The sequence below is a fragment of the Nansenia antarctica genome (genome assembly GCF_963989245.1).
Source record: "Nansenia antarctica genome assembly, chromosome: 6".
Classification (NCBI taxonomy): Eukaryota; Metazoa; Chordata; class Actinopteri; order Argentiniformes; family Microstomatidae; genus Nansenia; species Nansenia antarctica.
The window spans coordinates 27800837-27945015 of NC_137676.1; the positions used below are offsets into that span (position 1 = coordinate 27800837).

Below are 144179 nucleotides of genomic sequence, written 5' to 3' on the forward strand. Positions count from 1 at the left end.
CCGGAAAGCGTCCTGCACCGTACCAGCCACTACTCCATTCACCTGATCCAGCAAGGACAGGTAAGGCTCCCTCACCAGACGATGGCTCACACAGGACTTAACAAATGGCTCACGGCTCAGCGCATCAGCGACTATGTTCCTAGGCCCTGGGATATAATTCAGATCGAAATCATATGCAGCAAGTTTGGCCACCCACCTCTGTTCGCATGCATCTAACTTGGGCTTCGTTAGGATGTAGGTCAAGGGGTTGTTATCCGACCACGCTGTGAAATGCACTCCCTTCAGCCAGTGGGAAAACTTCTCGCATACAGCCCACTTCAATGCCAGGAACTCAAGTCGGTGAGCTGGATAGTTCAACTGAGCATGTGACAGCGTCCTACTAGCGAAGGCAACTGGTCTTGCAACTTTATCACCAGGCTGGAGCTGAGAGATGACGGCGCCAATCCCATCGAATGAAGCATCCACTGCTAGGATAAATGGCTTTGCAAAATCAGGATGGGCCAGGGTTACAGAATGCAGGAGATCGCGCTTCAATGTCTCGAAAGCATCCCTACACTCGGGCGTCCAGTCAGCTGGTTTGAGCTTTACAAGATTGTGACATTTCTTCACTGGTTTTCTCCCTCTGCGTGCCTTTTCTCCAGCGTTCTGTCCAGAGAGAAGCTTGAATAGGGGTCTGGCCTTAGAGGAACAATCTTCAATGAAGTGCTGATAGTAAAGCATCATGCCCAAGAAGGACCTAATCTTCTTCTGTGAAGGAGACACCCCATCACTGTCCATCAGATCGGATACCTGTACTTGGCTAATGGCTTCAACCTTCCCAGGGTCCGTCTGCACTCCTGACTCATTGATGATATGGCCGAGAAACCGTACTGATTTCCGCAGAAGATAGCACTTCTTTGGAGCCAATTTGAGATTGTTGTACTTCAAACGAGAGAAAACCATCTCTAGACGCTCGAGTGCCAACTGTTCTGTAGGAGCGAAGACCATAACATCGTCTAGGTAGCACAATAGACTGGTGAAATTCTGATCCCCAAAGATCGAGAGCATCATCCGCATGAACGTAGCCGGGCTGTTGGACAACCCTTGAGGCATCCGGTTATATTCATGCAGGCCAAAGGGAGAGGAGAACGCAGTGTATTTCTTGTGGTCCTCATGTAAAGGCACGTTGTAGAAACCAGAGGTAAGGTCCATTGTGGAGAAGTAGGCATTACCACCTAGTGCAGCCAGCGCGTCAGCCTGATGAGGCAGCGGATGTGCGTCTTTCGTTGTCCTCGCATTAAGCCATCTGAAGTCCGTACAGATGCGCAATCCTCCATCCTTCTTCCACACAAGAACCAAGGGCGAGGCATATTCGCTGTTGGACTTACGAATTATGCCCTTCTCCTCCATGTCGTTGATGGCAGACCTCAGCTTCTCGTAGTGGTTCGGTGGCACTCTGCGGTAGGGCAGGCGAAATGGCCTCTCGTCCACCAGATGTATCTTGTGCACGAAGTCAGATGCCTCACCACAGTCCAACTTGTGGCGTGAAAAGATTGACTCGTATTTCACAACAAGCTGACAAAGCTTCTCTCTCCACAGGTCAGAGACTTCACACGCGTCCAAGTCTAGGTCGTGTAGACCAAGTTCCTCCAGTGCCTTTCTGATGTCTTCTTTGGGCCTTGCTACAGACTCACCAGTCACGGATTGTGGGGAAGACTGAATGTGGTCGGGCGGGGACAGATCTTCAGCGGCAATGCAGGGGAACACGTCCGCCAATTTGGTGTTTCGCTTCAGCACTACCGGCTCACCGGTGGGATTCACAACCTTCATAGGCAGCCATCGGTCGCCCCACATCGGCGTAACAACTCTGCCAACCAGAACTTTATTCGGTCTGCATCTGGACTGAGTTGGTTCCACAACCACCGTACTGCCCTCTGATATAGATGCCGACACAGGGAGTCTGCCCCATACAAGATGCTCACTATTTGGCTGTAGCACCACACACTGTTGTAGCTTCAGTGTGCCAACCTTCTCAGGCACTGTCTCACCCCTCCATCTCTCTGTATTGGAAAGGAGAGAGAAGAAGTGATGACAGTCCCCATCACTGCCACCACCATGTTCAGATATCAGCCGCCAATAGCTGTCAGTCTTCCTCATTAACTCTAGGATTTTCTTGATGGCATTACTGCCTAGTATCATGTCATCGGTCTGTCCAGGCACCACAAGCATTGGGATGACCATCTTGCAGTCATACACCACCACATCGACATTGTATATTGCCTTAGGTACAACTCGGTGACCACCACATCCTATGATAATGACATCATCAGCGGGGCATCCTCTCAGATCAGGGTTACGCTGCAAGAGACCCGCCTCCGCAGCCTCGCTAAGCGTGCATGCCATAGAACCACTGTCTATCATCGCTCTAAGAGGGACATCTGCAGCGGAGACAGTGGTGTAGAATAAACTATCAGACCTTTGGACTCGGTGTAGACCTTGAAATACTACTGTTTTGTTCGAGGGCGCTCTGGAGATGAATGACTTGTATGTTGACTCACAATCAGCCATTTCATCATTGGGAGAGATATCAACAGGATCTGCACAGTCCTCCCTTGAATGCAGATCTATAAGTTTCCCTGCTGCGTCGACTGGGCACGCCCCTGCATCGGACACTTGGATCTGGGGTGTCCAGGCGAATGGCACTGGAAGCAGAGCCTCTGGTCACGGCAGTGAGTCCAAGCAGAGTGTCTAGCGTCGCCACACACAGCACACGGCAGGTTATTCAGACCCTCAATCCTGGGGGGGCTGGGTCTATACTGCTTGTTTGACATGTCCTTAGCAGGAGCAGACTTCTCCACTAGGACTTTCTCTAGCATTGAGATGATACGTTCAAAGGCCTCTGCCCCCTTGTCTGGGCGAGTATCCTGCTTTTCAGGTGAACACATATCAGTGCCTGACATCTCAACTCTGTTCACTAGCACACCCTCACTGGGCCTTTTACTCACGGCTGCGGCAACACCGTTCGAGCACACCTGAGTGTGGAACTCGTCAAGTACATCTTGGACCTCTACAGCAGTCCACTTATCGATCGTCTTTGATCTGAAAGTCATGGCAAGCTCTTTGGATGGACAGTTCCTGATGAACATACGTGTCACCTCCAGGAGAGGGCACTCAAGTGTTTTACCTTGTTCTTTGAGGCGATCAGTGGCAACATCTGCAGCTTGATTGAGGCGTAGCCAGTAGTCATACGCTTCCTCACCACTCTTCGGCAGCGTGGTGTAGAAGTCGGCTAGGGGGATAGGTGAACAGGGAACAGCAGCAAAATGCTTACGTAGAAGACCATAGATGGCCTCTGGGTTTTCAGCGACATTAATGCCACTGCTCCTCGTCCCATACTTCACTACATCCTTAGCCCTGCCCCTGAGATGGGTGAATATTTCTTCCGCCTGCTGATCTGCTCTGATGTTCGCCTTCTTCACATAACTCCTCATTATGTCTTCCCACTCACGCACATTCACTGCGTCCTTATCATCCCCTCTGAACGTTGGAGGCTCCTTCACCCTCCTGTGAGGTACCAACTGGACTTGGGACAGGTCTAGACTCTGGGTGGATGTATCAGTGGGCGTGGTCTGTGCATGCGCAGTGCTAAGAGGAGGTAGCGTTGAGTCAAGGCGTGCAAGTATGCTATCTGCCAGCTGTAGACCAACATCTCTAATTATGTCACTCATCTGGCTCACTACATTAGGTAACTGGAAAGCAGAGATTGGGGATGGGGCATCACTGACCCGTGTGCTCGGTGCATGATCAATGTCGTGGCTCTGAGAAGGAACTGTGTCCCCACTAACTGAAAGGGCCCCAGCAGCATCCTGACTACCCACAACATGAACATCACCCCCCTGAACAGGACTATCATAACTCAACACTGGAATCCCCCTACCTCCACTGAGGAGGATCGCTCTACCCCTCCCAATGCTACTGCTTAGTGGCGTACTGAAACATCCTGGTCTGTGGCTCATGTTGAATTACAATTCAAGAAAACAGTACTATACAGACTAATCAGATAAAAGACCAGTAAAGAAAAATGTCACCAAAACAGCAATAAAACTAAAATAAATCACAGATCACATTCATTAATTCAACAATCCATTTGTGCATAACATCACCGAATGAACTGAGTGAACCCATACGCCGCCCACCAGACAGCACGCAGGAGCGGTCCAGCAGAGTGATCCAGTAGAGTGGTCCCGGGTCAAGGTGAAGAGTTGACTTCAGGTCCACAGGTCACGGCACCAATGTGACGGGGTGTATCTTTTCATGAATCACTCTCAGCTGGATGGCTCACGTTCATTTATTCTGCAGAACAACGGTGCATCAATTTCGGGACACGGGACTTGCAGGGTCATCGAGCTACATTCGTCTCAGTGGTTAAGAATGCACTGAGGGAGATCACGTTACGTCCCGTGCAATTGCACTGTCCAGCTATATTTACACAGCATCCGGGTCACGGACCCAGCATCCGGGTCACGGACACAGCGTCCGGGTCACGGACACAGCGTCCGGGTCACGGACACACCCCGGGTATACCACGTCATTATACCTATTTTATTATAATACCTTATTTATTATAATACCTATTTTAGCTATAATTGAACTTGCCCTTTCTACTCCGTTACACGTGCACGCGGGGGGAAATCGCGCGCGGACAGGGCTCTCCGCCACTAATGTAAAAATTCCTGGAGGAAACACTGGACCAGACCCATGTCATCCAATAATATATTAACATATTTTGACATTTGTATTTTCGTTTTTTTTAGGCTTGTTGTGTCAATGTTATGATTTAAAACTACATTCATATCCCCCCCACAGATTAGTATACCCTCTGTTTCCGCTGCAATAACATCAAATAATGATCTAAAAAAAGACTTAGCACAATCTGGAGGAGCATAAACATTTACCAGAGTTACCATCACATTGTCAAGCTTCCCTTTCACAATAATGTACCTTCCCTCCTCATCTCTTATCTCTTTTTTATATTCAAACTGGACCTGATTTGATATCATAATCGTCACACCCCTTCTGTGACCTCCCTTAAACCAACTACTGTATAGATTCCTAAAACCATATTTCTTTAGCTTATCATGTTCTAATTTGGTAAGGTGTGTCTCCTGCAGATATATAATTTGGGCTCTGTCCCTCTTAAGTTTCGTCATTACCCTGTCTCTCTTCTTGGGGGTATTCAAACCATTAACATTAAGTGACACCAGTCTAACAGTGATACCCATCTAGTCCTACTTCAGTATCCCTAATAAGTGACCTGTACAGCAGTAAACTACGTAAGCAAGTAATTTGTAACATTGCATAATGTAACATAAAACCTAACAAAAAATAATAATGAGCAATAAAACAGAACATACACTTCTTCCAAAAAAGGGGGTGACTTTTCCCCCAAGTCCCGTTGGTAGGTCGAGGGGGTATCCTTCCTCTCAGAAAGGGCCCCTCCCTAGGACCGAAATCACACCCTTTCCAAAGGGTTTCACTCCGTCTAGTAATGTCCAACTCTCTTAGTTCAGTCTCTCTCAAACGGCAACTATTACAATTACTTTATTAGAGGTCCGTTGACTGTTTTAAACATACCTTGTAGGCATGGCCGGCCCGTCCTACAGGCCATACAGGCGGTCGCCTGGGGCCCCGAAAGGCGGAGGGGGGCACACTCATAGTAAAAAAAATATATATATTAAAAATATATATATATATGTGTGACACGGTCCTAATGTCGGGAATTGTGAAACCTCGCAATCGAGCCAAACAAGTCTTGTGTTTATTATTATTATTATTATTATTATTTGTATTTTGAATGATCACTGGGGGCCATTCCACTAAAGGTGGCTTAGTATATCGGCGATTGAAATAAATCAGGCGATCAGGCAACTCGGGATTGGAATTCAAGCCTCAGGTGATTCCTCGAACGAGGATCAGCCTTGTGTCATCAGTGTTCACAGAAGACAGGCTTACAAATCTTCGATATGGGCGCGTGCACGCAGACATAAAGAGCCCCGAAGAGTCGATCTGTCGAAATGAAGATACTCCACTCTGCAGGGGTACTACATTTGCGCAGCATTCCGAATTATTGATTTTTATGAAGACGGAAAAATAAGATGTAAAATAGTGCAATACTGCCGCAATTAACAAGGCGAGGGAAATGGTTTGGCAAGAAATTGCTGACAGATTAAATGCGTAGGTCATACTAGCCCCAGTTATTGTTATATGTTCATATTTTAATAAATGAATATTTACTACTGTGGTGATATCAGCAGCAGGCTACCAATCGTCATAACGCCACAATGGCCTAGTGGTATCGATCGCTGCCATAGGATTTATTCATCATTTTTAGACGTGGTTCGAATCCCTCTTCGGACACACTTTTTACTGCATTTCGTTGTCTGAATCTAATCTAAAATGTCATCTAAAAAAGTATGTAGGCTATAAAATTATGGTGCAGGCTAATTTATAAGAACTGACACGATTACAATGGTGTTTGAAGCCTTTGCATGAAATCTTCGGTTAAATGTAAAAAAAATAAAAAAATAAAAATCACTTAGTCCAGTCTCGAACCTTTGGAACTCGAGCTGGCTGCCTTAACCACTGCGCCAGCCAGACCGCTGAGATGACAGCAATGCAAGTTGAGACAATTACTTTTTTTTTTACACTCTTTTATTTATTGATCTATCGATCTATCTATCACACTTTCAAAATATCAAGTTATCTATCACACAATCAAACTATCTATCGATCGATCACACTTTCAAAATATCAAATTATCTATCTATCACACAGTCAAACTATCTAATCTATCTATCTTGTGTGAAGTGGGGACTAATATTTCCTAAAAGAGGAACTGTCGTTCGGGATGTAGTTTCCGCCTGTGAGCCTTTTTTGACGCGCGTCTCACTTTAGCCAGTGTTTTAGCCTGGTCGCGACCAGGCTAATTATATCTGACTCAAAAGGAGCTCAACCAAGCAGCGAATTATTTGAGCCACATTGATGGAACCGAACGCAAGCTAACATTATCGAGTCTTAGAACTTTATCGAGGCTTAGAAGATAATTGACCTTAGTGGAATGGGCCCCTGGGGTGTGAGTGGGCGGGGCTGAGTGGGCAACGGTCAACTCCGTCACTCAAGAGCCTGTCTGTGCAAGTATGTCGGGTAAGCATCACTCTGGCGCCCGAAAAAGAAAAAGAGAAGATGAAGAAAAACAAGCCAAAAGTAGAGGTATGTATGTATGTATGTATGTCCTGTCCTTGAATTTCATTATTTAATATTTATGTGTGCTGCATGGAGGAGGATGGTAGATAACTCTAGCTGACTAACTAGCTAGCTAGCTAACAACGTTGCTGCTTAGCCAGTTGAGGGATGGAGACACACTAGGACCAGCTCGGACAAAGTGGCTCTAAAGTTAGTCAAGTTACGATGCCAATTTTTAAGACCATGGTGATCAATGAAGCAGAGGCATCAAACAACTGTCGAGCAGCCAAGAAATATGATATTAGAGTGTAATGTTAGAAGATGGTGAGACCAAAAAGATTCCCCTTCCAGGAGATTGACAGGAGGGTGTGAAACGTAACGAATGTATGCCCATACCCCAAGATGATAAAAAATAACCTACATTGTTTTATTCAATGTGAATACAAATAAAATGATTTTCTTTATAAAAAGATTTGGTCTTCAAAAAAGTCATTTTCCAAAAATGAGTCTTGAAAAAAGGGGGGAGGTCGTCTTATATTCGGGTCAATATGGTAACTATGAACTAGCTTGGTTAAATTGCAGCATCGCCACCGATTCAACATATAATATTTTTTTTTCAGAATAGAATAAATCCCTCTGAAATGTTCTCAATATAGCCTACATCATGTAACGTTACACTTATTTGATTAAGTTATTAATGGTATGCTTTGGCTGTATTCCTGTAGGAGCTTTGTTGAAATTCCTGAGTGGGCCCCCACCTCCAGCTGATGTGACAACCCAGCCACCTCCTCCAGTAGATCCTACTACTGCTGCTGGTGAGTAATGTTTCATACTTTATACTGTGTTATGTAGGAGCACAATTATTTGTGTGACATTGCAGATATACAGTATGTCCGTTTAAGGTAAAGGTTTTCTGGTTATTATATATTATCTCATATGTCTGCTTGAAGGTCCTTCTACTCAAGAGGACCCTGACCCAGGTCCTTCTACTCAAGAGGACCCTGACCCAGGAGAAATATACTGTTATTTATATTGAGAAATATACTGTGATTTATATTGAGAAATATACTGAGATATATACTGTGAACTTCTGTGGGCTATACTGCCAAATCAGCGGCGGCTGGTGAGTTTTTTATTTTGTTATTTTTCTATTTTCTAAAGATGCCATTGAAAGTGTGAATTTTATGTTTATATTTAAAGGAGAATAAATCCATATTTTTGTTGCAATTCTACCTGGACTGGATATACGATTTTGTTGTTTTGAATATTTGGATGTGCGTCAAAACCCCTGTCTTGCCTGGACGGTGGTTACTAAATTGTTTGAAGCCACTACAGGCCAAATTGAGATATCTGCCTAACTCTACTCTCCTAACACTGCTGATTCACTGTGCATTATTGCCTATGCCATCAGCCTATCAGAATGCTTGTTACATTCCAAAATCACTATCTGCCCAAGTCATCTCTTTGACATAGGCATTGTTGACACTACCTACAAAGATGGCCCAGTGACCAGGTGACCAAGTAAAGCATGACTTAGGCAATTATGCTATAAGGCTAACGAAATAATAATTGCCACGTTGCTCAACGTCCGAGAAACACTGTGACTGGTGAAATTAGGTGTCAGCTAAGATGATTGAAAGATGTCTGGTGAATCAATTTAACCAGTCACAGTGTTTCTCTTGGACGTTGAGCAACGTGGCGATTATTATTTGTAAAAACGAGTTACTACGAGGGGGGGGGGCCCATTTTCAAGATCTCGCCTGGGGCCCAACAGACCCACAGGTCGGCCCTGCTTGTAGGTCATCTGGTTGTGCTTCAGTCCCTTCAAGACACACGCTCATGTTAGCAAATCAGACTCATTTCCCCCATCGGAAATCCTTTAGCTTCTCCCTGGCGGCAGCCGCTGCACTCCTCCCCGGCTTGTTTCCCCTCGTCTGCTGCCACTCTGTCCAGTGTCGCGTCTTCTCCCTCTCTGTAGTCGCAGTGCCTTCTCCTGGGAGACCCACCTCGTATCCTCTGCCCGCCATGTCTCTCACCACGTCGCTGGCGCTGTCATACGTTTTCACTCCGCTTTCCCAGTGGATTCGCATCCTCGCCAGCGGGGTTTGGAAACTGATCTTTTCCTCTTTCAATATCTTCTTTATGGCCGCGTATTCCCTTCTCTTCTGGACCACTTCAGTTGCATAATCATGGTCAAAAAACACCCTCTTCTCTCCCACGAGTATTTTCTTCCTCCAAGCATGACCTGGGGGGTGCGTTCGGAGGTGGTTTCTGCGCCAGGGCTCTGTGTGCTCTCTGTATCTGGAGTGGGGTGTCGCTAGGTAGCTCGAGTTCGGTGGATAAAAAGCGCTCCAGGAACTTGCCAGTCGAATTCTCCTCTGTGCCCTCCGGTATGCCAAAGATGCGAATATTGTTCCGCCTCGACCTCCCCTCGAGGTCCGTTGTCTTCTCTTGCAGTCGTTGTGCCTGGGCCGTCACGTCTAGCACCATCCTCCTAGCCTCTGTCTGCCATTCCTCCAGTTCCGCTATGCGCGCCTGGGCCTCTTCCATGTTGTCACTCTGTATTTTAACGTCGGCATTAATCCCTTCGAATTTGTTGTCGATTTCCCTCCGGAACCTGGCGAACTCTTCCATCACCTCCCTCTTCACTTCGCTTATTCCCTGTTTTACCCATTTAACTTCTTCTTTAACCTCACTCACAGGGCTGCCAAGTCTCACGCAATCACCGTGAGACACACGCATTTCAACCAGTTCTCACACTCTCACGCCGCATCTCTATTTCTCACGGCGAGAAATAACAATTTGTTTTACCGGACATGAGTTTCGTGGCATCTTTCTGCACGCGTGTTAACTTGAGTCTGCAGTCGAAGCGGCAGGCGAGCGCTGATGGAAGAACCTGTGTTCACGCGAGCTGCAAGAACGTAGCAAGCAGTGTTGCCAGATTGGGCTACTTTTGGTACTGGACGGGTGGATTCGGCAGTTTTTAGACCGGTTGGGCTGGACATTGTCAATTCCGTCTGGCAACCGTGGTAGAAAAATATGTGCATACATTACAACATCGTATCTGGTAGCCTACTGGACTGGGTTGCACCAATTTGGCCTAAGTCTTTACTAAATGCATTTGTTTCTCTACTGTAACATAACCAGGTACATTAATAATAATTGTTAAAGGAGCATAGTCTACTACTTGCTACTGAGATGCTAACCCGACGGATTGTCCGGTTGACGCGCCGTGCGTCCTAGTTTGATGTGTTGCTGTTGGTTATATAAGATCCGTAGTCGTTGGTTTGCTGCATAATAAACATTTATTGTGTTACTATGTGCCATCAATGGCTTAATCACTGGTACAAACAATAACAATAACAAACTTAGCGCCCTTGCGGTCAAACCTATTTGCCCTTCCGGGGTCAACACCTGACGACAACAACAACAAATGTGCTACCTGATATACCTGCCTCAGGTATTGTGACAGCGCCACCCCATGCCCACACAGTGAATTACAACACGTATCACAGGACCATATCTGGCTCCTACAATAGTAATAATAAATAGTAATTGCAATTTACAATACAACAATTGGGGGTCCCTCCAAAAAAATGTGGCCGCGCTACGCGCGCACAAGATCAACCACCAAGGCCTCATTCTGACCCAGGAAAAACCCTGGTATGTAGCCTACTGTATAACATGATAGCCATCTATGAGCAATGCACTGTATATAAAATGATGACCAAGGGTCTTTCTGCTGCTGACCAAGGGGCTGAGTCCTGTTGATGGGGCCCAATTTTCTTTTAGAGTCTGTAGGCTACTGTATTTGTTCATTAAGATTTCATAAATATGATATATTGTCTGAATTTTTGTCTTGTTTTATAAAATGTTAATTATTTTCATTTCTTGTGCTGGTTTATTATGAACAACATGTAAAATTGCAGGAAACTAGCACAAATAATTGGGTGGGAGAGAGGGGCCGCTGCCGCCAAAACGTGCACAGTTTTGGGTCGCTCCACCGCCAAAAAACTCACTCCAAACTTTTGGTGAAACTTGGCAGCCCTGCTCACTCATTTGTTTAATTATGGGTGCTAGCAATTCAACAAGTTGGTTCAGGGTAGCTGGCTCTGAATCCGTTCCCTGCTTCTCTCCTCGTGTTCCCTCACTCTTGTCAGGACCCGAATCCATTTTTTTACTTTTAATCACCTTTTGGCTCGATTTTCTTTATCTATTAGTCTGCTGCACCACCAACCTCACCATCCTCAACAATGACGAACCCACATTCATCCACTCTGCCAACTCCGCCACGGACATACTGGACCTGGCTCTCTCATCACCAGACCTCTCAGCCACTCTCCAAAACTTCACTGTTAGCCACGACATTCTAGGAGTTTTAGGTCGCTCCACCGCCAAAAAATCTCACTCCAAACTTTTGGTGAAACTTGGCAGCCCTGCTCACTCATTTGTTTAATTATGGGTGCTAGCAATTCAACAAGTTGGTTCAGGGTAGCTGGCTCTGGCTGGCGACATTCTAGGCAGTCTAGGAGGTAGGAGTCTAGGGGCCCTATTATGCACTTCTTAACTTGCCGTCTTAAGTCTTAATTAAGACGCACCGCCAGGTTAAGACCTACCGCCACCCTTATTATGCGCTTCATACGCGCTACTGCTATTATGCCGGTGTCGATAGGCGCCCACACATAAGACGTAATACTCCCGTGCATATATTACTCATTGTGGCAGTGTTCATATGTTAATGAAGTGCACTAGGCGCCCCTGCTATTATGCGATCTGACTTTGCTCCTAGCGCTAAGAAGTGGTTTGAAAAGTTCTTAAGTTTAGACTTCATGCACGTTTTGAAACACGAGCGCGCCTCCGCGGTTTGCGCATGCATGTGAGCACACATGAACACGCACGTGGCTCCACGGCAAGACGTCAATTACGGTCACAGTATAAATGCTTTATTTCAGAAGGGAGAGGCAGAGAAGCGCGCTGACCTCCTTCTTAGGACTTCCATAATAGCATAGCGCTAATGACTCAACGCAGCCGGTTCTTAAAGGGAATGGCACCTGGCACGCTGATTGGGTTGATTGAGAAGACGCCCAAAACACACCCATGACTAATTTCTTTGCTTAGCGCCGGGTTTTAGGCGCCCACTACCGCACGCATAATAGCAAAGTGGCCTTGACCACGCCTCCACGTCTTACGTTTAGATCTACCGCCTCGTCTTATTGCTTAAGACTTATGAAGTGCATAATAGGGCCCTAGGAGTCTAGGAGGTAGGAGTCTAGGAGGTAGGAGTCTAGGGGCCCTATTATGCACTTCTTAACTTGCCGTCTTAAGTCTTAATTAAGACGCACCGCCAGGTTAAGACCTACCGCCACCCTTATTATGCGCTTCATACGCGCTACTGCTATTATGCCGGTGTCGATAGGCGCCCACACATAAGATGTAATACTCCCGTGCATATATTACTCATTGTGGGAGTGTTCATATGTTAATGAAGTGCACTAGGCGCCCCTGCTATTATGCGATCTGACTTTGCTCCTAGTGCTAAGAAGTGGTTTGAAAAGTTCTTAAGTTTAGACTTCATGCACGTTTTGAAACACGAGCGCGCCTCCGCGGTTTGCGCATGCATGTGGGCACACATGAACACGCACGTGGCTCCACGGCAAGACGTCAATTACGGTCACAGTATAAATGCTTTATTTCAGAAGGGAGAGGCAGAGAAACGCACTGACCTCCTTCTTAGGACTTCCATAATAGCATAGCGCTAATGACTCAACGCAGCCGGTTCTTAAAGGGAATGGCACCTGGCATGCTGATTGGGTTGATTGAGAAGACGCCCAAAACACACCCATGACTAATTTCTTTGCTTAGCGCCGGGTTTTAGGCGCCCACTACCGCACGCATAATAGAAAAAATGCCTTGACCACGCCTCCACGTCTTAAGTTTAGATCTACCGCCTCGTCTTATTGCTTAAGACTTATGAAGTGCATAATAGGGCCCTAGGTGTCTAGGAGGTAGGAGTCTAGGAGGTAGGAGTCTGTATTACCTCTCACTGAATAATTTATCACCAGCCTACATGGCACTGCAGTTAAAAGTATTTAATTTAATTTAGGCTTAAATCTCTGATCGGTTGACCTCTTTATTATTTCTCTTCTATATTACCTTGAATATATTTGTTGAATTATGATTTCTGAGGGTTTATTTTTGCCGAGTTGAGAGAGACTGAAAATGTGCGACTAATCACTCCGCCATCATACCGCCTTATATCTATATTCTTAAGGCTTTTACAGAGAGGTTTGTTAATATATCATTCATAGCCTGATTTATGTAACATTTTAAATCTTTAAAATGTTTTTTAAAAACATGGCGAAAATTTACTTTTTATGGCTGTTGACAGTATTTTCAGATTTATGGAGTGATAAAAAGAGATATCCAAAATCCCCTGTGTAAAAGCTGTTGACTCTAATATGTCAACAAGATGAAACAATAATTTTTAACCTGACTTTATCCAATGTTTAGATTTCTGTTCTTGAATGTTATGTAAATTAGGACATATTTAATTAGACAATGCCTCATTTGCATATTCCTTTGCAAACAACATTTCAGAAAAGTTGCAATACAAACAATTATTGTCTTACTGTAAGTGAGTAACTGGGGAAGTTTCATGGTGATATCTATTAGTTAAAATGTTTACCCCATTCACCTGCCGTGTCACCGGCAGAAAGATAACATTCAAGCAGCTGTCACAGGTTTTCCTATGGGAGTTGAATTTAAATATTTTTATATGTGTTATTACACACCTTTACAAACACATTGGTGAAGACATTTCTTGGTAAGGAATTTATTCCAAGATTGGCCAAATATCTGATAATATTCCCTGACTATCATGATATTTTCCCCTGAATATCTAAATGTAAGATCATATCCATTTAGTGTGAGACTCAACATCCAATAAAAACTGTGTAAAAAGGAACATATTATGTCAAAGATATTCAACAACAATCAACTTGAATTTACATCACAAACTTAAGCTCAAGTGGCGTGTCAGATATTGGTGGTGATGTTATACCACTGATAAGATATTAACACATTGTATGCCATGTAGTGCAACATAAAGATGGAAATCATGTAATAAAACTAGTGGTACATTATCACTAAAGTCGGATGCAAATAGAAATCACTAATTGACAATGGTAGTAATGCCTCAACACTTTTTTTTTTATGTAATTCTTGGCTTTCAAAGAGTAAGACATGTTTAAGATTCCTGACATCACAAATCAATTACAGTTGCACATTCAATCATGACATGTGCTGGTGAAGTGTGCCTGCCTGTACTGAAATCAAAGCTGTTTCTCCTGTCATAAAACAAAAAGAAAAAACGTCCTTCCTCTAGCATGATGACTGCCAATGGCCCCTGGCCTGAGCATAGATTACTTTTTCCTGCTATGACTGGTGGATAGATGACTCACTTACTAAGGCATACTTACATGTTAGCCCTCCTCCGTTTTGCAGTTGTTAGGATTGTTGCACTGTTGTTAATAATCTAATATCAGTGCAGACTGGCAGGGTATGAGCATGGGTTGCTAGACTACAGAGCACCGCTCTGAGACAAAGATGCATAACAAAAAGTCATTTGAGTCCAACGTTAACACAACCACCAATCACATCAAGACCAGAAGGGACCCTGTATCATTACTAAACTCTGGTGGCTGCATGTAGAATGCCCCCCCCGCCCCACACACACACTTGACTATGACTCTCAGTACCCCCCCCCCCCCCCCCCCCACCTTGGGATACTAAGGACTTGATTCTATGGACTATACTTGATGACAATGACAATACCTGGTCCTGGTTAATGTGATGCACTACTGATGTTTACATTACTACCTTTGAACATAATGTATATTGCACATGTCTCCTGACATAGCTTCTTTTATACTTCTGCACATTAGGTACTGTACATAAACTACCTCACTGTACTTAGCTCATAACTGTATATACCTCTAAACTATACTGATGTTTACAATACTACTTCTGCACATACTGTATATTACATAGTTACCTATCACTACCTCTTGTTCTATTTACATCATGCCCTTATATCACTATTTGCACTTCTGGTTGGATGCTAAACTGCCTTCCGTTGTATTGTACTTGTACTCTGCGATGACAATAAAGTTGAATCTAATCTAATCTAATGTAAATCCAAACGCAGGTGTATTGACTATCGGTGGTAACTGGTGAAAATACCAGAACGAATGAATCACCATCTTGCCTGCGCACAGGTGGGTGGAGGAGAGGTAATAGAGGTGTGGTCTTGACAATGAGCAGGTCCAATAACATCTGGTGCGCTAAAAAATGTGGGCGCTAATATTTCAAACACACTCCACAGAGCCACCACCCGCAGCCGCATTTGTGCTAAGACTGTTTTTGATGCCGTTAAAATATAGACCTAACTGTCAGCTTCAACAGAATTAAGGATTTCTTTGGAAATTATAAAGTTCCATTGGAAGTTTTCACACACTGAGCAGTTGAAAATATTGATCCTTGCCTCCCAGGACATAATGTACACTGAATGCTACATGTTCTGTCTGCTAATCAGTGCTGAAATTAACATCAGACTATATCCCTCATGCTACTTGCAACCAAATAGCTAGCTGCAGTATTACAAACGGCACCCGTGTCATTCTAGAATGTTCTTTATTTGGGTGTCTCTCAGTGTGTCCCTGTGTAGATTCAGATGTAGACGACTGGTCCTTCATGTCTTTGCTGAGGGTGAGGAGGTCTCAGTGACAGTTCTGACAGTTGGGGTGACAGCGGGCCCCATTGACTCGACACCCACAGCCCCCGGAGTTGTCCCCAGAGCCCTGCAAAGAAACAGCACACACCCCAGTTACACTCACGTACATACACAGCCCTGATTTCACTACTACTATTACAGTTCATCTCTATTGGTCGAGCATATTTCTTGAAACATTTCCCCCAAAACACATTCCCCAGAACAATTAACACATTCATTTTGGCAAAGCACCATTACATTTATTTAGCAAAAAGCTTTATAAGTCTCAAAACTCAGAATGCATGTTACAAAAGCAAGTCAGTGCATCAATATCCTTTGTTATCTAATGAAACTTTCAATCCACCATTTCCTAATGACACAGTAAATACTAACTATAACCATCATGCATTGCAGGTTGGACAACTTTCCAGGTAAAAATGTAATAAAATAAGAATAGTGAAATTAGAATGTCACTTATGTTGTTTATAGTTTATGGTACTCCACCTGTTACAGTGAATAGTATATACTGTATTCTGTGTAATATATTATATATACTGTATAGATCAATATAAGTCATGTAACTAAAATATTCAGAATCAAGCAGGGAGTTACAACAACAAAAACGGCATTACTGAAGAACACAAACAATTATGAGGTTCCCCTGAGTTGAGCAGGATATCACGATACTAGGTTATAATCTAGCTGACAGACAGAATATCAATAAAGGAGTCTACTGTCTGTCAACATACAAACCTACAGTGCAGAGAGAAAGTATAAAACCCTGAGTAAGACAACATGTTTACTGTTAGCTTGTTTTGGTTTGCCATTACCATGGGTTCACACGCTTACTCACACAAGACATTTTGGTTATTCATTTTTAACTACTTCAATACATTTTGTTTCACTTTGAATGTGTGGAGTAGATTGTGTAGAAACATCTAAATTATATGGATTGCATTTCCGGCTCCAAAATCAGCCTGAAAGGGGGTCACATACTAGGTTACACTCACAATATACAACTAGGTTACGCCATTATATAAAACTAGGTTACACTCATGATATAAACCTAGGTTACACCTGTACACCTTTTCATTCATGCAACAAATCAGCAAATCGTGTGGCAGCAGCACAATGCATCCTGCAGATACGGGCCATCAGCTTCAGGTAATGTTCACATCAACCATCAGAATGAGGGAAAAAAAGTGATCTCAGTGATTTTGACCGTGGAATGATTGTTGGTGCCAGATGGGTTAGTTTGGGTACTTCTAAAACTGCTGATCTCCTGGGATTTTCTTTTTTGTTATTTTTTCTGAGTGGGGCAGTCCCACTCATATTTTTCATTTCATTGGACAGATACAGTGAAGATAGACAGGAAAGTAAGGAGTGATGTCGGCAGGGCATTGGCAGGATTCGAACCCATACCGACATGGGTATATGTGTGCACTGTAGACCAAGGTGCTAGACCACTGGACCACCCCAGGCCACCTCTTGGTATTTTCATGCACAATCATCTCTAGTGTTACTAGAGAATGGTACAATAAAGAATCATCTCTAGTGTTACTAGAGAATGGTACAATAAAGAATCATCTCTAGTGTTACTAGAGAATGGTACAATAAAGAATCATCTCTAGTGTTACTAGAGAATGGTACAATAAAGAATCATGATGAGAGAGGTCATTGTCTTGTTGATGAGAGAGGTCATTGTCTTGTTGATGAGAGAGGTCATTGGCTATGTTCGGAATGGTATACTAGCATACTGCATACTAGCATACTCAATGAGTATATACTGCATACTGCCTACTAAATTCATAATAAGTATGCGAAAACCAGCCGACCGTTTACACAGTATGCATACTGCCTCCCAGAATGCATTTCGCCGGGAGCGGCGAATTTAAACCTCAATTTTTTGTACTTTTGGTTTTACATGTGTTAACATGTCATTTTATGAAGTTTTATGTTTTCAGGCAAGAAAGTAACGACATATATTCCCAAAATGTGCCCAGTTTACCAAAATAACCAGTTTATATATCTGATCTGACGATTTTTTCCGTCTTCTGTTCGCTAGTTACATACGGCTGCGTTCGTAAATTCGCCCTGGAAATCTGATCAGCACTCATGGAATGCCTCTTGTCCAATCAAATTACCTGGTCCCTTTATGACGTTAAACCCAGTGTGTGCTCCGGCGCTCTCAGAGCAAATTTACGAACGCACCCTGCGTTGCTTACATACATTGCTTACTTACGGAGTTCGACAGAAACATCGTAACATAATTACAAGTTGTAAAATGATTTGGGGGGCCAATATCTTTAGCTAGCTCAAGTAACTAGTTTACTATATTGTTGTCTTAGCAGTTGGTACAAGAACATGATTAAAATGAATATATATGAGCAATATGCTGCAGCAAGCACAATACAACCAACTTGTCCGACTGAAGCGACAATCATGGGATCATTCGTGATTGGGCTACAATCAGTCAAATACTAGGCGAACATGTGTGTAAGACACAAATAAACTTGGATTTCATGCATTTCAAGTGGCATATTTGTAATCATGATGACGTAGCCTTGTCTAAGAATACATTTCACCATGTTAATTCCCAGTATAGTGAAAATAACACCGCTCATCCGACAGACTTAGCTGGGGTGCTGCAACTGAAGAGTATCAAATAGAGTGCAAAAAAGCAGCATCTGCACACTCAAATATGTGCAAAAAACGTTGTTTATTGCAAGCTTTCGGTCCCCAGGCTATCGGACAATGTAAACAACAGCTGTATGACAAGTTTGTATGACGCAGTTTGACGAGGCTGAAAGCGCACAGGGTTGCCAGATGGGATTGACAATTTACAGCCTAAACTTTCTATAACCTCAAAATCCAGTAGCCCATTCGGCAACCCTGGACGCGAAATGCATTTTGGGGAAGCAGTACTCCAAAAGTGTCAGAAAATATAGTATATATACTCAATTTCTCGCATACTCAAATATTGCATACTGTACAGTGTGAACGCTCTTGCATACTCAAAACTACGTCATATCTAGTATGAGTAGTATGCTAGTATGCTATTCCGAACACAGCCCTCGTCTTGTTGATGAGAGAGGTCATTGTCTTGTTGATGAGAGAGGTCATTGTCTTGTTGATGAGAGAGGTCATTGTCTTGTTGATGAGAGAGGTAATTGTCTTGTTGATGAGAGAGGTCATTGTCTTGTTGATGAGAGAGGTAATTGTCTTGTTGATGAGAGAGGTCATTGTCTTGTTGATGAGAGAGGTCATTGTTGATGAGAGAGGTCAGTGTCTTGGTGATGAGAGAGGTCATTGTCTTGTTGATGAGAGAGGTCATCTTGTTGATGAGAGAGGTCATTGTTGATGAGAGAGGTCATTGGAGAATGTCCAGACTACGCTCATGATATAAAACTATGTGACACCCATGATATAAAACTAGGTTACATTCACAATATAAAACTAGGTTACACTCATAATATAAACACCTTTAGGTTACACTTGCAGTCCTATAGCCAGGCAGGGTTAGAATGAGGGCCAGGGTCAGGGTCAGGGTTAGGGTCAGGTTTGGAGTTCAGGGTCAGGTTTGAGATTCAGGGTCAGTGTTAGGGTCAGTTTTAGGGTCAGGGTCAGTGTTAGGGTCAGGGTCAGTGTTAGGGTCAGTTTTAGTGAGGGTCAGTGTTAGGGTCAGTTTTAGGGTCAGGGTCAGTGTTAGGGTCAGGGTCAGTGTTTGGGTCAGTGTCAGGGTCAGTGTTAGGGTCAGGGTCAGTGTTAGGGTTAGGGTCAGTGTTAGGGTTAGGGTCAGTGTTAGGGTTAGGGACAGTGTTAGGGTTAGGGTCAGGGTCAGTGTTAGGGTCAGGGTCAGTGTTAGGGTCAATGTTAGGGTCAGTGTTAGGGTCAGGGTCAGTGTTAGGGTCAGGGTCAGTGTTAGGGTCAGTGTCAGTGTTAGGGTCAGGGTCAGTGTTAGGGTCAGTGTTAGCGTCAGTGTCAGGGTCAGTGTTAGGGTCAATGTTAGGGTCAGTGTTAGGGTCAGTGTTAGGGTCAGTGTTAGGGTTAGGGTCAGTTTTAGGGTCAGGATCAGTGTTAGGGTCAGTGTCAGGGTCAGTGTTAGGGTCAGGGTCAGTGTTAGGGTCAGTGTTAGGGTTAGGGTCAGTGTTAGGGTCAGTGTTAGGGTTAGGGTCAGGGTCAGTTTTAGGGTCAGGATCAGTGTTAGGGTCAGTGTCAGGGTCAGTGTTAGGGTCAGGGTCAGTGTTAGGGTCATTGTTAGGGTCAGTGTTAGGGTCAGGGTCAGTGTTAGGGTCAGGGTCAGTGTTAGGGTCAGTGTTAGGGTCAGGATCAGTGTTAGGGTCAGGGTCAGTATTAGGGTCAGTGTTAGGGTCAGGGTCAGTGTTAGGGTCAGTTTTATGGTCAGGGTCAGTATTAGGGTCAGGGTCAGTGTTAGGGTCAGGGTCAGTGTTAGGGTCAGTGTCAGTGTTAGGGTCAGGGTCAGTGTTAGGGTCAGGGTCAGTGTTAGGGTCAGTGTTAGGGTCAGGGTCAGTGTTAGGGTCAGGGTCAGTGTTGGTTCAGATCTTACCTGGGGGCCCCAGCGGGCCTGCCTGGTGACCCAGCAGATCTCTGTCTTACACATCAGGCAGCACATCCAGTCACAGCCGTCCTTCTTCTGCATGATGACCTTACACTTGGGGCAGTACATGGCCTCCCGGCTCTCCAGTAAGGCCTACCAACAAACAGCAGCAGAACAACATCAGCTGTTAACAACAGACATCATCTCATGGTTACGTAGTGTCCAAGGCAGGTTTTGCAGGACACTGATCATGGATGGGCCAAAAGCCAAAAGGGGGGGTCCCCAAAAATAGTCCAACATGATTAAACTACTTTACTGGACTAAAAAAGGTCCCACCTACCCATGGCCCTTGAGCAGAAGTTTATTTCGCCAGTTCACTCGTCTAACATGTGTGGCTTGTGTGGTTTATTCAGACAATACATTTATTTATACTATATCATGAGTATGATGAGAGTCGACACACAAGCAAACATGTAAGGTAAACACCTATCCTTGTTTAGCAGCTGGACATGGATGGTGGACTGTTACCTCCAGCATCTGGGTCGTTTGTTTGGCCGCTACGTCATTCTCAGCTCTGAAGCGGAGGTCGTCTTGGTACTCTTTGCAGTTCATTTCTTTGTGGATAGCCTTCAAAGGGGATTGAACATGTATTATAACCAGGCTCTTGTAAGATATCGGTCCCATTTGAGACGAGTCTCAACTTAAAGCCTTCATAAACCCTTTATATGGCCTACATAGATGCTTCATAAACCCTTTATATGGCCTACATAGATGCTTCATAAACCCTTTATATGGCCTACATAGAGGCTTCAGAAATCATGTTGAAGAAAATGTCAAGTGTCAGATGTAAGGATCTGTTTTGAAGGAACACTTAAGTATTTCTGGTAACACTTCACATTAGGGTCACACATGTAAAGGGTTTATAAATGGTTTGTTATAAAAGGTTTATAATCTGTTATAACCAGTTCATTATTTAATTATAAACCATTTACAAACAGTTATAACTCATTAGTTTAGGTTGTTAGATATTCACTTGGTACTTGCTACAGTAGAGAGCTTGCAATCAGGAGTCAGTTATTAATGCTTTAAATTGTGACTGGGTCTGATTAAAAAATCTGCAAGTCTGGCAACATCATTTTTCAGTTCCAGATTATGAAAGGGTAGATTGTAAGCTTTCAAATGATGTGTCATACATTGAAATCTGAAACAAGTTGAAGAAGTCATGGATATTTGAATGTTGATACCCTCCAAATCACTGAGCTGAGATATCCAGCCTCAAAGTCTTCACTGACCTTTTTTAATGGGTGGGAACAATAGCTGGTTAACTCCACCGCAACCACTCCCTCAAGACAACCACTCCCTCAAGACAACCACTCCCTCAAAGCCCTCAACCACTCCCTGATGGAGATCAATGTCTGAAATTATGTTGTCTTCTTCGATATCGTCAGATTCAGAGTTCCTGTTATGTATAGTCCAATATGAAGGAGTTCATTAATTGCCCACTGTCGAAATTTCTGCCTGCTTTTGAAATGCTGTTGATAGCATTAGCGAAAGCTTCAGCATCCATCTTGTAAACTTGTCAACAAACAGGTCCACACGCACATGGCTACTTACATACAGCTGGGGTGGGTGTGGCTACACACTGTAAAAAAAAACAACTACGCCTTATTCAGTAGTTAGTATTCTGAATTGTTCAGACAGGAACAATGAACGTAAAAATGTACATCAGAGGAAAGGAATGGACCCCAATAAGTTCTAAACATACAATTGTGAATAAACTGAAATTGCAATTCGTTGTTGGGACAACATTGTGGATTTGTGCTAACCATAACCCAAAATGTGTTCATGGACATTGGCTCTGATTGCACACAGCGTGTGTGATCTCTTTAGAAACAAACTCTTGATTTAATGCTTGTTTGGACAATAACTTGGTTACTTTCTTGATTTTTTTGTTTTGTTTTGTTATCTTGATTTGGCATATGTCCACGGTGACATACTTTTTTTTGTAAGGTTGTCATGTCGGCAACATTTTTGTTTGCACTTTGCGAAGTATTTTTTACATACATTCAGGAGAACCTTTGTGGTAAAGAACAACAATTATTTTGTTTGTTGTTGTCCCCCAGGGGGCCGTTCCACTAAAGGTGGCATAGTATATAGGCGATTGAAATAAATCAGGGGCCCGTTCCACTATAGGTGGCTTAGTATATCGGCGATTGAAATAAATGCGGCGATCAGGCAACTCGGGATTGGAATTCAAGCCTCAGGTGATTCCTCGAACGAGGATCAGCCTTGTGTCATCAGTGTTCACAGAAGACAGGCTTACAAATCTTCGATATGGGCGCGTGCACGTGCATAAAGAGCCCCGAAGAGTCGATCTGTCGAAATGAAGATACTCCACTCTGCAGGGGTTCTACATTTGCACAGCATTCCGAATTATTGATCTTTATGAAGACGGAAAAATAAGATGTAAAATAGTGCAATACTGCCGCAATTAACAAGGCGAGGGAAATGGTTTGGCAAGAAATTGCTGACCGATTAAATGCGTAGGTCATACTAGCCCCAGTTATTGTTATATGTTCATAAATGAATATTACTACTGTGGTGATATACGCAGCAGGCTACAAGCCGTCATATCGCCACAATGGCCTAGTGGTATCGACTGCTGCTATAGTATTTATTCGTCATTTTTAGACGGTGGTTCGAATCCCTCTTCAGACACACTTTTTACTGCATTTCGTTGTCTGAATCTAATCTAAAATCTCATCTAAAAAAGTATGTACAGTGTTTCCTCTATATGCATTTATTGGTGGCGGGCCGCCACGAATGAATTTCCTCCGCCACGAATTGATTCAGTCCACATTTTTTTTTAAATATATATATATATATTTACATTTTAGCTGATTAAAATATATCTGATCCTAGATCAGCGCTATAATGGATGTTGACTAAAAGTGCACCTAAATCCACGCCCATCTCTCTCTAACCGCTGATCCAAAATCAGATTAATGACATTAGGGCTACTCCTGATTGGTCTAAATGTGAACCGGCATGAGAATCGTGCAGACTCAACCATCCCCGCTCAGCTTCCGAAATGCTCGGGCGCCTGTGTTTTCTCCTCGCAAATAACGGGCTAAAAGTCACCGGTAGTACCATCTAAAAGATACAAAAAGCTGATCTAGCTAGCTATGTGCACAAATAAGATATCACGTTAAATAACAGCGACAGATGGATGGATTTTTCAAGAAAAAAGATGTCCCAGACACTTCAAACATTGCTGAAGCTAGCAGTGGCTATGAGCGATACGAAACTGCATGGCTGGGTGTCGTATTGCAGGATTTAAGTTTCTCTCTATATTTCGGGACGAGGAGCAGCATGGCATGGTCGGACCTTCCCAGCGGTGCCCTCGGGAACGAACGGTAAGCCTCGTTGATAGTAACGTAGCAGTGGTCTAGTATGTTAGCTCCTCTGCTGGGGCATGACACCTGTTGTTTGTAATTGGGAAGTTCTGTTGGTGTGATTAAAATCGCCGAGCACAATAACTGCTGCGTCGGGATTAGAGTTTTCCACAGAGGAGATGTAGGTAATACTTGGGACATTGCAATTGAAATTGCGTTCAAAGTAAAACACACACACACACACGCAAATATTGACAGTAGAGCTTGGCTTGATAGTGTATATCCCCACTGTGCTGGGTCGCCTCCACACCTGGCACCACAGAGGCCCGTTAATAAGACTGCTGTCTGTGGATTAGTTCGAAAAAAATGTGTCCAATACAACGTTGTAGTTGTTTAGTACAAATGGGTCTATAGCAGCTAGGTAACATTAGTCCTGTATCAGAGTTGTGTTGTTGGGTCTTGTAGCAGGGTTAGCTATAGCAGCTAGGTAACATTAGTCCTGTATCAGAGTTGTGTTGTTGGGTCTTGTAGCAGGGTTAGCTATAGCAGCTAGGTAACATTAGTCCTGTATCAGAGTTGTGTTGTTGGGTCTTGTAGCAGGGTTAGCTATAGCAGCTAGGTAACATTAGTCCTGTATCAGAGTCGTGTTGTTGGGTCTTGTAGCAGGGTTGGGTTAGCTATAGCAGCTAGGTAACATTAGTCCTGTATCAGAGTTGTGTTGTTGGGTCTTGTAGCAGGGTTAGCTATAGCAGCTAGGTAACATTAGTCCTGTATCAGAGTTGTGTTGTTGGGTCTTGTAGCAGGGTTGGGTTAGCTATAGCAGCTAGGTAACATTAGTCCTGTATCAGAGTTGTGTTGTTGGGTCTTGTAGCAGGGTTGGGTTAGCTATAGCAGCTAGGTAACATTAGTCCTGTATCAGAGTTGTGTTGTTGGGTCTTGTACAGTTGCTCAAAATGCAGATAAGAGAAAGTATAGGCTAATATCAAACAACAATCCTAGAGATGACTAACTCAAACGTACGCATAACTAAATAAAAGCAGGCCAACTAACGACAGCTACACGCCCTCAACTGGGAACATAAAGGATAAATGAATTTTGCAATCGAACGTGTCCTACAGCGACAGCTGGTCGTGCAAATGAGGATCTGGGAAGATTTTTGTAGCTTTTTTTTTTTTTTGCAAGAAAAGTTTGAAATTCGGTCGTTGTTTTGAGCGCGCGTGCGCGTTTTCACGCTGCGCGCGGACAGACCTATCCGCCACCAATGGAAAAATTCCTGGAGGAAACACTGATGTAGGCTATAAAATTATGGTGCAGGCTAATTTACAAGAACTGACACGATTACAATGGTGTTTGAAGCCTTTGCATGAAATCTTCGGTTAAATGTAAAAAAATTATAATAATTGCTTAGTCAAGTCTCGAACACGCAACCTTTGGAACTCTAGCTGGTTGCCTTAACCACTGCGCCAACCAGACCGCTGTGATGACAGCAATGCAAGTTGAAATAATAACTTTTTTTTTTACACTCTTTTATTTATTGATCTATCGATCTATCTATCACACTTTCAAAATATCAAGTTATCTATCACACAGTCAACCAATCTATCTATCTATCTCGTGTGAAGTGGGAACTAATATTTCCTAAAAGAGGAACTGTCGTTCGGGATGAAGTTTCCGCCTGTGAGCCTTTTTTGACGCGCGTCTTACTTTAGCCAGTGTTTTAGCCTGGTCGCGACCAGGCTAATTATATCTGACTCAGAAGGAGCTCAACCAAGCAGCGAATTATTTGAGCCACATTGATGGAACCGAACGCAAGCTAACATTATCGAGGCTTAGAACTTTATCGAGGCTTAGAACTTTATCGAGCTTCGTGGAATAGCCCCCTGGTTACAGCTTGAGCTAGCTAGCTAGTTACGGCTACTGTTATGTTCTCTGCTGTTATGTTCACTACTGTTGTTCACTGCGTTGTTGTTGTTCATTGATTGGCCGCTTGGCCACAACTGATTTGCATATCAGTGGCCCCAAAGGATTATGGGCACATTCTATGTAAGTTTTATGGGTCAAACCGTAGCTGAGTCGTACAGGGGGAAGTATGGGGTAGTTCTAGTTTAAAGGGTTAGCCCTAGCAATAACTGTGCCTTCAATAGTGACTGTGTCAGTGTTTGATGCTGTGCAACGGTTAATAAAGCTCGCGTGATTACACTTAGTGTGCGGAGTCCAATCCATTTCCACGCTGCAGTATTATTGTTTCATTTCAGAATTTAGGTTATATAATTATCTTGGCTAATGAAAAAAGGTGAATGGGGTGGGAAGAAAGATGAATATATTCTCGATTAGCTTTTTGTAGTTCTGTGAACAACACCATTTATTGAACAAACAAATCTGCATTGGCAGAATGAAGAATTAAACGTGATGACCATTGGCAGGACAAACTAATATTAGTTGGAAAAACAATCTAATATCAGTTGGACCAACAATCTAATATGAGTTGGACCAACAATCTAATATGAGTTGGACCAACAAACTAATATGAGTTGGACCAACAATCTAATATGAGTTGGACCAACGATCTAATATGAGTTGGACCAATTATCTAATATTAGTTGGACCAACATTCTAATATTAGTTGGAACAACAAACTCAAAATTCTTAGTTGGAACAACAAACTAAACATTCTTAGTGCATAAGGTTGCCTTGAATTTTTAAATATTCTCAACTATTCTTTTTTTAGAGTGCACTGCCACACTAATACCCCCCACCCGACTTTGCTAACTAAATGTAGGTATTTAGTGATTGTAAAACTGTTGGTTATGATATCGAGTGGGTTCTTCATCGCTTCATTTGTCGTCCTATGCCAAAAACCGTAAAAAAAAAGTATTTATGTAAACCAGCTCTTTTCCCTTCTTGTTTTTAGTTTTTTTTCCCTAGCACCAGGGGAGCCCCCCTCCCAAATTTCGTTGTTTGGTACCTGTACTACATCAATGACAATAAAGACCATTCATTCATTCATTTCAATTTCCTTTTTGGAATCAGTACCATTATATTCTCCAAGTATGGAGGGAAGGGTAATTGGAAAATTGTTGATCTATGACTTACATAATTTGATTACAACAAGTGGTGACTCTTGAGAATGCAAAAGAACACCGCGATGCAAATGCTGTTCTCAAGACGTTCCACACTTTGTACATTAAATTACACACCAAGACTATACTTTCAGGGATCATTTCTATAGTTTTATACTTGGGAAATGTGTTTCTAAAGTGTCTGGTCTCGCTATCCATGATGATTATGTAAGATATTCTTTTCAGAGCATGAATCAGGTGAATAGAAATGACTGTTCATTTTTTTCCACCATTGATGATTGTCCATTGTTCCTCAAAGGAACATGGGTGGAAAGAATATGTTCTGAGTGGGTACTTCTGCCACAGAAATAAGTAATTTATTAAAACAATTTTTTTTAAAAGCAAGTTCAATTAATTTTGGGGGAGATTGTTCGAGACAGTTTTGAACAATTCTCATGGTTTATGTTTAGCAGAACCGTCATAGCATGCTGTTCAATTTCCTTTTAGGAATCAGTTCCGTTACATTCTCAAAGTATTAATTAGAGTGAAGGTTAATTGGAAAATTGTTGATCTATGACTTACATAATTTGATTACAACAAGTGGTGACTCTTGAGAATGCAATAGAACACCGCGATGCAAATGCTGTTCTCAAGACGTTCCACACTTTGTACATTAAATGACACACCAAGACTATACTTTCAGGGATCATTTCTATAGTTTTATACTTGCCGCGCCGCATCGCCCAACCCCCCCCCATCCCGGGCCTACCTCACTACACCACCAGTTTCTGCACCATCACCTTCACCACCGTTCCAGCACAAGCCCTGGTCAGCAGTATCACCATCACAAGGACCAGGAGAGGAGCAGCGCACAACACCAACAGGGAAGTTTACTGCACCTTCCAACACTTTCACATGTACACAACACTGACCCACTTCCTACCCTCACCAGAACACCACCACACACAACTCACAGCCGAGCCAGCCGTCTCTGCCAGCACCACCAGCAGCAGGATGACCAACATCACTGGGTCACAGGGAAGTACTGATCACCCGCCTGACACCAAAATGCACAACACACAAACCATGCACACCTCCCTTCTCTCACTCCTGTATCTTTTCAGGCACACGTCATATCCAGCTCTGACACCCACCCAGGCTTCCAGACCCAGGAGCAGAGACCGGCTGGCACCACTACGTCACCCCAGCACCAACTCCAGGTTCCAACTCAGCGACCCCAAACCCCCAGTTCCGGGCCCCCCCCCCCCCCAACTCCAGGCCCCCAGCTACAGGCCCAGTCCCCTACCCGCCAACCCCCAACCCCCAGCCCGGAACAAGCTGAGAAGAGCCAGGGAGCTTTTTTCCTGGATAAGCTGTGTACAGGTTTTTCGTCCCTGCTTGCCTGCCGTGCGCCGAGCTCTCTGGGCCTCTCCTTGGGGGCCTCCGGTCGGCCTGCGTGCTCGATCTGCTCCGCCGCTGGGGCGCCTGGTCCGGCTAGCCTCGTGAAGGGCTACGGGAGTCTGAGCCTGGTGGGCTGGGCCGGATGCGCCGGTGGTGGGGCGGGTCGGGTGAGTCGGGTGTGTGGGGTCCCTCGGGGGAGGGAGGTGGGGGAGCCACGGCTTTGCACTGGTGGGCAAACTGGATAGTAGTCGCTCTACAACTAGAGGGCTGCAGGAAAAAAAATTCCCGGATGCACAGCGAACAGGTTTTTTACCCCTGCCTCCTACCGACACTGGAACCTGGACACTGGACCCTGAACACTGAACATTACACTACACTGGACAATACACTGAACACTGAGCACTTTAGTTAGTTTAATGTTGGTTGTTGTTGAATGTAATGTCTTAAATGTCTGATTGTTTGATGATTGATTAATTGATTGTATATATGGTGTTTTGTTTTGATAAAAACCAATAAAAAACACCTTTATACTTGGCTAAACCAAAACGCAAAAGACCACAAAAAAAGGCAATCCGAAAAACCCCAAACAAAAAGACTACACCAGAACTCAAACCCCAACGCCATACAGGTAAGCCGGCTCCCACCCCCAAACCCTCCTCCCCACCCTCTTCCTCTCTCCAGTCATCACATGCTCCTGACCCTGCACAGCCCACCAGCCACCCCCAGTCCATGCTCACCGGACCGTACGGGCCACCGAAAATCACCTCATCAACAACACAGATGAGGGGGCCACCAGGCAGTCAGTGGGGAGACAACCCCCACACCATGAGCAGCCAAGGGGAGGTGCCACACTATCTGGCCCCCAACGACCCATTGGAGGGCCTCATCTTCATTTGCAATAACTTAGCAAAAACTGGAGCAAACCAAATCCAAGAACCATGAAGATAACAATCTCATCTCTCAACACCAGAAGCCTCCAACAAACGGGAGGTCGTCTACCAGTACATCACCCAACATCAGTCAGACATGTATATCCTCCAGGAGTGCGCCATCCCATTCAAGGAGATGGACGCCACCCTGGAGGAGGAATGGACACGGGGGGACTCTCTCTGGTCAGGCTCAAACATCGATAGAGCTGATGGGGTCGGCATATTGGTGACCAACCCTTTTCTCCAGACCAAAAAGGGGGAGGTTGTAGAGAGCGGGCGAATCCTGGTTCTGGACCTAGAGATCCAGGGTTCGCCGCTGAGGGTCATCAATGTGTACGGCCCAACCAACGTGGCCAAGAGAGTCTCCCTTTTCAAGAAACTTCGGTCTCTCCTCCTCATTCCCACAACAGTCCTAGTGGGGGGAGACTTCAACTGTGCCCTCCGGGATGAGGACCGCAGCAGGCCCAGGAGAGACCGATCCACTACAGAACTCCAGTCCATCATAGACGACTTCCAACTGGTAGACGCCGGTGGCACCTCCCCGCCGACACACACAAGGGTGAGTTCCTCCGGGAATTCTTCCTCCAGGATAGACATGTTCTTGCTCTCGCCAGGTCTGAGGATGGGAACCCTGACCAGCCAGGCGGCCCACTTCTGGGACCACAGGATGTTGACCGTGTCCCTGGAATGGGACGGCCAAACAAGAGCGGGTAGGGGAACCTGGAGGATGAATACATCGATCCTTCAGGACCCAACAGTGGTGCATTCCTTCTCCAGGCGCTACCTGGAGTGGAGGACCCTAAAAGAACTGTTCGAATCCCCGATAGAGTGGTGGGAGATGGTTAAGGCCAGGACAAAGGGCTACTTCGGGTCAGTCGGAAGGAGGAAAGCGGCAGAACAGAGGGCCAGGTTTCAACACCACAACGCGGCCCTCCAACGCCTGAGTCTCCTACAGCTGGGTGGTCTGGATGTGGCCTGAGAACTGGCCGAGACCAAACAACACCTTGCCACCCTCTACCGGGAGCAACAACAAAAGAAACAGTTCAGGGAAAAACTCCAGGGCCTGGAGGAGGAGGAGAAATGCACACGCCACTTCTTCCGCAAGGCACGGTCAAAACACAAGCCTATCCTGTCCCTATACGACACCAATGGGGACACCGTGTCAGACAGAGGCAACATCCCGGGGGTGGCAAGAGAGTTCTACGAGAGTCTCTACAACATCAAGACAACCGACGAGACTCTCATGGCCACCTTCCTGGATGGTCTGGACCGGGGTCCCCGAGGGTGGTGAGAATGAGAACCCAGAGCTGACCACGGAGGAGCTCACCCGGGCCGTGCACTCCTTGAATACACACAAGGCTCCTGGACCGGACGGGATCCCAGCAGAGTTTTACAAGACTCTCTGGGATCTCCTGAAGGAGGACTTGGCGGAGGTCTTCAAAGCCGTCTACAGGGAAGGGAGGCTTGGAGAGTCAATGCGACAGAGTACGGTCACACTGATCCCCAAGAAAGGGGACCTCAAGGACCTCCGGAACTGGCGCCCAATCAATCTCCTCCCAGTGGACTATAAAATAATGACAAAAGCCCTCACTCAACGGTTTCTAACCCTCCTCCCCTCAGTTATAGCCCCTGACCAAACCTGTAGCGTCCCCGGTTGGTCCATCAACGACAACCTGCTCCTGGTGAGAGACCTCATCCTGCACTCCCAGGAGCGGAGGTCCCCTTTAGGCCTTCTCAGCCTGGATCAGGAGAAGGCCTTTGACAGGGTTAGCCATGGTTTCCTGCAGAGGGTGCTGAAGGGCATGAACTTCCCCCAGCACCTGCTCAACTGGACCGAACTCTGCTACAACAACATCACGAGCAGAGTTCGGATCAACAACCAGTTGACAGACCCCTTCCCCATCAAAGCGGGAGTACGGCAGGGATGCCCCTTGGCCCCTCTGCTGTACGTCATCTACCTGGAGCCGTTCCTACGGAAGATCAGGAGCTCCCCCAACATCATGGGCTACCCTCTACCAGGGGCCCGGGGGGAGAGGCTCAAGGTGGTGGCGTACATGGACGACATTACCATCATCGGCACAGATAGTCGCTCCATTTCCACAGCAACAAAAGTGGTAGAGGACTACTGTGCAGCCACTGGCGCCCTGATCAATAGGGGTAAGTGTGAGCTGTTTCTGTCGCAGCACTGGCAGGAGAACCTGGCAACCTCCTTCCCTGTAAAGACGGAAAACCTTAAGCTGCTGGGGATCACCTACCAGACAGATGGAGGGGCCTCCGGCAGCTGGAAGGAGACCATCCGCCAGGTCCAAAAGAAGATCTGTGAGTGGAGTGCACGGCCTCTCACAATGACAGGCAAGATCCTGGTCCTGAAGGCTATTGTTCTTCCCACTCTCCTTTACCTGGGCAGGGTGTTTCCCCCAGACAGAGCAGTATCCAAAACCATTGAAAGGATCATGTTCACCTTTGTCTGGGGGAGCCAGATGAAAAAACTAAAACGCACCACCCTGTACAAAACAGTGGAGAATGGGGGGAAAGGGGTCCCAGACATCCTAAACATCATTAGGGCACAGGGACTCTCCAACCTCATCACCAACATCAACAATAAAGATAGGAAAGCCAGGTTCTTTGAAATATACTATGCCACACCCATCCTCCGGACACTCAGGGTGACCGCATCAATAAACCACACTGTGCCTTTTAGCTGGGACCCCCCTCCAGTCTACAAGATATGGAGGGACTTTGCCTTCAGGACAGGATTGTCCGCGGCTGGGCTGGCCTCATGGAAATACAAAGACATTATGACCTTCATAAGGTCGAAGGAAACCATGACTCACCCCAAGGCCAGCACAGCCGTGGACTCCAAACAGGTATGGAAAAACATTAATCATAAATGTACTAACAATAAACAAAAAGACATTGCCTGGATGGCTGCTCATGGTTGTCTCCCCACTAGGGAATTCTTGCATAGGCGGCACATCGCAAAGACTGAGAAATGCCCCCACGGATGCACGGAAACAGAACACATTAACCACCTGTTCTGTGAGTGCTCCGTGGCCAGGCGGGTCTGGGCCCTGTTTGTTCCCTCTGTCTCCCTAAACAGCCTGCTGACCCTGCCCCGCTTGACGGCCGAGAACATCCTGTATGGTCCTCCCGGGGGGTGCACAACCCCCCAACTACAACAACAGTGGAGGATCATCAGCGCCGTCCAGCAGGTACTCTGGGAGACGAGGAACATCAGGGTCTATCAGAAACAGAGCGTCGACCTGACAACCCTGAGGAGGAGAATCACCCTCTTCCTCAGGGACCATGCTATTATTGACTTTAAAAATAACCCGGATCAAGCAAGAGCGGTGTGGGGGGTGGAGAGATGGAAGGACGTCATCCTCTAAACCGCCCCCCATGCCGCGCCGCATCGCCCAACCCCCCCCCACCCCGGGCCTACCTCACTACACCACCAGTTCCTGCACTATCACCTTCACCACCGTTCCAGCACAAGCCCTGGTCAGCAGTATCACCATCACAAGGACCAGGAGAGGAGCAGCGCACAACACCAACAGGGAAGTTTACTGCACCTTCCACCACCTACACATGTACACAGCACTGACCCACTTCCTATCCTCACCAGAATATCACCACACACAACCCACAGCCGAACCAGCCGTCTCTGCCAGCACCACCAGCACCAGGATGACCAACATCACTGGGTCACAGGGAAGTAATGGTGGCCTTCTACCGCGGCGCAGTGGAGAGCATCCTCACCTACGGCATCTGCAACTGGTTCTCCAGCTGCACAACCGCGGAGAGAAATGCGCTACAGAGAGTCGTGAGAACAGCCCAGAAGATCACCGGCGCCCCCCTCCCCTCTCTGGAAGAGCTGTACAACACACGCTGTCTCAGGAAGGCCTCCAAGATCTCCAGAGACCCAACCCACCCTGGGTACGAACACTTTGCCCGGCTGCCCTCGAAAAGGCGGTACAGGACCATGGCCGCAAGGACAAACAGACTGAAGCACAGCTTCTACCCCAGGGCCATCCAGGCCCTGAACACAGCAAAGACCTAGGTTCTGGGCCCTGGACAGTCTGGACGGATTGATGGCAGCTGCTGGACTGAAAAAAATCAGGTGTCTGAGGCACAAATATGTACATTTCAAGCCTGCAAACTGCGACACTTTAAATGAATGTGCAATAACACTATGTGCAATATGACAACCCTAGTCGTCTATCTGTACAGTATAGTATAGTGGATAGTGTACATAGCCTTTATTTAGGTAAACCAGCTCCTTCCCTTCTTTTTTTTTTTTCTTTTTTTTCTTTCCTAGCACCAGGGGAGCCACCCCTCCTAAATTTCGTTGTTTGGTACCTGTACTATAGCAATGACAATAAAGACCATTCATTCATTCATTCATTCATTCAAGTACTGATCACCCGCCTGACACCAAAATGCACACTACACAAACCATGCACACCTCCCTTCTCTCACTCCCCTATCTTTTCAGGCACATGTCATATCCAGCTCTGACACCTACCCAGGCTTCCAGACCCAGGAGCAGAGACCGGCGGGAACCACCACGTCACCCCAGCACCAACCCCAGGTTCCAACTCAGCGACCCCAAACCCCCTGTTCCGGGCCCCCCCCCCCCAACTCCAGGCCCCCAGCTACAGGCCCAGTCCCCTACCCGCCAACCCCCAACCCCCAGCCCGGAACAAGCTGAGAAGAGCCAGGGAGCTTTTTTCCTGGATAAGCTGTGTACAGGTTTTTCGCCTCTGCTTGCCTGCCATGCGCCGAGCTCTCTGGGCCTCTCCTCGGGGGCCTCCGGTCGGCCTGCGTGCTCGATCTGCTCCGCCGCTGGGGCGCCTGGTCCGGCTAGCCTCGTGAAGGGCTACAGGAGTCTGAGCCTGGTGGGCTGGGCCGGATGCGCCGGTGGTGGGGCGGGTCGGGTGAGTCGGGTGTGTGGGGTCCCTCGGGGGAGGGAGGTGGGGGAGCCACGGCTTTGCACTGGTGGGCAAACTGGATAGTAGTCGCTCTACAACTAGAGGGCTGCAGGGGAATTTTTTCCCGGATGCAGAGCGAACAGGTTTTTTACCCCTGCCTCCTACCGACACTGGAACCTGGACACTGAACACTGAACACTGAACATTACACTACACTGGACAATACACTGAACACTGAGCACTTTAGTTAGTTTAATGTTGGTTGTTGTTGAATGTAATGTCTTAAATGTCTGATTGTTTGATGATTGATTAATTGATTGTATACATGGTGTTGTGTTTTTATAAAAACCAATAAAAAACACCTTTATACTTGGGAAATGTGTTTCTAAAGTGTCTGGTCTCGCTATCCATGATGTTTATGTAAGATATTCTTTTCAGAGCATGAATCAGGTGAATAGAAATGACTATTCATTTTTTTCCCACCATTGATGATTGTCAATTGTTTCTTTGAGGAACATGGGTGGAAAGAATAATCTGAGTGGGTACTTCTGCCACAGAAATAAGTAATTTATTAAAACTATTTTTTTTAAAAGCAAGTTCAATTAATTTTGGCGGAGTTTGTTCGAGACAGTTTTGAACAATTCTCATGATTTATGTTTAGCAGAACCGTCATAGCATGCTGTTCAATTTCCTTTTTGGAATCAGTACCATTATATTCTCCAAGTATGAAGGGAAGGGTAATTGGAAAATTGTTGATCTATGACTTACATAATTTGATTACAACAAGTGGTGACTCTTGAGAATGCAATAGAACACCGCGATGCAAATGCTGTTCTCAAGACGTTCCACACTTTGTACATTAAATGACACACCAAGACTATACTTTCAGGGATCATTTCTATAGTTTTATACTTGGAAAATGTGTTTCTAAAGTGTCTGGTCTCGCTATCCATGATTATTATGTAAGATATTCTTTTCAGAGCATGAATCAGGTGAATAGAAATGACTGTTCATTTTTTTCCACCATTGATGATTGTCCATTGTTCCTCAAAGGAACATGGGTGGAAAGAATATGTTCTGAGTGGGTACTTCTGCCACAGAAATAAGTAATTTATCAAAACTATTTTTTTAAAAAGCAAGTTCAATTAATCTTGGGGGAGTTTGTTCGAGACAGTTTTGAACAATTCTCATGATTTATGTTTAGCAGAACTGTCATAGCATGCTGTTCAATTTCCTTTTTGGAATCAGTACCATTATATTCTCCAAGTATGGAGGGAAGGGTAATTGGAAAATTGTTGATCTATGACTTACATCATTTGATTACAACAAGTGGTGACTCTTGAGAATGCAATAGAACACCGCGATGCAAATGCTGTTCTCAAGACGTTCCACACTTTGTACATTAAATGACACAACAAGACTATACTTTCAGGGATCATTTCTATAGTTTTATACTGTTCGACTCCCCGATAGAGTGGTGGGAGATGGTTAAGGCCAGGACAAAGGGCTACTTCGGGTCAGTCGGAAGGAGGAAAGCGGCAGAACAGAGGGCCAGGTTCCAATACCACAACGCGGCCCTCCAACGCCTGAGTCTCCTACAGCTGGGTGGTCTGGATGTGGCCCGAGAACTGGCCGAGACCAAACAACACCTTGCCACCCTCTACCAGGAGCAACAACAAAAGAAACAGTTCAGGGAAAAACTCCAGGGCCTGGAGGAGGAGGAGAAATGCACACGCCACTTCTTCCGCAAGGCACGGTCAAAACACAAGCCTATCCTGTCCCTATACGACACCAATGGGGACACCGTGTCAGACAGAGGCAACATCCCGGGGGTGGCAAGAGAGTTCTACGAGAGTCTCTACAACATCAAGACAACCGACGAGACTCTCATGGCCACCTTCCTGGATGGTCTGGACCGGGTCCCCGAGGGTGGTGAGAGTGAGAACCCAGAGCTGACCACGGAGGAGCTCACCCGGGCCATGCACTCCTTGAATACACACAAGGCTCCTGGACTGGACGGGATCCCAGCAGAGTTTTACAAGACTCTCTGGGATCTCCTGAAGGAGGACTTGGCGGAGGTCTTCAAAGCCGTCTACAGGGAAGGGAGGCTTGGAGAGTCAATGCGACAGAGTACGGTCACACTGATCCCCAAGAAAGGGGACCTCAAGGACCTCCGGAACTGGCGCCCAATCAATCTCCTCCCAGTGGACTATAAAATAATGACAAAAGCCCTCACTCAACGGTTTCAAACCCTCCTCCCCTCAGTTATAGCCCCTGACCAAACCTGTAGCGTCCCCGGTAGGTCCATCAACGACAACCTGCTCCTGGTGAGAGACCTCATCCTGCACTCCCAGGAGCGGAGGTCCCCTTTAGGTCTTCTCAGCCTGGATCAGGAGAAGGCCTTTGACAGGGTAAGCCATGGTTTCCTGCAGAGGGTGCTGAAGGGCATGAACTTCCCCCAGCACCTGCTCAACTGGACCGAACTCTGCTACAACAACATCACGAGCAGAGTTCGGATCAACAACCAGTTGACAGACCCCTTCCCCATCAAAGCGGGAGTACGGCAGGGATGCCCCTTGGCCCCTCTGCTGTACGTCATCTACCTGGAGCCGTTCCTACGGAAGATCAGGAGCTCCCCCAACATCATGGGCTACCCTCTACCAGGGGCCCGTGGGGAGAGGCTCAAGGTGGTGGCGTACATGGACGACATCACCATCGTCGGCACAGATAGTCGCTCCATTTCCACAGCAACGAAAGTGGTGGAGGACTACTGTGCAGCCACTGGCGCCCTGATCAATAGGGGTAAGTGTGAGCTGTTTCTGTCGCAGCACTGGCAGGAGAACCTGGCAACCTCCTTCCCTGTAAAGACGGAAAACATTAAGCTGCTGGGGATCACCTACCAGAAAGATGGAAGGGCCTCCGGCAGCTGGAAGGAGACCATCCGCCAGGTCCAAAAGAAGATCTGTGAGTGGAGTGCACGGCCCCTCACAATGACAGGCAAGATCCTGGTCCTGAAGGCTATTGTTCTTCCCATTCTCCTTTACCTGGGCAGGGTGTTTCCCCCAGACAGAGCAGTATCCAAAACCATCGAAAGGATCATGTTTACCTTTGTCTGGGGGAGCCAGATAGAAAAACTAAAACGCACCACCCTGTACAAAACAGTGGAGAATGGGGGGAAAAGGGTCCCAGACATCCTAAACATCATTAGGGCACAGGGACTCTCCAACCTCATCAACAACATCAACAACAAAGATAGGAAAGCCAGGTTCTTTGAAATATTCTATGCCACACCCATCCTCCGGACACTCAGGGTGACCGCATTAATAAATCACACTGTGCCCTACAGCTGGGACCCCCCTCCAGTCTACAAGATATGGAGGGACTTTGCCTTCAGGACAGGATTGTCCGCGGCTGGGCTGGCCTCATGGAAATATCAAGACATTATGACCTTCATAAGGTCGAAGGAAACCATGACTCACCCCAAGGCCAGCACAGCCGTGGACTCCAAACAGGTATGGAAAAACATTAATCATAAATGTACTAACAATAAACAAAAAGACATTGCCTGGATGGCTGCTCATGGTTGTCTCCCCACTAGGGAATTCTTGCATAGGCGGCACATCGCAAAGACTGAGAAATGCCCCCACGGATGCACGGACACAGAACACATTAACCACCTGTTCTGTGAGTGCTCCGTGGCCAGGCGGGTCTGGGCCCTGTTTGTTCCCTCTGTCTCCCTAAACAGCCTGCTGACCCTGCCCCGCTTGACGGCCGAGAACATCCTGTATGGTCCTCCCGGGGGGTGCACAACCCCCCAACTACAACAACAGTGGAGGATCATCACGCCGTCAAGCAGGTACTCTGGGAGACGAGGAACATCAGGGTCTATCAGAAACAGAGCGTCGACCTGACAACCCTGAGGAGGAGAATCACCCTCTTCCTCAGGGACCATGCTATTATTGACTTTAAAAATAACCCGGATCAAGCAAGAGCGGTGTGGGGGGTGGAGAGATGGAAGGACGTCATCCTCTAAACCGCCCCCCATGCCGCGCCGCGCCGCATCGCCCAACCCCCCCCCATCCCGGGCCTACCTCACTACACCACCAGTTCCTGCACTATCACCTTCACCACCGTTCCAGCACAAGCCCTGGTCAGCAGTATCACCATCACAAGGACCAGGAGAGGAGCAGCGCACAACACCAACAGGGAAGTTTACTGCACCTTCCACCACCTACACATACAGCACTGACCCACTTCCTACCCTCAACAGAATATCACCACACACAACCCACAGCCGAACCAGCCGTCTCTGCCAGCACCACCAGCACCAGGATGACCAACATCACTGGGTCACAGGGAATTACTGATCACCCGCCTGACACCAAAATGCACACTACACAAACCATGCACACCTTCCTTCTCTCACCCCCCTATCTTTTCAGGCACATGTCATATCCAGCTCTGACACCTACCCAGGCTTCCAGACCCAGGAGCAGAGACCGGCTGGAACCACCACGTCACCCCAGCACCAACCCCAGGTTCCAACTCAGCGACCCCAAACCCCCTGTTCCGGGCCCCCCCCCCCCAACTCCAGGCCCCCAGCTACAGGCCCAGTCCCCTACCCGCCAACCCCCAACCCCCAGCCCGGAACAAGCTGAGAAGAGCCAGGGAGCTTTTTTCCTGGATAAGCTGTGTACAGGTTTTTCGCCTCTGCTTGCCTGCCATGCGCCGAGCTCTCTGGGCCTCTCCACGGGGGCCTCCGGTCGGCCTGTGTGCTCGATCTGCTCCGCCGCTGGGGCGCCTGGTCCGGCTAGCCTCGTGAAGGGCTACAGGAGTCTGAGCCTGGTGGGCTGGGCCGGATGCGCCGGTGGTGGGGCGGGTCGGGTGAGTCGGGTGTGTGGGGTCCCTCGGGGGAGGGAGGTGGGGGAGCCACGGCTTTGCACTGGTGGGCAAACTGGATAGTAGTCGCTCTACAACTAGAGGGCTGCAGGGGAATTTTTTCCCGGATGCACAGCGAACAGGTTTTTTACCCCTGCCTCCTACCGACACTGGAACCTGGACACTGAACACTGAACATTACACTACACTGGACAATACACTGAACACTGAGCACTTTAGTTAGTTTAATGTTGGTTGTTGTTGAATGTAATGTCTTAAATGTCTGATTGTTTGATGATTGATTAATTGATTGTATACATGGTGTTGTGTTTTTATAAAAACCAATAAAAAACACCTTTATACTTGGGAAATGTGTTTCTAAAGTGTCTGGTCACGCTATCCATGATGATTATGTAAGATATTCTTTTCAGAGCATGAATCAGGTGAATAGAAATGACTGTTCTTTTTTTTTCCACCATTGATGATTGTCCATTGTTCCTCAAAGTAACATAATCAGTTATATATAAGGGGGGTGTTTCTAGTGTGACGCCTCCCACTCTGCCTGATTATTGGCTGTTGCTGGTTCCTTTGGGAACCTTGGCAGAGTGGGTAGGTCGTCAGGCTAAATAGTGTCACTTGGGTTTGGGAGGATGTGTATATAAGGTTGGTGTATCCTCAGCTCACTCTCTCTTCCTTTTGCTTTAGGTTCATTTAGGGTTTTTGGTAAGGTCTCGTGGTACCAAGGTTTTGGGGCCTTTTAGTTTTGCACTACATACATCATAATAATAATAATAATAATAATAATAATAATAATAATTACTTTATTTGTATAGCGCTTTTCCTGCAAACGTCATCATCATTATATCATTTTAATTAAATTATTGTGTTACTTAAATGCAATATTAAAAGGATGGGTTTTTATCATCTTAATTTAATTATTTAGTCATTTAAAGGCAATATTAAAAAGATGGGTTTTTAGTCTTGACTTGAACATATTTGCTGAGGTTGCATCCCTAATGTAAACTGGCAGTGCATTCCACAATTTGGGTGCATAAAATGAGAATGCAGCTTCACCAAATCTCTTATTTTGTCCACACAGAGAAAACCAGCGTCAGAAGACCTGGGCCATATTCCACTAACGGTGGCTTAATATAGCGGCGCTATAATTAAATGCGGCGCTCAGGGACCTCGAGATTGGTATTCAAGCCTCAGGTGATTCCTCGAATGAGGATCAGCCTTGTGTCATCAGTGTTCACAGAAGACAGGCTTACAAATCTTCGATATGGGCGCGTGCACGCAGACATACGCAGCCCAGAAGAGTCGATCTGTCGAAATGAAGATACTCCACTCTGCAGGGGTACTACATTTGCGCAGCATTCCGAATTATTGATTTTTTATGAAGACGGAAAAATAAGATGTAAAATAGTGCAATACTGCCGCAATTAACAAGGCGAGGGAAATGGTTTGGCAAGAAATTGCTGACCGATTAAATGCGTAGGTCATACTAGCCCCAGTTATTGTTATATGTTCATATTTTAATAAATGAATATTTACTACTGTGGTGATATCAGCAGCAGGCTACAAACCGTCATATCGCCACAATGGCCTAGTGGTATCGACCGCTGCCATAGGATTTATTCGTCATTTTATATCGGTGGTTCAAATCCCTCTTCAGGCGCACGTTTTACTGCATTGTCTGAATCTAATCTAAAATCTCATCTAAAAAAGTATGTAGGCTATAAAATTATGGTGCAGGCTAATTTACAAGAACTGACACGATTACAATGGTGTTTGAAACCTTTGCATGAAATCTTCGGTTAAATGTAAAAAAAAAAAAATGAATGACTTAGTCAAGTCTCGAACCCGCAACCTTTGGAACTCGAGTCCGCAGCCTTAACCACTACGCCAACCAGACCGCTGTGATGACAGCAATGCAAGTTGAGACAATTACTTCTTTTTTTTTTTACACTCTTTTCTTTATCGATCTATCTATCACACTTTCAAAATATCAAGTTATCTATCACACAATCAAACTATCTATCGATCGATCACACTTTCAAAATATCAAGTTATCTATCACACAATCAAACTATCTATCGATCGATCACACTTTCAAAATATCAAATTATCTATCTATCACACAGTCAAACTATCTAATCAAACTATCTAATCTATCTATCTCGTGTGAAGTGGGAACTAATATTTCCTAAAAGACACATGAGGAACTTTCGTTCCTTTTCGTGCCTTTTTTGACGCACGGATGACTATAGCCTGTGTTTTAGCCTGGTCGGGACCAGGCTAATTATATCTGACTCAGAAGGAGCTCAACCAAGCAGCGAATTATTTGAGCCACATTGATGGCACCGAAAGCAAGCTAACATTTTCGAGGCTTAGAACTTTATCCAGGCTTAGAACTTTATCGAGCTTTGTGGAATATGGCCCTGAGAGCTCTATTGGGCTGATATGCTAGCAAAAGGTCTTTCAAATATTCTGGTGCTGTGTCAGTGAGAGCTTTATAAACAAGCAGAAGGATCTTGAAATCTATTCTGAACTTAACAGGAAGCCAGTGTAGAGTTTCTAAAATAGGAGTTCGTCTGCTTGTTTTGGTTAAAACTCTCGCTGCTGCATTTTGGACTAATTGCAGCTGGCCAATAGCTTTCTTCGGAAGACCAGAAAGGAGACTGTTACAATAGTCCAAATGTGTAATAACAAAAGCATGCATTAACACTTCTGCATCAGCTTGCCGGAGAACATTTCGAACTTTTGCAATATTCTGTATGCCATATACCCCTTACACATACAACATACATTCTACATCCATTCAGTCATGGCATACACCACTGATTCTTATCCATATTCATATCCATATGTTATTTAGTTTATTTTGCTTAAGATTATGCTTAAGTTGTATCATTTAAATACATGTGTGGACTCCCTTTTTTGTCACTACCTTTGGGTGTGTGACACTACCATATCTGATGAGGGTACTCATGGTGGTAACACAACCACTGTGCAACCATTGCAAATAATATTGCATGATTCTTAGGGTTAGTTTTCAAAGCATTTATACAATATTAATAACTGGCTCTTGAGTGCAAGCTCCCAAGTACAATCTAATCTACTGAGTTATAACTGTTTGTAAATGGGTTAAAAAATCAAATAGTAAACTGGTTATAAATGATGTGTTAACACATTATAAAACATTTATAAACTCTTCACAAATGTGACCTCAATGTAAAGTGTTACTGGATTTTTAACCACATATTCATTATCTTCAGCACCAAAACTACCCAAACTACTTTTTGTAGTCAAAAAGAGAAGAGAAAGGAAGTAAATAACTCTCAGTGATGTCATTGGGGGTAAAAAAAAAAAGCCAGGGTGAGAGCAGTGCAGCTGTAGTTTTCCAAAATGAGTAAATAAATAAAAACAATTACCTACAATGACATCATTGGGGGTAAATTCCTTAGGGCCAGTTATTTATGGTTTTACTTCAGAACATTGCAGTTTTTACATATGTAGACACTGAGAGAGAGAGGAGAGAGAGAGAGAGAGAGAGAGAGAGAGAGAGAGAGAGAGAGAGAGAGAGAGAGAGAGAGAGAGAGAGAGAGAGAGAGAGAGAGAGAGAGAGAGAGAGAGAGAGAGAGAGAGAGAGAGAGAGAGAGAGAGAGAGAGAGAGAGAGAGAGAGAGAGAGAGAGAGAGAGAGAGAGAGAGAGAGAGAGAGAGAGAGAGAGAGAGAGAGAGAGAGAGTGAGAGAGACAGAGTACCAGTGTATCGTTCGCCAGACAGCGCCAACGTTCGGAGGTTTCCGAATGCGAACGCGAACCGGCACGGTTCTTTGCCGGTGTGAAAGCCCTAACAGAGAGAGTGTGTGAGAGAGAGAGAGAGAGAGAGAGAGAGAGAGAGAGAGAGAGAGAGAGAGAGAGAGACAGAGAGAGAGATATAGACAGAGAGAGAGAGAGAGAGAGAGAGAGAGAGAGAGGAGAGAGAGAGACTCACCTTGCAGAGGAGGCAGTTGGTCATCTTGCAGAGTTCACAGTCAAACTCGTTGACCTCGTCCTCGAAGATGCACCAGCCGGGACAGTCGGGGGTCTTACAGTGGTAACTGTTCTCACTACGCGACTCAGCAATACTCAGCCTCAGCTCCATGAACTTCTGGTGCTCCTCCTGAGAGAGAAGCTACACAACACAAGGAGCAGACATAAGCAGTTTATAGTCATACACTGTAAAAAAAAAACAACTACCGTACGCTTTATTCAGTAGAGTTAGTATTCTGAATTGTTCAGACAGGAACATTTAAATTACTATGAGTGAACGTAAAAATGTACATCAGAGGAATGGAATGGACCCCAATAGGTTCTAAACATCCAATTGTGAATACCGTAAACTGAAATTGCAATTCGTTGTTGGGACAACATTGTGGATTTGTGCTAACCATAATCCAAAATGTGTTCATGGACATTGGCTCTGATTGCACACAGCGCTTGCGATCTCTTAAGAACAAACTCTTGATTTAATGCTTGTGTGGACAATAACTTGGTTACTTTCTTGATTTTTTTCTTTTGTTTTGTTATCTTGATTTGGCATATGTCCACGGTGACATGCTTTCTTTTTGTACGGTTTGTAAGTATTGTTTACATTCATTCAGGAGAACCTTTGTGGTAAAGAACAACAATTATTTTGTTTGTTGTTGTCCCCCAGGAGTCTATTTCCCTGCCGTATAATAAAGGACAATGCTAGCTAGGCCTTGTAGAGGAGGGGCGATCAGGTCAGTAGGAAGTAGTCATGTATTTTAGTTCTCACAGTCGATATTAACCCTCTATGGCATGACTTTTTTATGTACGTGAATCAACTTGCATTGCCGTCATTACAGCGGTGTCGTTGGCGCAGTGGTTAAGGCAGCCAGCTGGAGTTCCAAAGGCTGCGGGTTTGAGACTTGGTTTAACTTAACGTTTTTTGTATTTTTTTACATTTAACCGAAGCCTTCATGCAAATCGATTTACAATATATATATATATATATATATATATATATATATATATATATATATATATATATATATATATATATATATATATATCTGTCTAAGTGAATCATCTATCCATCAGTAATCATAAGAAAAAAATATCTATGCCAAATCCAGGGTCCAGTTGAAGAACATAATTTACTCAGAAAGGCTTCAAACACCATTGTAATCGTGTCAGTTCTTGTAAATTAGCCTGCACCATCATTTTATAGCCTATATACTGTACTTACTATTACTATATTTTAGATGAGAATTTACATTAGATTCAGACAACGAAATGCAATAAAAAGTGTGTCTGAAAAGGGATTTGAACCACCATCTTAAAAAGACAAATAAATACCACGGCAGCGGTCAATACCACTAGGCCAGGGGTTCCCAATACGTCGACCGGTCGATCGCAAAGGTAGTATGGGTAGATCGCATGGCATTGAACAACCCCCCCCCCCCCAAAAAAAAAGTTCGCCTATCATCCATCCTCACTATGGCTTTTGCCACTTGATTGACGTACAGGTAAGCCAGTCTGAGATCTGATCTTTTCACCTAACACACGGTTCACCACGCATGCGCAGTCAACAGCGCCAACTACAAAATACAAAATACCGGCGAGACTAATTACCTAGTTAGCCTTCCAATTTCTACTATTTACTATTTAGTACTAAAGAAAGGGTATACAAATGAGTGGGGAAGCTGGACCAAGTAAGAAACCAATAACATACAACTTCCATCCAGAATGGGAGGAGGACTTTTTTACACAATGTGATATTGGAAGTGCGTCTGTCTGATCTGCAAATCTACGATGGCTGTTTCGAAGAAGGGAAATGTGGCAAAAGAGCGAAAACGTACGGCTGTAACGATAGCTTCTTATCGCATCAGTCACGTTCTTGTTAAACACAAGAAGTCATTCAAAGACGGCGAAATTGTGAAAAAAGCGTTTCTCGAGGCTGCAGATTGCCTTTTCGATGACAGATCCACAATGGCTGATGACACCTTGCAAGCCTGCCTACACCTTGCAACCAGCTCCTACAGCCCTGATTACTAGAAACTAGCTGCCTCCTCCCAGTGCCAGGTCTCCCACTAATGGCGCTTTTCCACTACAGGGCCAGCCCGGGTCAGCACGGCTCGCTTCGGCACGCTTTTGAACAGTTCCGGGTACGAGACGTTTTCCATTATACAGAAACGACCCGGGACTGTAGGAGGAGTTACGTGTCATAAGATTCCCCCCGCTATACAGATCAGCGGGGGAAATGCGATAAGAATTATGTCAAAATGCAGCACGATCGTGCACAGATCAGCCTTACAACATGTAACGTTAAGTGCCTGTTACTTGCCGCTTTCAGTTCTAGTAGACTAGTTTAGATCTCGCAACCAGGGACACGATTCTATATTTATTTCTCCTGACACATTGAGCACTGCTTTTTTTTTGGGTGAACTACCGTAATAAGCCTAAAAAAGTTCAACTGTTCAAAAAGTGCAACTTCTCTGCTTTCAGAAACTGTTTGAATTTTTTAGATTGGGCATATAGTTCATGAATTACGATAGTTTGAAGGAAGGCTGTAAAATCCTGTCGACAGCTCCAGTTTCGGAGCAAGACGCGAATTTATCGGCATTAGTCAAATACATGCTCACATTCAGTCATCCGCTCACTGCTCTCCATCAAAAATGGCACATCCATCAATAATATGACATAATAACAACTGCTCTGATTAGATTGCATAGATTGTTTAATACACCAACGGGGGGGGAAAGTGAGATGAACTCGCGAGTATCATGAATTAATGAATGAATGAATGAATGAATGGTCTTTATTGTCATTGATATAGTACAGGTACCAAACAACGACATTTGGGAGGGGGGGCTCCCCTGGTGCTAGGAAAAAAAAACTAAAAACAAGAAGGGAAAAGAGCTGGTTTACATAAATAAAGGCTATGTACACTATCCACTATACTATACTATACAAATACAAACACTGTGCTGTACTCTATGCCAGGGTTTCCGTTAACCGGTAATTACCGGTCTTTGTCCGGTAAAAGTTGTTGAAGTCCGACAAATTGAAAACTCGTCGGACATAAATGTCCGGTGAAAATAATTCCCTCTAAGCACAATTTGAATACAATTCGCTAAAGTTCACATTCTGATTCCTTCTATTTTAAAAAAGACGAATATATAGGCTATGTATTTCTTATATTATGATATGATTTGACACCGGCATGATGATGACTCCTAATGTGTAGGCTGCCTATGCGAAACAGCGGTTGTTTCCGGTGTGCGCTATAACTCGTGCACAATCGAGTCGAGGCAGAGAGGAGGATAGCGATGTTTCTCTCTGTGATAGTGTGATTATGCAAGCCTTTTCTGAAAGGGATGAGAACCCGATTGTTTCAGCTTCTCCCAGGGAGAAAGTGGTAGAGTTACCATCCTCCCCGAGTCCTACCATACCATCCGCTGACAGCCTATCTCTGCCTGTAACCGGCGAGCGATTGCGTGTCGCTCAAGTAGCTGATCAGTCATTAAACAAATGTTTTTTACATGCAGCTAGTGAGGAATCTGAAATAGGGGGCAACGTAGTTTATTTCCTTAACAATGGGATATTAATGCGTAAATGGTCTCCTCCTAATGCAAATGGTTGTGAGTGGAATACTGTAAAACAAGTGGTTGTGCCTGTGGGTTATAGACAACAGGTGTTATCTGTAGCACATGAGAGCCAGTGGTCAGGACATTTAGGTATAACTAAAACTTATCAGCTGATATTGAAACATTTCTTTTGGCCCGGACTGAAGGCGGATGTTGCAAAGCACTGCCGCTGTTGCCATACTTGTCAGATGGCGGGTAAGCCTAATCAATCCATTCCACCCGCACCATTGCATCCCATTCCTGCTATAGGGGAGCCATTTGAACGTGTAATAATTGATTGTGTTGGACCTTTGCCTAGGACTAAAAGTGGAAGTCAGTATTATGTGCGCTGCTACTCGTTTTCCCGAAGCTGTTCCGTTGCGTAACATATCAGCCAGCTCAGTGGTGAAAGCTTTAACAACGTTTTTTTCCACATTCGGTCTTCCTCTTGTTATACAATCTGACCAGGGCACTAACTTTCAGTCTAAGCTTTTCAAACAAGCCCTAAGAACGTTAGGGGTACGATGTCACGCCAGAAGCCTACATGCTTGCACTGTTCAATAAAATGTTATACATCTAGACATTGTGGTATTTCTTTATATACGTATCCCAGCCTGCCTATTGTTTCTCAATAAACAGTTATGTTCTCCTCATTGTCATACTCCCGAGTCCGATTAAGTATGATTTGACAGGCAGCTAAACGAAATGCCTTCCCAACCAGCGAGACCTGGTTATAGAAATGACGTTGTTTTATTGATTAAAAAAAGGGTAAAACTGGAAAGAGAAAATTCACATTAATCCCAAACAATTTAACAAACTTCAGTTAACGTAATGTGGAGTCCGTTCATTGATCGATGCTGTCTGTTCAGTTCCCAGTGAGGCGCCCGTTCAGCGCTGGACATAATGGCATAGCGCGCATGCGAATCATGTTATATTATTATATATTATATAGCTCGCATCTAATCGTATCGGATGAGAAATAGACATTAAATGGCATATATAGGCCGCTACACAACAGTAATCACCGCGACAAACAGCTATATTAGATTTGAAAAAATATATATAAAATATATAAAATATATATATTTTTTTTTTTTTAATATATAACTATATATATATATATTTTTTATTTTTATTTTTTTTATATTTTAATATGATGACCGGAATATATCACGTTTGTCCGGTAAATCGAAATCTTCCCGGACACGATGTCCGGCGGCAATTTTTTCTAACGGAAACCCTGCTCTATGCTATGCTATACCTATTCTAACATTTCCTATCTCTGAACCTTATGTACCCGAGGGTTGTCATATTGCACATAGTGTTATTGCACATTCATTTAAAGTGTCGCAGTTTGCAGGTTTGAAATGTTCACAGTTGTGTTTCAGTGTTGCACTTGATTTCAATCTAGTAGCTGCCATCAAATTGTCTAGATTGTCCAGGGCCTAGAACCTAGGTCTTTGCTGTGTTCAGGGCCTGAATGGCCCTGGGGTAGAAGCTGAGCTTCAGTCTGTTTGTCCTTGCGAACATGGTCCTGAACCGCTTGTTCGAGGGCAGCCGAGCAAAGTGTTCGTACCCAGGGTGGGATGGGTCTCTGGAGATCTTGGAGGCCTTCCTGAGGCAGCGTGTGTTGTACAGCTCTTCCAGAGAGGGGAGGGGGGCGCCGGTGATCTTCTGGGCCGATCTCACGACTCTCTGTAGCGCATTCCTCTCTGCGGCTGTGCAGCTGGAGAACCAGATGCAGATGCAGTAGGTGAGGATGCTCTCCACTGCGCAGCGGTAGAAGGTCACCAGCATCTCCTCTCCGATGTGGTCTTTCCTGAGGACTCTCAGGAAGTAGAGCCGCTGTTGTGCCTTCTTGATGATGGCTGCTGTGTTGATCTTCCAGGACAGGTCATCCTGTATGTGCACCCCCAGGAATCGGAGGGTTGAGACTCTCTCCACGCTCCCTCCATCGACGAGCAGGGGCTGGACCTCAGATGTTTTCCTCCTGAAGTCCACGATGATTTCCTGGGTCTTTGACTGGTTCAGCAGCAGGTTGTTAACCTTGCACAGCTTGCCCAGCTGCTCCACCTCATCCCTGTACGCCACCTCCCCCCCCCCGAGATGCAGCCCACCACGGTGGTGTCGTCTGCAAACTTTGCGATGGAGTTGCTGGGGTGGACGGGGGTGAAGTCGTAGGTGTAGAGGTTCAATGGAGTTCATGCTTCCTCCATTGAACTCCTTATTCCTCACTTAAAATGACGAATAAATCCTATGGCAGCGGTCGATACCACTAGGCCATTGTGGCGATATGACGGTTTGTAGCCTGCTGCTGATATCACCACAGTAGTAAATATTCATTTATTAAAATATGAACATATAACAATAACTGGGGCTAGTATGACCTACGCATTTAATCGGTCAGCAATTTCTTGCCAAACCATTTCCCTCGCCTTGTTAATTGCGGCAGTATTGCACTATTTTACATCTTATTTTTCCGTCTTCATAAAAAATCAATAATTCGGAATGCTGCGCAAATGTAGTACCCCTGCAGAGTGGAGTATCTTCATTTCGACAGATCGACTCTTCTGGGCTGCGTATGTCTGCGTGCACGCGCCCATATCGAAGATTTGTAAGCCTGTCTTCTGTGAACACTGATGACACAAGGCTGATCCTCATTCGAGGAATCACCTGAGGCTTGAAATCCAATCTCGAGTTCCCTGAGCGCCGCATTTATTTATAGCGCCGCTATACTGATCCACCTTTAGTGGAATGACGCCCTGGTGTAGGCGCCAGGTATGGGTTGTACTGTTGTCTGTTGTTGTTTGTTGTTCGCTGTTGGATTGTGGGTCACGTGCAGGGATTCGAGTCACGTGGTGTTGGTGGTGCGTCAGTGTTGCGTCAGTGGTAGTATTGAAATCAGCTGTTCACCTGTCGGAATTGTGTGAATGGCAGGAGAGGGGGTGAGGTGGGGAAGTCCTACTTTTGCTGACCGCTTTTAACAAGTCACTGTTTGATAATCTTGAGACGCTGTTTTTAATGTTTTGTGATACCGTTTCACCCTTTGTTTTTATCTACAATAAATATACCAAACGTACCTTGTTCATATCTTGTTCATGTCATATCTTAGCTTGTTTATATCATATTGTTAATAATGTTCATGTCATATCATGTCATATTAATCTTAGCTTGTTTATATCATATTGTTCTTATAAATAACTTATATTGCTATAAAACACACCTGCAGCCTCCTGTACTGATTTTTCCCTTTTCTTGCGGGCTCTTTCAATGTTTCGTATGTTGGCATACTGCATATAGCATTGTCTATGGTAGCCAATATTGTGGTTATAGTGGTTCTCCAGCTGCACAGCCGCAGAGAGGAAAGCGCTACAGAGAGTCGTGAGATCGGCCCAGAAGATCATCGGCGCCCCCCTCCCCTCTCTGGAAGAGCTGTACAACACACGCTGCCTCAGGAAGGCCTCCAAGATCTCCAGAGACCCATCCCACCCTGGGAACGAACACTTTGTTCGGCTGCCCTCGGGCAGGCGGTTCAGGACCATGTCCGCAAGGACAAATAGACTGAAGCTCAGCTTCTACCCTAGGGCCATTCAGGCCCTGAACACAGCAAATACCTAGATTCTAGGCCCTGGACAATCTAGACAATTTGATGGCAGCTACTAGATTGTAATCAAGTGCAATACTGAAACACAACTGTGAACATTTCAAACCTGCAAACTGCGACACTTTAAATGAATGTGCAATAATACTATGTGCAATATGACAACCCTCGGGTACATAAGGTTCAGAGATAGGAAATGTTAGGATATGTATAGCATAGCATAGAGTACAGCACAGTGTTTTATTTGTATAGTATAGTATAGTGGATAGTGTACATAGCCTTTATTTATGTAAACCAGCTCTTTTCCCTTCTTGTTTTTAGTATTTCTTTTCCTAGCACCAGGGGAGCCCCCTCTCCCAAATATATATAATACCAATATATATAATAGCAATTTGGCTTTCTGCAGTGTGAAGATTCACCCACTGTAGAGAACAATGTACAAATTTGGTCCAACTTGCATCTGAAAATGCTGTAATATTGTCCGTTCGGTTTGTTAAATGCATACAACACTCCATAATTCATCACATCTCGTTATTTCCCCGCGGTTGCTAGGGTTAACATACAGTCAGTTGCTAGGGTTAACAGCCATTGTTTACATTTCGGGGTCCTAATGAAGCCGTACTCTAATTCTGATTGGTTTATCAACTAGAGCGACCAGCGATGTGCCTGAGCAGACAGACTATTAAAAAATAAGTTTGTGAAAATCTCCGACATAATACAGCTGCAAACAAAATTGTTATAGACTTAAGAGAATTACTTAATATCGTATGTAAGAGATCGTTTACTCCGTAGATGGAAAAAGATAAACTTCGCGATAAACGCGTTCGGCCCACCACCTACAGGTGAACAGCTGATTTCAATACTACCACTGACGCAACACTGACGCACCACCAACACCACGTGACTCGAATCCCTGCACGTGACCCACAATCCAACAGCGAACAACAAACAACAACAGACAACAGTACAACCCATACCTGGCGCCTACATTCCGGCCCCTAATTATTACAGTTATTACACATTAATAATTAACAATACATTACAATTTTCTTTGCAATTTCTTTTGCGCAAGGAGTTCATAGTCCGTTAATCCATTATAGATCTTGATCCAATCTTCTTGAGTCGAGTCAAGTCTAGGACAGAGGTTACTAGCACTTATCCTTTCAGAGTGAACCAAGTCAAGTCAAATAAATCAAATTAATCCGAAGTTACGACAAAAGTGCAGCCTTCACAGCTCCGCCGACTCCTGAAGAAGGCAAATCTTGGTCACAGGCCTGCAGAGACAGCTGGTCCGGGTCTTAATCATAAAGCAATGCTTCTGGAACTGTTCAGCTGGTCCTGAACTCCTCAAGTATCTTGGCCAGACTCGTTTTGGAAGCCTGGAGCTCGTCATTGTCACGGATAGACTTCTCAAGATCCTTCTTAACCATATTCAGCTGATTCTGGAGCTCTGCATTAGTTGCCTCAATGGACTCCTTCTCAGAAATAAAAGCACTGATTTTAGCAGACATCTCAACCTTTTCTTTGGTTACCATCTCTGATTGGGCCCGCAGCTGAGTGTTGTTCACACAGAGGTCTTCTTTTTCCAAGCTCAAAGACTGAAACCTTGCATGTAACTCAGCATTCTTTGCATCAAGGGATTTCTTTGCCTTTCTGGCTGCATCCCTCTCCAACACAAGGTTTTCCTTCTCAGATGTTAGCCTCTCTGTGCTTTGCTTGAGCTCCTCCTGGATGCTAATGCTCCGTCCACTAACTGTCTAAGCCACTCCCACTTTGACACAAGCTCCGCCCACTTTGACACAAGCTCCGCCCACTTAGACACAAGCTCCGCCCACTTTGACACAAGCTCCGCCCACTTTGGAGGCACATATACCTGCGTATGCCCGGGAGTTTTTTTTTTTTTTTTTTTTTTACCCCTACTATCTTCACTCTAAGCTCTGTCTTCAAATCCACACGCAAACCGGGCCCAAAGGGCATCAAAACGGCGGTCCAGACACCGCATAAATCCACGCAGCCACAATCAACACACCAACACGACAACGCCAGTTTCCACTCAGCAGTAACCCGTTCAAAATTCCTCTCTTTGCAGGTCTTCTCATACTCCCTTGATAGCTCCTCCCTCTTAGTCTCCTGCTGCTGAATCTCTTGCTGGTACTTCGGGAGGACCTCATTCTTCTCTGTATTGATGGTAACTACAGACTGCGTCACGGGACCATCACTGCCATCTCCCCCAAGTGGTCCGTTTACAGTCCACCCAAGCATCGTCTTGACTGCATAAGGCCCTCCATCCACACTCCGGATGACTTCCAGGGGTTCCAAGGCTCTAGGAACATTCATGCCTATCAGAATCTCCACGTCTGCGTCTATCTGTGGCAGGTAGACATGTTTCAGATGAGGCCATTTTTCTAGGTCTTGCTGCCGTGGGATGTTGCTTCTATTAACCGGCATCTTATGTTGTGCAAAGATTTTGGGCATTTCACAGTACCTGTCACTGTCCAATCCAGCGACTTCCAAGTCAGATACAATGCAACTGTCAACCACCTTCTCTTGGCCCATGGTGCGCAAACGGATCCTTGTTTTTCTCCCAGAGAGATCCAGTTTATCCATCAGACCCATTGTGCAGAAGGACGCTGAACTCCCTGGGTCTAGAAAGGCGTAGGTTTCCACTGCCCTTTGACCTTTACTTGATTTGACTTTCACTGGTACGATGGCAAGCTTACAGTTTTGGTCACCGGCCCCAGTGAGACCACTGGTTTGGACTTCAACTAGAGCACTGTCCACTGCTCTGTCCGAGTTGCTCCTGCTTTTCTCTGCCTCTGCTCCATTCTCCGTATAGTGGATGTGAAGTATGCTAGGGTGTCTTGAACCACATGTTTGGCAAGAGAGACGATTCCTGCACTCTTTGCTGATGTGCCCAGTGCACAAGCAGCCAAAGCAAACTCCATTCCTTTTCAGGAAATCCATCTTCTCACTGTGAACTTTACTCTCCAATAGAGTGCACGACTCCAGCGTGTGTCTGCCCTTGTTGCAGTAAAGGCAAGCCTTGTCAGGACCATCCTTAACCTGGTTTTCTGGTTGAGCCTCTCTTTCAACTGTCGTAACAGTCGTAGCAAAACTACTTCCTCTATCCTTTGAGCGAGGCCTAGGTTTTGTTCTGCCACTTTCTTTGATTGCTACCATGGTTGGAGCATCTTGTATGTCTCTGAATACAGGGTCTGTAGCAATCTTCGCTTGACGGTCGATAAAAGTCACAATATCAGTGAACATAGCTCTTCGGCGATGCTTTTCCTGGATGTCATATGCCACTGTTCGCCACTTGTCCCTCAATTTGTAGGGTAACTTCTTGATCACAATGAGCATATTCGCAGGTGTGTTCAAGTCACATAGATTATACACATCCTTCATGGCATTGCAACATCCACACAAGAACAGGCCGTATGATTGTAAAGCCTTCCCATCCTCCGATTATTTCAAAAGTGTTCATGGAGTAAAGCCTTTGCTATAGTGTATCCAGTGCCATCAGTCATGTGTTGGCAGCTTCTGACTAGCTGTTTTGGCTGCCCCCTGGTGTATTGCTCCAGGTAATACAGGCAATCAACAGCATTGTCGGTCCTCCCCTCTATGGTCTGTTCAAATGACTGCATAAAAACATGGTATTGCAGAGGGTCGCCATCGAATATTTGGATGTCTCTTTTAGGCAGTGAAGCAAGACATTGTTGATGCACCAACATTGAAGTTATTTCGTTTTGTTTTTCCATTATAGACATAATGTTGTTCTGTTCACTGCTGCTGTTCCTGGAAAAAGGTTGTACATCTCTGTGAGGAGACAATGGAGGCGCTGCAGCCTTTGAGACCGTGCTCCGTGTCTTTGTGAGCGCTGAAGGCCCCTGGTGGAGATATTTGGCTCCATCAGATTGCCTTTGCTTTGGGCTTGAGCATCCACAGTGTTGATTTATATTTCCAGGTTGTCCTCTTCCATCCTTTCCATCTTTATGTGGCGTAAAAGTATCTGCATTAATGTTGTGGCCCTTTTCAAAGTAAGATTCCATGCCATCCAATTTCCGAGAAACAGCGCTCCGCACACTTGACCTAGAGGCTCTTAAAACATTCACCTTTGCCACGGATACGGCTATGTCTGCTTCAAGATGAAGTTGTTCCTTTCGTTTTCTTATTTGCTCCTCCTGTTCTTCAAGGACGTGCCTTCGTTTTCTTATTTGCTCCTCCTGTTCTTCAAGGACGTGCTTTTCCTTGAGCAACTTTTGCCGAGCAAGTAAAGCAGCTACTTCAGCCTCTGCTCTGAGACGTGCAGATGCAGTTGAGGAAACATTAGATCTTGAACGGTGGTTCCTGCTGCTTTGATTTGATACGCCGTCCCATGGTGCAATTTCATCCTGGGTGTCATGTTGAAGAATTTTATGAAACTGAGGCTCTTCTCCATTTTCAACATCCTCCTGTGCTCCATTTTTCTCATCTGAAGCCTCCTCCTGCTGGGGCCTTTCAGTATTAGTCTCTGACGGAGGTTTGCTTGGAGGTCTTCTGGTTACTGAGAACCAGGCTCTAACATCCTCAATACATCCTTCATTGTGTTCATTGATTTTGGAGAACCAGTCATTTTGGGGTTTTTGTTCATCAGTTGGGATTAAGGGCATCAGAGAGTCATGCAATGCAATGGTATTTTCAGATAATTGCATCAAATCATCAAATTGTGCTTTAACCCCTGAAACATTTTCATCATCTTTCATAAGCTCTTTGAGAGACAATATCAGAGCTTTTATTTGGTACACTTTCCTTTTACGCTCCTTCTGGATTGACTCGATTTTATTTGCCAGGGCCTTCTCAGTGATAATTATTTTCCTTTTCTCCTTTTCAAGTTTGCCAACAGTTGAACCAGCCTTTATTTCACTCATTTTGAATGCGCAAAGCGCAGAGTCAAATCCACACGCAAACCGGGCCCAAAGGGCATCAAAACGGCGGTCCAGACACCGCATAAATCCACGCAGCCACAATCAACACACCAACACGACAACGCCAGTTTCCACTCAGCAGTAACCCGTTCAAAAACAAATCAATTTAACAGCAGAACGAAACAGGTTACATACCGCTGGTCACAATGCAATGTTGTCCGGCTGATGCGCTCTCAAGCGGTAAGCCCTGGGTTCCGTGCGTGGGTGTGGGATCAATCGTTCAATAATTCAATAATCCACTCCGCGTCCGCGTGTGGCTTGTCGGGTCCTTCTGTGGCTCCAATCCGTCCAGGTTTGTCTCAGTTTTTGCTGACAATGTTGGGCGACTATCAAAAAACAAACTTTGTCGCCGAGAGGCTAAGTAGGGGAAAAATACCTGCCCGACGCGCTGGCTGTCAATGAATCACTGTTTCCGAAAGTACGTTTGGTATATTTATTGTAGATAAAAACAAAGGGTGAAGCGGTATCACAAAACATTAAAAACAGCGTCTCAATATTATCAAACAGTGACTTGTTAAAAGCGGTCAGCAAAAGTAGGACTTCCCCACCTCACCCCCTCTCCTGCCATTCACACAATTCCGACAGGTGAACAGCTGATTTCAATACTACCACTGACGCAACACTGACGCACCACCAACACCACGTGACTCGAATCCCTGCACGTGACCCACAATCCAACAGCGAACAACAAACAACAACAGACAACAGTACAACCCATACCTGGCGCCTACACCAGGGCGTCATTCCACTAAAGGTGGATCAGTATAGCGGCGCTATAAATAAATGCGGCGCTCAGGGAACTCGAGATTGGATTTCAAGCCTCAGGTGATTCCTCGAATGAGGATCAGCCTTGTGTCATCAGTGTTCACAGAAGACAGGCTTACAAATCTTCGATATGGGCGCGTGCACGCAGACATACGCAGCCCAGAAGAGTCGATCTGTCGAAATGAAGATACTCCACTCTGCAGGGGTACTACATTTGCGCAGCATTCCGAATTATTGATTTTTTATGAAGACGGAAAAATAAGATGTAAAATAGTGCAATACTGCCGCAATTAACAAGGCGAGGGAAATGGTTTGGCAAGAAATTGCTGACCGATTAAATGCGTAGGTCATACTAGCCCCAGTTATTGTTATATGTTCATATTTTAATAAATGAATATTTACTACTGTGGTGATATCAGCAGCAGGCTACAAACCGTCATATCGCCACAATGGCCTAGTGGTATCGACCGCTGCCATAGGATTTATTCGTCATTTTATATCGGTGGTTCAAATCCCTCTTCAGGCGCACTTTTTACTGCATTTCGTTGTCTGAATCTAATCTAAAATCTCATCTAAAAAAGTATGTAGGCTATAAAGTTATGGTGCAGGCTAATTTACAAGAACTGACACGATTACAATGGTGTTTGAAACCTTTGCATGAAATCTTCGGTTAAATGTAAAAAAAAAAAATATGAATGACTTAGTCAAGTCTGGAACTCGCAACCTTTGGAACTCGAGTCCGCAGCCTTAACCACTACGCCAGCCAGACCGCTGTGATGACGGCAATGCAAGTTGAGAGAATTACTTTTTTTTTTACACTCTTTTCTTTATTGATATATCGATCTATCTATCACACTTTCAAAATATCAAGTTATCTATCACACAATCAAACTATCTATCTATCGATCACACTTTCAAAATATCAAATTATCTATCTATCACACAGTCAAACTATCTAATCTATCTATCTCGTGTGAAGTGGGAACTAATATTTCCTAGGGAGGAACTGTCGTTCGGGATGTAGTTTCCGCCTGTGAGCCTTTTTCGACGCGCGTCTCACTATAGCCTGTGTTTTAGCCTGGTCGCGACCAGGCTAGTTATATCTGACTCAGAAGGAGCTCAACCAAGCAGCGAATTATTTGAGCCACATTGATGGCACCGAACGCAAGCTAACATTTTCGAGGCTTAAAACTTTATCGAGGCTTAGAACTTTATCGAGCTTCGTGGAATAGGGCCCAGTGTTGCGCTCCGGCGCTCTCAGAGCGAGTTGACGAACGCAGCCCACATGTTACTGACGCTGTCAGCCAGTCAAACGCGGACTCCCAAACCCCACCTCTCCTCTCCTCTCTGCTCTGAGCTGTCCTTCCAAACCCACGTTGCGCTAGCCTGCCTAGCTTAGTTAGCTAACGTTAGCTACAATAACTTTGCGAATAAAACAAACAACAAGCACCGTGTGTTCCTCACAGCCCACCACAGGGACACACCTCTACCTCCACGTCCACTGGGCTGCTACAGGCCAACTAGCCGCACAGACACACATATTCACAACACTGCATGCTAACAGAAGTTAAGCTAAAGCAGCTAACGTGTGTTTTTTGGGGGGGCATGGTAGGGTCGGGGAGGGGATACAACTTATACACACAAACAGACACACACACACGCACGCACACAACATGATATCGCGTCATATCGATCATATCGTCATATCGATCTTGAATCGAATCGAATCGAAATCGTATCGTGACTGACATTGTGATATCGTCAAACATTGTATCGTCATACAAACAAATCGATATAATATCGTATCGTGATGAAGCTGGTGATTTACACCCCTACGCGGTTTCCATCGATCAGCTCTGAAGGTTTACGTTACTCACGGATCCAATGTCCTTCCAAACGAGCAGTCTTGGCTCCGTCTCAAACACAACAGGAAAAGTATGTCCAACTTGGCGAAAGTTTCCCAGTGTTTCCAACTTGCGCGAGTTCTTCAATTTGCGACAGTTTTTCAGCAGGGATGGTTGAGTCTGCACGGTTCTCATGCCGGTTCACATTTAGACCAATCAGGAGTAGCCCTTGTGTCACGTCGTCAACTGTTTAATGTCATTAATCTGATTTTGGATCAGCGGTTAGAGAGAGATGGGCGTGGATTTAGGTGCACTTATAGTCAACATCCATTATAGCGCTGATCTAGGATCAGATATATTTTAATCAGCAAAAATGTTCAGAGGTGGATTTTTTTTTGTTTTTTTTGTTTGTGGACTGAATCAATTTGTGGCGGAGGAAATTCATTCGTGGCGGCCCGCCACCAATAAATGCATATAGAGGAAACACTGCCTTGCCGATCTGTTTTGGACCTAAGACTTAATCCCAAAATGACGGCGCGCTCAGACGCGAGGCTTGGAGTGGCTTCAACGCTGGTGTTTTTTGTGTTTTTAAGTACATTTGTATGTACATTTTTATTTTAGTACTTATAGGGAACGGTTGTGTAAATAGTACCTACAGAAGACTAGACTTACTAGAAGTTGGTGCGAAAAACGAGGGGACTGTAACGGCGGAATTCTTGGAACAACAAAGGATCCCATTAGACCTCGCGCGGTCGCCGGGTGAAAAGTACTACGCTATCCCAACACTAAGGCGTAAGCGACGGAGGCGAGACCATCAACAACGCCGAGGAGCAAGGGGAGGCCTGCTAGCAAGGCTGAGGAGAAGCCCAGACAAGCCAGCTTTGCCAAGTATTTTCCTATCCAACGTCAGGTCCCTGACGAACAAGATGGATGAACTGAGACTACAAGTTGCCAAAAATAACATCGTGGGAGATAGCTGTGTGATTATTCTTACTGAAACCTGGCTAAATGAAACTATCGTGGACTCCGCGATTAGCCTGGAGGGACGGACACTTCACCGGGCAGACCGCACGCAGCTCAGCGGTAAATCCCGCGGAGGCGGCCTGATAATATCTACGAAGGATAGCTGGTGCTTAAACACGAAAACTGTAAGTAGCCACTGTTCCCCAGACCTGGAATACTTGACTGTTAAATGCCGACCCACTTACCTACCGAGGGAATTCAATGCAGTGTATATTACATGTGTTTACATTGCGCCTAGCGCGGATGGTAGCCTAGCATTGGCGCGGCTATATGACGTCATCAGTGGTCAACAAAGCACAGATCCACAGGCTATTCACATCATAGCAGGAGATTTCAATCATGTCGACCTGAAGGCAGTACTACCCAAGTTCTATCAGCATGTGAAATGTGCAACAAGAGGAGAAAAAACACTGGACAAGGTATACACCAACATCAAACGTGCTTACAAGGCTAGTCCGCTAGCTCATCTAGGCATGTCTGACCATGTGTCAATCCTCCTGATCCCAGCATACACTACCATGGGGAAAAGTGCTCCCATCACCACTAAGACTGTCAGAACCTGGCCAGAAGGGTCCGCTCCACTGCAGATCTGCCTAAATGACACCCCATGGCAGGAATATGAGCATGAGGACCTGGAACAGTACACGTCGTCGGTTCTGAACCACATAGTGAACTGCACCAACTCAGTCACCGTGGACAAACGGGTCCGGGTCTACCCCAACACGAAGCCATGGATGACTGGGAAGGTCCAAAAACTGATCAACGAGAGGGACAACACCTTCTTCGCAGGGAAGAGTACACCGCTGTACAGCACCACCAGGGCTAACCTAAAGCGCGGAATCAAAGCGGCCAAGGCAGACCACAGAGAGAAGATTGAGGAATGCCTCCTGAGCAACGACTCCAGGCGGATGTGGCAGGGGGTTCAGCACATGACAAACTTCAGAGCCAACAGGCTCACAGCCGCAGAGGACGACCCCCTGCTGGCGGGAAAGCTGAACACCTTCTACGCCCGGTTCGACGAGGGGCGAACGGAGGTAACCACAACACAAACACCACTCTCTCCAGCTCTCAGCAGCCTCACCCTCACAGAGCATGAAGTGAGACGCGTGCTGAAGGCGGTGGACCCCAGGAAAGCCTCGGGGCCGGATGGCGTCCTGGGACGGGTGCTGAGGGACTGCGCCGACCAGCTGGCCGGGGTTTTCACCAACATCTTCAACCAGTCCCTGTCCCAGGCCACCATCCCACCCTGCCTGAAAACCTCAACTATCATCCCAGTCCCGAAGAAAAGCACGGTGAGCTGCCTAAACGACTACCGCCCGGTGGCACTCACACCAATCATCATGAAGTGCTTCGAGAAACTAGTCCGGGCCCACATACTCACACGCCTCCCGCCCAACCTGGATCCATACCAGTTCGCCTACAAAGCCCACAGGTCCACAGAGGACGCCATCGCGACGACTCTCCACGCCACTCTATCCCACCTGGAGAGGGGAAACAGCTACGCGAGACTGCTTTTTGTGGACTTCAGCTCCGCCTTCAACACCATCCTTCCAGACAGGCTAGTGACCAAACTACTAGACCTGGGTCTACCACACTCTATATGTGCATGGATCAAGGACTTCCTGATCGATCGCCCCCAGAGGGTACGGGTGGGCCCCCACACCTCCACAGCCCTCAGACTCAGCACTGGGTCCCCCCAGGGCTGCGTGCTAAGCCCCATCCTCTACAACCTCTACACCTACGACTTCACCCCCGTCCACCCCAGCAACTCCATCGTAAAGTTTGCAGACGACACCACCGTGGTGGGATGCATCTCGGGGGGGGACGAGGCGGCGTACAGGGATGAGGTAGAGCAACTGAGCAAGCTGTGCAAGGTTAACAACCTGCTTCTGAATCTGAATCTGAATCTGAAGTCAAAGACCCAGGAAATCATCGTAGACTTCAGGAGGAAAAAGTCAGAGATCCAGCCCCTGCTCATCGACGGAGAGAGCGTGGAGAGAGTCTCAACCCTCCGATTCCTGGGACATCACATGCGGGATGACCTGACCTGGAAGGACAACACAAAAGACACCATCAAGAAGGCACAACAGCGGCTATACATCCTGAGAGTCCTCAGGAAGGAACACAGCAAGCAGGAGATACTGGTGACCTTCTACCGCGGCGCATTGGAGAGCATCCTCACCTACGGCATCTGCAACTGGTTCTCCAGCTGCACTACCGCGGAGAGAAATGCGCTACAGAGAGTCGTGAGAACAGCACAGAAGATCACCGGCGCCCCCCTCCCCTCTCTGGAAGAGCTGTACAACACACGCTGTCTCAGGAAGGCCTCCAAGATCTCCAGGGACCCAACCCACCCTGGGTACGAACACTTTACCCGGCTGCCCTCGAAAAGGCGGTTCAGGACCTTGGCCGCAACGACAAACAGACTGAAGAACAGCTTCTACCACAGGGCCGTCCAGGCCCTGAACACAGCAAAGACCTAGGTTCCGGGCCCTGGACAGTCTGGACGGATTGTTGGCAGCTGCTGGACTGAAAAAATCAGGTGTAGTGCTGAGGCACAAATATGTACATTTCAAGCCTGCAAACTGCGACACTTTAAATAAATGTGCAATAACACTATTGTGCAATATGACAACCCTAGTCGTCTATCTGTACAGTATAGTACAGTGGATAGTGTACATAGCCTTTATTTATGTAAACCAGCTCCTTCCCTTCTTGTGATGTTTTTTTTTTCTTTTCTTTTTTTCTTTCCTAACACCAGGGGAGCCACCCCTCCTAAATTTCGTTGTTTGGTACCTGTACTGTAGCAATGACAATAAAGACCATTCATTCATTCATTCATAACCACCGTAGCGGGTAGGAAAGCTGGCTGTGTCTCACAACACTGTCTGTCTTTTGAACCTAGTTCAGGGCTGGCTAGTTAACTAGCTCTCTACTCAATTCATCAATTCATTCAATTATTGTTATTGAAGGTAGTGTCGCTGTCCCAGTCTCTGTAATAAGGGAAAATATAGGATATTCTTGGTCCACATAATGAAGCCTTAATTCAACCATACTGTACTATAAGGGGAAAAAAGGGGTGTTGATTTGATCGCAAACAGGGTGTTCATTCATCTGTGACAAAGGACAGAACACTTCGTAAAGTGGTGGTGATTAGCGTCTATACATATGTAAATATGACAAGTGGTCACGATTATAACCAACGACTGTCTCATCATTATAATCCAGTACACAAACCAGTCTGTCTTGAAACCCCTCTACAGGCGTTTGACACCCCTGTCAGTAGAAGTTATGATTCATGGTAATATGATTCATTCACGTCAATTTATTTTTACCGCGTTAAGGTTTCCAAATTAACCGCGATATTTAACGCATCAACATTGACAGCCCTAATAAAAAGTGTTGTCATTTCTAAATGCCCAAAACATATTTAGTCAGAAAACCGCTAATTACTATTGGGCAGGTGCCCATCTCCTGCCCCCTAAACTGTATGTCTGTTTCCAATGATGTTTGTATAATTGTTTTTATTTTTTTAAACACCCCATCTGGCAACCCTGCTCGCGAGTCCGATTGTGACGTGAATGTACCCAATCAAGAAGCAAGCTGACTGACGTGTCTTCTTCTTTTCGTTCTTCGGCACTTTATTTGCCCTGTCGCACATGGCTGCCTCGTACAGGTCAGTCAGGGTACTACTACCCTGATCACGCAAGATTTATGGCTTGGGGGGACGAGACTAGACTGTCGTAACAACAGATCTTTATGTATGTGGTGTGCTGTATTGGGAATATCGGCGCACACCACACACAATACGATCAAAACTGTTCAATGCATGATTTTGTATCTTCATGTGTGGGGTCTCTCTCAGATAAAAAATCAGTTACGATTTAGAAAATCTTTCTGTCTGTACCAGGCTTTAGTGACTGTGTGCCACACCGTTACTTACTGATCTGATCTCCCTGTCCTGAAGTTTACAGTCACAGGTGTAATTCTCATCTGCAAAAGGGCAGGCCTCTGCATCCATGTTATTCACAATGGTTCCTGTGAGACACACTCTGTTGACAAGATACATGAAGATGTGAGGGCTTGTTCAACATGTCAACGCCTCTCAATTGCTAATTGCTTTAGAGGTTTCATGTCCTTCAGATTAAATGTTAATGATAAACTTCCATAAAAAAAAAACGGTCACATACCTGCAGAAGCTATGCAGGCACTCTCGGAGGGTGGCGCCCTCTCCTGGTGGGATGGGGCAGAAGCAGATTGGACAGTCCAGCTCTTCGTTGTTGGGGACAAGGTTGTGGGCATCAGTCTCCACCAGGCTCTGAAAGTTCCTCTGGCGCTCCTCCTGCAGAACCTTTATCACATCACAGCCAGAGAGAACACACATTAACCAGCTGGCTGGGCCAGAGAGAACACACATTAACCAGCTGACTGGGCCGATGCTGCACTATAAAAAATGACTCAGCGGCTTAGTAAAGATAGCTCACAAAAATATAGGATTTTGACAAAGAAAATATATGAGTTATTTGGCGTGCTTTCTAGGTCAGAAGTAGGATTGTGTAAAGCCCACAAAAAAAAAAAAAAAAAAAAAAAAAAAAGTGTAAAACACACAAAGATTTTCTAAATCTTAACAGATTTTTGATCTGAGAGAGATTTTATCATTCAGGGCTTGACATTAAACTTTTTTTGTCCTTTGGACAAGTACCTGAAAAACTACTTACTTGTCCGAGAGCTCAAGTTACTTGTCCAAATCCAAAGATTTTGAAAAAGCAATAATATTAATAATAATATATTATACACTCACCGGCCACTTCATTAGGTACACATTTTCAACTGCTTGTTAACGCAAATATCTAATCAGCCAATCATGTGGCAGCAACTCAATGCATTTAGGCATGTAGACATGGTCAAGACGATCTGCTGAAGTTCAAACCAAGAAGCATCAGAATGGGAAAGAAAGGTGATGTGAGGTGACTTTGAACGTGGCATGGTTGTTGGTGCCAGACGGGCTGTTGCGTGATATTATAGTGTCAATATGGACCAAAATCTCAGAGGAATGTTTCCAGCACCTTGTTGAATCTATACCACGAAGAATTAAGGCAGTTCTGAAGGCAAAAGAGGGGGTCCAACCCGGTACTAGCAAGGTGTGCCTAATGAAGTGGCCAGTGAGTGTATGTTAGTGCAAATAACACATTTGACTACTATTGATTTGATAATGATGTATCTTTAATTTTCAAATGTATTCATTAAACAATGTTTTGTCATTATTTAAAATTATTACGATGGGGTAATCAGTGATTTCTTTTAGATTAAGATTGGCCACAAAAGGGATGAATATCTAGGAACATTTAGAAAAATGTTTTGTAATTATAGTCCCTCCCCAATGGAAGCAATCTTATTTGCTAGCTTTTGGACAGTATCCTATATTGAAATTGAGAAATCTATCATTAGTGTCATTCTGAAGTTCGCATTGCGATGTGTTTGTAGCCCAGCTACTAAAGTGAGCTATGAGCATTTCAATAAATAAGTCCATTTAATAAATAAGCATCATTTCATGGTTATGTACACGGTTATTAACATTGTTATAAGTTTATAATGTGTACTTGTTTACAAGCTCTAATGTGAGTTCGCTCATTGGTTATATGTCATTCATTCATTTCTTTATTTCATTGGTCCATCGGGAAGAGCAACTGTAATATATGCTGAGAGAGAGGGGGCGGGACTTTGTACTAATAGCGTTAGGTTGCACTAAGTAACGTGTCAGAATGTTTGAGGACATCGTCGAGTGAAGTAAGACTTGTATATGCTGTGTGTAACAATTCGGGAATCAACGAACAGTTATTCCTTTGGATGTTGGTGCACATTGAAGCTACCAGAGGTAAATACATATGTCTGGTGTTTGTTTATAAGCTACATCTACTCGTTGTAGTATGTTATATTTGACTGTAGAGCTAATCGCGGCAAGCGGTTAGCTTAGCATAATTACGTTAGCATGTTGCTAGCATTTGCTGAGTGATAAATTGTTTCTAGCTATATCAAAACGAAATAGCTATTGGATTTTGTAGCTCAGTGTATTCTGTTAATTCAGAATTGGAAGTCGAGAGACCAAGCAACGAACTCGAGACCGTCCAGTGAATCTTCGCGCCGGTGTTCTTCAATCATTCTCCTGCGCTCGTGGGAGAGCGCTGGACCCCATCCCCCCTCATCTCTGCCTCTTTTTACACCATCTTTCAAACCCCTCGTTTACCTACGAGTTCCCCACGAGGTTACGTGAGTACTGAACCACGCACAAGCTTTTGTTTTGGGCTCGTGTGGACGAGTGAAGTGGCCATAACAGTTTCAAGGCCCCCCCGCTCACAAGCAACGTCAGCTGCAACGGTAACACTGGTTAATGGACTGAGTTACAGAGTGCGTGTGTGTGTGTGAGTGTGGGCCCACCTTTTTATTTTACTGAATGATATATTGTACAATTGTGAATCCTTTGAGTTGACTTTGAGTTTATTGGAAACATTACATTTATTTCCTTGAAAGGAATTGGAATAGGCTTTGAGCCTATATTTTGTTATGTGATATTGTGATATTGTCTGTTGACATTGTATTGTGAATATTGTCTATTGACTTTGTATAACATTATAATTGACTACCAACACTTTAAATGTAGCATTTAGTAAATAAATATATACCCTTTGGTATTTGCATTTAAAGCCACTGTGTTGTGTCATAAACAGGTAATAGGCAATTCATATGATATATTAAAACATAAATACATTAAAAGGATTAAAAAGGAAGTCCTATTTAAAATACTTCCACATAGTTAATGGAGGCACTGATCGTCATAATTTGAATAGTTTATTATTACAGGTAATACCGCCACTTATTTAAAATAGAACTCAGGCCCCGCCCATATGGCAGGGGTTACATGTTGTTCTTAAAACTTCAAACCTAAAATATACGATCGCATCGAACTACATGAAAATAAGCGGAATTGAGAAGAAGCGAATACGCGTCCACGCAAATGGCACTAGTGACAGACCCACAACGTAGGCTACATTATGGCTGCGTTCGTAAACTCGCTCTGGAATCTGATCAGCACTCATGGAATGCCTCTTGTCCAATCAAATGACTTGTACTCTTTATGACGTTGAATGTAGTGTGCGCTCTGAGCGAATTTACGAACTATGAATTAACTACTCTATAACATCGACGATAACGAACTACGAGAGACTGAAATAGCCTCAGCGAGAATGAGGGTGGCATCGCTTTGCTTGTAATATTGCAACTGCAGGAGGAAGTCCACTTGTCTGAACATAAAATGTACTTATCCCGGACAAGTGGACAAGCCTTAATGTCGAGCCCTGGAATCATGAAGATACAAAATCACGGATTGAACAGTTTTGATCGTATTGTGTGTGGTGTGCACAATTACATAAAGATCTGTCCTATGACAGTCTAGAGACTCGTCCCCCAAGCCAGAAATCTCGCGTGATCAGCGTAGTAGTACCCTGACTGACCTGTACGAGGCAGCCATGTGCGACAGGGCAAATAAAGTGCCAAAGAAGTCAGCTCGCTTCTTGATTGGCTACATTCCATCCACGTCACAATCGGACTCAGGAGTTGTCGGGAGTTGCCCACACACAAGAGGACTTTTGATCGTAAATATTGAACACGTTTAATATTTACGATCGTCGGCCCCAACCGAGCAGATTGTCGGGAGAAATTGACTCTTAACACACCTCACACCACAGGATAATCTTGTAGGATAATCTTTAGAGCCATACGATAATCGGGCGTTTGCTGTCCTTGGACGGAAGGGGGGAAATCGGGCCAAAATCGGCCAGATTATCTTTATGTGTGTACCAGGCTTAATTGATGCAGTATGTGTCAGGTAGCTAGTGGAGGTTGTGGATTGTGTAATTGATGCAGTGTGTGTCAGGTAGGATTGTGTAATTGATGCGGTGTGTGTCAGGTAGGATTGTGTAATTGATGCAGTGTGTGTCAGGTAGGATTGTGTAATTGATGCAGTGTGTGTCAGGTAGGATTGTGTAATTGATGCAGTGTGTGTCAGGTAGGATTGTGTAATTGATGCAGTGTGTGTCAGCTGGCCAGTGGAGGTTGTGGAGAACAGAACAGTGGGCCCACCATTTAGTGTGGGTGAGGAGTCTTTGGAGTTTTACCATCTGAGGTTGGTGAGGGAGCGGGAGGTGAGGGAGCGGGAGGTGAGGGAGTGGAGACGAGGGAGCGGGAGGTGGGGGAGCGGGAGGTGAGGGAGCGAGAGGTGAGGGAGGGGAGGTGAGGGAGCGAGAGGAGGTGAGGGAGGGGAGGTGAGGGAGCGGGAGGTGAGGGAGCGGGAGGTGAGGGAGGGGAGGTGAGGGAGCGAGAGGTGAGGGAGCGGGAGGTGAGGGAGGGGAGGTGAGGGAGCGAGAGGTGAGGGAGGGGAGGTGGCAAAGCAATTATAGCACCCTTTTTAAATGTGTAGCCTGGTGACACCTGCTGGTGAGACCATAAACCAGTCGCAGAATCGATGGGGTTGAAAAGTTAAACTTATTGTGCCAACAACATCTGGTTTCCGTTTTTTTCATAACAGGCAACTTGAAGCTTTAATGTAGCCTCTCGATATAATATAGAACAGTTTAACGATCACTATAGGATCACTACATTTTTGGATTGGATTCACTGTTCTCGTTTACCGTAGGCTACCGGTAAGTGATAATGACTTGTAAACATACTTTTGTTTTAGGACGTGTTCAAAAGCAAGGACAGTGTGTTCATCTAATTATGTGTAGTTATGTGTTTTTAGCGTGTTGATGTTCTCTCAGCATGTTGTGATGTTATAAAAACGCAGTTAGACGTTAGTAGCTATGTACCACTGTTAAGCTGCTAGCTGTTATAGTCTAGCAGCAAGTCCTCAAAAAAGGCTTTAGTTTTCGAGATACCCCTACCCGAGGTAGAACAAATGACAACAATGATTTTTCTTATCTTTAGGGTCTCCCATTAATGAAATTGATTGTTGTCAAATTTTATTTTTGGGGAAAATATGTTTTTTTGGTTGTTCTTTAGAGCTACCCCAATCCCTGAAAAAGAGCCAAATTAGACCAGGCCGAATATGGGGAAGGTGACAAAAAAGCCCATAACTTGAGAATGATCACTCTTTTCCTCTTCAGATTTGCTGAGGTATGAACCAGGTGGTTGTCCTACATCACCAAATAGTCAGACAACGATTTACCTAAATAAATACTGAATTATAGTCCTGTAAACTTAGCTTTAGTTTAGACGGAAATTGTACTTTTTGGTGACAGGAACATAGGACTCCATCACTTTTCTCTCATTTATCAGAAAAACTGAAATCCCTGAAAAATATATCATTACTGAATTGTCTAGGGTGCTATTGAACACTAACCAGTAGTTGTATGGAAATATCTCATACAGTTCTATTGCAAATGAGATTTATTTAGACATAGGCCTACCTCTTCTCTGATACAGTCAAATTCCGAATGGGGGATAAGTGGCATAATAGCCTATAAGTTAAGAATGCTCACTCTGATGGTCATCATATTTGGAGAGGGAAATACCAGGTGGCTGAACTACATCACCAAATAGTCAGAATAAGAGTAACCCAATAAAATAAAGTGTATTAGTTCTAAATTGCAAGCCTCTAAAACATAGGTGTAAATAGTACAGGTTTTATTAAAACTGGTTATTCAAAGTACAATTAAATAAAGTCCTCAAATATTAGGGGACACATTTTGACATTCTGCACAGCAGGTGCAGAACTCTGTACAGGGAAGGCCAACAGAGAGGCACTGGCACTTTCCACTCTCTCCACACTTTGCATCTTTGCAATATAAGTGAGTGATGTCTCTCACTTCTGTAGGTGCTGGGGGTTTTGTAAAAAGGACAGGTTGAATGCCCCGCGGTGGCGTAGCGGTCTAAGCACTAGCCACTAGTGCAAGCTGCCCACCGGGGACTGGGACCGAATCCCGGTCTCGCCAGATCCGGATATGGCCGAGGCACACAGGGAGCGGCATATTGAGCGGCCGCTCCAGAGGGAGGTATAGGACTATTTCCGGACAAGGATCCGTCGCGCAACAGCGCCCCCGGGGTGCCGGAATAACGGTGCTGGGCTCGAGGAGCCAGTCAGCTAGTCTGCCTGGCGATCTCCTCTGGGGCTGCCGGCCACGGGGTCGTGCGGCGGATCCTACGCAATAAGGCAGGGGATAATTGGATGCTAGGTTGGGTTCAATTGGATACCAAATTGGGTGAAAAAGGGATAAAATCAAAACAAAACAAAAATGACAGGTTGAATGGCCCCATCTCTGATAATCCACCCCTTGCCAATAGGACTCCATAACAGGGGTTTGGGCATGTGGCTGTGACACCATACCGCTGTCTGGAACATTGCTCTCTGCACATGCTGCTGAAATGCATCCTCTGTTGGCGGCAGATTTGCAGAGGCTGTATCTGATGTTGATGCAATTATGAACCTCAGTTCATCCAGGTTTGTGCACATCAATCCATTTTCCATTTTCTTCTTTCCATATAGGAGTAGCGCAAATTCTCTTGCGACTGGCAAAGACTCTTCCAAGCTGGCAGAGAGTCCAAAATGGGCCAGATCTTTGAGCTCGCTGAGATGGGTCTTGAGTTTGTTGAATGCTGTTGTCTTTCCTATTCTGTACAAACTACTTGTTGTGTCACAGCCAGTGAGTGCATGACATGCTGGTAGACAGTTAGACATGTCTTTTCCAATTTTCTCAGATATGGTGTTGATGGGGACATATCTCTCTCTCATTCCATGGCCTGTATGCATGTACACCAGAGATGAACCAAACATTTCTTTGCTTGCATATGAGCAGTACTTCCACATCTGTGTCATCAGACCTCACAATGATGCGGGAATATGACTCTGCAAGATGTATGGCATGGAGCACCATCCTTGTGTCTGCCTCCAACCTGATCACTGTACAGTGATGTCAAACTGCTGACTCCTGCTGTGCAGATGCTCTTCACCTCCTCCCCTTTGTCAAATCCACCTGCCAAGATGATGGAGTCATCTGAGTGTAGTCTCTGTGGGGCTGCAGTGACAATGTAGTTGCTCACAAACATGCACAGTGCAGTCTTGTTTCCACTACTCCTCAAGTACTTCCTGTAGTTTGGGACATTTGTGTTGCCAGTGATAACATGTGTAGGCCTTCCATCACTTGCACCTCTCCTTTGCCTCTCCAGGTCTTTGATTGACTGTGGGCCATCATACCTGTCAAATACCATGACCACACATTGCATTTCTTGTTTACTATTTAGAAGTGACAAGATCTTCTTCAGGATGCATTCTGCTAGCTCACTGAAGGTCTGGAAGGCTGAATCATGGAGGCTTTGAAGCATAGCCATGCCATCAATGATGCATGTAGATTTCTCTGTGGTGTCAGACAGTTCTATATCGTGGAGCTCCGCCCCATAGGGGAGCTCTGCTCCTATTGGTTTACCCGCTACCTAAAGTAGCCAATGACTGAATTTTTCAATGTCTGCGCCCGCCCTGGGGTGCTATATAAAGGGGCGTCCTTCGCACCCTCATTCTCCCAAAAAGTTCAGCACGGGTTGAATCTGAAGACTGAGAAGGACGACTACTAGACTGGAGGACCCGCCAGCCTTTCCCTTCGAGATGGATCGTCCGCCGCCGCCGATAAAGAAGTTTTTCCGGGACTCCTGCCGCTGCCGCTCCCTAGCAGCGGAGGACGGACACGACTACTGCCACGTCTGCCTCGGCCCCGAACATGCCGAGGCGGCGTTGGTCGCCTCCCCCAGCTGCCTCCCCTGCTCTCTCCTTTCCGTCGAGGACAGGAGTAGGAGGATGGCCTGGTTCAAGGAGAGCGTTCCCCTGACGGGCGCTATCTCGGAGATGCTATCCGACTCGGATAACTCTGCCGATGATACGTCCGGACAGGCCCCAGAGCGGCGTTCTGGGCGGGCGACTCCCCGAGTAGGGATGGTCCCGCCCGCTCAGCCAGCCCTGATACCAAACCGCCCTCAGCCAGCTGTGTGGTCGGCGTCGGTGTCAGGGTCAGAGAGCTCTGATGAGGGCGAGCGGCAGGTAGAGGCTCACGAGCTCCCCGCCATCGCCCCCCCATCACTCCTCCACGACTTCCAGGGCCTCCTGGAAGCTGCGGCGGATGTGTTGGGGATCCCCCGTCCTGCCTCCCCTCCCCCAACGACGGAGTCCTTCTGGGAGAAGGAATTGTTTTACGGGGGGAGGGCGAAACGACAGGACCAACCTCCTAACGCTGTCCTCCCAGGCTTGGATAAGTTTGTGGAGGACACGTGGAGGGAACCACTCACAAGCAGGGCGCCGGTAAAGGCGTTCCTGCCCTTTACTAGAGTGGAGGGACTCGCGGAGGGGATGACCAATGGCTCCCCACCGCTCGAACCAGCGCTGGCGGCCTACTTGGTGCCGGGGTCCAGCGCTTGGTCGGTGCCCAAGAAACCCACGCTGCCTAACCAGCGTGACAAATTTAACGCCGCCCTGGTGGACAAGAGCTACGCTCTCGGTACCCAGGCGGCAGCGGCGGCAAATAACATCGCCATGTTTACCGCTGCCATTGCGAAGCTCACCGCAGACCGACCCGACGGTCTGTCTGCGGCGGAGACGGAGCTCCTGAGCAAGCTCAGTGCAGCGACGATGCACCTGGCCCAGGGCGTCGCGACCTGTAGAGGTCGCCTGATGGCAAATGCGGTGGTACAGCAGCGGCAAATGTGGCTGTCTCTTACCACCATGACCGGGGCGGACCGGATGGCCCTGCTGAATGCTCCAATAGAGCGACAAGGGCTATTCGGTCCCGCCATGGATACCATGACGAAGCGCCTGGCCGCGATGGAGGAGGCTAAAAAGCACCTGGCCAGACACCTCCCTCTTCAGCGACCTTCCACCTCTTCTTCTTCTTCCGCAGGTAGACCGTCAGTGACGGCGACTGCGAAACGGAGGGCGCGGCGTAATGCAGGGTGGGCTCCGCCTCTGCCGACGGCGCCATACCCTACTCAGGCTTCCCAGCCTCCGCCGCCGACCACCGAGGGTGCCCGCTTCGGCCCCCCACGGCAGCGTAACCCCCCCACAGCATGGCGTGGGGGTAAACGCAAGAGGAATGCGTGACTGGCGGGGGTTCGGTAATGACCCCGCCACCGCTTTCACTGGCGGGAGGGTCGGTGATGACCCCCACCAGTTGTTCCTACCTCAAAAAATAAAGAGGCAAAAGAGGGTAAATCCCCACATTACTTTTTCAGTAAAGGTGGCTTTTTCCATGCAATCTACCAGAGCGGAGACCCACCTGCCTTGTCAGAGTGTGGTCGGATCGCTACCGATTAGAAACAAGACGGAGACTGGCCCAGCTTACCGGCGTGTGGCCAGTTTTCTGCATAACAGTAGAGACGGGCCCAGCTTACCGGCGTGTGACCAGTTCTCTGCCTAACAGGCTTACCCCTATCACGACACGAAGCGGGTTAAACACCCCTGTATGTCGCCGTATAGAGGGACTGTTATCTACCAGAGCGGTGACCCACCTGCCTTGTCAGGGCGTGGTCCAATCGCTACCGGTTAGAAACAAGGGCGGAGACTGGACCAGCTTACTAGCGTGTGACCAGCTCTCTGCCTAACGTTTTTACCCCTATCACGACACAATAGAGGTTAAACACCCCTGTCTGTAGCCGTATAGAGGGGTCGTTATGTACATCAAAAACCCCTCCATGTCTATCAGGACCTGGCCCAGCTCGTGAGCGTGCGGCCGGTTCTTTGATTATCAGGCATAATAAACCTGCGTCAATAAAGAGCATTGTTACATAACAAACACTCTTTACAGACGGCAGCCCATCCCTTCGAAATGACCCCGCCTTGGGCTGTGCCACCTCCTCGGTGTACAGCGGCGGCTGGGATCATACAGAAATTCTAGTTTTTCTGTCGACTGCACCACAACAGACGGTCCAGCCGCTGTTGTTGCGTTATGCAGAATGGCTAGAAGGGACAGGTATTCTGTCGGGCTGACTAGACAGGACATTGAGGAGGGGATATGCACTACAGTTCATTCAGCCTCCTCCGCCCTTCAGGGGCATGAGAGAGACTGTTTGTTGTCCTGCCCGATAAAGACAGGTGCGCTCCAGGAGGAGATTACGAATCTCCTACCAAAGGGCGCAGTGACATTGGTTCCGAGGGACCAGTGAGACATGAGGTGGTACTCCTCATATTTCCTTGTCCCAAAGAATTCGGGAGACATGAGACCCAGACTAGATTTAGGGTCCTCAACGAGAGAGTGGCGAAACGCCCCTTTCGTAGATACCTGAGGGTCGCGTATTTCGTGTGCCAATCACAGAGTGGCACAGGAAATTCCTACGTTTTTACTTTCCAAGGGAAGGTTTACGAGTACACGCGCCTGCCCTTCGGGTACACGCTTGCTCCTCGAATTTTCTCCGAATGCGTGCAGACAGCACTCGAACCACTGAGGCGAAACGAGGTACGCATATTAGCATATCTCGACGACCTACTGGTCTTGGCCCAATGCCCAAATCGAGCCATTCGGGACGCAACCTCACTGGTGCAGCACCTCACTCAGCTGGGGTTAGCTGTAAACTGGACAGAGAGTGCTCCGTGGCCGGTTCAACAGTTTTCCTATCAAGGCATTCAGTTGGATACTGCCGAGATGAAGGCCAGTTTATCGGCACCACGGAGAGCGACACTGACGTCAGCTCTCCGGGTGTGTCGAGTGACAAATACGATCACCGCTCTGTCAAGGAGGTCTTTACTAGGACTGATGTCTACAGCCCATGTAGTGGTCCCCTTAGGCCTGTTACACATGCGCGGACTGCAGAGGCGGTTCGCAGGACTGCGACTGATTCCAGTGAGACGCCGTCGCAGGTTGATTGTAATACAGAGATCGGTTAAAACCGACCTGAGCTACTGGAGAGACCCGCGCGCCATCGCGCGCGGAGTCGCCTGAGTTCGCTGAAAGCTCTCCACATTCCAGGTCTGCTCAACGAAGGAGCAGATCTGTTATCACGGGGAGGCCCGAGGGACGACGACTGGAGGTTAGCACCCTCCATTGTGTCGCTGATTTGGGCATGGTTCGGGCAAGCAGAAGTGGTTCTGTTTGCGTCACGGACGAATGCGCAGTGTCACCTTTGGTTCTCCCTGCGGCCTGCGCGAACAGGACAACCCGCCATTGGGAGTCGATACATTCGCACACCACCCATGGCCGAGGGTCCTGTTATACGCGTTCCCACCCCTGACATCTATCCTCCCACTGTTGGCACGAGTGAGGTCAGAGAGGCTAGAGTTAATTCTTGTAGCCCCGGACCGTCCCGGAGCCCCGTGGTTTCCGGAACTGATGGAGATGTTGGTAGAGGGCCCATGGCCCATACCTCATCGACAAGATGCACTCTCTCAAGCCGGAGGCTTGGTGAAGGGGCCGCCTATGAGGGGGGGCCCCTCATGGCCTGGTTACTGAGAGGGATTGTTAGAACGCAGGGGTCTGACAGACGCGGTCATTCAGACCATTCAGAGTGCGCGCGCGCAATCCACTGCAAAGGGATATGCGGCGCGCTGGCGAGTTTTACACAGTGGTGTGAGGGACAGGACGTTGACCCTGTCTGTTGTCGGGTCGAAACGTTCTTGTGCTTCTTACAGTCGCTGTTGACAAGAGATTGGCGGCAGGAACTATTAAGTTTTACGCTGCCATCTCAGCTTGTCATGAGGGTTGCGTTTTATTGTCTCTCAAGACGAGTCTACTCCTCGCCTTGACTACGGCTGAGCGAGCGAGTGTTTGTGCGCTCTCTCGTCACGGGCAGATTGTTTGATCATGTCTGATGACGAAACAAAAGCTGGATTACGCCCTAACCCGGTTTTATCCCTACGGATAATCGTGTTTTTTAGGGTTCAGAGCTGTGCTCTGAGCGCCTTTTTGTCCTCCTCCTCACGACGGAGAGAGGGAGAGGCGTTTTACATTGTATTGTCCGGTGCGCGCGTTGGCACAATAATGTGAAGCGCACGACAGGACTGAGATCTTCTCCCCGGCTTCTGATCTGCTATGGCGGACAGAAAGCTGGGACACCACTCTCAAAGCAGAGGCTGTCCCTTTGATTTTGCGAGGCTATTAGCCTCGCATACGAATCGAAGGGGCAGTCCTTGCCGACACAGGGGCATGGCCACATCAGTGGCCATTCTCAGGGGAGTGGGAGTGGAGGAGATATGTGTGGCGGCGTCTTGGTCGTCGCCATCACTTTTATATGGTATTACTTGGAAGATATTTCTTCCTCATCCTTTTCTCATTCTGTCCTCAGTTTTGCTGATGACTGATGTAGTGGGGAAGGCACTTGGATTACCCTAGTCATGGGGATTCTATTCAAGTGCTGTCAGGATGAATACGGATGTGCCTGGGAAAGGGACCCTCCTCCAGGACATGTTCCGTTAGATCAGCAACCCTACGTGCTCACGTAAGGGTTAGGTCAGTGATATTCTTCCTCAATCCTTTCCCATTCTGTCCTCATTTTGCTGATGACTGATGTTGTGGGAAGGGCACTTGGATTACCCTGGTCATGGGGATTCTATTCAAGTGCTGTCAGGATGAATACGGATGTGCCTGGAGAGGGGACCCTCCTCCAGGACATGTTCGGTTAGATCAACAACCCAACGTAAGGGTTAGGTAAGTGATATTTCTTCGTCATCCTTTTCTCATTCTGTCCTCAGTTTGCTGAGGACTGATGTAGTGGGATGGCACTTGGATTACCCTGGTTGGGGATGCTATTCAAGTGCTGTCAGGATGATTACGGATGTGCCTGGGGAGGGGACCTCCTCCAGGACATGTTCCGTTAGATCTACGACCCTGCGTGCTCACGTAAGGGCTAGATCAGTGGAGCAGACTCGGTGTGGGTTGGGCCAACTTTTTAAGGTTGTCTTGAACCAACATCAGTGGTCAGCTCCGGGTGCCGCTGAGATTGTTTTCGGATTAGTCTCAGTGGGGGTACATTTGGCCTCGCTCGCTCCGCCTAAACCAATAGGAGCAGAGCTCCCCTATGGGGCGGAGCTCCACGATATAGAACGATAGTTATGGAGATAGACTCCAGTTCTATGAGTGGAGCGGAGCCCCATAGGGCTGCTGGCCCACTTCGACTCGTTCAAACCCGGCTGTTTTGTATATGTTTGGGAGAATGAGGGTGCGAAGGACGCCCCTTTATATAGCACCCCAGGGCGGGCGCAGACATTGAAAAATTCAGTCATTGGCTACTTTAGGTAGCGGGTAAACCAATAGGAGCAGAGCTCCCCTATGGGGCTCCGCTCCACTCATAGAACTGGAGTCTATCTCCATAACTATCGCTCTTGCATCACTTCTACTACCGACTCCAGTTTTTTTTTTTTGCAAGGTCTGCTTTTGTGGTTTTTCAGCGTTTGTTGTTGTGGTTTGATCAGTCACTTTTCTCCTGTCGCATTCCCATTCTTGAGGTGCACCAACATTCAAATACTTGTGTTGTCTTTCATTTTTCCCGATTTCAATGTATGATGCATCATTTGAAAGCTTACAATCTGTAGTTTCAGAATATGTAAAAAAAAATACGAAAAATTACTTGCAAATGGTTTATGATTTCACCAGCTGGCGTCAGACTCATTACACAGGTAGCTACTAGATAACTCTCATGACCACTGGCTACTACTGTTGTCATCATGTGAGTGACACACCAGATCGGGAGCGCAGATTGGAGCCTATGTCCGATCTGCGATCCAGCATTCTGGACCAATATCAGACAGATACCGATGCTGTGGATCGGATCGGGACATCCCTAATTACAACTCTTCAAGATATTAATGGGGCAAATAGTATCCTTAACTTTCAAGAACTTCTCTCAATACAATATTGATAAGAACTCTCTTTTCTTCTACTTCAGAATAAGGTCAGCCTGTAAAGCCTACAGGGTTCCCTGGGGGGCAGATTTAAAACAACATCCTATTTTAAAATGGATACAGTTGGCTCCAAAGGAGATAGTGTCATATATCTATGATAATCTACACTCCCAGAGACATAATTATGCCTACTTCAGGAATGACAGCTTGGGATAGAGATATGTCTGAATTGGGACAAGACTTAGACTGGGATGCAATTTGGGATAATGTTACTAGTGCTTCGAAAAAATCTAAATCATCAGTATATACACCTGAAGTTCTGTCATTGAGCATATCTAGCACCGAGAATTAGACATAGAACGGGTTTGGTACCTGACCCATATAGCTCATATTGCTCCCCGGGGGCCTCTTTTGTATTGTATGGGAGTGTCCAAGGGTTTTTAAATTTTGGGGGAAGGTTATTAATACCCTTGCAGAACTAACAGAAGTACAATTGCCAATGGATCCTGCTGTACATCTTCTAGATGAGGATTCCCACCTTTGACTCATGGAAAAAACATGCAAGGTCTGTCTGGCTGGTCTGAGTGGCTGGTCTGGCTGGCTGGTCTGTCTGGCTGGTCTGACTGGCTGGTCTGACTGCAGCAAAGAAGATGATAGTCCAGTGTTGGAAGCCTCCTCATGATATCTCGCAAACTCACTAGCTTCTGAGCTTGTTGGACATTTCGTACCTGGAACTATCATCAGCAAGAATCAATGATGCACGACCAAACACAATTTTAATCTGGACTCAGTTGAAGGCTGTAGTGGTTTTTATATTATGTTATACTGAGAAATGTAAGTCTCTACATTAGTGGCGAAGCTAGCACTCAAGGAAGGCCCATTTCCTTCCTGAGGGGGTATGAGCCAAGATATGTGTCGCAGTGAACAATTCGGAGTATGGACAGGGCCCATAACTTATGTAATCACAGATTTGTATAATATGATTGGTTCCCAAGATTGGTGACCTCATGACCAAGGATAGTTATAAATATGAGTCCCCACCATTGTTGGGGGCGGCTTTTGCTTCCTGCTTGCTCCTGGCTGCTTAATAAAAGGCCTCTTAGGAGACAATTGATCGAAGCTCTTTGTGCTTTGTAGGTTATACTAAATCTATTAATAATCGATTAGAGGCCACAACAAAGATGGCGCCCAACGTGGGGCTACACCAAAGGCAGCAGTAAGGATACCGTCCGGATGAACGGATGATTGCGGCCGTGTGCGCGTGCGGCTGATCTCCCTCCCCTCATCGGGGAGAGAAGGGGACGCCTTTCTCTCTCTCTATCTCTATTCCATGTACACACCTGTGACATCGGGTAATTATGAATCGGTGGGAGGGGGAGGTCTGCTGTGTGTATGTGGTGAGTTGATTTTCTGTTTGCTTGCATGGTGCCTGAAGTATGCTGTTTTGTAAAAAGAATCCAATCCAGGGTGGTTAATTGATTAATTGGACTTGACTATAATTGAAACCATCAAAGCACGGGGAGATTGGTCGTTGGCTGGGAGGGGGCCTTGAAGGGATTTATTTGTTGGGTTCTTCGTGGGTGGGGCGTTAGGGCTAAAGTACTCTGTCAATTTGGACATATTTAAGCAACCGGCTTTAGGTAAGTTAGGGGGCCTATAGAGGTGCCACCTTTAATTGGAGTTGGGAACAGCCGTGTGCTGTGGGCTGTGTTGCTGTGTCGCTGTGCAAAAGGAGGAAGCGTAGGTTGTATGAGAAGTAGTGAGAATTCTAAATGTGTTAGTTTGTGAGGAACAAAGTGGACATAATCGATGATGGGTGACGACATCGATAGTTCGATGATGGGTATGTGACGATGTTGATTATTGAAACAAAGTGATATATAGCCAGACAGAGGTAGAGTGAGGAACGGCTGTAAGAAAGTCGTGAAAAAGCCTATTATAAAGAAAAATAGGCTGGAATTGGATGTAAACAGGAAATCTTGACGGCCGCGGATTTTTTATGTTTTATCCAAAAGTCCTTATATTAACGAGATCTATAACCAGCCTGAGGTATAAAGGCTGTCAGGACAATAGTATAACAAATGGTTATACTGCCTGTCTAACCCCAAAGAGGGATGGATGCTCGTCTAGAAAAGAGACAGTGGGTCTGAACCATTAGTTGCTAACATACGTATGTACTGGGGAAATAAAAGGGTCTTTTCTTTTTTAAGGGTTTATGTGATGTAATAACGTGTTTAATAACAGTGAGGTTGTTTCTGCTGGGAGCTTTAAAAGTGTGCTGTACAGGGAGGGCTGTTGGCGGAGTGCCAGGGGAGTGGGTGTGTGCTGTGGAATGAGCCATTGTGTGTGTGAGCGCGAAGGTGGGGGCATTCATGATTAGGGCTGGGCAAACGATCAAAATTTATTTTTCGATAATCGCAAGATTTAACGATCAATTATCGATAAGCTGTTGTTTTTTTTTTCCTTGGGGAAAAAACGTTATTTGTGTTGCTATTGCACACATTCATTCATTCACATTCAAACTAGACACTACAGTCAGATAACAATCATCTTAAACAAGGCAGTGAGTAGCTTAAATTGTTTAACTTAAAAACACATTTTACGTTATAAATAAAAATATAGAAAATAAGTAACTCACCATAGGAGCAGTAAAAAAACAGTTACTCACAAATAGGAGGATGACTGAAAACGTTAGTGTCCTTAAGAGCGTCCAGCTTAACTTAAATTTAAACTCCAGCGAGAGACTGTAGGCGGCAGGCCTACTGGTTCTTGTTCAGAAAGATGATCATGTTAACATGTTCAGGGGTGAGAGACGAACGCAATCTGGTGACACGTGGACAAACTAATTTCCATTATTATTATTATAAAAAAATAACAATAAAAATGTTTTATTAACGATTATCGAGCAAAATATTTTGTGATCGACCAAGATCCTTATCGATCAATTATCGATCGTCGATCATTGATGCCCACCCCTATTCATGATCATTCTTTCTGCCATAGTTACTGATGCTCTCTACTTGTGGCATGCAAATTCATTCATTGCAAATTCATTGCACCCAAGCCAGGAAAAGAATCAAGAAGTACACCACCAATAACAATACTGTTCCTACTATTACATAGTAGTAGGAACACTAATGATTGTGAGCGTAATAAAAACATACATTATCTGGTCAAGACTAACATCAGGTGGTCCACTACCGTACAGGGGGAAGTATGGGGTAGTTCGAGTTCAAAGGGATAACCCAAGCAATAACCGTGCCTTGAATTGTGACTGTGTTCGATGCCGTGCAACGGTCAATAAAAGATTGTGTGATTACACTTAGTGTGCGGAGTCCAATCCATTTCCACGCTACAGTATTATTGATTAATTTAGGTTACATAATTATCTTGGCTAATGAAAAAAAGTGAATGGGGTGCAAAGAAAGACGATTATATTCTCGATTAGCTTTTTGTAGTTCTGTGAACAACACCATTTATTGAACAAACAAATCTGCATTGGCAGAATGAAGAATTAAACGTGATGACCATTGGCAGGACAAACTAATATTAGTTGGAACAACATTCTAATATTAGTTGGACCAACAATCTAATAAGAGTTGGACCAACAATCTAATATGAGTTGGACCAACGATCTAATATGAGTTGGACCAACTTCTTCTTCTTCTTCTTCTTCGTTCTTCTTCGTCGTATGGGTTGTTGTTTTTCTTCTCCACTCCACCAGGCTCGGGGCCGAGGGGCTACCCTTTTACCACCCCGAGACCTGGTTGAGGGGCTCACCCGGGCTATATTTCTGGACACCCCTCCAGAAGCCACGTCATCGTCTCGTCATCTAATACCGACAGACCATGCATCCCGTTGGGTGGGTGGTACACCGGGCAATCCAGGATAATATGGTCTGCGGTTTGGTCCTCTGCGCCACACTCGCACGACGCATTTGGGGCCAAGCCCCATCTGTGCATTGATGAGCGGAAACGCCCGACGCCGGTCCGGAGACGATTGAGCCTCACCCAGGATAGCCTTGGCAAGTCCATCCCGAGGGGCTCAGCGCCGGCGACTGGGATGTGGTCGCGGAGTTTGGAGGTGTTAGCCTCCCACTCCGCGCGCCACATATAATCCGCCCATCCTGCCGCACTGATGTTGAGATCTCTGCATTGCTGCCTGAGATCCTGTGCGGCAGGCACAAATGGGTGTCTCGACTTGAGACGCCGGGAGGGCTCCGCTGTTATAGTGAGCCTATCATGGAGCAGATGGTTATTAAGCTCCACGGCCCGGCAGGCGAGACGTGCTGTGGCTCCCATGCGGCGGAGGCCTGCGGGCTGGATGCCTGCTAGGATGGAAAGGTTGTCCACGGGGGTAGGACGCAGGCATCCTGTCACAATGCGCAAGGCTTCGTTTATAGGCGAGTCGATGAGGCGGGTGTGGGCACTGCGACACCATACTGGGGCGCAGTATTCACTGGTTGAATAAACGAGGGCTAGGGCTGCCGTGCGCAAGGTCCTTGCGCCGGCGCCCCAGCCCGAGCCAACCAGTCGCCTCATCAACGCCACACGAGCTGTTAGCTTCTTGCGCAGTGACTCGAGGTGTCGGCGAAACGTGAGCGTCCTGTCCAATGTCACGCCGAGATAGATTGGCTCAGCGGAACATGGCAGGGGAGTTCCATCTAGGTGTACTCTAAGCTCACGTTTAGCCTCCCTGTTGTTAAGGTGGAAGGCAGCCGACACCGTCTTTGCCTCGCTAAGCTTCAATCTCCATTTCCGGAAGTATGCCACTAGTGTCTGCATGTCCTGGCTCAGAATCCCCTCCACAGACTGCCAATTTCCAGCAGAGTACACCACTGCGAGGTCGTCTGCGTAGGCGTACTTCCGCGAGAGTGTGTTGGGCAGGTCATAGGTGTAGATATTATAGAGGAGGGGGGCCAGGACCGATCCCTGAGGGACGCCGTTCTTAAGGCGTCGAAGCCTGCTTAGCTGTCCGCGACCGGTGGTGAGGGTAAAGCTGCGGTTACGGATGAGCTCCATGATCATTCTGACCATGTGCCTGTCCGGCAGCAGACGGAGCAGCTTGCAGGAGAGGCCGCGATGCCATACGGTATCGTAGGCAGCCGTCAGGTTGGACCAACGATCTAATATGAGTTGGACCAACAATCTAATATTAGTTGGACCAACAATCTAATATGAGTTGGACCAACATTCTAATATTAGTTGGAACAACAAACTCAAAATTCTTAGTTGGAACAACAAATTCAAAATTCTTAGGTTGCCTTGAATTTTTAGATATTCTCAACTATTCTTTTTTTAGAGTGTAGTGGATGTAGGTTTCTCCATATATCGACCAGACCCATCTCTTCCAATAATATATTTACATATTTTGACATTTGTATTTCCGTTTTTTTTAGGCTTGTTGTGTAAATGTTATGATTTAAAACTACATTCATATCCCCCCCACAGATTAGTATACCCTCTGTTTCCGCTGCAATAACATCAAATAATGATCTAAAAAAAAAAAACGTATCACAATCTGGAGGAGCATAGACTTTCACCAGAGTTACCATCACATTGTCAAGCTTCCCTTTCACAATAATGTATCTTTATCCTCATCTCTTACCTCTTTTTCATACTCGAATTGGACCTGATTTGATATCATAATCGTCACACCCCTTCTGGGCCCTCTCTTAAACCAACTACTGTACAGATTCCTAAAACCATATTTCTTTAGCTTATCATGTTCTAATTTGGTAAGGTGCGTCTCCTGCAGATATATCATTTGGGCTCTGTCCTTCTTAAGTTTCGTCATGACCCTGTCTCTCTTCTTGGGGGTATTCAAACCATTAACTTTAAGTGACACCAGTCTAACAGTGGTACCCATCTAGTCCTACATCAGTATCCCTAATAAGTGACCTGTACAGCAGTAAACTAAGTAAGCAAATAACTTTTAACATTGCATAATGTACAATAAAACCTAACAAACAATTATAATGTGCAATAAAACAGAACACACACTTCTTCCAAAAAAGGGGATGACTTTTCCCCCAAATCCCGTTGGTAGGTCGAGGGGGTATCCTTTCTCTCAGAAAGGGCCCCTCCCGAGGACCGAAATCAAGCCCTTATCGTAGGGCTTCACTCCGTCTAGTTATGTCCAACTCTCTCAGTTCAGTCTCTCTCAAACGGCAACTTATTACAACAAATTACAATTAGTTTATTAGAGGTCCGTTAACTGTCTTAAAGATACCTTGTAGGCCATCAGATTGGGTTTCAGCCCCTTTAAGACACCCGCTCCGGTCAGCAAACCAGACTCACTTCCCCCGTCGGAAATCCTTCAGCTTCTCCCTGGCGGCAGCCGCTGCAATCCTCTCCGGCTTGTTTCCCCTCGTCTGTTGCCACTCTACCCGTTCTCGTGTCTTCTCCCTCTCTGTAGTCCTGGGAGATCCACCTCGTATCCTCTCCCCGTCATGTCTCTCGCCACATCCTCTGCGCTGTCATACGTCTTCACTCCGCTTTCCCAGTGGATTCGCATTTTCGTCAGCGGGGTTTGGAAGCGAATCTTTTCCTCTTTCAATAACTTCTTTATGGCTGCGTATTCCCTTCTCTTCTGGACCACTTCAGTTGCATAATCATGATCAAAAAACACTCTCTTCTCTCCCACATGTATTTTCTTCCTCCAAGCATGACTGAGCACCATCTCCTTCGTCTCAAACTGTAGGAAGTTTACAACCATTGACCTGGGGGGTGCGTTCGGAGGTGGTTTTTGCACCAGGGCTCTGTGTGCTCTCTGTATCTGGAGTGGGGTGTCGCTAGGTAGCTCGAGTTCGGTGGATAAAAAGCGTTCCAGGAACTTGCCAGCCGAATTCTCCTCCTTTGTCTAACCGACCTCTTTATTAGTTCCCTTCTATATTAACTTGAATTTATTTGTTGAAATATGATTTCTGAGGGCTTATTTTTGCCGAGTTGAGAGAGGTTGAAAATATGCGTCTAATCACTCCGCCATCATACCGGAAGCCCCCTATTTAATGTTTGTTTAACTTGAGGCGGGGAGCTATGTACTACCATTTTGACTAAACTTATTAAAACAATGGCGGTGCCCTGAGAATACCACTGGAAGCTGGTGGAGGGGGAAATAGAAGGCTGCTGTTGGTACCTGTTGGTACTGTAGATTAGCCATCTCCTCCAGCTGTAGTCTGTGGGTCTCCTCCTCGTCTGGCTGGTAGACGTCCGGGACTTTATAACCTGCAGGTTTCTCACATCCACACATCTCGCAGCCGGGCCGCGTAGGCTTGTTCACGTACGTGCACTGAAGACAAGACCACCCCACCTGCTCATTCACGCACGCACACACACACACGCACGCACACACACACGCACACACACACACACACACACACACACACACACACAGAGGTGGGTAACTTTATCCAATAATATATGGAAGGGTATGCGTTATTGTATGTCTCCAAGGACCCGACCCACCCTGGGCACGAACACTTTGTCAAGCTGCCCTCGAACAGGAGGTACAGGACCCCGGCCGCTAAGACAAACAGACTGAAAGACAGCTTCTACCACAGGGCCGTCAAGGCCCTGAACACAGTAAAGGCCTAAGTTCTGGGCCCAGGACAGTCCGGACGGATTGTATGGCAGCTAGTGCTGAGGCACAAACATGTACATTTTCAAGCCTGCAAACTGTGACACTTTAAAATAATGTGAAAAAATACTTTCTTGTGAAATATGACAACCCTAGTTGACTATCTGCAGTATAGTACAGTGGATTGTGTACATAGCCTCTATTGAGGTAAACCAGCTCCTTACCTTCTTGTGATTTTATGCATCTATGCTTTTTCTAAAATGTGTTTCTTTTTCCTTTCCTAAACACCAGGGGAGCCTCCCCTCCTAAATTTCGTTGTTTGGTACCTGTACTGTAGCAATGACAAATAAAGTCTATCTATCTATCTATTGTGATTATTGGCAAAACGTAACACGCTTGGCATGGTAATGTCAGGGTTATTGTTGATGACAGCAGGGCTAGAATGCACTCAAAACCAAACAGACTGTGTGGGCCAGATCTATGAAGTTTGATAACAGATATTGTCATATGCAATTGATTGCGTAGATGTATTGTAGTCTTACCTCTGGTGGGGGAGGAGGGGGAGGTGTCCGTCTGGGTTTAGGTAATGGAGTTGGCTTGGCACATGTTCCTCCTCCACCCTGCCCTCTGGGCACCAACATGTACATGGACTCAATGATACCTAAACAGCAGCACATCAATATGACAATAAGCTGCCAAAGGTAGGAAATAATACTGTTAGAAAGGGAGATGGTCACTTCCCTCCAAAATCAGTGTTCCACCCTCGCAGCAAGCTATGTCCAGGTTATGGTCACTCTAGTTTGGTGTGATTGCACCTGCGTCTGCTGCATGCCACAAGACTATGTAAGCCAGCTGAGCTTAAGGCCAAACATACATAGAGCTGAGGCTCAGGGAGTTAGGGTTAGGTGCATGTCTGCAGATCTCAGGCAAGGTTCTTTCATCCTGTGTGGGAGATTCATGGACACAGACCCACAGGTGTTCAGCGAGGGAGTGTCCTTACCGTCCAAGCGCCGCTGCTCCTCTTCCTGGTACTGCTGCTGACGGCTGAGGTTGGCGGTCCGGGCGGACCTGATGTACAGGAAGATCTGGTCCCCGCTCCGTCTCACCCCGTGGGAGTACAGAGTCTCTGAGTCTCGCGCCAGGCGCTTCCCTATCACCCAGCGCTGCAGGGAGGGGTGGAAGCCATAGGTACCACTGACCTGCAGAGAGAACGTTCAACGGTGGGGGTTTGAGACACACAGAGGGGGGTTGAGACTTTTCTGTCATTTCTGACAAACCGTCAAAGAGTGGGTCACCAACAAAAACTTGAAGAACCACAAATGCATTTCCATGTGCACATTGCAATGACATTCCATGACAGCAGCATTATTTTTTCAAAAACAATGATTTGTTTACAAGTCTCCTATTATAACAACAAAAACATAAATCGTTACAATTGATATAAATCATGATTAATCCATTTAGATTTTGTTTTTATCTTCTAGTGATAACAATGTTTCAGGCAATTTCTACTGAAGCTGAAAGATCATTAAAGGGACAGTTCACCCAGATGACTCAATGGCATTATGTTATTTCTTCAATACGTTGATTCTGTACGTGATTTTCTAATTTGCTTCACTTCTTTCTTTTTTTCCAATAGACATTTTAAAAATGGATTTTGATAAATATGACTTATAAGTAGCATAATGAAGTAATTACAACTGTCCCACCTTTCCATAACCAAAACACCAATGAGTTGAAATGTAGCATAATACTGTTCATGTTTATCCATCTAACCTAGATATTCCTTCACTATTTGTATTGTTCTTTTCCCTTGCTCATCTCACGATACTGAAAATGAAATCTGTGTTAATCACGTTTCCATGGCCTTATTTGAAATTAGAATACATATTTCTCTAGTATCTTTACATATTGCTCTAGTATCTTTACATATTGCTCTAGTATATAGTTGCATTCATACAGAGAACTATGACTAAAGCAACAATGACATTCACATTTCTGTTTAAAACAAGTGCTGATTAAGTTGCCTGTTTAGGCATAGATTCTATACAATGTTTACCTCATCTTTCAGATCTGAAATGGTCATGCCAAGTGTAACGAGCATGGTGATAGGGATGTATGTGTCAGACTGTCCGTCTCCCACCTTCACCTTCAACCTGAGGCAAAAAGCACCAAAACAGATATGACAGTGTCAAACACAACACACTTACATATGTATCACCATTGTTTCTTTGGTTTCCTAAGTACATTAACGTAAGAGCTAAATGTGGAACGTTTGCATGTAATTATAACACAACTTACATAGTAATTACACAAGCTATTCCACCTGTACTACATATATACTACAACTTATTATGACATGCACCGTTAATTGTTATTGTCTGATTGTTGCGTTGTTGAGGAGTTGCTTGCCCTAACACATTTCATTACACTGTATCTTATATACTGTAAATGACCATTAAAATGTTATTGGATTTTACTTTTACTACACAGGTATAAAAGGGATATAATATAAGGTGTGACCCCACACGTTCACAGAGGAAACACCACTCAACATACTGAATAGTGTCCTGAGAATAAGCCTCCGGGGATATCCTCACAGACACAGGGGCACACAGCTCTGCCAGCCGCTCTGAACACCTCTTGGCCTCCTCTTTGTCTCCCGTACTGATGGCCTCAGTCAACAGGTGGGCTATGTCCTCCGCTGTCAGGGGATATTGAACATGTGTTGATTGAGAGAACAAAGTTAAAGTACAATTTCGGGCCAATTCCAAAGTGTGGAAGTGACCAGTCAATCTGTCCCCATACATTAGGCTACTCTTCAGCCCTCAATCAACCTGACAGAGATAACCAGGACACAAACACACTCTCTAACCCTACTGTTATACATACATACCCTCTTCTAAGTTGCTTGTCACATCAGGAGACGTCATACTTTGCCCTATCAGACATGAAAAACAAAGCTATGAGAAAATGAATATTGTAAAAACAAAGCTATGAGAAAATGAATATTGTTACTTCGACTGCATAACCATTGCTGATATCTCACCCATTAGCATCGAGGCTACCCAACTTCGTAAGGAAATTCTCAAAGTAAGTAGTCAGTCAAGTCAGCTGATATGGGTAAAAGATCACTGCTTGTCAATACGAGGTCTAGCCATACGTGATGACAGCGACGCCTTCTCTTCTCTAGCACGTCCGGCACGGGATTACGAAAAGAAGCTCGACCTGAGTTATAACTGACGTTTGACTGCACCTAAAATCACGGAAAAGTCCACTGTGAACGTTGTAATGATTATATCTTCTTTTGTTTTTCTTCCTTGTACTACTGTCTATGAGGACAAAATGAAAAGTGAAACTAAACTTAACTTCAGGAAGTACGTTTTTAAAGGAGCCCTATAGCTGCCTGCCTGTCTGTCTGTCTTCTGTCTGTCTGTCTGTCTGTTCCAGCCATCCAACCAAACTCTAACTTCATCCCCTACATAAGACTTTCACTTTCTTTCAACTACCCAGCAAATCTATCTATCGAGACATCTTTAAACCTTTTTCAATACCAAAAGAACACTCCAAGCTCACGAAGTTTCTTCTGGAACTTTTTCTATTTTCTATTTGACATGTTATGTATTATGTAATGTAAATGTATGTATTATGTAATGTAAATGTATGTACTATGTTACGTAAATGTAAATGTATGTAGAGTACCAACGGCTGATGTGGTGGGGTCGGGTGGATAGCGTGATATCAGCTACAACGCCTGTCCAGGGTTGCCAGATGGGATTGACAATTTCCAGCCTAACCACAGTCTAAAAACCGCAAAATCCACCAAAAAACAGCACAAAACCTATATTGTCAGAAAACCGCTAATTACTATTGGGCAGGTGCCCATCTCCTGCCACTAAACTGTATGTCTGTTGCCAATGATGTTTGTAAAATAAAAAAAATACCTTTTGTAACTTTCAGGCAATGACATTTTGATACCGCCTAAATGCTTTTCCGGTGCAGTGTGATCAAAAGTAGCCCATTCGGCGGTAACCCGCCCCATCAGGCAACCCTGCGCCTGTCATGTAAGTGTATACAGTATGTTAGTACCCTGGAGTACCGTAGGGTGCCACTGTTTTACTGTTATGTACTGTACTGTACTTGTGTGATGACCAACAGTAAATACCAGAAACCCTGGCGTCAGTGTGCATATCTTACAACGTCATTTTAATGTCGCCATCTGGTGGTTAAAAGTGGAACTAGGAACAGGAACAGGGTTCAGAGATATGGAGAGAGAGAAGAAGAAGGGGGAAGAGGAGGAGGAAGTGCAGTGCAGCAGTCACAACGAAGGACCAAAACAACAAAACTGGGTTGCTGTTTTTACAGACAAATTCAGGCGCACAGCGAAGGCGAAGGCTTCGAGAAGCCTTGGAATTTCTCTTGAGGTTGTGACACTAAAGTTGGGATGAAGAATTGTGTACCTCATTTCAGTTTATTTAATGGCAGGTATTGGAAATTTCACAGTAAAAAGGAAGACATTTTTATCAGACATATAAGTGCCATAAGCCCTCGACAAAGATCTTTACCGCATCCGTAAATGTAAATTTTTATCGGGCAATTTTGGAAGCAAACAGTTGGGTTTGAACTTGCATTTGTAACTTGTGTAGAATTGAGTCGGAGCTAGGCAGCTAGCTAGCTGGTTTTGCCAGCTGGGTTGAGTCTGAACGGCCCGTTGTCTGTGAGGTCCGTTGTCTGTGAGGTCGGACGGTTTAAATTAATTTTAATAATTTAAATGACGGCGGTGTTACTGCTCCGTTACCAAGCCCCCTTAGCTTGTTGGCTAATTAGCTGGGTAGGCCTGAACGACACACTGTAGTTGTGCCTGTTATTGCAGAACTTGCATGGTTAGTGAAATGATTGCGACGAGAGTAAACTAAACGTGTACAAAAGCAATACAGGATTGTGCGCAAATTGTCATTGTGTGTCACAATTGAACCAAGTTGTCTGGTGACTTCCTGGTGGTGACAGATCAGCCCGCTGTGTGTTGTGTAGCGTTATTACACTCTGCTCTGAAAAGTGTTGTGTGTATGAAATATTTGAACAAATAGTAAGTTGCGTAATAAGAAGCGAACAATATGAAACTCCTGGAAAATTCCAGTTTTGAAGCCATGAACACTCGGCTCACCATTGAAACAGGGGACTCTCAGATCATTGGAAGGTAAAGTTGCCATCGACACCAACTTAGCTACAGCTATGCACCAAATCAGCAAAATATGCCACAGACATGACACACACTCCTCCACAATTTTCCAGAAAGGCCTTAGCTAGCTGTTTCCCCCCCCCCCCACCCCCAACCTTTTTTGGGCCCAATGTGACCTTTTTCTGGGCCCAATGTGCCCTTTTTCAGGATTGAGAGCTACTCGTGTAAGATGGCCGGGGAGGACAAGCAGATGTTCAAGCAGTTCTGTCAGGAGGGACTTCCCCATGTCCTGCAGGCACTGTCTCCCCCCCAGTCCTCAGGAGTCAGCCCCAACAAGTAAGACACCAGACCTCTACTAACCCTCAAGACCTCAGCAGTCAGCCCCCCAGACCTCTACTAACCCCTAACACTAGAACCATGGGTGGGGTCATTTGACCCTGTGAGTAAAAACAATCTTTGCACTCGATCCAAGGCTGCAATTCTCTTTTATATCAGCATAGGTCGCAAGGGGACACACACTGTGCTCAATCTTTAGTGCTGAATTACAGTGAATAAGACTGATAACATAATGTGTTTATATATAGGCTATAAAAGTATAAACTGTACAGTATGTAATTTCAAATCCTACATTTGATTATGCCTGTAATCATCAACGATATAACGAACGGATATTTATAATATTCTATATTGTTATTTTTGTATATAATGTTGTTTTCTTTCTGAGTGGGGCAGTCCCACTCATAACTTTCATGTTATTGGACAGATATAGTGAAGACAGACAGGGAGGTAAGGAGAAGAAGGGAGAGAGTATATTGATAATTGCTAATAAGATATTGATAATGTATTTCGCTGTCGATCAAAATCGTGTGAAATGACGTGCCTGTGCATTGAATGACACTGTACAGCGCTGTCAATTTTCAAATAATGCAATAGGCTATATATATGAATGTTCAGTTATGATATGAAGTAGCCAACAATTCTCATGTCGACCTGTGTCGGCAATGATAATAATAGGCTACACAACAGTCAAGACGGTTGTACACAGATATACGCAGATTAATATTTGGATAGTTGATTTTGGCACCATTGTATAGTAGCCAATTGCAGAGTGTATACATTATTTTGTTTACTGCACATTATAAATGAAATGAAAATAGCTGTTGTGAAAAGTGAAAATATAGTGTGTTCATGTTGCAGTGAAATGTCTTTACATAGATATATCAGATGGATATTTGTTAGGAATGCACGATATTATTTCCCGATATTGGGAAATTAATGTTATTAAATATTTATCGGTTTTATTAAATTTTAGCCGATAATATGAAGCCGGAAACATTTCCGGTTCCGGTTGTCGCGCTCATGATGCTGCGCCTGTGTACAGCCATGCAGTCAATTGGTAAGATAAGGTAAATAGATAGCCGATGTTAGCTAGTGCTAATGGTCACCATCTCTGTAGTCTGCTCTAAAATACGCAATCAAACAGTGCAGGCAACCCATGCTGTTCTGTGAATGAGACGAGCTATTGACTGATGGCTTTCTACTGCCAAATCATATTATTACAGCAAACATGTCGGTAGTTTGGCATCTGTTCTCTGACTTCTGTTTTCGTTTTCGCGATTTCAAAATAAAAGCGCGAGCTAAGCGTTTTGGAAAATGAATGACACATCGCTAATCAACTAACACAGCTTGTTTTGTGAGCCTGCTAACAATGTAAAGTAGTGTTCTAGTTAACTAGGTAACAATGTAAAGTAGTGGTATAGTTAACTAGGTAACAATGTAAAGTAGTGTTGTAGTTAACTAGGTAACAATGTAAAGTAGTGTTCTAGTTAACTAGGTAACAATGTAAAGTAGTGTTATAGTTAACTAGGTAACAATGTAAAGTAGTTTTATAGTTAACTAGGTAACAATGTAAAGTAGTGTTATAGTTAACTAGGTAACAATGTAAAGTACTGTTCTAGTTAACTAGGTAACAATGTAAAGTAGTGTTATAGTTAACTAGGTAACAATGTAAAGTAGTGTTCTAGTTAACTAGGTAACAATGTAAAGTAGTGTTATGGTTAACTAGGTAACAATGTAAAGTAGTGTTATAGTTAACTAGGTAACAATGTAAAGTAGTGTTATAGTCAGGGGTGCACATAACTGGTGCGCCAGTGCGCATGCGTCGCCAAAATGCATGCTGCGCGGCAGATCAGCTGCATGAAGGCGCTCTTGCGCACCAACAGCTGGAAGCGCTGGCAGAGGAATTTACTTCCTCAAAATCCACCTGCTGACTGCTGACTGCTGCATCACTGAGGCACCCGACGAGCCGTCAAAATGTCCAAGAAGCAAGCCCCACTAAGTAACTATTTGCCGGCGCTTCCCCTCACGAAAACATTCGGAAAGTATCGTAACTCGTACTTTCATTCCGCGTATCGCGTATCGCACGGTTATCACGCCGACACGTGAAAATTCAGTCCCGAACGACTCGTCGCTAAAAGGAAAAACAACACCAAGGGACTTCACGTTTCTTTACTCTGAAGCTTTCAAACGTTCCGACGTTTGTTTTACAGCTTCATTATCGCACCTAGACCCCTGACCCAGGGAATATGGTTGGGAATTCTATTAGAAAAAGAAGAAAAAAAAGACTTCGTTGCACAATCAAAATAATGAGCTATTTAAAGTGATGGCCTACAACATCCTCTACCATGGTTGAAATTGAGGACAGTGATAACTTACAGCAGTCAAGAGAGCAGTGATGATGATGATTAAGCTTGTAGCATAAATAAATGCTTAGGCTGTAACTTTTTGTTGAAAAGTTGATTTCAGTGTTTACAGATCGGGAACAGAGCAGTGCTTAAAGAGATGTCAGTTGATTTCATTGTGTTTAAAGAACAGACATTCAGTTAGTGCTTAAAGAGATGTCAGTTGATTTCATTGTGTTTAAAGGAGTCTGACAGACTTTCATGCTTAAAGACTCGAGCAGTCATTTGATTTTGCATTTGTTTCTTTTGTTTTGCACACAATAATTTGTTCGTTCATCTTTATTTATGAATAAATGTCGTTTTGCTAATATAAGTTATCCATGTATCCCTTTTTCATCCATCCTGTGGGACGGGTCGTGACTCGCAAGCTCGGGGAGCACCAAGCAGCATCCCTAGGTGCTCCTCTGAGCACTGGCCCCAAAAAGTTATGTGCACCCCTGGTTATAGTTAACTAAGTAGCAGTGGGGATTACTCACCCAATCCATGCATTGCAATAGTTTGGCTTGACTAGCGAGTGTGATGTGATTTTCAACAATGTTGAAATGTATTTCCTTTTTTTAAATAAATGAACATTTGAAGAGTCAGAAGTGTTCTCTTTGTTGTGTTAACAATAGTGATGTAAGTTAGATTTGGTGAGATCACTATGGAATATTAAATCATCAATCTTTGCTCACTACATAGCCTTTCTTACCTTCAGGTGTGCATGAACTACAGGTTATCAACTGTGAAATGATATCTGTTCTCATATCGGTTATCATATCGGTTATCGGCCACGAGAAGCGGGTAAACATCGGTTATCGGTATCGGTTGGAAAAAATGCATATCGTGCATCCCTAATATTTGTACTACTTTTCAAACAAACGAACACAGACAGAGAGACAGATAATTCAAGTAACATTTTTATTTACTTGCAATGTTCACGTCAATTCTTCCAAGTAAAAAGTATGGTAATTAATATAAACACCAATATATAAAAAAGTAGAAAGTGAATAGGAGGTCGCCGGAGTGCTCAGCGTGGGCGCTGTCAGGTAGACAGGGCAGGAGAGGCATAAGGCCTGGCCATGGGACAGTCAGCATCCCCAGCACACAGTTGCTGGCTTGGTGCATGTGCCACAGACAAATCGTCCACATGACTGGCAGATGTTAGATGCTTTGTTCCCTCGACATATGGCGCCTTGACACTTTTTCACATGTGGGGACGGAGGTGGGCGAGGAGTTTCGAGCTGCAGTCGCCTTCTCGCTGCTGGTGTAGAAGGAAGCCTTGTCATTACCAGAGGCTCACACAGCTCCCCTGCCAGCTTATGAATGAATTTCTTCCTCCTTATCCTGACGCCCATGCACTGTCTGTACAGAATGCGTGCATTAATTGCAGCCATGTCCAAAATGTTGTAAAACACAGCTACAGGCCAACGGCGGGTCCCTCATTTTACTGTGTATTTCCTCGTCATCTGGTCCAGAACATCAACACCGAACTTAGTGCTGTTGTAGTAGGAAACCGTTTCGGGCAGTTTCTTTGGGCGATCATCAGTAGAAACGGTTTGATGCAGTGTGCTGAGGAGGCATACATTTTTCTTAGGTTTTGCCTGGTAAACCGTGAGTGTGGCTTCTCCAGCCCTCAGCACCTTGCTGGAAAATATTTCAGTCTGTGCCCGTGTACATGGGGGCAACTCCCGTCTGATTTTATTAATTGTGCCAACAATTGTGGTTTGTTGGGCCAAAAGGGTGTTTGCCAGTGGCAAGGAGGTGAAGTAATTGTCTGTCGTGACATTTCTTCCTTTGCCCACGAACGGCTCCATCAGACACAGCACAACATTGTCTGATAACCACTGACCGGCCGGCCTGCTCTTATCTTTCCCTAGGTAGGGATGTGCGTTCAACATGTATTAGGTGTCCACGTCCGCTGCAACCCAGAACTTTATGCCAAATTTGTCAGGTTTATTGGCCATGTACTGTGTGAAACGACATCTTGCTTTGGTCGGGAACAACTGTTCATCCACGGTGATGTTGTCAGTGTCACCAGGTGTGTACGATGCAATGCTGTTTTTCACAAATTTGTCAAAAATGTCTGAAATCATGGCAAATGTATCCACCGGAACACGGGCAGCTCGTGTGTTCTTGTCATCAAAGCGTAGATAGCGCATGATATCTCGGGACTTCTGGCGAGTCATTGTCTCCTTGAAGACAGGGATTCGGAATTGTGATGACCAGCAGTCATCCATCCTCACGGACTTGGAACATAAAACTCCTTTGTAGTAAAGGAGACCCACGAATGCTTTTAGTTTGTCCATTGTCAAATTGAACATCTCATCATTACTCCGGTCAGCTTCTGCCTGAGTGTACTTTAGAATCTGTTGCCACATTTCCGTGTCAATCAGACACAGTAGACTGCTCAACGGACTCGTAATGTTCGATTTGGCAGAACGAGTCGGGACTGGAGCTGTCTTTATGATATTGGCCTGTCATTCTCTGCCTCTCCGAGCGCCTGGGTTGCGCTGTGTTGCGCCTGGTTGCTCAGTCCACACTGTGCCGTCTCGACCCTGCTCTTCCGTGGCTTCACATGCGTCCCCAATGTCAGAGTCGCATTCTGAAGCATCTGATCCCACTGGATCACACTGCTCTGTCTCCCTGTAGATAACACTGCTCTGTCTCCCTCTGGATCACACTGCTCTGTCTCCCTGTGGATCACACTGCTCTGTCTCCCTCTGGATCACACTGCTCTGTCTCCCTCTGGATAACACTGCTCTGTCTCCCTGTAGATAACACTGCTCTGTCTCCCTCTGGATAACACTGCTCTGTCTCCCTGTAGATAACACTGCTCTGTCTCCATGTAGATAACACTGCTCTGTCTCCCTGTGGTGTGTGTGTGTGTGTGTGTGTGTGTGTGTGTGTGTCTCAGCTGCAGGCTGAGCCAGAGTCAGAGTGGTGACGAGGGGGACGGGCCCCTCTCTGACAAGTGCAGCAGGAAGACCCTCTTCTACCTGATCGCCACGCTCAACGAGTCCTTCCGCCCCGACTACGACTTCAGCCGCACCAAGAGCCACGACTTCAGCAGGGAACCCAGCGTCAACTGGGTGAGTGGGGATCTGCTCTCCTAATGTACTAACACACACAACACACACCTGTTACTGTAATACACACAACACACACCTGTTACTGTACTAATACACACAACACACACCTGTTACTGTACTACACACAACACACACCTGTTACTGTAATACACACAACACACACCTGTTACTGTAATACACACAACACACACCTGTTACTGTACTAATACACACAACACACACCTGTTACTGTAATACACACAACACACACCTGTTACTGTAACACACACAACACACACCTGCTACTGTACTACACACAACACACACCTGTTACTGTAACACACACAACACACACACATGTTACTGTAACACACACAACACACACCTGTTACTGTAATACACACAACACACACCTGTTACTGTACTAATACACACAACACACACATGTTACTGTAACACACACAACACACACCTGTTACTGTAATACACACAACACACACCTGTTACTGTAATACACACACACCTGTTACTGTACTAATACACACAACACACACCTGTTACTGTAATACACACAACACACACCTGTTACTGTAATGCACACAACACACACCTGTTACTGTACTAATACACACAACACACACCTGTTACTGTAATACACACAACACACACCTGTTACTGTAATACACACAACACACACCTGTTACTGTAATACACACAACACACACCTGTTACTGTAACACACACAACACACACCTGTTACTGTACTACACACAACAGGATCTATTATAACCTATGACTGTACCAATACAGGGTCTATGAATATTCTGATATGTACTATTGTACACATCTCAGACCAGCAGCCTTGTATCTCAGTGCTAAACTAATCTTAAACTTCCACCCTAACCCTAATCACACTGAAATACTAGTACACACACACACACTGGCTCATTTCAGAGTGCTTTCTACTGTGGCGCGTGTGGTGCGTCCTCAGGTGTTCAACGCGGTGAACAGCAGTCTGTCTGCAGCGGCGGGGGAAGGGTACAGCTGTCTGCAGCCTCAGCTCTGGGAGGCCATCGACACAGAGATCTGCCTCTCAGAGTGTGACATCTACAGGTGAGCCACCAGGCCACACGCTGGCTCTGACCAGGAAAAACCCAGGGCCCCCACACAGCTCTAACACACAGCTCTAACACACAGCTCTAACTACTGTCTACCCGGTCCCAAATACATTTTTATTTGTATAGCGTTGCAGCTCAAAGTGCTCCAATCATTATATAATCATAATTAAATTATTTACATTTTTAAAGGCAATATTATGAATTCCCCTCTCTCTCTCTCTAAAAAAAATATATATTAAAAAAAATGTTTTTACTTAGCTCGTCAACTAGTAAATAAGTCTATGTATTGCTTAACTTTACACATATTTCACAATGTATTGTTTTGCTGTGCTGTGGTAGAGAAGGCAAGAGACCATCTAGTGTTCACACATTCAAGCCTCTCTTTTTAATTGTTGTCTGTGAGCGGATAGTTCCTATTATATAAATTCTCATCTAGGTCTGTCTCAAACTATGCTGTGTTGGGTCCTTGAATTTGAGGGAATTGAGTCTTGAAAGTCCTTGAAAGGTGCTTGAAGAAGGTGTGGGAGCCCTGCCACCCCGTAAACCCCTACCCCCTCTAGGTGCGGCTGAGTATTGGATATGTGTAAGCGATATGGAACGACCATATGTAGATGAAGCCATCGGCAAGTTGCTATCTATCGAACGCTTCCAGAACTACTCAAGTCATTGAGGGTGGAGAGTCTAGTGATGGATTTGGATTCAGGCTGTAGTACCTCCTACCCCCAGACACGAATCTGAATAAATGTGACAGAATGAGATGGGTCTAAGTCTTACCTATACTAGAGAAAGTCAATCAGAATGTCCTCTACTCTCCAGCTACAACCCAGACCTGGTCTCTGACCCCTACGGAGAAGAGGGAAACCTCTGGTCCTTCAACTACTTCTTCTACAACAAGAGGCTGAAGAGGATCGTCTTCTTCACCTGTCGCTCCGTCAGGTGAGCCCTTCTCTCTCTCTCTCTCTCTCTCTCTCTCTCTCTCTCTCTCTCTCTCTCTCTCTCTGTTCATCTCACTACATCACGCAGGGTTCGACATTAACGATTGCCCGCTTGCCTGGAGCAAGTAAAACATTTGCCGGGTTTGTTTGCGCGAGCCTGATGACGCTGCTGGTTCCTGGATATGTTTACCTGTGTGCAGGAAGAACAACAGACGGCGCAGGCGCCAGACCGTCGGGCTCGCGCAAACAAACCCGGCAAGTTTTTACTTGCTCCAGGCAAGCGTTAATGTCGAACCCTGATCATGGACTATTTAGATTGCATTCTACATCGTCAGCGGGCTTTGCTATGCACCAGATCACACAACGCCTGCAGCCCTGTTTGCTTGTTTGTGTTACATTCATTGGGATCAATCAAATTAATAATTTATTGTCGTTCATTTAATACTAAATTCATGTTCAGGTAAGAATCAGATACGACATCAATAGCCCGCAGAACCCTGCAAGGAGAGAGCAACAACTAACTAATAAACTAACAAATAACTAACCCCAGGGGTATTCCATCAATGTTGCTAAAGGAACATCCAGGCTTATTCTGTCTTAGTCTCGCAAGACGTATTAAAAAAATCCAGGTTTATTTTGAAAAATCTTGTGAGCGTTATCAAAAATAAGCCTGGATTTTCCTTAAGCGACGTTGATGGAGTAACAGACCAATATAGAATATTTGTTTACCGGAAGCCACAGCTCCCCAAAGACTCTGATGAAAAGCTTTGTTTCTCAACACACTTGTTTGTTATATACAACATTCATTTCTTACCTACTGAAAAGACCTTCTAGGACAGTGGTCTTCAACCGGGGGTCCGCGACCCCTAGGGGGTCCGCAGAGGTACTGCAGGGGGTCCGCCAATTTCTGTCATAATAATTGACAACTTTCACCAAAATAATCAGTGAGAATTAAAAAACATAACAAAACTGATATTGAGTAAGGTACAAGCATTAATAGGCAATAATAAGCTACTTTTGACAAAAACAATTTACAAAATAAATGATGCCCATGATTCTAGAGTCATAACGTCAGCTGGAGAAAAAAAACACACCTGTCTAGCAAGCTAGGTGTTGGCTAAAACGCTGCAGTTCGGTCTTCATTGCGAAATTAACGTTAATTAATAACTAGCATAACGTTACTAATTTAGTTACTAGTTTGATAATAACAAACCCGCCTCTTTGCTTCTCTATGCGCCGCTATAGGAGAGGAACACAACGCGCTCCTTTACCATTCCGAGGTCAGATGGCTTTCCCGTGGATCAGTATTGGCGCGCGTCTTTGAATTACGCACAGCTATCCTCGAGATTCTGGTTGGCCAAAACCGCGCGGAGCTGGCTGCGCATTTCAATGCGCCCTCGCCTGATGTGAAATGCGCAATTGTTGATCACTTGGAGGCACTCGAAAGTCAATTTGAGAAGTACTTTTCTGAGACTGAGTCTTGGAGAAAGCACAAGACATGGATACGGTTATCATTCAAAGACAATGCATCCGACGGCTCAAACCTGACAGCCGCTGAGGAAGATCAGCTGATCGACCTAACCACAGACAGTACACACAAGAATGTGTACGAGTCACAGCCTCTCACCCAGTTCTGGATCCATTGCCAGAAATACTTCCCCCAACTGACAGCAAAGGCCATGGTGAGCCTCTTGCCTTTTGCAACAACTTATCTTTGTGAAAGAGGATTCTCCTCCCTCACCTACCTGAAGAGCAAATACAGTTCCAGACTGCAGCCTGAGGATGACATGATGCTCTGCCTGACAACCTCCACCCAGGAGGTAGGCATACCTTGCTTCCTGAAGCTAAAAGTTTCATTGTTGAAAAATAATAATAATAGAAAATATAAGCCTCATCAAGAACAACAACAAAAACAATAATAATAATAATAATAATAATAATAATAATAACCAATCATAATTATGCATGAATGTTTTATCAATCATAAACACATATAGGCTAATAACCCAGTATATAAATAGGTTAATATGGTGAAATAAAAGGTGAATGAAGTAAATATAAAAGTTATTATAGGCTTATATATATATATATATTACATGTGGGGGTCCCTGTTCTGTTTGTCTCTCATCCAAGGGGTCCTTGGGTTGAAAAAGGTTGAAGACCCCAGTTCTAGGACGTGGAGAGGACAGATACCACTGAACTTAGTCCATTGACACGTTTAGCTCACCCCAGGGCCATCGTTGTCTATCTGATGTTCTCAGGCTAGCTTCTGATCCACATGGCTCTACTTGAAACATGTGATACAGCCAGTATCAGTTTGTCCCAGAGTGTCCCCTAAGGAACATCACTGTGATATACTTTTAAACCTTCTGTTACATACTTCTCAAGACATAGTTGGTCACAACAAAGTGTAAGAAATAATATAATAATAATAATAATAATAATAATAATAATAATAATAATAATAATAATAATAATAATAATAATAATAATATGTATATGTATATGATATAGGGCCTTTCACAAACCCAAGGTTGCTTTACAAGGGAATGGGACAAACAGAACAGAGCCAGAGAGACAAACACACAAAACAAGGAACAGTGAAACAGCTTCTACAGGTTGAATGCAATGGTGAATAGGTGGGTTTTAAGGGCAGCTTTGAATATGTCCAGGGTTGGAGAGTCGCGGATATCCTTGGGTAGAGAGTTCCAAAGGGTGGGGGCTGCCACACTGAAGGCTCTGTACCCGAAGGTCCGGAGTTTGGCACTGGGTTGGATGAGGAGGTGAATGTTAGAGGACCTCAGAGTTCTGGATGGGGTGTAGTGGTGGAGGAGATCAGAGTTCTGGATGGGGTGTAGTGGTGGAGGAGATCAGAGTTCTGGATGGGGTGTAGTGGTGGAGGACCTCAGAGTTCTGGATGGGGTGTAGTGGTGGAGGACCTCGGAGTTCTGGATGGGGTGTAGTGGTGGAGGAGATCAGAGTTCTGGATGGGGTGTAGTGGTGGAGGAGATCAGAGTTCTGGATGGGGTGTAGTGGTGGAGGAGATCAGAGTTCTGGATGGGGTGTAGTGGTGGAGGAGATCAGGGGTAGTGGTGGTCTAGTGGATAGTGAGTTGGACTTGTGATCGGAAGGTTGTGAGTTCAAATCCCGGGGTCAGGGGTAGTGGTGGTCTAGTGGATAGTGAGTTGGACTTGTGATCGGAAGGTTGTGAGTTCAAATCCCGCCTGAAGCCACACCACTACTAGTGTGCCCTTGGGTAAGGCACTTAGCCCTCAGTTACTCCAGGGGGAATGTCCCTGTAATTCGTAATTGTAAGTCGCTTTGGATAAAAGCGTCTGCTAAATGGCAAAATTATTATAAATTAGATCAGAGTTCTGGATGGGGTGTAGTGGTGGAGGAGATGACGGGAAGTTTAGTAAAAGGTCAAGCCAGACGCACGCCTATTCAAAGGTCACTTCCTGTGATTTAGATTCCTTCACTTTTTTTCAGCTCAGAACATTCTACATTCACAATAATTAAGACATTTTCACATTTCACATGTCATCCATACCATATTACGTGTGTGTGTGTGTGTGTGTGTGTGTGTGTGTGTGTGTGTGTGTGTGTGTGTGTTTGTGTGTGTGTGATGTGTATTTCCTCCCCTGTGCGTCTCAGCTCCTTCATGGCCCAACGAGACTCCGGCATCGGTACCGAGCTGGACCTGGAGCTGGACGAAGGCTGCTACGAGGAGGAGAACATGGATGAGGAGAGGTGAGGAGGACACACACATCCTCACACACACACACACACACACATCCTCACACACACATCAGGGTTTCCGTTAGAAAAAATTGCCGCCGGACATCGTGTCCGGGAAGATTTCGATTTACCAGACAAACGTGATATATTCCGGTCATCTGATTAAAATATAATAAATAAAAAAAAATTCAAAATCATATTTTTTTTCCCCAAATCTAATATAGCTGTTTGTCGCGGTGATTACTGTTGTGTAGCGGCCTATATATGCCATTTAATGTCTATTTCTCATCCGATACGATTAGATGCGAGCTATATAATATATAATAATATAACATGATTCGCATGCGCGCTATGCCATTATGTCCAGCGCTGAACGGGCGCCTCACTGGGAACTGAACAGACAGCATCGATCAATGAACGGACTCCACATTACGTTAACTGAAGTTTGTTAAATTGTTTGGGATTAATGTGAGTTTTCTATTTTCTCTTTCCAGTTTTACCCTTTTTTTTTATCAATAAAACAACGTCATTTCTATAACCAGGGGGGTATTCCATCAACATCGCTAAAAGAAAATCCAGGTTTAGTCTGACAAAGTCTCGCGAGGGTTCCTAAAAATATACAGGCATATTCCGATAAACTCTCGCGAGAGTTATCAAAAATAAGCCAGGATTTTCCTTTAGCGACGTTGATGGAATACCCCCCAGGTCTCGCTGGTTGGGAAGGCATTTCGTTTAGCTGCCTGTCAAATCATACTTAATCGGACTCGGGAGTATGACAATGAGGAGAACATAACTGTTTTTGTATGTCGTCCTGAAGACCGGCTGTTAGATCATATCGCTGAAGTTCGTCTCCATAGTGTAAATGTTGTCCGTTTCGTTTGCTTCGGGACACCATTTTCCTATAGGCTAACTAAAGGGGGCGGGTCCTTCTCTCTCGGGCAGGCTAACTAAAGGGGGCGGGTCCTTCTCTCTCGGGCAGGCTAACTAAAGGGGGCGGGTCCTTCTCTCTCGGGCAGTGTTGTGCGTGTATGAGTGTGTGTGTGTTTGGTGCTCAGCTGAAAATGGTGGCCCGAAGCCAAATTGTGCTTAGAGGGAATTATTTTCACCGGACATTATGTCCGACGAGTTTTCAATTTGTCGGACTTCAACACATTTTACCGGACAAAGACCGGTAATTACCGGTTAACGGAAACCCTGACACACATACATCCTCACACACACACACACACACACACCTCGATTCTATCTGTAAGGTGTTAACCTCAACTCAATGTATCGGCAAGGCCCTCACGATATTATATGTATCACTGTACATGGGTCATACCTTTGTGATGCATTGAAATACAATACATATTGAGAACCTCTACATCAGCGATTCCCAACCTATGGCCCACGGCCCTCTGGTGGTCCACGAGAGTACTGCAAGTGGGCAGCCAAATCATGGGCAAAATAGAAAATATTTTTTAAAATACATGTATGGTACATGGTATTTTTTTCTTTAGAACCTTAAAAAATGCAAAATGTACGCGTCCGTAAAATGCCTGTGTGGGCCGCGAATACTTAAAGATTTTTAAGTGGGCCTGGAGTCCAAAAAGGTTGGGAACCGCTGCTCTACATATATTTACCCCAAATGTTACCTGCAGCGTAGTGTGACTACGACCACCTTGGTAAGCTGATATGTATGTATGCATTATTGAGAGAACTTTTGGGGGACAAATCGCACTGCAATACTAGTATCTTAAAAGAAATGTTTGCAATACTCAGCTGTATGAATTTTATTGCACAGCTCTATCTATACCTGACTGTGTTTGTGTATTTTTAAAGGGTAAGTTTACCCAAAATCTATTTTCACAATCCCCGCTACCTACCATCTCTACGTACCATCTCTACGTACCATCTCGAAACTATCATCATTTGGCGTGCAGCTGCATCATAGCTATCGAAACGCGAGCGCTGTGTTTACTTCCTACGACAAAGCTCTGTGTTTACTTCCTACGACAAAGCTCTGTGTTTACTTCCTACGACAAAGCTCTGTGTTTACTTCCTACGACAAAGCTCTGTGTTTACTTCCTACGACAAAGCTCTGTGTTTACTTCCTACGACAAAGCTCTGTGTTTACTTCCTACGACAAAGTCCATGTGGAACACCAGGACTGATCAGGACATTCACAGTGACATATCTTGACTGGTCAGGACATTCACAGTGACATATCTTGACTGGTCAGGACATTCACAGTGACATATCTTGACTGGTCAGGACATTCACAGTGACAGATCTTGACTGGTCAGGACATTCACAGTGACCTATCTTGACTCAGAGATGGTTTTGTGAATGTGTCTACTATTTAATAATAAAACTATAAGTCCACAAGATTAAAGGGTAAAATTCAGCTTGAACTCTTTCCCCTCTCTGCAGGTATGGTGCCCTGTGTGCCCAGTGACGCTCCAGCCCCTGGACTTGACTTCTGTTTTTACTCTCGCCCTGTCAGTGGGGAGGCTCATGTTTGACTGCACAAGTCAGGCTGTGAGTGGAGATCTGTTACTTCTGTTGGAATGACGACTATTTCCCCTTCCCTTTTTTCCCCTTTTTTTTCCATTGCTACATATTTGACTGGAGACAAAAGCTTCGTGTTTGGTGTGTGTTATATATGTTTGACCTTTTTTGGAGCACAATGTTGGTTTTCATCTTTTTACTCACATTCCCTGCTCTTGTTTTTACAAGGTTCAGTTTCTAGGATGATGTAGGTTTTTTTTAACCTCAGTATGGCCACTAGAGGGCAGACAATGTGGTTACCAATCATAGTTGATTTAAAAAATAAAATAAAACTTCTTCCTAGCTAGAATCACTCTGCCGCCCTCCCTCCTTCCATATCAATGCTTCTCAAGCCTGACATTGTTTTATTTAATTCCATTAAAATTTTATTTTTTAATGGAATAATTAATGGTATAATTCTATGGGTCAAGCCAGCAAATATGCGACCCTGCTGAATGTTTTGGAAGACAAGCAGCACCCCTGTCCCCAGGTTAATTCCCTGCTTGAGAATGTCTGTGTGGCATACATTCTCACACCATAAACTCTGCTTGTAGAGTATACTGTTTGAACCTAATTTACATATCTTGTTCTCAAGAACGTAACACCTCTTTAGGTGAGTTTCTCTAAACCCATTTTATGTTTCGTGCTGCATCCTAAGAGTTGTATTAAAGCAGAAGTAGTCACGGAGCCGATCCCCTCAGTCTGAGTGTTGCTCTCCTGTTGTGTGTTGTGTTTTGAAATGTATATTTGAGCAAAAAATACTTTCAAGACCAATCGAGTCTGATTGTGTTGTACTTTTCACTGTAATATTCCATGTGGAGGTCAGTGATGCCCGTGGTCCAAATCTCTGCATATTAATTGAGCATGATGTAAATGTACTTAAAGAGAAACACCGGTGACATTTTTGAAATTGTTATTGTTGCTAAAAAAACCTGTGAATGTTTGTCAAATATCACACCTCTCCTTCAGTGAGAACCTTGAAGCCATAGGTTACACGCCCTTCTTCCTGCACAGGGGCTTTGTAAAATGTGACAGGGTCTGGTGAAAGTCCCCAAGTAGGGCAAGGTCCTTTTTCAGTTTTTTAGAGACTGAAAGTGCAGATTGTCAGCTTTCAAATGACATGTCATACATTGAAAATAGTTGAAGAAGCTTATTTGAATGTTGGTACAACTCAAACGGACAATAGGAGAAAATCGCTCTCTATAAAAACACGCTTTAGAAACCATCGCGTTGGTAGCTACCTAGCAGCTTAAAAGCAAACATTGCTATGTACTAACTGCTTGTTTAGCACATCACAACATGCTGATAGAACATGAACATGCTAAAAATACATCACTACGCATAATTAGATGATCACACAGTCCTTGCTTTTGAACACAAGTTTGTTTACAAGCCGTGTATCACTAACCCAGTAGCCTACAAAGCAGGATGGCAGATGTTACAGTGAATCCAATTACCAATTATAGGTATTTAGTGATCCTAAAACTGTTGCTTGTTATATTGAGTGTGCTCTTCAACACAAAAACCGGTAAAACGGAAAACACATGATTGTTGCTTTTCTGAGCTATTTGCCAACAGACTCCCATACCCCATGTGGGATATGGGGTTCTGTTCCCATTCCTCATATTTGCCGGTGTTTCCCTTTTTAATGCTCAATAAGTCTTTGGAATTGGAATTGTTTAACTGAACAGTTTGTTTGCCCTTAGATTACCACTCAGGCTCCTGTATCAGTATTGTTTGTTTGTTGTTGACTTCCAGCCGGCAGTTACTGCAGGTTCTGCATCATGTTGTTGATGTGTAATGTGAAGTAGATTGCCAGCTGGTATACATTAGGTACCCAGTGGTATAAAGCTGCAAGTCGGTATTGTAAAGTTGAATACATACCTGCTTCCAGTGTATAACATGAACCCAAACCTATTCCACAAACCTGGTTTTTAAAACCTTTGCCAGGGTATTTGTCCATAAGTTACTCAATGATTTCAAATGTCAATATCAACATTAGCATGGGACAAATATGCATTGGACAAGTAACTGTGGCTACATAGTTTGTACATATTTGTACCTGTGGTCAACATGTGCCCTGTTTCCAATGTGGTTTGTGTTGTGAAACCAGGTGGCTATCAAGGTAGGTAGAAGATTTATACAACTCATTACTTAGAAGGCTGAAGTAGCCAGGATATTTTGAAACAGATCAGAACCAAATTTTGTCTGTTGCATTTAAGATGGAGACAAACTGATCAAAATATGTGTAATTGTAACAGTTGTCACCAGTGTAAGATTGGACTATTTATTGAATATATTGCAGAATAGTGGTCTTATTTAGTCTATTTTTGGCAGCTTACAAGGTCTCATACTTGTGATTTAACGTCTAAAAAGTTGTATGCTTACCCATTGTATTTGTAATCTTACCATGATTCTGTACAATAAAGGTTGTGTACAATGAAACATATCCTTGTCTCTCTGTAGTTGCTGTAAACTAATTTGATCATCTGAGGAGCTTGGCTGTTACATTCCAACAACCCTCTCCACCACGCCTATAGAATGGTTGTTTGCTGTTATGACCTGGTACAACTATTGTGTAGAGTTGACATGCAACATTGAAGAATCAAGATATTTGATTGGTTTGACATGTTGCGTAGCGTCACTCATTTCAATGGGTTCTAGCTACTTTCAGCAAAGGATTTCCCCAGGCTTTCTGAACTAGGAAGGCCTGGTCTAGGTGACAGGTAGGCCACAGGTAGGCCACTGGTAGACCGACCGTGTTCAACTTTCTCTTCCATGTTTCATGTTTATCTAAAAAAAATACAAAATAATAATCAATTTGTTCAGAATGTCTTTATTTTTTACTGGCAACAACAAAAATACTTGTTTACAGAAGTAGCCTACATCCACCCACCCTCCAAAATAACAGAAATAATGTAGTGTGTGCTTTGTGTGACAAACCAGCATTTACAAAGTCACAAAATTAGTTGTGTCTCAATGAAGAACAAGTTAAGGTCGGAGATGTACATAGGGTCAGAAGTGCATGCAGCCATCACCACTAAGGACAGACAGTATGTGAGGTCTTCGTTAGTTTCAGGTAAACCCATAGTAACACCACATCACCATTACATGGGTATTCAAGTTGTTTGAAGTACACAACATCACTATCAGGATCTGACCCCCTCATTGACTGTCCATACTCCTACAGATATGACATCATGCCTGAAGTCATGACTGCACTTGTCTAGGGCTCTAGGAAACCATACTGACATCAAGTTCTTCATTTAACAGACCAAATCCCTGTAACGAAGACAACCATCAGTGAATCTCAGACCACAGAATGGTTGAAGGTAGCAGAAGTCTTTGGTAAAGCAGAGCTCAGTGAAGAGAGGAAAGTAACTATACTAAACAGTGGTTTAATTAAAGACAAGGCACTCATACGGTTGGATCCAGATCTGTCACTGTAAAACATGTAAACAACAGTCAATAAAAATAAAAATAAAAGGCACAAGACATGCATCAAGTATTCCAGGATTTCATCAAGTTCGGAGATATCTAATATCAGTCCTGTCTGATTAACAACTTCTGTTTAGTGTTCTCGACTGTTGTTGTCACAATCAAAAACATGTCAAATTACTGCATCTAACAAAGGGAGAATACTACTAAAACAGACTGCCCCTATATAAGATACGGTAGCTGAACTGTTTTCACCTGTTCTACGAACTGGAAAATACATGTCCATTGGTTTAAGTACAACAGGTCTTTGTTGAGGTTTGGCCCTGCAGGGAGAGGCATGTGTGTCTGCATCACGCTGTGGGTTTAGAACTCACGGTGCCTGTTGCATGACTCATGACTCTGTCATGCACTGGTATTACACAGTCATCCCTGATAAGTGATGATAGTGTAGTGAACGGTCTTGTACATACTGTAAGCACGACTTCAACATTTACAAAATCTCAGAATTTTTGTCGACAGCAGGATAACAAAGGGTACGCAGTTACCAACCAAACTGTGGTTGTCAAACATAGGCGTGAACAACAAGCAGAAGAACAACAGAGGATGTTAAGAGTCAGTCTGTGTCCTGGGTGTGTGTGTCACCAGGGACCACCTGGTCAGTGCAGTTCCTGGGATTGAGGTGTGTGTTGTTAGGCTCCGGGTTACAGTTCAGCCAAGGGTGGAGCAGGAGCTCCGAGGCTTCCAATCTCTCGGAGGGCGATTTACGGAGCATGCAGACCACCAGCGACTTGGCCCGCGGGGAGAGCCACTCCGGGACCGTGAAAGCCCCTCGGCGGATCTTACTGAACAGTGCCGCGGGCTCCACGTCCTGGAAGGGGTAGCGTCCCACCAGGGCGGTGTACAGCACCACGCCCAGGCTCCAGACATCCGCGGCCTTCCCTGAGTAGGCGTGGCCAGAGTGGAGGATCTCCGGACCCACGTAGGCAGGGCACCCGTGCTTGTCCGTCAAAGAGTCGTCGTCCCCGTGCAGGAGACAGGAGTCCTCCAGGTTCTGAAGAACCAAGTTTGTCCTGAAAGGTGAACAGGAGAGATGTTTAGTCGTCATCGTGGTCAAACTCTCATGGTGCATCACTAGATTCGATTTTTTTTCCTTCTATTTCCTGGTTTGTATAGCCCCTTTCACACATAGTTCCCTATAAATTGCATGGGATTCCAACCCGGGTCCGCCAGTGATTGTGTGGGTATGTCTCTGGAATGCGTCCATCACAAAACGTACATTTTATAAGTAAGTAAGCTAGCTAAGTAAGTAATCTAGCTAACTATGATTGTAAACTAATTACTATCCAGTTGTGGAATTATATTGGCTGCCCCAGGTTTACACAAGCTACTTGAACCATGCATTCAACTGGATGCAGAACTGGAACGAGACAGGCGCGTGAGACTGCCATATACCATATACAGTATGTATATCTGCCATATGTCATACCTTCACTATGATTGGAAATGAAGTAGTGTCCAGTTGTGGAATTATATTTAGTAGTAGCGATATTCGGGGTGTGGGGCAGTTGTGGAAGGAGATGGTGTGTGTGCACAGCTCCGTAATGCGTCTATATCACAAAATGTACATTTGATAAGTAAGTAAGCTAGCTAAATAAGTAATCTCAGTGTTTCCTCTACATGCATTTCATCGTGGCGCACCGCCACGATGGAATTTCCTCCGCCACCATGCAGATTTCTCACCCCCAAAAAAAAAAAAAAAAATAGGCCGCTTTTCAGACCTTCACAGCGCTAGACACACCCACAAGCGCTGAAACTGGACCAGTCCGTGTGTGTCGCGAGTATTGAACTTGAGGCTGCGTTCGTAAATTCGCTCTGAGAGCCCCGGAGCGCACACTGGGTTCAACGTCATAAAGGGACCAAGTCATTTGATTGGACAAGAGGCATTCCGTGAGTGCTGATCAGATTTCCAGAGCGTATTTACGAACGCGCCCTGGCTGTCACCCGAACACCGCGAGCTAGCGTAGTGTAGTGTAGTATAGGATGCGTAGTGTAGTGTAGTGTAGGATGGAGAGAGAGAGGAGAAGCCTCTCTATGTGTTACCTATGTCCAGTGTACTAGAACCACTCTAACAGGAGTGTTTGTCCGTGAATAACACCGGCTATGCCCGGGGTAGAAACACAAGACTATAGCTGGATAAGGTCTACTCATTTTAAGCCGTCGACCAGCCCTCTACGACCACGGGAAGTCATGTTAAAAGTGAAGATACTTCTGTTAAACTAAGCTAAGCTAAACATCGCTAATCGCTAACTCCCTCCTGGGCTTAAAGTGACAAGTAATAACGTTGTGAAAAAAAACGTCAGATCAGTGTTTTTGTTTTTATTGACAACGGAATTACATGCTGGAAAAACATGCAGACACAGATAATAAGAGACACACGGGAGAAGTACAGGAAAACATTTTATTTTTTTGGGCCATCCTCGAGTTTTGAGCGCGCGTGCGCGTTTCATGCGCGTGCACGCGAAAAAATCGCGAGCGCGCGCTGCGCGCGCGCGGTCAGCACTACCCGCCACCATTGTAAAAATTCCTGGAGGAAACACTGAATCTAGCTAACTATGATTGGAAACAAAGTAGTATACAGTTGTAGAATCATATTTATCACTACTTTGGCTGATGTGATGTGGGTTAACTAGCCAACTCCCTAACATCATCGGAGCGAACCAAAAGTACCAAGTGAGAAACTACTCGCTGTGATTGGTTAACTTGTTCCATGTGTAAGTAGGTAAGTAAGTAAAACATCTTGCATCAGACATACATAACCCTTTGCGTGCCGGACCAGGGAATGTTCAGGCTTATGTTCACACATAAGCCTACTCAGTACATTCCATAGAATCATACAGGGTCCCGACCAGGGTAATTGCCTGAGCGAATTCTTCTGGTTAGTCGCGTTCACACATACGCGTTCCCTGTACCAGGGAAATTCCATGGAATATACTGGGAAGGCTCGTATGTGAGAAAGGCGTTTATGATTCACCTCTGGTGCACCAGGTAATATATACTTTCAGTGACTTCTATATTATTACCCCACTAACTGCCTAAGAATTCTAGAACACTCACCACCTAGAGTGCCAAGTGTTTAATGTGTTATTTGATTCACTTTTGGTGAATAAAGTCACCCGTGGCACTCAAGAATGTTGAGAATTTGGGTGACTTCATTCACCCTCGGCACTGAATGAGTTAAGGAGCCCAGAGAAGAGTATGAAACCAACCTCTGCGGGTCCACGAAGACAAACTTGCGCAGTTTGAGGTCTCGGAGCACGACGCCGTGCTGGTGACAGTGGGCCACTGCTGATGCCATCTGGCCGAACAGACGCACCGCCTCGTCCTCCCGCAGCCGCTTGCAGGTGCGCACGTACGAGTGCATGTCGCCGTAGCTGCGCTGCGAGAACACGTAGACGCGGCTGTGGCCCGTCACCACCTCGTGCATGCGGCTGATGTTATCGTGGGGCGGCAGACGGCCGTAGGGACCCAGGAGCTCCTGGTAGCGTCTCATAGAGAACACCTGGACACAAACGACAACACAGGTTAACATAGAGAACACCTGGACACAAACAACAACACAGGTTAACATAGAGAACACCTGGGGGGTATTCCAAGAAGGCTGATTAAATCTGATCCAGTTTTAAATCAGATCCGGGCGCTAATTTCAGCTTGCGTTCGGTTCCATCAATGTGGCTCAAATAATTTGCTGCTTGGTTGCTATGCAACCAATCCTTCTGAACAAACCTGGTCGCGAGCAGGTTTACAGGCTGGTTTAGGTAATGCATGCGTCAAAAATGTCTCACAGGCGGAAACTACATCCCGAACGACAGTTCCGTCAAGTGTCTTTTAGGAAATATTAGTTCCCACTTTTTACGAGATAGATAGATAGATAGTTTGACTGTGTGATAGATAGATAATTTAATATTTTTAAAGTGTGATCGATCGATAGATAGTTTATTATTATTTTTTTTACATTTAACCGAAGCCTTCATGCAAATCGATTTACAATATATATATCTGTCTAAGTGAATCATCTATCCATCAGTAATCATAAGAAAAAATTATCTATGCCAAATCCAGGGTCCAGTTAGAAGAACATAATTTACTACTCAGAAAAGCTTTGTAATCATGTCAGTTCTTATAAATTAGCCTGCACCATAATTTTATAGCCTACATAACTTTTTAGATGCATAGCAACCAAGCAGCAAATTATTTGAGCCACATTGATGGAACGGAACGCAAGCTGAAATCAGTGCCCGGATCTGATTTAAACCTGGATCAGACTTAATAAGACTTCATGTGAGGAGGTCAGATAGACAGGTTACAAATGGTTAGTGTTATGAGGATAGACAGACAGGTTACAATAAGGAAGTTCAATGTGAGGAGGACAGACAAGACAGACAGGAATGTTCATCTGCTGTAACACCAGCACAACAGGCCTGTATGGTTGAAGTCGTGGCTCGGAGGGATATGTGTCACACATATTACCATCGCTATTATCTTGTGCAATACAGTCGCAGAGCCTTTATACTTTGTGCACTTGCCCTTTGTGTTGGTGATTATGTCTTATGTGTCACTGGTGGCTGCAACACTGTAATTTCATCCCAGGGACCAGTAAAGTACCTACCTATATCTATCTGTCTGTCTAGTGCATCCAGCTGTGCATCATCTGACTGTGCATACAGTGAGTCAGGTTTCGAAACCTAGCCAGTTGGGCCAGTTAGATGACTTGACTAGGAAAACAGTGCATGTTGACCACACACACACACACACACACACACACACACACACACACACACACACACACACCCACACACCCGACTCGTATACAGTGTCCCATATCCACATACAGAACTGACTATTTCTCCTCTCATGTCCCAGCATACCTTGCAGGTGTACTGCTGCTCCGTGACCCTGTGGACGGCCCTGTAGGTGTCCGTCCCCTCGGTGGGCTCCAGGAGGACGTAGGGTCCGATACAGGAAACGTGGTGCTGGTCGGAGCCCGGGGGGTCGGGTCCGTGGCTCAGGAGCCTGAGGCAGGGCACCAAGCCCGGGGAGGAGGGAGGCTGGCTCAGTCTGGGCCGTTTGCATTTCAGGATGTCTGTGTCCTCCTGCGGCTCGTCCAGTTCCAGCCTCTTCAAACACCAGGTCCGTGTCGCGAGGGGAGCGGGCGTGGAAAGGTTCGCGCTCATCTGCAAGTTCAAATTGCACATTTGACACACTCTCTCACGAATTCTGCATTCATAATAAAAAAACTAAACTGTATTCCCAATACTGTCGTTGTGTTCTGCTGCGATGCACTTGCCACCTTATGCTATCGTTTTACATCATTATATTGCATTACATTGTTGATTGTTCCATTGTTGAACAGCTATAGCTTGCCCTAAGCTTTTTATTGCATTGTATACCCAGTATTCTAATTACATTATTTGTTAATTGAATTGAGTAATTAATGTGTTGGAGAAAGCATTAGAGCAAGATTAGAACTGAGTTGTATGGAGTTGAATGTACTACTACTCGTGGTAGTCTATGGTTACTGTGGTTGTGTTGTGGATGCCATCTTTGGAGTTTGGGGTTTTAGTGTTAGATTATATGACATACAGTGTGTCCAATATATCAATCTGAGTAGGCTATCCACGTGCAATGGCTCAGACAAATGTCTGTGCACATATCCACTTCGTTTTTTAAGGAACTTGCATCAGCCCCGACGTTAAATATGTGATGTTGTGATTGTGAATCATATCCTCTTTTAAACAATGTCTCATCATGAGCTAATTGTGTTTGGGTGACACGGTCTTTTGACTGATGAGCAGTGTTGCCTGTTCATGTGTCACTCCAATGACTGTACATCTCTTTCGAAAGCGTCTGTGACTCATTCAAACCAACACGTCAAAGTTGCAGTTTAGACATAAAAACGGGCTTCACAAAGACGTCCTGGTGCAGGGGACGAGCGGCCCTTTCGGACCTGGTCTACTTCTAGTCCGAAATGCCATTTAAAATAACAGTGATACATTTTTGCCATCAAATAACGCAAGATGGGTCTTGGGATTTTAAAACGTTATACGTTCTGGTAGGCTTTTAAAAATGTGACATGAAATGAGGGTAATTCTTACAGTACAGTGTGAGAATGACACCGAAGAGTGGTTGCAAAGAGTTGCACCGTCACTTAACCACTTTCTAAAGTTCAACTGTGTTATTTCACAACATTACACTTTCAAATCAATAAATAATAGTAAACACTACTAGTAGGGGGACAACCGTTAAACAACATTCATGCATACAGAATGTTGATGCGTTTATGTCGTGGACACCGAGGAAGAGACAGAAGAAACGTGAAGACTTACCTTGGCTGTGGAGGACAAAGGCAGCAACACAGAACAATGGTCTGGCAACTGCACTTTCTGTCTGCTTAGTGCTTGTTCTCCAATAAGTCTCCCGAAATGTTCAAGTCAAAAAGAGCCGAAACGCACCACGAACAGACAGAAACCAAGTAAGAGATGTGGAAGGAGATCCAGACAAAAGTTAGATTTTCTTTCAAAAGTAGTGTAAAATAGAGGGTAGGGGTGGTTCATGGTACTTTTACATGTCCAGCGACTTCTGTAGCCTATCCATAACACTAGGGCTGAAGTGGCCTTCTTACTTGATTCTTGTGCACGTCGCTTAACCAAAAGCCGAGGTTTCGACGGAAGGAAAGTCCTTTAAGAAATGGTGTAGTTTAAGAAATGTTGTAGTTTATGAGCTTTGACATGTGGCGGCAACACCGGTGTCTCCTCCGTTGATCCACGTCTTTGTTCCTGATTCCCGCTGTGTGGAGACGAACGGATCCATTGGCAATACTGTCTTGAGTATACTATACTGTCACAATGAGTCTGTGAGCCAACAAACTTCAAACAAACATTTACATGTAGCCTATAGAGAAAACACAAACATTTTAAAGTTGTTTCAAGACTCTCGGCTCTTGCGTAATGATGGAAAAAAAGACAGCCTATCCAACTGAGTTTACTAGGTCGTCGGGGGACGTCCAAATAAATAGCAATTGGCCATCAGACTCTTGCATCCCCTTGGTCAATTGCGAGGTAAATCCAATATATTGGAAGTTTTAAATTGAGTCCCCTTCAAAAAAAAAAAAATGTTCCTTAATCAGACGTCCCGCTCCGCCTGGATCGTGTGACTGAGAACAGAGCAGGACATCAGGCTTCACACAACCTTTCTGTTCCACACAGTCGACTAGATGATGTACTATTGCAACATCGTGGCTCCACCTTCTGGTCTGACGACATCAGCGGGATGAGCCTAGCAATAGTCACCAGGGCACTAACGTGTTGTATTGAACAAAAGAACTGCAATACACCTGAAGTTGGTAAAGGTTCGGTTATGTTGCAACAAGTAGTCGATCTGGTCAAGCCGTCATAGGCATTCAACGATTCAATCCAAAATGTGACACCCCCCCCCCCCCCTATGTGTTTTGCCCTCTTCTGTGTTTTTTTCAACAACCTCAATGCTTGCCTTTGTAACTGTACAATAGCACTAGAAATGTCGGTGTAGAATGCCCCTGAATGGATGTTGGGTTTATGTTACTATCAGTCCAACCCTATGCTGTAAAAGGCTTGCCAGAGTTGCCACACCCCTTATGACTCAATAGCAATCTAGGTATTGCACCATCCAGCTCTGTGGATACACACGCACGTCATGGGTCATGAGAATAGCAACAGTTAAAGTCTAAACACTGAAACTGTCCTAGTCAGAACAATAACGTTGTTACCATGGTTCTGAGGCCTCACATTATTATTATTCCAAGGCTTGAATTATAGTGTACAATATGATTTTAAATGACGAACTTGTCTAGACAATTATTGAGTAGTTTATTGTATTTGTTAGTGAGAGAAAACACAAGTTATTACATACATTATATCCCTCATACCAAACAACTCGTTGGTCAGAAAGTTAAAGATGCTGTATGAAATCTCTGTCTAAATGTCATGAAGCATTCAAGTCCATGTAAATCAGTCATCATCAGTTTTACATGGACAGCTCTATATGGCCTGAGCTGCACATGTGACCAACTGATGAAAGTGTGTGTGTGTGTGTGTGTGTGTGTGTGTGTGTGTGTGTGTGTGTGTGTGTGTGTGTGTGTGTGTGTGTGTGTGTGTGTGTGTGTGTGTGTGTGTGTGCGCGTGTGTGCGTGCGTGCGTGCGTGCGTGTGTGTGTGCGAGTTTTTTGCACGCAAAAAACACACAATTTATTTACTGCACTACGCAATATTCCACATCCTGAAATCCTTGAGTATGATTAACATCCTTGAGAACTTCCTGAGAAACTTCCTGAGACACCACAATATTGCTATTAAAAGACACACTTGTCTTTTGTGAGGTTCTCTGGTAATGAAAACGTCTGAGTTTTTTTTTTTTTTACTGCTTAGTCAAGAATGACACAATCCGACCTGCTCTCGTACAAGTATAGTCAGTGACAATACATATTTAAACAGATTGCTTAACTCCACACACTCTCATGTTGACATTGTCCTCTACAAACAAGTTGTCTACATATGTTCGTCCTTTTTAAACCTACGCCCTCTTAAAACAAGTGCTTTTGGCAACAAGTGTTCTGGCTGTTGACAGAGTTAAATGCTTCCTGTCTGTCTGCTGGGGGTTTACCGTGTTACTGTGCTAGAGGAAGGCTAAGGGCTAATCCACATACCTTGCTACCTCTACTCACTCACCAGTATAGTAACTGTGGTCATATTTACCCTGGGTTAGTGTTACCACTGCAAAGACCCACCCATGCCATGTAAGCCCAGCCTCTTGAACTGTATACAATTTGCCAGGTTTGCTCAAGACAAACTGGCAAGTTTTGTCTTGAGTAAGGTGCTGTGCAGAATCAATGATCTACAAATCACATTGCATCCCAAATAACTACCAATTAGGTGATCCTTACTATAATAGAGATGTAATCTGCGTAGTACCTTGCTCAGCTCGATTCTAATCTAATGCAAGGAATAGCTGGTGTTCCTCAGGTTCCTTGAGTGTGTCATGACTTTGCAAGTGTTTGACATTCCAAGGAATCGCACAATATGACGTGATCATTCGCACACAACTTGTGCATCTGGAAAACACACTATTTTTGGGGGTGATTTAGTTTTAGTTTGGTTTACTGTAAACCCCTGGCTCCCTGTAGTCCCAACCACCCCCTTTCGGTCAATCCAGGAAGTGATTTTTAATGTACAATTGAATAACGGAAGCAACTTGGTGTAATAGCTTCTCAATTTCAAATCATTAGATAAAAGTAAAAGAAAATATGTTTTCCCAATTGACCCATTGTGCAAACTAGCTGGTGAATATCACTATGGAGACAGAAGAGGAGTTACAGTTAGGGTTTAAGGGGTTAAGGTTAGGGTTTTTAGGGTAAGGAAATTCAGACTCTTGAATTTCAGGTGCAGTGAAATGGAGGAGCATTAATTGTGAAATTGCTGCAGTGTTTCCACATTCTGAAACATTCATCCACCATGTGAGGAGATGCTTGTGTGATGGGATACTCTATGTGGGCTTCAGGGTAAATTCACACAATCACTCATGTCACATGACCTCCACCATGGACTTCTCTGTTCCTCTAACATAGCCATGTTTATTTCACAGGAAATTGTCGTGATTGCTGAAATGCAAACACAGAGGAAAATGCTGATTAAATGCGGCTCTTACGACATATTTCTCAACAAGTCACGTCAACAAAATAAGGATTGGGAAATAATTGAAAGTAAAAGTCAGATTTGGTAGGGAAGTTGTGTACTGCAGCATCATGACACGTAGGCTATAGTGCTGAATTGATAAGGCCAATGCACACAGCGTGCGATTTCTGTTGCACGTCAACATTCCATTTTGAAGTTTGAATGGAAGTCTATGAGAACATCGCATCTCAACACACACGGCCCCGATTTTAATCGCAGTCGAAAATTCGATTCCATTCATGACAACAATGGAAGTTGTCGTGCAACAGAAATCGCACGCTGTGTGCATTGGGCTATAGACTTTTATTTGGACCAAAAGAAGGTACCGGGAAAAAAAGTCTGTTTGCTTTGAGTAACAGCTTGAAAACACAAAACAGTGTCTGGCTGCTTGTTTGTAGACTGTTGATGCTGAAGCATATGACAAAGGCTTTAGACCTGTGCCTGGTTTGATGAAACACAGCAAACACAGACAATATGTTCTTGATCTGATACATTCTCACAACAATACAAACCCTGGTCCTGTGAGTCATATCAAACATGTGTCTTAGTCTTGTGTCAACACAGAGCCAGTGGAGCCCCTAGACTTTTGGGGGCCCTAAGCAAACAACATTATGGAGGCCCCTGGTAAGGGTCTTAGGCGGGTGACGATGTGGACATTTTAAAATGTATTTATTTCCCTGACACTAAAATATAATACGGTTTTACGAAGTTCGCGCATATGCGCGCGCTCGTGTGTGTGTAAGTAAAAAAAACAGTCTGAAAGACTAGCGTCTCTTTTACAAAGGAGCCCTGGCCAAGACAGCCACAATACAACAATTACATTTGACATAATAAAAGCACATAAAAACATGCAAAGCACATTACATAAAAACAGTAAAAACAGTACATGACCACAGGTACAGTAGCACACCTAGTACACATTGCGACATACTGGACCACAAGTAGCATACAAATTACATGCAACATGGAGCATGTAAATGATGCATGTAAATGCATGTAAATGATGGATCTTATCATGAATCATTTTTAAAGGCTTTAATATAGGCTACATGATGTATTAACTATTTATATTTTGGACCCAGATGTCAAATAATGACGTAACAAATGAATAGTTAACTTTTTTAAAAAAAAATGCCCCGCTGAACCAATGAGAAGGACGGGGGGGCGGTGCTTCCCATCGGTCCGGCCTATCAGTGTCCTAGATTTGCCGCTCGGTCCGGGCGGCACATAGAATCCGTTCTATGAATAAAGGTCTCCAGACGTTTGGAGCGAGAGCAAAGCGGAAGTGGAAACGGCTGGCACCGCGAGACTAGCCAGCTATCAATAAACTACAATTCATCAGAGCAATTGCGCGTCATCTCCCTGTCATCAGAATGATCACGCCCCTTTTTGGGTGATAGAAGGGGAGAAGTTTGACTGGCGGTCAATGGGAATTTCTGGTCTTCGCTACTTTAATCCGATAAAATAAGAAAACCGTAGTGCTTTTTAGATATTAGGAGCCCAAATCCGATGGCCAGTTAGGCAAACTATATTATAGTGTCGTTGCCGATCAATGATCGACGTCGCTATATAGAGAAAATAATGAAATAGGGGTTGATTCATCAGAGCAGTCATACGTCATCTCCCTGTCATCAGGGATTTGTAGTTCTTCATTTGATTTGCCGTGTAAATCCCCAGACTGCCCAAATCCGATTGCCAGTCAGGCAAACAATTATATAGTGTAGTTGCCGATCAATGATCGACGTCGTTATATGGAGAACATTTATGAAATAGGCAATGAATGTGTGTCCTTTCAGTCTGCCTCCATGAACCACCCGACCCAAAGGCCTGAGGTGTTGTAGGAGGTATGAATATGATTTAGGGGGTATTTAGTATAACAGGCTAATGGGTTTATTGTGAGTTTACTTTGATTGTTTGTTTATTGCCTAGATCACCGTATTGAGAAGTCATATGGTTATGGGGGGTGATATTGCAAGGTAATTTAAGCACCTGCGCACCTTGCATGGTGGTAGTGGAGAGAGAGGGGAGCGATGTATTTTTGTTGACCGCATTATACGCATATTCTATACGCATTGTTTGTTATTTTTCTGGTTTTGATCGCTTATGGATTATTTTTGTACGTCGCCAAGTTTGACTGTTCTATTCAATAAATGTCCAATGTGACAATTGCCCTCCTCCACCGGCCCTAGTTTTGGATCTAGCTTGCTGTTCATTATTTTCATGATAAAACGTCATAACATCTTCATATACACCATACAGTAGACACTGAACAGTAGACATAAGACATGTTCATAAATGTTTATCTTATATGTGTATATGTTTGTGAATATGTGAATATGTTTTCTGTTTTTTTGCACCTTCGGAAGAGCCACTACAATTTCATTGTATAGGCAACTGTACAACGACAATAAAGTCTATTCTATTCTATTATATACAGGATAAATACTGATTAACAGTAGGCTACTTTGGCAAATGCCCATTGAACAGATTTATTTATTATCCTATCTTAAGAAAACTAATGTAACACTCCCATCTGGGAAAAAAAAAATGTGGAAAAAAAAATGGGGGGGGGAAAAAAAATGGGAAAAAAATTTGGAGGCCCTTTTTGTTTGGTGGCCCCAAGCAATTGCCTTGGTTGCCTCTATGGACGGGGCGCCTCTGCACAGAGCATGACACTGTAGTGACCTTTCAATATTGAGCACAGCCACTAAGTAGTAATGTAGATCCCATCTAACTGAGAGCCTTAGGACTGTCATTAAATCATACTGCAGACGTCATTTAATCAGACAAAGCTGTCAGAAGCCAAACTCTGGATCTGCTTCAACAGAGCCAGTGGCTAGTGTAGGGGTTAGGCTCAGGCTTAGGTGAGGGTTAAGGGTTTAGGTGAGGGTTATATAGTTGTGGGTTAGGGTTAGGGTGAAGTTTAGGTTAGGTTAGGTTAGGGTTATATGGTTGTGGGTGCCCCTGAATGTGTAATGAGCCCTTGAATCAGCACCTCTGGCCAAAAAGACAACATACACAAAATATGTAATTCCCACTGCAATATCCATGTTAAACAAGGTCAAACAGACTGTCACTACTTGTTAATGCCGCTTTGCACACCTGATCTTATTTATTTATGGAATTGTTTGTGTTTATATGTAATATTATGTGCGTCTTTCATGGGTGTACACACACACACACACACACACACACACAAGCTCAGCAATAACAATTCGCAATTAAGTAGATAGCCTACCTTTTTCTTGTAACCTGATAAAAATCCATTCACAAATCATGTTGCTCACTTGTGTCCAACACGTTAAATCCATAACATGAGTTGTTGTTGAGTATCCTACTCTGCCATTCATTTAAATCAATCAAAGACATGAGTGTTGTATTGTTAGGGATTTGTATTAAATACTGTGTGTTCATTTAAATAACATGTGACTGAGATCAGTTGAAGGCTCCCAGAACCATAAAAGAGAGGTTCTGCTTTTGAGCGACGTGGGGGGAAGGGGCTCCTGACTGGGAGAAAAGTATTGTGGTTCAAACCGCCTGTAGATTGCTTATTTTTACCTATGTACTAACAACCATTTTGTACCTGCTGTTATGATATCCTATTTTCCTATACTCATTTTATACTATCATAACTAATAATTAATGATAAGTCTATTCTTCAATATTGTATTTTAAACTTGTTAATCGAATCCCAAGCCATGGGAATCTGTGGGCCTGGCAACAGTGATGTTTACACAAGCGATCCTGATAAGGACATAGGACCATACAGACCTGGTCATGGAAGGAATGTGTTTGAAGATTAAATAACTGGCCAATTAGTGCTTTAGAACGTATGTAGAATACACCCAACATAACTATCAAAATATCTGTGCATTATAAAAACATAACTGTGTGCATATGCTTACTGGTTCCTTAAAAAAACATTAGAATGTGTGTGTGTCTAAGGTCGTGCTAGGCTGTGCAAGTACCGTTGCAGACAGAGTGTCCAAACACTCCCACCATGACAAACGACTGGGGGGTCAGAAGAAGAAGATAACACACTCGCACGGACACAAAGGAGTCGAACGCCACATTCAGACATAAAACAGACGTTTACCATAAAACCTAGGAGAGGGACAGCCCATCCCAAAATGTTAAAGAAAAATAGATATAGACTGTGGACCCAGGGGAAACGTGGCTCTTCTCTGGTGAAACTTCTGCAGTTAACCAGCTAATCCTGGTCTGTGGAGGTGAAGCTAGATAAAGACCCCTTTCCATGGAATGAAATGCTATTGTATGCTGATATTATTGTTTGCAGATGTGCTCGAATAAATATTCTCTTAAAGAACAGTTCAGTAGTGGTGCCGAATATTTGATTGGATCATTTTATCTTAGAAGTTATATCAAGGACGTCTCGTTGAGAATAAACGGACTCGCTTGTAAGTGACGACTCAATTAAATCAATTCTGGAGAAGTTGATCACCTTACAAAATTGGTGACCCCGACGTGATTTTCAACGGGATGCAAGGAGGAGTGGGCGAGGCTGGGTTCGGACTAAGCACTTCCACGGTACCAAAACAAAAGAGGTGAGCAGAGCCATTTAATGAAATCTGCTTAGGTAGACAATAGTATTCTAGGTGGAAGTGCTGGGCCTGAATCGTCAAACCCATTCTGATCTGTGTCTTTGAAGATCCGTCACAAAGTAAGGATAATCATTAATTAAATTGACATTCTATACATTATTGAACACCACTGTCTGATATTTAAGCACATCTTGTATTAACGTGTAATAGACCCGCCGAGGTCTAAAGAAGGGACAGTAGCTAAGTCCTGGAAATAAAAAGGATAGACCCGCCGAGGTCTAAGGTAAGGAAAGACACGACAGTCCTGGATATTAAGAGGTAACCAGCCCCCAGGATAGACCCGACGAGGTCTAAAGAAAGGACGGTGTCCCGAAGGTTGAAATACCTTGCAAACCAAGTGAGGAGTGTAGGTCATTGCGGATAGGGTAGCGTCTACGGCAGGACTGCAGTCCGGTAGAGGTCCTATTTAGCGTGACCTCCTCTCACAGCGGGCGCTAAAACAATTGTGACGTTAGGATTATAAGGTTCTATCTTCATTTGAGTCAAAATTGAGTTTTTTTGCATAATCTGATCCATTACGTGGTTTATTAATGTGTGGTGTTATTTTCAAAATGTTGACATTTTGAGTGGGTAATTCATCAAATACAAAGGTTCCATCTCACAAAACATAATGGAATGTAAACACTTTGACGCTCAGTGTCTCTGAACTACCCTAAACGGAGATAGAACCTTATAATTCTAAACTCATGCAAAGGTGTTACGTGTATGTAAATCATAGATGGAATTGTTATTATTATTGTAATTATTAGCAAACTTTGTAAAATATGTTATGCCTCGTTCAAGGTGTTTAAAGAAGTGTTGTGCTGCGGGTGTGACCCACCATTGAAGCGCAGACAGCAGGAAAAAAAAAAAGGCTCACTAGGAGTGTCTCTGTTGCTACGTGGCGATTTGTGTCTCGTCGTCTTTGCAATAGTGGTATATTTGGGGTGTTTGATTACATTGTGGTTTTGTTTAGTTGTTCAGTTTGTTTAGTATTGGTTGGCAATAATAATATTGATATAAGGGTGGCAGCATAGCCACACGATACAGTGAACCCTCAGTAGAATGACTATCTAGATGAGCAGATAATGCAGAACACATAAGACAGAAGAATACATAGCGACAAGATAGATACACACAGAGACCCTATAAGATATAATATAAGACCTTAATTAATTCAGAAGAAAGAAAAACCGACGAGACCGAGGAGAAACAGGCCGTGCAGCGTGAGAGGTTGTTGAAAATGCAGGTGACCGTAGCTGTGGCTGTGGCTACGGCAAGGAAGAAGGAATGTAAAGAATACAAGATATTGGTCCAGCTTGGAGAGGTGCCGCAGGCCTCTGCAGCACCACAGCCCCCGGCTCAGTACCAATCCTTCCCCGAATATCAACAGAGAGGCGGAGGGAGAGGACGTGGGCGAGGAGGCCGCAGGAGAGGCCGTGGAGGACCAAGAACACCAGGAGCAGGTGCCTGCCACACATGTGGAGGAACAGGACACTGGAAGAAGAAATGCCCGAACCAAGGGGGCCAACAGCAGTCATGGGGACCAACGCAGCAGCAGCAATGGCAGCCCCAGCAGTTTCGACCCCCCACACAGCAACAGTGGGGGGGCCCGATGCCAGGCCAACTGGCACCAACCATGATGGCCCCCATGATGAATCAACCACGAGGAGGGGCTCCTTATGGTCAAAGCCTATAGGGATGCCCGGGAGGCGAAAGAGGAACCTACCACTTCCACCCGAACGAAGAACCAATGATTGAAATACTGGTGGGAGGAGAGAAAAAACAGTTCATGGTAGATACTGGAGCAGCAGCGTCCACCATGACAAACCACAAGGGTAGAGTTCCTCCTCTGTCGGAAAATCTGGCCATGACGACAGTAGGCTACTCCGGACAGGCATAGACACAGAAATAAACAATCCCCCTAGAAACAAAAATAGGCCACCAGAAATTGTCACACAACTACCTGTTCGCTCCCCAATGCCCCGTAAACGTAATGGGGAGGGACCTGCTATGTAAATTGAACGCGGAGGTAACTTGTGGACCAGACGGATTAACAGCAGTGGCGGACTGGCCACCGGGCAAGCCTGGCAAATGCCAGGAGGGCCGCGAGACTCTGGGCCGCTCAGAATGTATTATCTTTATATATATTTTATTATTTTTTTTGTAATTTTTTCTCTGATGATTTTCATTGAAAATAACTTATTTCAGCAGACCGCGGCCCAAAACAAAGGGTGGGGCAGAGAAAAAGAGGGACAAATCGAAGAAAGCTCTATTGGCAGAGGGGGGGAAATTAACATAATATATATATATATTATAAAATATATATATAATATATTATAAAATATATATATAATAAAATAACCGATCTGTTTGTGAAGCAAGCAGCAGGTGCTAGCGTAATTCCTTCAACTAGCACTAGCACTAGCGTTGAACTTGTGGAGGGAGACGACGAGGGAGAGAAACATGGAGACAAGCAAGAGGAAGTGGCAGAGGAATCGGACATGGACACGGGACTTGTGGCAGAAACAGTTCATCATGACAAGCAAAAGGCGTTGGAAATTACCGGTACATTATCAGAGAGAACGGCGGCCGCGGGAGCAATGAGCGGAGCCGGTAGGATGGCTACAGAGGAGCAGTGTGATTTTTTCAAGCGACCAAATTTCGACACACTTGGACAGTTTTTCAAGTTTCACCCACATCAGTCGGCTGAAGGAACAGCCAAGAAAGCGTTTAAACGCAAAGATGGATCACAACGGAAATGGGTCAGCTATCGTGATGAGGACCATTCTTTATTTTGTGCAGTGTGCCTGGCATTTTCTAGGATAGAGAGACAGACAACAGGTCAGCAACAGAGAGACAGACAACAGGAGAGGAGAGCAACAGAGAGACAGACAACAGGAGAGGAGAGCAACAGAGAGACAGACAACAGGAGAGGGGAGCAACAGAGACAGAACTGAGGTGAGGTGAGCAACAGAGATAGTTCAGGATGATAACAAACAGTTCATATGACAGACACAACTAATGTCAAAGAAAAGATGACCAGCAGCTCAAGGCAGTATACTTTACTTTAATGTAATTAATTGATTCATGTTAAAGGATAAATATTATGAATATTAAAAAATGAATAAATGAATAGTCTTTCTTTCCCTAAAGGTTTGACATGGCATTCTCTCTCTCTTTTTATTTCTCTCTCTCTCTCTGCTGAGAGACCACTTGCTATTCAAGTATAGCCTACTCCTAAGTTTTTTCTGTTGTCCTCACAGAACGGACTTGCTTTTTCTTCATGTGCTTTATGCCAATAACATACTCCATTGGGATACGTGTGTTTCTGGTCATAGGTTCTGGTTGGTGTAGTTGTAGCGTATCATTTTTGGTGTAGGTAGGGGCCCGAACAATGACTCAAGCCCAGGGGCCCCCACTAGGTAGGGGCTATGCTTGGGAAATGGAGTTCAATATAAGATCTAAAGAATTAGCCTACTTGTTGTGAGTTTGATTTCAGAATTTAGCAGTTGGGATTGTTTCTCATGTTTTGGTCTGGCCTATGTATGCTATTTGTCCTGAATGTGCCTTATAGCATACTACTGGTTATACTATGCTCTCAATAACGTTGTGTGGATTGTTGTCGGCACTCTGAATTCATCAGCGATTGTAGTGTGTCAGTTGCGTGTGCGTGTGTGTGTTACATTTGTGTTCCAAATGTCTACATTCGATTTTTTATGTTAACAATCCGTGTTGATCTTGCGTTTGGAAATAGGGCTGTTGTGTCGCAAATGCCAGGGCTGTTTTTTGATCCCAGTCCGCCCCTGATTAACAGTAACACTTCCCGGCGGCAGGAAAGTCACCGGGGAAGCCCCATGCAGAATACTAATAATGAGAGATTGGTGGACCCCTTATGGTTTGGAGATGGTTAAGAATTTCATCTCAGACTGTGATGTGTGCAACAAGCACAACCCGAAAACAGTACTTAAATGCCCAATGGGCACATATCCAGTGCCTCCCTGCCCATTTCGAGAGATATGTATTGACTTCACGGACATGGGATTAGACAATAGAGTACAAGGCAAAAGATACTTGTTGGTGGTGATTGATAGATTTTCAAGGTGGCCTGAAGCATATCCGTGTAAACGGGAGGATGCTGCGTCTGTAATAAAGTGCCTCTTACAGGATTTCATACCACGGTTTGGCTTCCCTACAATGATACACTCTGATAATGGGTCACATTTTAAAAATGTCCATATGGCTGCAATTGAGACAGCAATGGGGATTAAGCATCGATTTGGTTCAGTCTATCACCCCCAGTCACAGGGGCTGGTTGAAAGGGCTAACCAATCTATTAAAAGAAAGCTTGCTAAAACCTGTGCCTCGACAGGACTGTCGTGGGTGGGGGCATTGCCCATGGTGTTGATGGCAATGAGAAATAAGACCAATTCAGTGACTCATTTGACACCCCATAAGATCATAACTGGTAGACCGATGTTGGTGCCGACAGGCATGATACAGAGACAGAGGGAGGTGGCTTGAACCCCCTCTCCATGAAAATGAATATATGTCAAAACTCTAACTAATCTCAATCGAGTTTTCTCTTCACAGGAACTGAATGCTGCGGAGAAAGCAGACAACGGCGCAAAACAGACTCCTATTTTAGACCCAGGCGATGTGGTGGACAAGACCGTGGGAGGTATATTGACCACCTCACACGCTGTCAGAGTCGAAGGTAAACCGGGTACAGGGTGGCCTCTCTTGTCACACTGTACCAAAGCAGACCCACCACATGTATAACATTTTCAAATTCCTGGCGACTCTGTCAGCATGCACTAAGCCTCAAATAATGTGGAAAGTAACACAACAAGTGGACTATTAATCCATGATATTAGCGATCACCTGCCTGTCTTTTCATTTTATGAATGTAATTATAGAAAGAAGAGGGAGTTAAAGGAAATGACATACAAGACAGTAGAACTGAGGAATCCATATCTGCTTTTAGAAATGAGTTATTAAAATGGAATTAGAAGAGTATATATGAAGAATCAGATGTGGACAAAGCGTATGGGTTATTCCTAGAAACATTTAAAGTTCTATATGACAAAAACTGCCCACTAAAACAATGTAGCAATAAGAATAAATATTCTGAAAATCTGTGGATGTCCAGGGGCATTCAAAATGCATACAAGAAAAAGTATACTCTATAAAGTGTATGTATAAAGCATAAAACAAAGGAGGCAGGGGTTACATATAAGAAATACAAAAAAACTAACTAATTAGTATTATGAGAATATGTAAGAAAGATTATTATACCAGATTATTAGATGAGAATAAAAAATAATGTTAAAGGAACAAAGTAGAACATTTTACAGACAATGACGGGAAAATTAGCCTTATAAATTAGGTGGTGGATGGATTTAAGAAAAAAAAAACCATATATATATATACAGTATATATATATATATATATATATATATATATATATATATATATATATATACGTATATATATATATATGTTGTTGATATGGGGCCAAAACTAGCTAAAGAAATAAACGGCACTGGAAAGAGATTTGCTGAGGAGGACTGTGGAGAGAGAATCACTGACTCAATATCGATGGGAACTATAGGAAAAAATACAGTTAGAGTTAGGGTTAGGGTTAGAGAAACTATATGATGAAAGACTGGCCAATTTCATTGAAAAACATCAACTACTAATGGATAGTCAGTATGGTTTTAGAACAGCTAGATCTACTGCCATGGCATTAATGGAGCTAGTAGAAGCAAATAACAACTTGTACAGAGAGAAAGAAATATGCATTGGGCATATTCATTGACCTTAAAAAAGCATTCGACACAATAGATCATGAGATTCTACTTTTAAAAAAAAATGGACAGGTATGGTGTCAGAGGGGTCGCACTCGAATGGCTTAAAAGCTATATTAGTAATAGACAGCAATTTGTTCAAATAGGCCAGAACAAATCAAGGTGCTTAAATATTACCTGTGGTGACCCACAGGGGTCGAATTGGTTGTCTTGGCAGATGACAGAAATATGTTATGTTATGGGGAAGATCTGCAGCAGCTTTTAAAGGTGGCAAAGAAGGAATTGTACAAATTAAAATGCTGGGTTGAGACAAACAAGCTATCATTAAATCTGAATAAAACCAAATTCATGCTATTCGGAAATTGCAATATAAATACAGAACTCCATCTGGAAATTTAAAATGTCTAAATCAATAGAATATATGAAATCAAGGTTGTGGGTGTCTTAAATAGACCGCAAACTCTGCTGGAAACAAAGTGAAAATATCTGTGCTCAAAGATTGCGAGAAGCTTGGGAGTTCTGGGTAAAAATTAAATACATCTTAAATCAGAAATCACTATACACTCTATATTGCACACTCATTGTACCCTATCTGTCATATTGTGTTGAAGTTTGGGGAAATACAAACCAACCTAGAAAAGATATGCACATTGCAAAAAAAAAAAAAAAAGAGCTATAAGAATTGTACTTCATGCTGGGTATAGAGGTCATACCAATTATTAATAAAATAAAATAAAAGTCAAACTCTGAAATGTTGAGAATTGGTTAAATTCAGAGCTGCACGATTCATGTTTAAGGTAACACAAAATAAGGTCCCTAGCAACTTACAAAAATTGTTTTGTTCATGAGCAGAGACGGGGGTTGTATAGTCTAGGAGGGAAATTGAATGTAGAACAGCCTGTTGTCCGTGCAGCGCTCAGGGGCAGGTGCATCTCAGGTTGTGGGGTGTCCATTTGGAATGGCCTTGATGTAACAATGAAAACAAGTAATACTATTGAGTGGTTTGGAGGGATATAGGTTGGAGGAGCTTGAGAATGTGAACTGGTATTTTTGTGGATATTTGGTTCCTGGTTCGCTATAGTGGATAGCCATATTATTATTGATATTGATAGATAATCTATTGCGTAATGGTATGATATTGTGGGGAAAGGGCAGGATCAGGTGGGTTTTGTTTCTTTCTGTCTTTTCTCGAACAGGGCCATTGTCGACTGTTGCTTCCATGTCGAGGAAGATATATTTTATTTCAATTTATAGCTTATTTTACTTGTATTTTATTTGTATTTCTATTTATTTTTTGGGGTTTGCTTTTGTTGTTTTTGTTGTTGCAGATGTGTGTGTTTTTGTGGTTGAAATGTTCGAGATAAATGGAGATGTCCACCATCTCTAAGGTGACATGTTTAGTCTGCAAACAAGGGGGGAAACAAATAGCTGGTTTTGGGGTATTTTCAATTAATGGTGGTAGTGAGGGTATGTACTGTATGTACGACTGCATTTTATTGATGGGCCTACCTGTCAACCACTCTCTCTATAGGAAAAACTGTCCCGGTATGAATAGAACTAAAAGTCAGATGTTTACCCCTCACATTTAGAAAAAGGCTATGACTGCCTTAACAGGACGGGCAAGGGGGGCGACGTGTGACGTCTTAATGCTACGCGCTATATAGGACTCTGTGCCAGTGCGATAACAGCACTACTTGTATTTTTAATGGTTACGGCATTCCGACTTTTCAGGTGTGTAAAAAAAAAAAAAAAAAAAATGTCTTTAAAACAACAACAATGTGACAATGTTTACTGAAAACTGTGTGAATACTGAAAACTGTGTGAATGACAAGAATGCAGAGCAGGATACTCTCATGTGATAAACAAAGGTTTTACGACTACTGATAAGCAGAGGGCTTCGGAGGAGAAGAAGCGCTGTTCCTTCTCACTCTGGGACAGTTATGTTTAGTATTCTGCGTATTTGACTCTGACATCAGGGGACAGGGAATCAGACACAACCTGTAGCAGACATGTTTTGGAAAGGTGGGGGATCACAGTTGTATAGATATCTGCCTTTAGATTGGAGGCACCGCTGAAGGGACACTCGAAAGCCGACACAAACGAAGATAAAGGAAATGATGCTGCAGATGCAGCCGCTAAATCAGGAGGGGGTGGCTGTGATGCAGGAGGTAGAGCCGCCATCTAATGATCGCAAGGTTGGCAGATCGGCGGTTCGAGCCCCGGCAGGCCACATGTCAGAGTGTCCTTGGGCAAGACACTGAACCCCGAATTGCTCCCAGGGCCGGCGCCTTGTATGGCAGCTTGCCACCATTGGTGTGTGAATGGGTGGATGAGAAGCCATTGTAAAGCGCTTTGGATAAGGGCGCTATGTAAGTGCAGTCCATTAATATGTCCCCAGAGAACATCAGTTGGTTTCAATCCAGCTAGACAAACCTAAATGCTCTGTACAGACTATAGATGACATACAGGGGGCCGCCTCCCCCCAAGAAAGGTCAGTGTGGGTAACAAGGGGGGTGACGCAAAGCTGGTCCTCTGAAAAGGGCTACGGGTTGTGAGCGCATGAATGTTATTGGTGCTGAGGCACATGGTCCCACTCATGGGTCGGTGCGAGACACTTGGGCGCTGATAATGAGAAATTTGGGTAGTTGATGTATCGTGACGTAGGGGTTGAAGAGATGTTGTGATTATGGAGGTTTGTGATGGAATGGTGTAAATAAAGGCATTTGCGGTCTGTCCTAGACCCATCTCACCACGTCCGGCTACAAATTCTCTGTGATGGTCATAATTTTGTGTATGACCAAGGGGGGATTTGTTAGGGATTTGTATTAAATACTGTGTGTTCATTTAAATAACATGTGACTGAGATCAGTTGAAGGCTCCCAGAACCATAAAAGAGAGGTTCTGCTTTTGAGCGACGTGGGGGGAAGGGGCTCCTGACTGGGAGAAAAGTATTGTGGTTCAAACCGCCTGTAGATTGCTTATTTTTACCTATGTACTAACAACCATTTTGTACCTGCTGTTATGATATCCTATTTTCCTATACTCATTTTATACTATCATAACTAATAATTAATGATAAGTCTATTCTTCAATATTGTATTTTAAACTTGTTAATCGAATCCCAAGCCATGGGAATCTGTGGGCCTGGCAACAGTGATGTTTACACAAGCGATCCTGATAAGGACATAGGACCATACAGACCTGGTCATGGAAGGAATGTGTTTGAAGATTAAATAACTGGCCAATTAGTGCTTTAGAACGTATGTAGAATACACCCAACATAACTATCAAAATATCTGTGCATTATAAAAACATAACTGTGTGCATATGCTTACTGGTTCCTTAAAAAAACATTAGAATGTGTGTGTGTCTAAGGTCGTGCTAGGCTGTGCAAGTACCGTTGCAGACAGAGTGTCCAAACACTCCCACCATGACAAACGACTGGGGGGTCAGAAGAAGAAGATAACACACTCGCACGGACACAAAGGAGTCGAACGCCACATTCAGACATAAAACAGACGTTTACCATAAAACCTAGGAGAGGGACAGCCCATCCCAAAATGTTAAAGAAAAATAGATATAGACTGCGGACCCAGGGGAAACGTGGCTCTTCTCTGGTGAAACTTCTGCAGTTAACCAGCTAATCCAGGTCTGTGGAGGTGAAGCTAGATAAAGACCCCTTTCCATGGAATGAAATGCTATTGTATGCTGATATTATTGTTTGCAGATGTGCTCGAATAAATATTCTCTTAAAGAACAGTTCAGTAGTGGTGCCGAATATTTGATTGGATCATTTTATCTTAGAAGTTATATCAAGGACGTCTCGTTGAGAATAAACGGACTCGCTTGTAAGTGACGACTCAATTAAATCAATTCTGGAGAAGTTGATCACCTTACAAAATCCTTTACTATTCGTTGTGTTAGTAAACATTGCACTCAATAAATTGGTTGCAAAACATTGTCGTCCCACATGCAACGTTTTTGACATGAGCTCCAGAGTGTCATGGTGGAGAGGCAGCTCATTTGCATTTAAAGCTGAACACACCGTAACCGCCCATAATGAAACAGAGGGTTATGTAGTATATTTTACTTGAACACACACATACATGGATTGTATATGGTATGGGCCTGTATGCTATGAAGGGCCTGGGGGCTATTCCACGAAGTTCTAAGCCTCGATAATGTTAGCTTGCGTTCGGTTCCATCAATGTGGCTCAAATAATTCGCTGCTTGGTTGAGCTCCTTCTGAGTCAGATATAATTAGCCTGGTCGCGAGCTATAGTAATACGTGCGTCAAAAAAGGCTCACAGGCGGAAACTAAACCCCGAACGACAGTTACTCATGTGTCTTTTAGGAAATATTAGTTCCCACTTCACACGAGATAGATAGATTAGATAGTTTGACTGTGATAGATAGATCATTTGATAATTTGAAAGTGTGATCGATCGATAGATAGTTTGATTGTGTGATAGATAACTAGATATTTTGAAAGTGTGATAGATAGATAGACCGATGGATACATAAATTAAAAAGTGTAAAAAATAAAATAAAATGAATAGGTATGTCTATCAACTTGCATTGCTGTTATCACAGCGATCTGGTTGGCGCAGTGGTTAAGGCAGCCAGTTGGAGTTCCGAAGGTTGCGAGTTCGAGACTTGACTAAGTGATTTATTTTTTTATTTTTTTACATTTAACCGAAGATTTCATGCAAAGGCTTCAAACACCATTGTAATCGTGTCAGTTCTTGTAAATTAGCCTGCACCATAATTTTATAGCCTACATACTTTTTTAGATGAGATTTTAGATTAGATTCAGACAACGAAATGCAGTAAAAAGTGTGTCTGAAGAGGGATTCGAACCACGTCTAAAAATGATGAATAAATCCTATGGCAGCGGTCGATACCACTAGGCCATTGCGGCAATATGACTGTTTGTAGCCTGCTGCTGATATCACCACAGTAGTAATATTCATTTATTAAAATATGAACATATAACAATAACTGGGGCTAGTATGACCTACGCATTTAATCGGTCAGCAATTTCTTATCTTATTTTTCTGTCTTCATAAAGATCAATAATTCGGGAATGCTGCGCAAATGTAGTACCCCTTTTTTTTGTATGACAACAGTTTTAGCTCCCCTTGAACCTTTTGAATTGTTTTTAATTATTTTGAAATGTTTGTATTTTATTCATGCTCCGCCCCGTAGTCTGGTCTAGCTAACGTGGTAGTACCGCTAGCCCACTCCTGTAGGGTCGACACGCCCATTTTAAGTTAAAGGAGCACTCGAGTGATTGTGTAACTTCCTCTTGCATGTACTTATTTAGTGGTTTCATATAGAGCGCTGTGTGTGGCATTGCCAGTGAATCTTCTAATGTGTGCTATTGTCTATTGCTACTAGTACAGTAGGCTATTATTGTGTGCTCCACTATTGTGTGCCCTACTGGGTTGTAATACCATCTCTAGGGCTGTTACGATTAGTCGACGTCATCGACTACGTCAATACATCGGTTTGCGTAATATGCGTCGGTTAGTCGTAAATTAAAAACGTTTTTTTTTTTTTTTTAATAAGCAAAAAAAATAAGCAAAAATGAAATGGCCTATCACAGCAGTACGTCTGCAATGAACGAGCACCTCAAGCGAAAGCATCCTGGAGCTCTTTGTGAAGACAGCCACAAGATAGCACCACCATAAGTCACCATTGTATTTCTGTTCACTTTTCCGGCCGTGTATGAGTGAAAAATGGATAGCTACTAGCTAATGTTACACAAGCAATGTAGCTCACCACAGTTTGTATGTCTTGTCTTCTGGTGTTAGTAACGTTAGCTATGTAGCTGGCTAGCTATGGTAGCCTATTGTCATTGTGGTGCTCGCACCTACTGTATGTTATCTAGCTCGTAGCTCGCATGCTACGTTAGCATCAATTTAGCTAATCATAACATAGCAGCGAGAGTAACGTTAGCTAGCTATGTAGCTACTAGCTAGCTATGTGTTGTGGTGATGGACAGACTTCTAAATGGCCATGTTGGCATTCAAGTTGGCTAAACATAGCAGTGAGGTGGAAATTAAGGGGCCTACACATGCTATTTTATTTTATTTTTTATATATTTCTCCGAACAGTAAAAAAAAAAAAAAAACTTTCAATTAGTCGTTAGACTATCCGACAAAATAATCGCTAGATTAATCGTTAGAAAAATAGTCGTTTGGGACAGCCCTAACCATCTCCAGTTCCCCTAGATACTAAGTGGCTGTCGCTCCCAGGGGTTGGGTCTCATGCTACCTGGCTAGCTCCATTTATACTGTGGGTGTTTTAAAAGATGTGTTTGTAATAAAGTGATTTTTTGTATACTTTTCTAAAACCGGGTCTCTGACTATTCTGTGGCCTGTGCCTGCAAGAAGGCAATCCCTGTTCATGATTATCAGCCCGTCAGGCTTACCTGGTTCATATTACTAGATTCTTTAGGTGAAAGTCCTAAGGTGGCGTTGTCACACCTTGTAATTTTAGGCCCTCAGTTGGCCGGGTTACACATACTATTGTTTATAAATAAGAAGTGTGGGCCCAGGGGGTTCTCTCTCTCTCTCATCTTGACCACGCAACTCCTCTCTCTCTCTCAATCGACCAGACCAGAATCCAGCTCAACATTTTTGTACCTGTGCTTTCTTTGAATAAATAGTCTTAAACTACTCAGAACTATATTCTTCATTTTAGTATCCAACAAGTAACTTAAATAAACAACAGTTATAGAGGCACGTTAGAAGGTCTTTAGATGCTATTCTTAATGGTGTTTTCAGCAAAAAAAAACTTCAATGATATGTTTTGGGGGGCCACAGAGACCTATATAATTTTTTTGCGAAAGAGTATAATATGACTCCTTTAAAGCTCCACATTGAGGGATTCATGGCAGTGAGACATTGACAAATGCATTTTGGTTTTGTCTGATACTAATACAGTATAAAGTATACACTCACTAATTAAACCCAGACCACAAAACAGATTTAAGCCTGACAGATACCAAATAATGCTAACACCCAGAATATGGTTCCTGGATGTAAGGTCACATAAAGAAAAGTACTGTACAAATACATACAATTTACCATTATAAATGACATTTTCAAAGTCTGATTCTATATTGAGTTTCTATATATATTGCTCTTTCTGGAGCTAGCAGTGTCCTACTGTATGTCAGCACTTGGGGTCATAAATTAGATTAAATTATTAATAACCTAAAGCCATTGGGTTTTGTTCCCCGCCTCCCTCCCCCCACTGCTGGTGCAATATCTCCATCTCGGTATCCAAAGCTACATTTCCAATGGATTTCCACACTGACACGAAAGTGGCCTTTTTGAGTCAACTGCATTTTCTCTCTGAATCACATGACTTTCATAACAACTGTGATGAAATCAGGGGCCAAATGCTCTGACTCAACTCTGGTCTGGCTATGCCCAGAGTCCTCTCTCTCTCTCTCTCTCTCTCTCTCTCTCTCTCTCTCTCTCTCTCTCTCTCTCTCTCTCTCTCTCTCTCTCTCTCTCTCTCTCTCTCTCTCTCTCAAGCTTGTTTTTCCAGGCATCCTGGGATTGAATTGCAGACGTGGTTATTGAAGCAGTCGTCTGTGATATGGTTAGACATGTTGTTTAGGGCCGCCCGGGGAAGCAGGACAGGGAACGCTAGTCAGGATGCTATTTTTCTGGGACACTTGCTGTTGGAATCTCCGCTAGGATGTCCCTTCTCAGGGAGGGTTAGGCTTACGGCTCACTTGGCAGAGTGGACATAGCTAGCAGGAAGGAGGGGGGGCTACTGGAGTGCATGCACTGAGGTCTGTGGTTTAGCCTTTTTCCGCTCTCTACTCACCCTATGACTGTATCTATCTGTCACACCTCCTGGTCGCTCAGGAGGAAGGAAAGGGAAAGGAAGGTGTTATCCACTTAGCTGGCAGGGCGCTGAGGGGAATGTTCTGGAACTGAAGGAGTTCCTCCAATAGACAGTACACTGTTTGTAGAAGTGAGAAACAGCCGTTCTGAAAATTATCGTTTAGAAAACTGAACAGCATTTGATAAGAGAGTACAAATAAATGCATCCGTGGATGAATAGGTTATGATATACAATTTGGTTCAAAATTAGTTAGTTCAGCATGCAGATTTATCCAGGGTGCTTAACAAAGGAATTACAAAGGAACAAGTGCACGGCTCCTTTTCCCCCTCCCCCTTCCCTGTTCTTATTATCTCTGTAGGTTTATATCAGCTTCATTCTTTATACAAGACCTAACTCGCCGGCCCAGATGACAGCCTAGGTAGTTGCAGGCGTTTCAACGCACGCAGGCTTGGGAATGGAGCTCTGATGAAACTCTCTGTAATGCTGTATATCGTCTATTGACAATTCAATAGAGGGTCATACACCAGGGTCAAAAACAATCTTCTTCTGCCATCGCACACTCTGTTTTAATTCAAACTGCGGGCCTCGCGTGCCTTCCGACAGTAAAACAAAAGAGCGTTTGAGAGTTAGATCTTCTTGTTGGGAACTCCCACTGGGAAGAGTATGTACTACCCGCATGATGCAACTGAAACAGAATCACATGCTCTCAATGGAAACGACTTTGGTATGGTGAAAAAACTGTGGATCTTTTGGATTCTATATGGTTGGCTACTGCCGTTAGTTGAGGGCTGTGATCATTTGAACCTTTCTTCCAGATCATTTAAGTATTAAACGTGGATAGGAAATGCTATATACAGGGTTCCTACACCTTCTGAAACATCAAATTCAAGCACCTTTTAAGGACTTTCAAGACTCAATTCTCTCAAATTCAAGGACCCAACACAGCATAGTTTGAGACAAATCTAGATGAGAATTTATATAATAGGAACTATCCGCTCACAGACAACAATTAAAAAGAGAGATTTGAATGTGTGAACACTAGATGGTCTCTTGCCTTCTCTACCATAGCACAGCAAAACAATATATTGTGAAATGTGTAAAGTTAAGCAATACAGAGACTTACTAGTTGACGAGCTAAGTAAAACATTTTTTTATATTGATTTTGAGAGAGAGAGGGGAATTCAAGCACTTTCAATGACCATGTCTATTTTCCATTTTTTTCCCTCAAATTCACAAACTTTCAAGGATTTCAAGAACCCGTGGGAACCCTATATATAAAACATGCTGTCATGAGGAAGTCCAACCTGCCATGGTCTCAAAGGCAATTCCCAGAAACAAAAAGGCAGATACCTTACAGTACATGTCACTGACCGGCTAATACGCGTCCTCTTCTCATAGAGGCCTGCTTCATATCCTTCTTAAATCACCGCCCAATGAGTGACTTACTCCTCCTTGAAAGAGTGGTTTGCTCAGCACACACGCAGACACACTTCATACAAATACACCATGATGCAGCCTGCGTACAACATAAACACACAAATCATCAGGCGTCAGGCATACATAAACACAAGTGCTATACCTCAATGTTTAATATTTCATTGTCCGTGTGTGTGTGTGTGTGTGTGTGTGTGCGTGTGTGTGTGTGTGTGTTGATAGTTACTATGGTGACCCCACTCCTGGTGTGTGTCGACACAGTTCCTGTTGAGCAATCCCACAGTTGTTGCGTAAGCTGCCCCCTCTCTCTCCCTCTCTTTCAGGTGTGAGAGTGTATGGCTGGAAGTCAGCCCTCTTCTAGGAATGTGCTACGTGTCAGAGGAGGGGAGGAGTGAGGTAATGCCGCGTAAATACGGCTCCAGCCTCGCTGGCAGCACAGCGGGGGGAGTTGCGCAACAAAACAGCAGACGTCTGGTTTACAGTGGCAGACCCAGACTGACATGGACATAGAGGTCCACTTCGGGAAAAGAGACAGATAGAGAGAGAGAGTTTTCACATGGTACTTAATGCCTATGGGAAAAGATGTCAAAGGAAAGAGGCAGGACTCTCAAAAGCTCAATATTAAAAAGTCTGTCAGAATGACAAAGCTGTGGAAAAGGGCTAAGTTGTACTATACATGACTAAAGAAAGAAAGAGAGAGAGAGAGAGTGGTTACTCAGGACTGACTGAGAAAGAGAGAGACAGAGAAAGAAAGAGAGAGAAAGAGAGAGAGAGGTTACTCAGGACTGACTGAGAAAGAGAGAGAGAGAGAGAGAGAGAGAGAGAGAGAGAAAGAAAGAGAGAGAAAGAGAGAGAGAGTGGTTACTCAGGACTGACAGAGAGAGAGAGAGAGAGTGGTTACTCAGGACAGAGAGAGAGAGAGAGAGAGAGAGAGAGAGAGAGAGAGAGAGAGAGAGAGAGAGAGAGAGAGAGAGAGAGAGAGAGAGAGAGAGAGAGAGAGAGAGAAGGGGGCACTTAAAGGTGAGACGGGGAGAGAAAGAAAACAAGAGAATTAGAGAGAGGTGGAAATCTAGGGAGGGGAACAGAGGGAGACAAAGATGGGTAGGAAAGAAAAACAACACTATTGACTGGCCTTTACAGACAAGAGGGAAAAGTGCCAAAAGGGAAAGTAGGAGAGAATGATGGGCTGTGAGAAGGAGAGAGAGGCAAATAGGCAATCATTGTCTATCACGATGGAGCGAACAGAGAGACTAGAGATGAGTAACAGGCTGAGAGAGAGAGAGAGAGAGAGAGAGAGAGAGAGCGAGAGAGAGAGAGAGAGAGAGAGAGAGAGAGAGAAGGCGGGGAGGGTGGAGAGACTGGGATGACACAATAGGCAGATACTGTAGTGGATAACTGTACACCATCAAATGCAATTCAAGGCAATAACACTGTCTCCCACTGCAACACAGCAGGACTGGCTGCTATCATGCCGTAAGGAGTTGCAATCGGTGTGCAACGATGACCAACACTTAGGCATTACCTTCTCTGTACTCCTTACCACTCCTGGTTTCAGAACAGCACCACATCATCAACAGATGGTGAAGGATTAGGTCATATTGAGGGATTGCAGGAGAGTTGCAGAATGTTAGTGTGCTGAATATGAGTTTGAGAAAGCCAGGTTGCCTAAGAGGAAAGTGAATGGTAACTTTTTGGAGTTTGTTGTCTCATTAATACTTTACTACAAGGGGTGGTGCAAAGTACAGTATAAGGCTTGGAATCCTAACTGGACACATAACTGACATTGGCATAACTCTCGCAGTGTACCCCACCTTGTTTTTTTTTATAGCAGTGTTATATAACATTCTCAAATGCAGTGAATTGGAAGGCTACTGCATGCTCTTGTCAACCGTGCATGAAATTAAAATGTATTCATGTTTATTACTGTGCGTCGTTTACATGCTATAGATTATATTGACATCTGTCCCAGTACCTGGGTTTAAGGCCGGTTAAGTTTTAGCTTGAACTCCATTGCAATGTACTCAAACTCTAACCCTAACCCAAAATCACCTACACTGTAAAAAAAAACTACGCTTTATTCAGTAGAGTTAGTATTCTGAATTGTTCAGACAGGAACATTTAAATTACTATGAGTGAACATAAAAATGTACATCAGAGGAATGGAGTGGACCCCAATAACGTCTAAACATACAATTGTGAATAAACTGAAATTGCAATTTGTTGCTGGGACAACATTGTGGATTTATGCTAACCATAACCCAAAATGTGTTCATGGACATTGGCTGTGATTGCACACAGCATTTGCGATCTCTTAAGAACAAACTCTTGATTTAATGCTTGTGTGGACAATAACTTGGTTACTTTCTTGATTTTTTTGTTTTGTTTTGTTATCTTGATTTGGCATATGTCCACGGTGACATGCTTTTTTTTGTACGGTTGTCATGTCGGCAACATTTTTGTTTGCACTTTGCGAAGTATTTTTTACATACATTCAGGAGAACCTTTGTGGTAAAGAACAACAATTATTTTGTTTGTTGTTGTCCCCCAGGAGTCTATTTCCCTGCCGTATAATACAGCACAATGCTAGCTAGGCCTTGTAGAGGAGGGGCGATCAGGTCAGTAGGAAGTAGTCATGTATTTTAGTTCTCACAGTCGATATTAACCCTCTATGGCATGACTTTTTATTTTAGGGTGGAAAAAATATTTCCCCCCACTTTTTCACCCCAATGTTATCGCCTGGTTACATATTACAGCTAGCTAGCTAGTCACGGCTACTGTTAGGTTCACGACTGTTGTTCACTGCGTTGTTGTTGTTGTTCATTGATTGGCCGCTTGGCCACAACTGATTTGCATATTAGCGGCCCCAAAGGATTCTGGGCACATTCTATGTAAGTTTTATGGGTCAAACCGTAGCTGTGTCGTACAGGGGGAAGTATTGGGTAGTTCGAGTTCAAAGGGTTAACCCAAGCAACAACCGTGCCTTTAACTGTGACTGTGTCAGTGTTCGATTCCGTGCAACTGTCAATAAAAGCTCTTGTGATTACACTTAGTGTGAGTCCAATATGTTTCTACGCTACAGTATTATTGATTCATTTCAGAATTATCTTCATTTCATAATATAATTATCTTGACTAATGAAAAAAAGTGAATGGGGTGGAAAGAAGGAAGATTATATTCTCGATTAGCTTTTTGTAGTTCTGTGAACAACACCATTTATTGAACAAACAAATCTGCATTGGCAGAATGAAGAATTAAACGTGATGACCATTGGCAGGACAAACTAATATTAGTTGGAACAACATTCTAATATTATTTGGACCAACAATCTATTATCAGTTGGACCAACAATCTAATATGAGTTGGACCAACAATCTAATATTAGTTGGACCAACATTCTAATATTAGTTGGAACAACAAACTCAAAATTCTTAGTTGGAACAACAAACTCAAAATTCTTAGTGCATAAGGTTGCCTTGAATTTTTAAATATTCTCAACTATTCTTTTTTTAGAGTGTGTCACCATCATGCATTGGCATGATTTTAATAGCAAAATATTCTTTGTGAAAATAGAATGAAGCTGTTGCTGCCACACGCATGGCAGGACGCAGACAGCAAATGAAGAATAACAAACTTAGACCTAACAAGACGTTCCGGAGAAGTTCTGCTGAAGATGAGCAACACACATTATTGATTTGACACAGCAGCTGAAATGTACACACTCACAGTTACAGCGTGAACCGGTTTTTGGGGAACACGCTCAAATCACGGCTGAACCAGGAAAACCCTAAGTGACACAACCAAGGATTTTTATGTTCAGTCCTTGCATCTATGGCTCCATCTATTGAATTTGAGAGTAATAATAATAATAATAATAATAATAATAATAATAATAATATATTAGACTTATATAGCGCTTTTCTAGGCACTCAAAGACGCTTTACAAACTGAAAAGATCAAGTAGTAATAGTAAAAAGAAACAGAAAATAAATAAAAGAAAGTATAGGGGTCTAATTCATTTTTAGATTACTAATCTAAGTCTAAGTGTCTTTGTAGGACAATCTACTCTGTAAACTGCAATTACATCTAGATTTCGGACGGAGAAGCGGCGAACAAGCAACGCCAGCGTCCTCCCTCAATCTGCATTTTTTGAAAAGCCCAAAAATAACTACTAAACTACTAAAAGAGTAGTTCTATTGCTCCAGTCCCACCCTCCAGCTGTTAATCAAACACACGCTGTTGCAGCTGTTTAAATCCCAGATTGCCCCTTAGAGGGACTATCAGAATCAGAATCAGAATCGCTTTTATTACATCTCACTATACAATTACACAAGAGCCAAATTCTTTGGCTTTGGTTCCTCAACGTTGACATTGCAGCATTCAGATACAAAAAACGCAATAATAACACAATAATAATAAGTAACGTAAATCACGATTAAAAACAATAAAATAAGCAAACTACTGCAATGTTGTTCAGGAGCCCAAAGCACGGCAGACATGGCTGAAGGATGTGATGTCGTTCTTGCACTTAGAAAACATTACGTTTACACTTAGAGGGTCTAGTGAGCGCTTTCTAAAAAAGTGTTTTTGTCTCCTATTTTAATGGATTATCTGTTCTTCCCACTGACTGATCAATTCAGTTTTTACAGATAGTATCAGTCGGCTGCGGTCCCCTGATCAATGCACCCCTTAAGTCCTTGTTTTTTTTCTGTTGTCGTTGTGGCGGGTGGGTGGGACAGGTAGTTCCCTCTCTGACTAAACTGAAGTACTTCTGTAATGCTCACATGGGGTATCGGGTGTTGCTTTGGTGCGGTTTCCACTTGCAGGAAACGCTGGGAGGCCAGTGTGGGTTTCTGGGCTGTGTCTGTAGAGAGAGTGTCTGAACACACTGGTATTCCCCCTGTTCACACGGACCAAGCTAAACGTGGAGGGCAGACGCTGAAGCACTTCCTTAAACAGTTCCTCTCACTGGAACGAGTTAGAAGGAAAGTGTGTGTACAGCTGAGGGGTGGGCGGAAAAGCATGACTCATTCTGAGAATTCAAATGTCATATTGGAAGCACAGATTACCCAGCATGGTTCCCCCCCCCCCAGGGCGTTATTGACCTTTGTCAGAATGATTAGGGTTGGGCTGTGAGTGTGCCTGGCTCTCCAGGCCTCAGTGCCATACTTGTATGGAATGTAACACAGAGATGTCCTCAACATGACAGTCCTCAGTGAAGCTCCAGTCTCAGAGGTGAACTAGGTGCTGTTTTCCATTCTAACAAAGTGCAAGTTGGAGATACACAGTATATGGAATCCTCTCTAAGAGACACTAATATAGTACAGCTCTGGAACAAATTAAGAGACCACTCCAAATGCCTCTAATTCACCAATTCACACACACATTCACACACCAATGGCGGCAAGCTACCATGCAAGGCACCGGCCCGTTCATTGGGGTTCAGTGTCTTGCCCAAGAACACCTCGACATGTGGCCAGCTGGGGTTCGAACCAACAATCACCCGACCTTGGGATCATTAGACGTTGGCTCTACCTCCTGCGCCACAGCCGCCCCCCATTTTTCTTAAATCAGCATGTATGGCAGCCATTCCATTCCAGTGTCTGTTGAATTCTAACACAGGCACACCTCATTCTACTTGAGTGAGGCACTGAATAGGTGATCACTTGAAATTAATCTTATTAAGGAAGAATATAAAAAAACACTGCTGTGGCCATCACTATCCTCTTGCCATAAGACCAACTGGATGGCAAAAACAGTTCTAGTAGTGCCTCAAACGCAATTAAATAAATAAAATAACTATTGACCATGCCAAAAGAGTTGAAAAGAAAAGTTTTGAGTGAGGAAAAGAAGGGTTCCATTCTGGCTTTACTGGCAGAGGGATACAGTGAGTATCATGTTGCTTCTTAAAATGGCAAAGACAGCAGTTCATAAGAACAAGGTCAAGCAGCAGACATTGGGGGCAACAAAGCTACAGACCGGCAGAGGGTGAAAATGACTCTCCACTGACCGGGATGCCAACTCATTCAAATGTCACTCAACAACCGTAGGATGACATCAAGTGACCTACGAAAGGAATGGCAAACGGCAGCTGGGGTGAAGTGCACAGGGAGGACGATTCGAAACAGGCTCCTAGGGTCAGGGCTGAAGTCGTACAAAGCAAAAAAAACAATAAAAAAAAGCCCTTCATGGATGAGAAGCAAAGAAGAGCCAGGCTGAGGTTTGCAAAAGACCATAAGGACCGTAGAGGACTGGAGTAAGGTCATCTTCTCTGATGCATCTAATTCTCAGATTTGCCCAACACCTCATCGTCTAATGGCTAGACAGAGACCTGGAGAGGCCTACAAGCCATATTGTCTCGCACCCACTGTGGAATTTGGTGGAGTATCGGTGATGATCTGGGGATGCTTCAGCAAGGCTGGAATCAGACAGATTTGTCTTTGTGAAGGACGCATGAATCAAGCCATGTACTAGGTTGTCCTGGAAGAAAACTCGCTTCCTTCTGCTCTGACAATGTTCCCCAACTCTGAGGATTGTTTTTCCCAGCAGGACAATGCTCCAGGTCAATCAAGGTGTGGATGGAGGACCACCAGATCAAGACCCTGTCATGGCCAGCCCAATCTCCAGACCTGAACCCAATTTAAAACCTCTAATTTGATCAAGAGGAAGGTGGATGGTCACAAGCCATCAAACAAAGCTGATCTGCTTGAATTTGTTCAGGAGTGGCATACATTCACTCAACAGCAATGTGAAAGACTGGTGGAGAGCATGCCAAGACCCATGAAAGTTGTGATTGGAAATCAGGTTTATTCCACCAAATATTGATTTCTGAACTCCCTAAGTTAAAACATTAGTATTGTGCTGTTTAAACAAAAATCTAAATTAATATGAACTTGTTTTATTTGCATTATTTGAGGTCTGAAAACATATATACTATATATATATATGTATAAACATATGTATAAAAAAAAAGAATAAAAGATAAAAAATGATAATATTATAATATATATATATATATAATAAAATATTATTAAAATATATTATAAAATATATAATATATATGTGTAAACATTGGTTTGAACAATTGGTTGAACAATGTTGTTCTAGGGTTTAAGTGGCCCTTTCACCTTATAACACTGTGATAGTGAGACATTTCCTACTACATCTGTCATCAATCCTCTGACCCAGTAGATTCCATGCATTTTCCAGGGTCGACGTAAGTTGAATGGGACTGACCAGGGAAATCCGCTCGGGCAATTACCCTGGTCGAGACCATGTATAATTCCATGCAATTTACAGTCGCTGTATGTCTGAATGGACCCTGTACATTGCCTGGTCAGTCTCCTTTCACAGCTGTCCTGCATTGCGCAACCAGTAGGGCAGAGCGCATAAGAACTGCCCCAGACTCCGAATATCGCTACTGCTAAATATAATTCCACAACTGGACACTACTTATTTTTCAATCATAGTGGAGGTATGATACATGGCTGATATATATATATATATATATATATATATATATATATATATATATATATATATATATATATATATATATATAACTAT

General features: G+C 44.3%; 3 protein-coding genes across 3 annotated transcripts; 1 reads left to right on the top strand and 2 right to left on the bottom strand.

The window, feature by feature from the left end:
* Positions 1 to 15933: 15933 nt before the first annotated feature.
* On the bottom strand, positions 15934 to 87344 carry rbck1 (RanBP-type and C3HC4-type zinc finger containing 1; the record flags this gene model as incomplete). The annotated part of the gene is made up of 12 exons (XM_080533642.1): positions 15934 to 16079; positions 20559 to 20702; positions 21078 to 21176; positions 43140 to 43319; positions 62917 to 63025; positions 63164 to 63324; positions 83971 to 84144; positions 84954 to 85072; positions 85412 to 85610; positions 86471 to 86567; positions 86971 to 87115; positions 87308 to 87344. 12 exons carry the CDS (start codon positions 87342 to 87344, stop codon positions 15999 to 16001), a joined length of 1545 nt encoding a protein of 514 aa, XP_080389768.1. The 3' UTR covers positions 15934 to 15998.
* Positions 87345 to 88823: 1479 nt separating this feature from the next.
* On the top strand, positions 88824 to 106133 carry maf1a (MAF1 homolog, negative regulator of RNA polymerase III a). The gene is made up of 7 exons (XM_080535057.1): positions 88824 to 89608; positions 89798 to 89926; positions 95228 to 95402; positions 96373 to 96494; positions 97316 to 97435; positions 101089 to 101184; positions 103588 to 106133. The coding sequence occupies exons 1-7, from the start codon at positions 89526 to 89528 to the stop codon at positions 103610 to 103612; spliced, it is 750 nt and encodes a 249-aa protein (XP_080391183.1). The 5' UTR covers positions 88824 to 89525; the 3' UTR covers positions 103613 to 106133.
* A 455-nt stretch (positions 106134 to 106588) lies between these two features.
* trib3 (tribbles pseudokinase 3) lies at positions 106589 to 114140 on the bottom strand. Its single transcript, XM_080535329.1, has 4 exons — positions 113526 to 114140; positions 112068 to 112373; positions 110409 to 110701; positions 106589 to 108212 (listed from the first exon to the last, which is right to left on the bottom strand). The coding sequence occupies exons 2-4, from the start codon at positions 112371 to 112373 to the stop codon at positions 107756 to 107758; spliced, it is 1056 nt and encodes a 351-aa protein (XP_080391455.1). The 5' UTR covers positions 113526 to 114140; the 3' UTR covers positions 106589 to 107755.
* Positions 114141 to 144179: the final 30039 nt, after the last annotated feature.

Bases quoted from the DNA above. Each gene is read 5' to 3' on its own strand.
- maf1a (XM_080535057.1), top strand. From the start codon at position 89,526: ATGAAACTCCTGGAAAATTCCAGTTTTGAAGCCATGAACACTCGGCTC. The intron at 95,403-96,372 runs GTGAGTGGGGAT...GTGCGTCCTCAG, and splicing joins GGGAACCCAGCGTCAACTGG to GTGTTCAACGCGGTGAACAG. The intron at 97,436-101,088 runs GTGAGCCCTTCT...TGTGCGTCTCAG, and splicing joins TTCACCTGTCGCTCCGTCAG to CTCCTTCATGGCCCAACGAG.
- trib3 (XM_080535329.1), bottom strand. From the start codon at position 112,373: ATGAGCGCGAACCTTTCCACGCCCGCTCCCCTCGCGACACGGACCTGG. The intron at 110,702-112,067 runs GTATGCTGGGAC...GTTTGTGTCCAG, and splicing joins AGCAGCAGTACACCTGCAAG to GTGTTCTCTATGAGACGCTA. The intron at 108,213-110,408 runs GTTGGTTTCATA...TTCACCTTTCAG, and splicing joins GTCTTCGTGGACCCGCAGAG to GACAAACTTGGTTCTTCAGA.